The sequence below is a fragment of the Canis lupus genome, chromosome 26 (assembly GCF_011100685.1).
Source record: "Canis lupus familiaris isolate Mischka breed German Shepherd chromosome 26, alternate assembly UU_Cfam_GSD_1.0, whole genome shotgun sequence".
Classification (NCBI taxonomy): Eukaryota; Metazoa; Chordata; class Mammalia; order Carnivora; family Canidae; genus Canis; species Canis lupus.
This window is the reverse complement of record NC_049247.1, coordinates 33,545,098-33,689,276: the sequence shown is the minus strand read 5'-3', so window position 1 is coordinate 33,689,276 and position 144,179 is coordinate 33,545,098.

Here is a 144,179-nt window from a genome sequence, read left to right as displayed (position 1 = left end):
TTTTAAATGTCTATGTACAGCCACTCACTTGACAAATGATTTAAAATCAATTACAAAGTCAAAATCCATGGGAAGCTGTGATGGGAGCCATCACTAAAGGGCCCAAGATTACAGCCACAGCTTCCAAGAATGTTGAAGGGTATGAGACTTCATCTTACTTGTGAGCTTACAAATTAGCCTGTCACAGTATCATGAATGATGGCTGAGAACACAGAAAGCACTCCTAGGTCGAGAAGAAAGGACAATTTATTATTCAAACCTGGAAAGCTTGCTTATCAGCATATTTGAGTTACTTTGCCTTGCCCCAAGTCCTGTGGAACCATGACAGATAGGATCATATGGACACTTGCACAGTTAACAGTTCCATTACAGAAGAAGAAACAGGAGATTAGGTCATCCCACCTTTTTATAAACAGACAGTAAGCATGCTTGCTCTCTGCTCTAAAGGAGACACTGTCTCTCTGTCTCTTCCTTGGCCATCTGCTATACAAATATCCTTGAAAAGACAGTCTAGAAAAAAGGCATTCAATGCCTCACTTGTAAGATGTGCAGAAGCAAGAGACCCAAGAAGAATGGTCTTAAAAAAAATAAAATAAAATAATAAAATAAAATAAATATAAATATAAATATAAAATAAAACATGAGAGGTGCAGATCTAGAGAACTGAACTAACAAAGGTGGAGGCCACATCATGAGATTGAAAAAAAGGGGCTGTGGGAAACAATGGACGGCTGAGACCTCTCCATGGTGGCCTCCGATACCCTTGTCATCTCAGCTCCTTCTCCAAGCCAAAACCCTTTCACATATGACTAGCTTCTAACACTTCCTCCTATCTCTCTTGACAAAATCAAACTCACCACTTAAAGGCCACAAATCTGCACAGTCAACTCTTAACTCTTCTGAGAATAATCCATGCTATTTGTGGGGTTTCCCCCCAAAAAAGCTGATTTTCATGGTTTCCTTCCTACTAAAGCCCCTCAGAAGATTTTGCCTCTTTCCCCAAGCTAGAATGCTCCTTTGCAGGACTGTCAAGTCTGACATTTTTGAAGGAAGACTGATGATAATTGTGTTCTGATTGATTTTCTTGCACATCAAGTTTGCTTATCTAGTCGGTAAATACTTGTTTCTTCATTCATTTAACAGATATTTATATACCAGCTTGGATCCAGGCATTGGTAATACAAATGTGAGTGATCTCATATACCTAGATTCTGCATGCTAGTTGAGTAAATAGATGATCTACAAATAAATGCCCCATATTATATGATAATACAACAAATACGAGATACATCCCTGGCCACACACTGGAATTTCTGGTAACTTGTAAAAAATTCTATCTGTGCAGCCACCTTCCTAAATGGATTAATTTGGCATTTCTGAGTTTGACTCTGGGTAAGTGTGTCATTGTAAACAGCTGCGTAGGGGATTCTGGTATAGGTGAGAGTTGTTATTAAGTGTTATGAAGAAAAACCAAGCAGTATGGGCAAAGTGAACAGTGCTTGGGTGGATGTGCAGGCACGTGTGTGCTCTATCAGGTGCATGGTCAAGGGGTTAGGGAACTGGACAATTCTGAAAGGGTATGAATGGACCAGGCATGCTCATACCTGGGGAAGAGCAGCCAGGGCCTCAGAAATAGGGAAGCGAAGGCTCCAACACCAAGTTGCTGGAAATACTGGAGAAAGAGCAAGACTGAGCAGCAGCAAGGGAGAGGGTATGTCAGCCATGTGACCTAGTTTCACTAAGTAGCTGAGAGCACAGCCTCTGTAGGTGGACCACCCAGCTTGTTTACCTTGCAGCAGCACAACACTACAAAAACCACTGCCTCTTTATGGCTAATACCCTCATGTGCAAGGTGGCCATACCAGAAGTACCTAATCCTTGGACTATTGTGAGGATTAAACTGGTTCATTCACATCTCACACATTAAACGAGGTTATGGTAGAGATGCCCTCTGATGAGAGGGATCCCAATTACTATGCAAAAGCCAGATCCCAAAGATCCTTCTAGAATGTGGCAAAGACATTCCTTCACAGGAGTACCTTTGCAGGCCAAATGTAAATCTGATAATATGAAGATTCTTCTATGTTTGCTGGGTTTATAGTATTCAGCTTTAAAGACTTTAACACAAGGAAGCAATACTTAAAAGAAGGAAAAAATTATCAGACGGATTTCATTGATTGAGTTGGTTAACTTTCTAATTAGTAGGTGGGCCTAGATATTTTAGAATTTAAGTCATCAACTGTATCATTCTTTGGAAATGTACAAATTTTTAAATTGTCATGCTTTAATATTAATATCATTATTATATTGTTTTGACAAGGAAATATTTAGAAATCAAGATAAACTCTATTAGCTAAAGTCCACAATCAATAGATTCAAAGGCCTAAAATCATATTAAGTTGTCCTTAAATATGTGGTATTTGTAATAATGTGTGTCACATTTAAAAAAAAATAGCCAATAACAAGTATTTTGGAAAGACAACCAACATGTGAAACAACCTCGAGTTTCCTCCTCTGAAACCTATCTTACTTTTTAATTCGTTATTGCATTATTAAAATATGCATTATTTAAATATTGTTATATCATCTGAAAGACTGAAAACCTAATACTGTGGTAATTAATAATTATTAAGAATATAATCAGAAGTAAAGGACATGAGTTTATTTTTGATTTGTCACTGATGACAGCTTTCTGGCTCATATCTGGAGAAGAAGATAAGCAAGCAAGGGGCCTCTTTCCCTGGAGCTGGTGGTGAGTTCGAGCCATGGAGCTGCACCCCTGCCCTAAGCACAACCACGGCAAAGCCAGTTTCATGTCCCCAGCCCCTCAAGCCATGTTTGCATCTTCCTGGGAGCCTGCCCTGTGCTCCCCAGAAAGCTTTTACATGTTATATATAAACCTTCATGTTTTTTTTTTTTGTTTTTGTTGTTGTTTTTTAGTAAATGTGGGGCATCTCAAAATCTGAACAAAATTTTGGGTAGAGAAGTCTGTCCCTTCTTCACAGCATGACCACAGCAGGATGCAAAATGCACAGTAATAAAGTATAAGAAAAATGCTCTCAATAAATTTCGTATCTGGGCCTTTCAGTTAGTAATAACCACAGAGAATAAATGAATGAATGGATGAATGAATGAATGAATGAATGAATGAATGAATAAATAGATAAATAAATAACAGCCAAATAAACATAATAAAAAAAGAAGTGCGTTTATGTACATATAATAAATTCACATCATTCTGATGTGGAAGAAAGACCAGCAGGCTGTAGTTCACCCTGCTACTCACCAGCCACGTGACTTTGGGCAAGATGCTACATTTGCTAGATCATGTTTTGTTTTCTGTTCAAGGGGCTGAACTAACACTAAGTTTCCTTCCAATCTTATGATTTTAAAATGTGCTGTTATTTTCAAGGAAAATACACATTAAAAGCCCCAAACTTCTTGCACTGTTGACAATGAAAATACTCCTGGTCATGGATTTTAAGAAATAAGCTTCTAGAGAATGAGGATGGCATTTACTGTCCAAGGAAAAATATGTATATATATATATATATATATATATATATGATAGAAGACATTCCATGTAGCATACAAAATAGGTAGTTTAGTACGTGACTGAGCCAGATTGAGTTGGATACATGATAAATCAAAGTGCAAAGGGCAGAAGGTAAATAAGTCCCTATTTGGCATCTAGACTTAACATTTTAAGAGGAATTTAACTTATAACTAGTGTTTCAGTTAATCATGACCTAATTTTAGGAAAAACTCTAACACCCAAAAGACATTACAAAAAAAAAAAAAAAGAAGATATTACAAATATTTCAATCAAAAGACTAAACACTGGAAGGAAACTATAATGCTTCAAGCAAAATTATAACCAAGTCAGCCGGTCACGTCTCCTTTCGTTATGGGAAGTCTTACATAAGCTAAAATAAACAAGCAAATATTCAATATAAAAACTGGAGAAGATGGTCAGAGGTTGACCTCCCTCATGAAGTTCTGCAAAGCCTTTCACATACTCAGAAAAATGTCAGCAGGATTTAAAAAAGAAAATTCATCACTTTGAAGCTTTGACCATATTTGTAAGAAGAAATGCAATATTTGTTAGAACTAATGTGTGACTCCGGCTTATTTAACCCTGATAATTGCTGCATTAAATTCTCCAACATCTTCTGAAAGATGTGAAAATTAACAAATAAAGCTAAATAAAACTTGGCTGCTTATGAAAAAATACTCTCAAACACCCAAGGACATTTTTAAATTAATTTTTTATAATAAATGGCTTCAGTGACCCTTAGGACTGCTAAGTCATTCATGATAAATAATTTCTAAGGAATATGAATTGAAAATAGATTCATTCATTCAATCAGCAATCATTAATTAAGTAGCTCTTACAGGTCAATATAGTTTTAGGGGCTGGAGATTAGGAAATAATGCATGTTACCCACTGAGAGGTCACTAAGTGACTCTGAGTGAGGAGCAAGCTTTCTAAGTTCAGAGAAAGAACAAGGACAATGGGCTAGCTAGGGAAGTGAACACGGGTGGGGTTGTCATAAAACCAGTGACAGAGAGGGTCTGCATATGGCATCAGTCTGCAAGCCTGTGAGAGTTTCGGGTTTTATTCTAAGGGATGAGAAGGTGCTGGGTGGGGCGGGGGGGAGGGGGCATGGTATTTGCTAATTGCCTTCAGCACCCATCCCAACCTACTTGTATTATACTCTAGTAGAATGCAAGCCTGGAAACCATCACTTGCATCTTACACTTGTCCTCCCATGCAGCTAAGGCTGCAAACAAGGTCTTTTTTTTTTTTTTTTTTTTTTTTTTTTTTTAGTGTAAGTACACCCTAGCTGTACTTGATAAATACTTATCCTAAAACAGCGTTCACTGTTAAATTCAAATGGTACTAGGCATCTTACATTTTGCCTGTCCATCCCATAGTTGGAGACTTTTTCTAGCATGTCCCACCACAACCCTGATGGGTTGTTGAGAACTAATTGCCGAGCACAGGAGCAGCCTTGTCTTCCCTGACCTGCAACTCTGTAGTGTAAGACTGCACTGAATACGTCCAGTGACGGCCTTCAGATTGTGACCAGTGTAGCCACAACATGTAGGGAAACCTGTATTTCCCTGGTGATAAATGATAACAGCTCTCTTGGCCCGTCGGTTCAGTAGATTTGATCTGGGAGTCAATATGACAGTGCCGCTCTAGGATGATGCCTTCCAGGACTTCCAAAGACTCTTTAAAGTGTTTCATGGAGGGGCGCCTGAGTGGCTCAGTCAGCGAAGCATCTGATGTTGGCTCAGGTCATGATCCCAGGGCCCTGGGATCCAGTCCTCCTTAGCAGGGAGTCTGCTTGTCCCTCTGCCCTCTCCCCCCCGCCCATCCCCACCTCCTCTCCACCTCCTCCTGAGCCTGCATGTGCGCACACTCTCTCTCAAATAAATAAATAAAATCTTAAATTCTGACAGACATATGTATACTCATAAAGTCAGTGACAACATTAAGATATAGAATATTTCCATTATCCCAAAGGTTTTCCTGTGTCCTCACTATATCTCCAATCGTAGGGGGCCATTTAGCCACTCTTTGTCATTACAGATTATTTGTGTTTCCTGGAGTTGTATTCTAATGGAATCACACAGAATGTATCTTTCTGCAATTGTCTTTCTTAACCTAACACAATTTTGTCAGTATCCACCCATAGTGTGGTGTGCATGTATAATTTGTTTTTTATTTACCGTTAAATAATACTCCATTGTATAAATGCCACATTGTATGTATTCACCTATTGGTGGACATTTGGGTTGCCCAAGTTTTGATTATTACGAACAAAGTAGCTATGAAAATGTACATACAAATCTTTGTGTATGTGTCTGCACATACATTATTACTAATATTGAAGTATAGTTGACACACGATATTCTATTAGTTTCAGGTGTATCACGTAATGATTTGACGAGTCTGCATGCAATGTTCACCTGATAAAGGGAATTCTCAAAACTTTCAATGTTCCTGGGCTCTGCCCCTGGGAGCCCAGGGAGGCCACCCTGTAACAATGACCAAGGTCAAAATGGCCTGGCCAAACCTCAACCCACGGGCTCTATTTCTGACCTGAGCATACACTGTACATCTGCTTTGTTAAAATAAATACATTTTAAAAATAAATAATAATAATTAATAATTTTTAAATGACCAAAAAGGAACATTCAGAACACAAGATGAAAAAGAGAAGCTTCTCTGGTTCCTGTAAGATTAAAGTCCCACAGCCCTGTGTCTACTAAAAACATCAAGCCTGTAACTTTCTGGAATGTCCTTCATCTTCATGTTTCGTAACCTTTTATATAAAAACATATATAAGTCTGCACCAAATGCTCCTTCCCTGGAGCACTCTCTTGGTGAAAATTACTTATCCTGGGCACCTGGGCAGCTGTCCTCACTTGGGTTCAAAAAAATCTTTTCCTTCGTGCTTTTTTTGTTTTTTGTTGTTTTTTTTTTTTTTTTTAGAAATTCTAAAAGTTATGTTCATTTTGTGTCGACACACTGCAGGTGAAGCTACTGTCTATCACCATACAGTGTTATAATATCCCTGACTCTATTCCCTATGCTCTACCTTTCATCCCTGTGACTGATTTATTCTATAACCCGAAGCCTGTATGAACATGGTTTTAATCTCTCTTGGGTAAATTCACAGAAAGTATAATTTCCAGGTCACACTGGAGTAGTATACTTAAATATACATTTAAAAAAAATCCCTTCCAAATAATTTTCAAAGCTGGCTGTACTTTTTGTATATTTATCAGAGTGAATGCGGATTCTGGTCGTTCACATACTGCTAGCACTTGGCATTGCCAGTCTTTTCCATGTTGGCCAGTGTATGTATGTTCCAGTAATATTCCTTTTTCTTTCTTTCCTTCTTTTCTTCCTTTTTGAAAACAAAAGAAAATATATTTATCATAACCAGAGGTCAGGTGTAGGACAGAGACAGGAGTAGTTAAAAGGGTGGCTCAGTTCCATGGCTCATCTAACTGATCCACCAGCCACAGCATCTTGGCTTTGTCCTTCGACTTCTTCTCCCTCTGATGTATACGTGCTGCAGCATGCTGGCATTATAACCAAACATAACTCTGTCCGTAAGAAGACAGAGAACAATTATTTTATTACTAATTAATTTTATTATTCTCTTTTCCTGTCCATTAATGTTTAAAAACGTATATTTATAGATAAATCTGAGGTAGGCATCCATTCAGTTGTAAGAAATAATAGAGGGAGATCCCATGTGCCTTTACTTAGTTTCCTTATGTGGTAACCTCTTGCAAACCTCTAAGTACAGTAAAAAAAAAACAAGGAAATTAACATTGATACAATCGAGGTTTGGAGTATTTTGTCCCCAGAGCAATCGCTCATCATGCTCTTTTATAGCCTTATTTATTTTGATCTTGCTCACACCCCTTGTTTAGAAACACTAATCTTCTCTCAGCTGCTCTAATTTTATCATTTCAAAAATGTTTAAGTGGAATCCTACTGTACCCAACCTTTTGAGATTGGCTTTTTTTTTTTTTTTTTTTTTTTTTTTTCACTCACAATAGTCCTCTGGAGATTCATGCTGGTTGTGCCTGTCTATAGTCTGCTATTTTTCGTTGTAGAGTGGTATTCTTGGTATGGATTTACCACAGTTTCTGTAACCATTCACTTGTTGCAGAAAATCTGTGTTGTTTTTAATTTCTAGGTATTATGTGGATGTAACTTATCATCTATCCGGGATAAATGTCCAAGAATAAAGTTACAGAGTCATAACATCATTGCAGGTTCGTTATTATTTATTTATTTATTTATTTATTTATTTATTTATTTATTGTTATTTACTTATTTATTTTTAAGAAACTGGCAAACTAGGGGTACCTGGGTGGCTCTGTCAGTTATGTGCTCAACTTCTGATTTTGGCTCAGGTCATGATTTCGGGGTTCTGAGATCAAGGCCCACATAAGGCTCTGTTCTGAATGTGGAGTCTGCTTAAGATTCTCTCCTTCTTCTGTCCCTCCCTGCTTGTGGTCTCTCTCTCTCAAAATAAAAATAAAATAAAAATAAAATAAAAATAAAATAAAAATAAAATAAAAATAAAAATAAAATAAAAATAAAATAAAAATAAAATAAAAATAAAATAAAAATAAAATAAAAATAAAAAAGAAACTGCCAAATCATTACCCAGAGAAGCTATCCTATTGACATTCTAATTAGTGGGGAGAGAGAAAGCAAGCAAGCCAACAAGCAAGAAATAAAGGAAAGGAGAGAGGAGAGGAGAGGAGAGGAGAGGAGAGGAGAGGAGAGGAGAGGAGAGGAGAGGAGATGAAGGAAAAAGGAAGAAAGGAGAAGGAAGGAGGGAAGGAAGGAAGGAAGGAAGGAAGGAAGGAAGGAAGGAAGGAAGGAAAAGGAAGGAAGGAAGGAAGGAAGGAAGGAAGGAAGGAAGGAAGGAAGGAAGGAGAGAGGAAGGAAGGAAGGAGGGAAGGAAGGAAGGAAGGAAGGAAGGAAGGAAGAAGGAAGGAAGGAAGGAAGGAAGGAAGGAAGGAAGGAAGGAAGGAAGGAAGGAAGAGGAAGGAAGGAAGGGAGAAGGAAGGAGGGAAGGAAGGGAGAGAGGAAGGAAGGAGAAAGGAAGGAGAGAGGAAGGAAGGAAGGAAGGAAGGAAGGAAGGAAGGAAGGAAGGAAGGAAGGAAGGGAGAAGGAAGGAGGGAAGGAAGGAAGGAAGGAAGGAAGGAAGGAAGGAAGGAAGGAAATTAGAAGATAACTCTATTGATATATAAATATCTATTCTGATAGGTATGTAGTAACATTTCATTGTGATTCCACTTTGCGGTCATTTTTTCTTTATATGTCTTCCTAAAGACTTGACAATTTTATTGATATTTTCAAAGGACCTGTTGTTTTTGTTGCTTTTCTGTTTTTAATTTTATTAACTTTTTTTTTTCCTTCTGCTTGCTTTGAGATATACAGGGCTGCTTTGTTTTTTTTTTTTTTTTTTGTGGGGGGAGGAGTTTTGGATTTTTAAAAATCCTTTAGATTCTTGAGACAAGCACTTTGATTATTGGTTTGTGACTTTTCATATTTGTAATGTATGCATTTAGGGCTGAAGATGTTCCTCTCAAGATTTCTGTAACTATTTCCTATAAACTTGTGGTTGGCCAAAGTGAGAGAGAGAGAGAGAGAGAGAGAGAGAGAGAGAGGTAGAAGAAATGGATGAAGGAAATCAAAAGGCAGGGATTAAAAAAAATAGGAAAATACTGCGAATATTGGCTAAATGCTAGTTCAGCTGCATTAAATCTGTATGTGGAAAAAAAAGAGTAAGAAGAAATATATGCTTAGTAGGTGTAGAAAAATAATGGAATAAGGTACTTGATTTAAAATATTTATCAACCTGTACTATTCACTATGCGTGAGTACACTGATATCTCAAATGGAATATGTGAATAGAATTGGATAAAATCATGACCAGAGGAATTCATTTTTTTTAAGGAATTCATTTTCTAAAGTGCATATAACAAAGAGTGCTATGTCAGAACATGTAGTCATCACAGTGTAAATCCAATACCTTCTAACTATTGAATTCTAACCATAATTATAACTAACTATAATTATTTTCATAGAAATAAATTCCTCATACCTAGAACAGACTTCTGTGCATGTTTGCTGATTAATAGCATATCAGCTTGCAATGTGCTATGAGGAAAATGAAATCTAACAAAAGGTTCCCGTATTCATAAAATAGAAGACTAATCGTAGAGACTAGCCACACACAATGAGAAATTAAAGAGTGATTTGATTTTGAAATAAAATATTTGCCTTGGCAGGTTTTTAAGAAATCTGACAAACCCTTTTTGGAAGATTTAGGTAGTGCACGTAACTGTGCTAAGTAGTATGGTGGTTAGCTAGAAAAGTAAAAGAAAGTTTAAGTTGTTAAGAAGCTTAGAATCTGTAAATGGAATTTATAAATAATGACTAAAACCAGCACATGATGATTCCTATAGGGAAAGGCAAAGTACTTACAATTTTCCACAGGACCGATCATCTGATGGTGTATATTTAGCATTTAATTTGAAATTGTACAGAAAGGCAAAAACCCCAAGAGCCTGGGAGAAGGTAGTTGGCATTGCAAGTAGAAAAAAAAAAAAAAAAAAGGAAAGGAAAGGCATGGTGAGAACCAAGAGACTGCTACTGCTAATAACTACCATCAGAATTTGGAAGTGAGAGATCAGTGAAGAAGTTAGGGATATGCAGGATTTAGGCAAAATAGGTAATTGTGAGAGGTCATGATAATTTGTATACTGTTTCTGTTTATATGGGGCTGTATCTTAAGTATTGGGTGTGTTTAGGATAGAATGCAAGACCAGTATCAGGAAGGGGGGGTAAGTGCTTTAAGTATAATACATATGTGACTGAAAGTTAGAAAATAAGATTACGGTCAAGTTGGGGGGTATTTAAAGGACAACCTAAGGAAACAGGGAAAGTTTACTGGGAATTAGGAGCTTTCTAAATAATAAAACACTTTCTATGTTGTGTTAAAAACAAAACAAAAATAAAAACACTATATATATAAAAAATAAATTAAAAATACTATGTATTTTTTTTCATGTTCACTGTCTAATTTTCAGACATTTCCCTAAAGTGTGTCTTGGTGTGGATTTCTTTGGATTTATTCTCTTATAATACTATTAAGCTGTCTGGATTTGCAAGTTTGTCTTCTGCCAAATTTGGGAAATTTTCAGCTAGAATTTACTCAAATATATTTTTTAAAGACTGTCCTTTTCTTTTCCCTCTGGAACTCGAATGACACAAAGCTAAATATTTTGTTATACTCCCTCAAATCTTTGACAATCTGTTCATTGCACTGCTTTGGTTTGTTTCCAGTTATTCCCTCTCTTTTGTTCAGAATGAGTAATTTCTATTGTTTTAACTTCAAGTTCACCAATATTTTCCACTGTCTCCATCATACTGTTGAATCTATCAATTTAGGTTTGTCACTTGTTTCTCTTTTACTTGAATTTTGGTTATTATACTTTTCAGTTACGAAATTTCCATTTGGCTCAACTTTATACCTTCTATTTTTTCGATGACACCTATTCATGTATCCATTTGTTTCAAAATTGTTTATTATTGCTTGTGGGAGCATTTTCATGTTGGCTACTTTACAATCTATGTAAAATAATTCTAACATTTCTGTGATCTTGGTGTTGACATCTCTTTATTGTCTTAATTAAATATGAAATTTTCCTCATTTTTAGTATGATGAAAGATTTTCAATTGAAATCTGGACATTGTAGGTTTTAGGTTATGAGACTCTGGACCATTTCAAGTTTCTATAGTAGCTGGATGCCTTTGATACTAGTCCAACAGGTCAAACGTGCTGCTTCATTATCACCAAGTAAGGTTAGCCATCCATGTTCCCCATTCAGTGTCCCTTGACCAAGGGAGCAGGGCTTTTTGTTAATGCTGGGTAAAGGTTGGGTTCCATCTCCCTACTAGGTTTCTGCTTATGCCACCTAGCTGAGAGAAGCAGGAATGTCCCATCATAGCTCATAACGTGGAATCCACTAACACCTGGGAACAGTGACATTGTTACTGCTAACTTTGGTCAAAATCCTCACTTCCCATCAGTTTTTTTGTTTTGTTTTGACACAACCCAGCAAGCATGGTGAAAGGGTGTCCTGTTACTACTGAGTGGGAATGAAAGTCCAGCTCTCTCTACCTTCTTTGATAACACCCTTGTGTGTATGTGTATGTGTGTGTGTGCAACACATGTGCCTGGTCAGGATGGAAGAGGTTGCACTGCCTTATAACACCCTGGAGAATTTGGAATTCTAGGCTCCTTACACAGCCTTTGCTGGCACTTCTGGTGATGAAATATCAGGTTTTTCTGGATTCTAGCTGAAGTACAGTGATATATTCTCTAAAAGTTTTTATCTTAATAAGCTGTGCCTTTCCTATTCTTTTGGCTAGAGAAAGCAGAACTTTCTTGGCTTTTCTTGTCAGTACTTGGTGTTTATGGATTGTTGGTTTCTTTTATCCTCAAGTCTAGAATATTTAAGGTAAAAATAAATGCAGGGAGCTCACCACACTGTCCTTTCTTGGGTACTGAGATCACTGCATTATCTGCAGTCCTCTCTCTCTCTCTTTTTTTTTTTCAATATCTTCTTATTGTTCTATGTACAATCCTAACAGTTTTGGTTGTAGTTAGTGGAAATAACAGGGAGAAGTGTGTCTACCCCATCTTCCTTGAAGCAGAAATCCCCATCTTTTTTAAGTATATACTTTACCTTGTTTGATTTCTTTCTTTTTACAATAGAATGCTTTCAATGCTCTGCAACTGAATCTCAATTGTTATAAAGGCTGAGAGCAGGGCCAAGGTATAATTTTATTTTTTATTTTTAGTTTTTGTTTTAAAAGAACCATTCTGACTGATATATGGCAAAAACGATATGGCTTGAAAGTGAAAACAAGGAAAACAGCTAGAGTAATTACTGAAGTAGTTCAGGTAAGACAGAAATAGGAGATTTCCCCTAATGGCTCCGCAAGAAATGGGCCATTCATTGTTTGTGACATTTTCTTACTTACTTGCTAAATGTTTCTTGTGGTCATATTAGTGACTAGATATTGAGTATTCAAAGATAAAATGCCATAGTCTCTCTTTACAGAGGACAAAATGGGAGTGGGGATACAGAAAGAATGCATATACAATTTTACCCCCTTTCATCCATCCATCCATCCATCCATCCATCCATCTATATATCCCTCTTTTTTTAAATTTTGTTCTCCCCTCCCTTCTCTCAACCCATCCTTCCATCTCTTTTTTCTGATTCTCTACTAGATAGTTTTTGTGGACAATTCTTCCACTCACAATTTCACCGAAGGAAGTGAAGGGCTATCCTAGCATAAAAATATAAAGGTATTATTCCATCAGAACAATCAACAATAAGAAATATATCTCCTTGCTCTACTATCAACAATTCAAGGATCCAATGAGGGAAGATTTTGTCATTCTTGATCATAATAAGGAAATGGTCACAGCAGCCTTTGAATAAAGGGTAGGCAGGTTCAAAGGCAACAATATTAAAAGGAAATATATATACACTATATCCTGGGGGAAAAATAAGGAAAAATACAGCTTATGAAGAACCCTCAATGGTATTTTGCACATCTTTCTGCAAAGCCTTTCTTTTTCTATTTTTAGAGATAGAATTGACATATAACATTGAATAGGTTTAAGGCATGATACATAATGATCTGATATATGCATATATTACAAAGTGATCACCACAATATTAGTTAATATCCATCAGTTTCATATTTACATTTTCTCCTTGTTATGAAAACTTTCAGGATGCCCTGACTTAACATCTTTCAAATATGCATTACAGGATCGCTAACTGTTGTCCTCATGTTGCACATGATATCCCCAGAAATTATGTATTTTATAACTGGAAGTTTATGCCTTTTGACCAGCTTTACCCACTTTGCCCCCGAACCCCCACCTCTGGCCATCACAAACCTGATCTCTGTTCTGTGAGTTTGTTTCTTTTTAGATTCTACAAATAAGTGGGATCATATGATAGCTCTATTTCTCTGCCTGACTTATTTCACAAAGCGTAATCACCTCAAAGGCCATCATGTTGTCAAAAATGGGAGGATTTCCTTCTTTATCATAGTGGAAGTTCTTAAAAGGTGCAAATGTTATGGAACAACAAAGAAAAATTTTTTTTGCTTTATATCCTTGATTCTGATTTTTTTGTAATTACTTAAATTGAAATATGTATCAAAACACATATTCAAAAGTCCCCTTAATTTTTCCTATTCTGTTAAATTAAATGCTAAAGCCGGGGTTTACATTAAGTAATGTCATTAAAACATAGGAGCTCAACTATTGAAGCTTTGTTTAGTGTCCTCATGTTTATAACTACTCTAACGCTAACATATGGCATATGAAAGGTGAATGACATTACAACTCTTTACAGAAATATGCTGAATGAAAACAAAACAAAAAAGCCAGGTAACTAGAAATAAAATGGATAAACAAAAAGAAAAAAATCAAGGTCAAACTGTTACAAAAAGTAGGAGGTGAAGAGGCAACCTCTTTACTTTCTTTTAAAGAATCCTAGGAACAGACTTAGAAGAATTAATTTCTCTCTTCCACAGTGACTTTTGCTGAACCCATCTTTGGCCAAAGGTGAAAATTTATGTTTTTGTTCCAATTGTTGGTGTTTTCTAATATTCATTAAAATAATTTCAAATAATAATGCTGGATAGTGCCATTTACCTACGAAGTACAAAAAGCCCTTTTAGGAAAAGATTGTAAAATATTTTTGGTATTTTAATATAGATTCTGAAAATACAATACTAATGGAATAAATGCACTTAACTGTTAATTCACTAGATGATGATGATATGATGATGATGATTATTATTTGCAAATCATTCAAAATTAAGGGGGAAACACAAATGGTTATGTAAATTGCAAAAAGGGAATGCCTTTGAGCGAAGCTAATCTCATTTAAAGAGCTTTAGTTGGCTTACAGGAGGAACTGCTCTTCATAACAAAAAGTCTATGGTTTCTTTACACCCTCTAACATTTTTTCAGGACATGTCTTTCATGGACAACAAATCCAGTTTAGCAGCATCTCACAGGGAAGCAATTATTCAAGGAGGCCACATTCTGACTTTTTTATTGTATTCAGAGGTTTTATTCTTGTACATAAGACTAAAGCTTCATGCTACACAGGAGAGATGGCAGGTTGTATTTGTAAGAGGTATAAGAATGAGACTACTGTATGCAAACCCTCACTGTGACTATTGCCCAAGGCAATGAATGTAAAGAGAATCACCAGCAAAGCAATCATCTGTTTCTTTATATTTCTCTTAGAGCCTATTTACTGATTCGTGCCCCATCCCACCTGCATTCCATCCAACTGTTCTGCTATCTTATTATAGAAATGAAAGGAACAAAAACTATTGATCTATGAATGACCAAAGTCACCACAGGAAAGGCTAAATGTAAGTGGAGATGCATCTATTCATCTGCAGGCATATCTACAGATATCCTTACTTGATAGAGGAATAGGATTTGGGGGGAAAAATCCACAAGATTGATGTAGATATGGTTCATCTCCTTGGATCAGTGCAGTTGGGGAAGAGGGCCAGAGTCAGACTAGGTTTTGGGAGTAAGGGTGTATAGTACAGACCATAAGACCAATTGCTATTATCAATGATTAATATTAGTCGTTGCTTTATGGAGACCTCAGTATAAATATAACAAGTTCCAAATCTGTGGGAGGCTATTGACATTCCCATGTATTTTACTTTCGACAAAGATGTCTATACAGTTACTTGTCCCAAACTTATTTTCATTTGCCACTATTCATATGGAATATATTGTTTAACTAACTTTGAATTTGGACATTCATTACATTACCCCAAGTTTTATAAGAAGACATAACAGACTCAATATTTCTGTCACCAGAAGTGTATCTAGAGCCATGTGAGAAAAAAAAATTTATCAAGAGCAGTTCTTGATAAAAGGAGGAAAAAAGAAAAAAAAATTCTTTTGGATTATAAATAGAGGAATCTTATTTTGAAATGGCATATATAAATAGAAGGCATCCTTTGTGGAGGTCTCTGCATAACTGACCTTGAACAAATTATAATAGGCCAAGATATTTTAACATCTGACCCTTCCTAGCTTATTTCCTCTGCTGGACATGTAAAGCTTATTTAGGTTTGCATGATTTAGTCCTTTCTTCTCTAATCCTCTGCCTCCGCACACCATCTGCTACCAATTGCTCGGAGGAGTACCAGGGTTCGTTGGATATTTAGATGAGCAGATGCAGAGTCAGGAGGAAAGAGAGAGGGTATTCCTGAAGTAAGCAGGAGAGGACTCACAAAGAACTTTATTTAGGGATTCTGAATAAAGCAGTTGGGGTTTGTATGATGGATAGGAGGAAACAATAGGATTTAAGAAAAACAAAAAGTATTACAGGTGAATATATCTCCATTTCATGGTGTTCAGGGACAATGGTCAATATGAAATTGTATATTGGTTCCTCTGGAGTGTTCTTTAACTGTGATAGGACTACATGTAGGGTTAAAGTTATACTCTCTCTCAAACATATAAAGGCAGATAAAAATATATCTTTTCTGAAGGGGACTCAAAGTGTGCTGTGTTTTGGGAACAAATGACATTCTTTATTACTCGGGGTTGTTTCTATCACTAGAATGTTATATCAGTGATCTCTTTAAATTGTCAATATACATACAATTCTAGAAAATAATAAAATAGTTAAGATACTTTTATAAATATGGAACTGAAAATATAGTTTTCTTTATAACACTAACCACTGATGTGTATACCTGAGATTTACAAGAAATCAACTATCTTTAAAAATAATAATCCAATTAAGTATGTAGTCTCGCAAACTACAAGACTGTAAGCTGCCCTACCATCAGACTGCAAATGGAAAAAAAAAAAAAAAGAACAGACTAAACAAAAACACACTGACCAAAGATGAAATAGAAATATAGAGTAGCTATAAATTATAAAACTATAAACAGGAATATCTTTTCCATTTCCCTTAGCAACTTAAATAAAATATCTAACTCAGTGTTTCTTTGTGTAACCAACTGATATAGTGAAGAGTCACAGCAGGTGCATTTCTTCTTTCATTCTCTATGGCAGACATTTTGATTTTCTATTATCCTAATAGAAAATAATTATCTATTATGGCATACATTTTGATTATCCATTATACTGTTCATACGTATTAATGAACGATTTTTGCTCATGACATTCACCTGGTTAACAGCACTGATAACCTAGACTTGCTTGCAACTAGTTGAGCCAAAAGGCTCATCTGGTCAATGGGTTCTAAGTAGAACTGCCCTTGGATGTTACGGGTTTGTTTGTTTTTAGTAAAAGAGGTAGGCTCAATTGGCAGCAAGATTTTGCCTTTCTGCTTTTGCCTTTTCTCCTATCTAGAATTCACATGTCATACTCTGGTGCAGAAGTTACCTTGTGAGCCAGGGGAAGAAAGCTACCCACCAATGAAGGCAAAGTCAAAAGGGAGGAATTTGGGTTCTCAATGGCAGCCTAATAGTAATTTCTAACAGGACTTTTAATAGAACAAGACTTGGGACACCTGGGAGTCTCAGTCCATGAACCCGTCTGCCTAAGGCTCAAGTCATGATCCCAGGGTCCTCAGATCCAGCCCCACACTGGACTCTGCTCAGTGAGGAGTCGGCTTCACCCTCTGCCTCTACTCCTTCTGCTTGTTCTCTCCCTCTCTCAAATAAATAAAACATTAAAAAAAATAGAACAACACTTGTATTAAGTTGTATATTAAAAAGCTTGATATGACCAACAGTCAAAATATCTGAGTAGGTATTTTTCACTAAAGAAGACAAATTAATGCTAGTAAATAAAAGATTAGAGATACATAAATTAAAACTATAAAAAGATATCAAAATATTGCATATAGTCAGGAATTTACTATGAATTCTGTATATTTTATAGTAAAAGGCTTGCAACCAATTGTTAAAGCCACATTTTTATTAATTTTTATATCATGTTTATAATATAAGATGTATAAATATTCTAAGTAATTCATCACTGCCCCCAAAACTACAAATAGGGACGCTTGGGTGGCTCAGCAGTTGGGCAGCCTCCTTCGGCTCAGGTCATGATCCCAGGATCCAGGATCAAGTCTCACATCAGGCTCTCGCGAAGAGCCTGCCTCTCCCTCTGTGTGTGTCTCTGCCTCTCTCTGTGTCTCTCATGAATAAATAAATACATTTTTTTAAAAACAAAACCAAAAACTACAAATAAGCAATTATCCTGAAGGAGCAAGTGTACATATGTAATGCTATTCACTTCTTATAACTACAAGATAATATGCACAGCATTTTAAATGGGAATTTAAAGTCATTCTTCTGAGCTACTTGGAGAAAAAGAAGTCCAGAAAGAAAAAAAAAAAAAATCAAAGAATCTCTTTTAAAAAGCATCTATTGTGCTCCTTTTACAATTCTGTAGACTCAGTTGTCTCTAATAAGACCTTTTGTTTAAGAAAAATTATGACCAAAAAACACTAGTTTGATAAGAACCAAAAAGTTTGATAAGAACCAAAAAACACTAGTTTGATAAGAAAAAACACTAGTTTGATAAGAATCGTGGACTTATAATCTGCTTCTGTATTCACTTAATTATCTATGGAAAAATAATTATCTTAATTAAATTTTATTTTAAAAATATTTTTTCTAAACAGAAAATTCAAATAACAGCTCTAATTACACAACATTCAGAATTCAAGCTCTGTTCCATGATAAATCTGAATCAAGTAAGTCTTCATACACCTTAAATAATATCAAGCATTCTAATTACAGTATCAATTTACTTCAACAAACTATGAGATGATTTAAAATCATGACATTTTTTCTCAGAGTCATAAAACCTACATTTAAAATATATTTGCAAATCATTTTACCAGAGAATCCACAAATAGACTGATTTCCTCCCATGAAATTATTAGCATCATTCTGTCATAGAAATTGAACAAGATAAAAGATGATTTGGAATTTTTCAAATTTGTATTCATGGTAGAAGTCTCTAGACTCAATAGCATGTTAATTTTTTTCTGTGATTTGTTGATGCCTGGAATAGTTTTCAAGCTAATTCTAGTGAGTTCCCAAGGATTAAGACATGAAAACATTCTAAATCAATATTTAATTAAACCTGCACTTGAACATGTATATTCTGAAATAAATAAGACTCCTTAAAGATATTGACTCAATTCATCTCTTCCTGTAATTATGTTAGAAATTAATTTATTCAAAAATATTAGAACAACAATAAAAGGAAATTCTTGCTTTTGCTCGTTTGGGAGAAATTCATAACTCATACTGGACTAGCCTGTTTGCCATAAACAACTATAAAACAAGAAAAAATAAATAAATGACAGCCTTCTGACATGAGACAGGAGGCAGCAATAGCACACACGGTGAACACACAAAAGAGGAACAAGTGAAATGAGCTACGTAATGACCCTAACGCTCTGCGTGGAGGTTCCTTCCAGACTGGGGTACAGGGACAGAGTGCTCAAGCAGAACACAGAGAACAGGAGCTAGGTAAGCTGAGAAGGTAGGAAGTCGAGTTCCAGGCTAGAATCTGCAGGTACAAGGGAGAAGGAAGCTGTGCAAGCAGCAAGTTTGAAAAAGTGCATAGATAGGCATAAACTGGCAGAAAATATTCTTAGCACATCTATGCAGTCCATTCAAATCAGTAATGAAAAAAAAATATATATATCAATTAAAAATGGCCAAGGCACTACCTGGCACCTCATTAAGCAATACATGTCAGTGGTCAATAGTCACATGAAAAAGTGGTCAACATTTTTAGTCATCAGAGGGAATGTAAATTAAAACCACAAAGTCTCTGCACTGCCCAGCCATGGGGATGGCTACAATTAAAAAGAGTGATTCAATATATTTGTCAGCAAAGATATGCAGGGAGGTGAACTCTCGTATATTCCTGACAGGAGTGCAAAATGGTACAACCACTTTGTAGATCTGACACTTTCCATAAATTTAAATATATATATGCTTACCTTATGACAAAACAGTAAGAGAAATGGAGAAACTATTGACTATCTAAAGATTTATTCACAAATGTTCGTCAACAATATTCATCACACTCTCAAGCTGGAAAAAAACAGAATGCCCATGAGCATGAGAATGAGGCATGTTGATACTATGGAAATACTATACCATTTAGGTAGGTAGGCGTGACCATGGATGCAGGAAGATGAGTGAACCTCAAAGACATGCTGAATGCAGTAATTCAGACTCTAATGAGTGTATACTGCATGTTTCCATTTGAATGTCATTCTACTACAGGCCAAACTCACAACAGCTGCTGTCTGGCAAGAAGAGAGTATTCCAACAGCAATACTCTATATCCTAGTAGTGGCACCAGCGATATGGTAAAGTGGATGATGTGGTGCAACTTACCAAAACTGATCAAATTGTACACTTAAGGCCCGAGTATTGCACAGTACTCAAAATATACATTAAATTTTAAAAGAAATACAAGATTAGCAATAGTATGATCCTGCTGTTAATGGTTAGCTTTGTTATCTATTCATTCTTTTCTTTAGATTTTGACCTTGAACATTTCCCCAAGAAAACAATATATAGCTACAACATTACAAGCTTAAAAATAGATTTTAATTATTTTTTGCAGTTTTAAAAAAGTTCCAATGATGAACATTTTACGTATGATGAGATATGATCTATAAATCCAAGTGAGCTTCATCAATAAAATTATTTTCTAATATTTTGCTAGTTGCAACAGTGATTATAGATGAATAAAAGACTAGATTATAAAAATGTTATTCTTTTTGTGTACTAATATATTTTAAACCATCAGGATAATGAGATAAATAAAATAATAATATTTTATTTTACTTTAAATTTTTTATTAAGTAAACTCTACACCCAATGTGGGACTCAAAATCATGACCCCAAGCACTTGATGGGATAAGCATTGGGTGTTATGTATGCTATATGTTGACAAATTGAACTCCAATAAAAAAAAATTAAAAAAATAAAAAAAAATTTAAAAATTGTGACCCCCAAGGTCAAGAGCCACATGGTCCACCAACTGAGGCAGCCAAGTGCCCAGAGAGAATGGTTTATTTTAAACATATTAGTAATAAATGCTAAACACAAATGAGTCAACAGCTAAAATGAAAAACATTTAGAAAAAATAAATTTTGAATAATATTATTATACTTTACAACCTAATAATATCTAAGTTTATAAAAAGCAAAGGCCATTGGTAGCACATGATGCATGTTAAACATATGCTTTTGCTTGTTTATAACAAAATTCTTCTTCCATAGGCTAGGGCACCTGAACAGTTCATTTTTCATTTTAAAAGTAATTTGGATCTCACTTCTCTTAATGTAATACAGCTGTGCCAGGGGTTAATGTTGAAAGACAGGTCACCTATGGAGTAGCTATCCACTGGACGTGACCTTGTTCCCCAGGGAACATCTTGCACTATGTAGAGTCCATTCTGTTTATCCCATTTAGGGGGAGGGTACTGTGCTACAGGCATCTAGTGAGTAGAGCCAGGGATATGGCTAAATAGTCTAAAATATACAAGACACCTTCCCATAACAAAGAATTATCTGGCCAAAGGTATCACTAGTGTCAAAGTTGAGAAACCCTGACCTACTGCTACCATGTGGCTGTATTATCTTTACCAATACACTTTACTGATGGGTAGAAAGCTATCCTATTTTATTATGTACTATAGATTATTTGTCAGATTTCGGTATATAGAGATTCCATAAGTTACTATACCAGGTTTTTTTAGGTCAGCAGACCTTCCCCAGAAGAAAGGCCTCTATCTATCAGTAGATAGAGAAATATATAGATGAAAATATTTAACTATACATGTAGTTTATATATATGTGTTTTAAGTATTAAAATATATATTTATAAATATACATTTTTATATATTATATATAATATAATATATATGTATTTTAAGTATTATAAGAAATCTAATTACACTAAAGGTTATTTTCTTGGGACAACTGGGTGGCTCAGTGGTAGAGCATCTGCTTTTGGCCCAGGGCGTGATCCTGGAGTCCAGGGATCGAGTCCCATATCAGGCTCCCTGCATAGAGCCTGCTTCTCCCTCTGCCTGTGTCTCTGCCTCTCTCTTTCTCTGTGTCTCTCATGAATAAATAATTAAAATCTTTTTTAAAAAAGGTTATTTTCTTTAAATCTGTATTAAAATGTGTGTTATTCATTATCAAGAGAATATAGATTTAAATGACTTTATCAATATTTCAAAGGATTTATAGAACAGCTATGGACTGTTCTCTCCAATACTTGAGAAAGTGAAAAGTATAATTATTAATTACAAACAGATATAAAGTCCTAAATTTGGTGACAGCAGTTGAAAGGTGCAACCTGATGAAGGCGGTCAGTTAAATTGCTGGAAGGTAACAAAGTATTGAAGAGCTTTTGGGGCGGGGGGGAGTCAGATTGCCACGTGCCCTTTTCAGACAGAGATGCTTATAAACTGCTTGCATCCACTGGGTGTTCAAATGTTACAATTTATGACTTCTGAGGTTTTTATCTGAAGTACTTTGAAAAAATCCTAATAAAAACATTGTTTTTTTAAATAAATGTATTTTTTTGGTGTTCAATTTGCCAACATATAGAATAACACCCAGTGCTCATCCCATCAAATGCCCCCCTCAGTGCCCGTCACCCAGTCACCCTCGCCCCTCGCCCACCTCCCTTTCCACCACCCCTTGTTCGTTTCCCAGTTAGGAGTCTCTCATGTTCTGTCTCCCTTTCTGATATTTCCCATTCAAAAAAACATTGTTTTTTAATAGTGTGTTATGCAACATGTTTTACCATCAATTCAAATTTAAGTAAAAGTAGAATTACCGAGTTAGAAGAAGACATTTAGCAATATAAACAGAAGACATTATATATGTTTGGTGTGTTTACCCTTTTTGAATAAAGTGGTAAGTTGTACCTGTTTGCTTTGCTATCAGTTGAGGACAAATAATCATCTTCCTTAAAAACATTTATTTAGTTTTAAGAGAAAGAGTGAATGAGCACGAGTGGCAAAGGGAGAGAGATAGAGAGAGAGAGAGAGAGAGAGAGAGAGAGAGAATCTCCAGCAGACTCTGCACTGAGCACAGAGCCCAATGCAAGGCTTGATGTCATGACCTCAGATCTTGAGCTGAACCCAAATCAAGAATCAGACTCTCAACTGAGCCACCCAGGCGCCCCAAGGACATTCTATTAATTTGACAAACACAAATATCAAAAGGAATAAAATCAAGAATTTTCATGGTATCTAGTCAGAGTAAAATCTTCATATATATGTTATACATAGTTGTATGACAGAGGAAAGACATACAATAAAATAATAATGGATATAAAATTTATCAAGTATACAGACACCATAGGACTTATTTTCCATAATTTTAAATAGCAGCTAATTTCAAAATAAAAATGTTTACTTTAGGGATAAATATGTTGTAGCAAGGAAATGCAAACTGCTAGGGAAATGTTCAGTTTCCAGTTGACGTAGACAGATTTGAGTAAATTTGTATATTTCTCTCCTTTCTTTCCTCTCTCCTCCTCTCTTTCTTGTTTTGTCCAACCTTCCTTTCCACTCCAAGTCTCCGTTCTTCTCCTCCGTATCGTCCTGTCTCTCTTTCATGGATGCTATTCTATCTTGGAGAGATCTCCAAATTCCACTTGCTTTTCCCTTGGTAACCCAGAAGTAGTAATTACTGTTTTCTGACGTATAATTTCCTAAAGGGGAAAAAGTAACTTTTCTTCCCAAACTCTATCCATGTAATCTTTTGCTCCATTTAATCCTACTTTTTAATTATGTTTAAAAGCTAAAGAAAATAATAGGAAAAAAATTATATTTCTTGCAGATACTGATGAGCTTTTCTACTCTCACTCTTCAACTATTACTACAAATGCTACTTATTATCTCTGTTTTTTTCCACTTCAACACTATCTCCAACAAAATCCTTTACTACATTTTAGGAGAAGAATGAAAAAATACCTTGATGTGAGGTATTAATATTTATGAACAGATTGAGTTTATGTCAAAATGTATGAAGAACATTTATGAACTGACCCAGAAGATAGTAAGTCACAGATGTACTAAAAAAATGAGGTATATAAATCAAATAAATATTAAGCCGCATTGAGAAAAGTGTTAACATTTGTCAGACAAGGTGGACTAGATCCTAAAGGATACACCCAATACTCAAAAGATATATAATCATCATATTAACTCATTTAAATTAATGGAGAACATTTCAATTTACAACCCAGGAAATAGCTGAACTTCTTGGAAGAACCAACCCCATGATTTCATAGTAGCTGGTTAACATCAGTATTAAAATTTAACTTTTCATATCTATAATTAAAAGTAAATTACAGCCCTTAAATGTGTTAAAGTTTCACTACAGAAAATGCATTTCAGCATTTTAGTGAAAATTCCATTTCAGTAAATTGTCTGAAGGGCAGAGAAATAGTAATCCGTCTTAAGACGTCACTTTAGCCTTTATTTTCCTTAAACAAATCTTCAAAAGTCATATCACAGACACAAAACATGAAATGATCTTTATATAGCAGCCTATTCCAACAAGTTTTTATGAAGATATATGCAATGGGCTCTCAGCAAAAATTCCTGAGAAGAAGCTCAAGTGCAGTTAATGTCAGAATCTTAAGAAAAAAAGACTGAATAAATTTTGGAAACTAAATAAGACTAAAATCTAGGGAAACTTGTCTGTTACTATTACATGAATATGAGCTTTATCATAGGATAGTAATGCGGACTTCATTTTAGCTTTTGGTCTTAATTATCTTAGAGAAAAAATAATAGATACAAATATATTTATATTCAGCCAATTTATATGAATTTAAATGACAAAAAAATTAATGATCACTTAAACGTATTAAAAATGGAGCAGTCTAAGAGTGCCTGGGTGGCTCATCCAGCTAAGCATCAGACTCATTTTTTTTTAAGATTTTATTTATTTATGAGAGACAGAGAGAGAGAGAGAGAGAGAGAGTCAGAGACTCAGGCAGAGGGAGAAGCAGGCTCCACGCAGGGAGCCCGAAGTGGGACTCCATCCCAGGGCCTGGGGTCACGCCCTGAGCCAAAGCCAGACACTCAACCTTTGAGCCATCCAGGTGTCCCAAACATCAGACTCAGCTCAGGTCATGATATCAAACCCTGTGTTGGGCTCCATGTTGAGCATGAAGCCAGCTTAAGATTCTCTCCCTCCACCTCTACCCTACCCACCCCCTACCCCCACTTCAGGTGTTCTCACACCGTCTCTCTCTCTTAAAAAAAAAAAAAATGGGGCAGTCCCTCAATGAATACTTCTTAATTGATTGAAAATAAATCATTCATCAACAGGGAAATGCAAATCAAGACCACAATGAGATATCACTTTACACCAATCAGAATGGCTAGAATCAAAAAGATGAGAAACAATAAGCGTTTGCAAGGGTGTGAAGAAAAAGGAACCTTCATGCACTATTGGTGGGGATGCAAACTGGTACAGCCACTCTGGAAAACAGTATGGAGGTTCCTCAAAATATTAAAATAGAATTACCATAGAATCCAATAATTCCACTATTGGGCATTTACCAAAAGAAAACAAAAACACTAATTTGAAAAGTTATATGCACCCCTGTGTTTACTGTAGCATCTTTTACAATAGTCAAGATATGAGAGTTATCCAATCTTCTATCGACAGATGAAGGACTGAAGATGTGGTATATATACACAATGAAATATCACTGGGCCATTTGTGACATGAATGGATCTAGAGGATATTATGCCAAGAGAAATAAGTCAGAGAAAAATGCCATATGGCTTCACTTACATGTGGAATCTAAAAAAACAAAACAAAACAAAACAAAAGAAATGAATAAGAAAAAAACAAAAACAAAAACAAAAAGCAGAAAGAGACCTATAAGTACAGACAACCGATGAATGCCAAGGGGGTGAAGAGACGAGAAAAGTAGGTGAGGGAGTGTGGGAGATACAGGATTCCAATTATGAGATGGATAAGTCATGGGGACAAAAGTCTTGGTCAATAGTGTTTAATACAGTGAACGGCATGTAAATAGCATCATATGGTGACAGTAGCTACACTCGTGGTGGTGAGCACATAGTATAACATATAGAAATGTTGAATCACTGTGTTGTACACCCGAAACTAATGTCTAATGTCACACTGCGTGTCATTTATATTTCAAGTAAAAAAAAAAATTCCATAATAGAAAATGACAAAAAATAAATTTAAAAATGCTAAAAACAATTCTAGCACTTATTCACTATTTTATTTATTTTTAAAGATTTTATTTTTTTATTCATGAGAGAGAAAGGCAGAGACACAGGCAGAGGGAGAAACAGGCTCCCTCCGGGGAGCCCATTGCCGGACTCGAGCCCAGGACCCAGGATCACGACCTGAGTCAAAGGCGGATGGTAAACCACTGAGCCACCCGGACGTCCCCATTTATTCAGTATTTTATTGTGAAAAATTAATGTATCTGTTTTCAGTGAAACACCTTATAATCCTGATTATAGATATGGTATAGGATATCAAAAGATATACGCTAATAGAAATAACACCGATTCTCAAAATAGGCAACAGAAGCTATAACAGCTATAAAATACAATCATCTTATGAATACTTTTTCATAAGAACAGATATTATTAGGGGGTGAAAAGCCCAACTCCCTCTGTAACAGTTAAAAATCAATATTGAAAGTGACAGAAACAATTCAAATTAGTTTAGGCAAAGTTATGGCTTCATATAATTGAAGATTCCACTTACAAGTTTTCAGATAACTATTTGTCAAGTAGTTTCAAAGTTGTGACCAGAGCAAAGTACCCAGCTCTGCTTTTCTCAGCTCTGCTTCTGTGGTGTTAACATCCTTGGGGACCTCACGGGTTTGCTGAGTTACTTTTACATTCTTCTTCTAGAGTCAAAGCCCCAGAACTGAGACCAGTTGGCTCTCACCAATGTGAAAAGCATCATGTTTTCATTCCTTTTTTTTTTATTAAAAATTTATTTTTTATTGGTGTTCAATTTGCCAACATACAGAATAACACCCAGTGCTCATCCCGTCAAGTGCCCCCCTCAGTGCCCGTCACCCAGTCACCCCCACCTCCCGCCCTCCTCCCCTTCCACCACCCCTAGTTCGTTTCCCAGAGTTAGGAGTCTCTCATGTTCTGTCTCCCTTTCTGATATTTCCCATTAATTTTTTCTCCTTTCCCCTTTATTTCCTTTCGCTATTTTTTATATTCCCCAAAATGAATGAGACCATATGTTTGCCCTTCTCTGATTGACTTATATCATGTTTTCATTCTTGAATTATGGCCAAGAGGATGCTATGCCCATCTACCCTACACTTACTGGTTAAACTGCCCAGGGCCCCAAACATCCCACTGGGAGCATTCTCACCTAAATTATGGGCTAAAAAATCTGAGTCTCGTTAGGGCAGACAAGGGCTGGATGCGGGAGCTAGAGAAGCTACAGGTATGTACTAAAAACTACCAATCTTCAGGCATTTACAACAACAAAAAGCATTTTAATGTCAGAAGAGGCTTTGTTACCGGAATATGGTATAAAGACAATTGCACACAAGATAAATGGCCTGCCAAAACAACATTTCTAAAAGCTCTGAGACACTATTAACCTTACCTCTAATTTTTAAGCTGTTTGCTTTTTGGCAATAGCAAAGTGAAGATAAAATTCAGCCATTTAAATTTCAAAACACAGATACAGAGTGCCCCTAATGAAACACGTTGCTCCATATTTTATAGTCACCGTCTATTTGCACAAAAAATATGCCACAGGCAAATGATTCAATTAAATGCACATAATAAAGCTATATAGTTGACATGATATCACAACTGGAGGGGAAAAATTACATAGTCTGTTAACTGGCAGCTTCCATAAACGTGCAATATCAAAAAGACAATATAGAACATAAAAAGGAGAGTGTAATATTTCACTTAAGTGGGATGACTCCTTGACGGAACAGGAATAGAAATAAAACCCCAAATATCTTTTAAAAACATTCACCATCACTAGTATTCAAGTTTTACTAGTAGTTGTCCAGAAAGAAAATAGAAGCACGAATGCAATATTGTTAATGCTTTCCACAGCGGGAATGAAAAGCCAAGAGCCCTCAGTTAGATTTTGAAGCTGATGAATATTAAAATAAGAAAATCAAATGCACCGCATGTGTGAATGGGAACCGAGACTCTTCAGAATCCCAATTTCACATTTGCAGTCAATTTATCTCTTCACCCTCCTGAAGTAGATAAATTGAATATTGCAGTTAATAGTTGGATAGTGCTTTTGAATAAAACCAAGCATCTGTCTATTCAGCAAAGGTACATATGCCACTGTGTCTTCCATCAGATCCCACCATCTCTTTTTGTAAGTGTAACAGCTCAGAAGAAGAAACAAATGTCAAATTTGCCAATGATTTTTCTTTCTCAGTTGCCTTTTATAGTCGAGAGTAATTTCTATCAGACATAAGATCCAGAGGGATGCACTTAGGTTCTGTCAAAAATCTACATTTACATTCTTACAGATGGTAGATTCTTTTTTTCCTTCAAGTGATGGAACAATGCCATTGGCCAATGTCTTCAAAACATTTGAGTATATATGTATTCTCAAAATTAAAAAGATAGGAAAATTGGGAGAAACAAGTAATCTGTTGGGTAACCTTAAATAAGAAGGTATTTAAAAATTTAGCTTCTTCATTATAACTAATAAATGTGACACAACAGCATACATGAATGTGGGTAACAGTTATTAAGTATTTCTACCTTGGTGAGTTCGATAGCAGTTAATAAACAGACTTGACATCTTGTCAGGCATTCAACAAGATAATACCCCCGTTTTAAATTTATTCTGGAAAAGCCAAAGGTAAAAAAAAAAAAATTAATAGGGCACCAGAGAGCCCTGTCTCAGAAGCCCATGTGGTCAAATATTTGGGGGGAAAGATAAAACTCTCATTCTTGCTGACTAACTTTATTTCCCATAATGTATTTTTTTCAACAAATGCTAATCAACGTGTATGAAGTCCCTGCTGTTTATTAAGATAATTGCAGAATTATGGTGGTGATATAAAGATGAGAAACCTACTGTGCTAGTTCTCACAGATTTTTGAGATCTACCAGGAATGACTCGTGTGAATAGATACGTACAGGCAGTACCCAGAGTGGGAATAAAGATAGGGTGTGAAAGGATAATCCATCTCAAGAAGGCTGAGGGGTAAGTAGGGAAGAAATAAAGACTGAGTTCGATTTCAGGGAAGGGGGTGTGCAGAGGGTGTAGTGTGGATGGAACCCTTCCAACCACAGACACGGGCACGGAGGTCTGGCTGCATCAAGTATCACAATTGTAAATGCACATCCCATTTCTGAGCCCTGCTAACAGACAGGTGCCAAAATGCAGATTATTTTTAAAAGTAATTTATTTCATATGCAGATTATATAAAACTCACCAGGGTCTGGAGCTGCATCTCATAACCAAACAATTAACATTTCTACAGTGAAACACAAACATCGTAATAAGTGAGCAAACAGAGTCAAAATGAACCTCACAACAGGTCAGGAGGGGTTTGGCTGCCAGGCATATTACAAAAAATAAATTATGCTCATAATTTATTTTAATTTAAAAATTCTAGGGGCTGGCTTCGTCGGTGAAGCGTCTGCCATTGGCTCAGGTCAGGATTCTAGGGTCCTGGAATTGAGTCCTGCTCCACAGGGAGCCTGCTTTTCCCTCTCCCTTTGCCTCTTCTCCCGCTCAAGCTCTCTCGCTTGCTCACTCTCCCTCAAATAAATAAAATAAAAAGATAAAGTCTAAATAAGGGACTATATACTTGTAATTCTTACATTCATGTTTAATTGGGTATAATTGATAACAGCGAAAAGAGGGAATGAGGTAACATAAGTTGTAGAGCTGGGCAGAGGCTGGAGGTCAATAGAGCTCCTATATGTAGAGCCAAGGTTTGCAGATGAAGGAGATTACTCAGCAGGCCCGTGTTTCCTGCTGGGCAGGGAAGGAGGACCACCTGGGAGCTGGCACATCTCCAGGGCACGACTGCAAACAGTCCCAATGAGAAAGGGGGACAACGTGGACTGTGACAGAGAACTCAGGTGCAAAGAAATAGGAAGACATAAACATCTTGATCAGATTTTTTAATTGAAGAACAATTCACATTTGTCCTAAGAAAGCATTTAGTGGGGCATCTGAGTGGCTCAGGTGGCTGAGCATCAACTCTGGTTTTGACTAGAGTCATGATCTCAGGGTCCTGGGATCCAACCTTGCATGGGGCTCCATGTTCAGTGGAGGTCTGTTTTCTTCTCCCTTTGCCCCTCCCACACTCATTCTTTCTCTCTCATAAATAAATAAATAGGGGATCCCTGGGTGGCACAGCGGTTTAGCACCTGCCTTTGGCCCAGGGCGTGATCCTGGAGACCCGGGATCGAGTCCCACATCAGGCTCCCGGTGCATGGAGCCTGCTTCTCCCTTGGCCTGTGTCTCTGTCTCTCTCTCTCTCTCTCTCTCTGTGTGACTATCATAAATTTAAAAAATAAATAAATAAATAAAAATAATTAAAAACAAATAAATAAATCTTTAAAAAAACAGAAAGCACTTAGTACTCGACTGGAAAAAATAATTATAATATTTGAACTTGAATTCAAGAACTATAGCATGAAATAAAAAAGTGCACACCCTTTGTGACTGTACGTGTCTTTGTGTGCGTGTGGTGGGCATGTATCTCTGTATACACATATAGGCTTATTATATATAAATTCCACGAACTGTTTTGGGCTAGCGATATATACTTCCCTCTCACCATCAAGCCTTCTTTATTTCAATAGAAATATTGAACCTTATGCTTAGAGAAGAACATACTGATAATGGAAATATTGGTGATCTTTTCAGAATAGAAAATAGGGTTAAAAACTAAAATAATAAACGAAAAATTTTCCTATTTTACTTCGAAAGTATAATTATCCTCATGTTGTATCATATAACTGATCTACTTTATCTGATTACATGTGTGTTATTACCATTTCTGAAAAGTCTCTTATCAGTAAGAACATATTATCCTGCAAAGACAGAGCAAGATTGAGGACCTAGGGACCTAGGGAAGCCTGGGTGGCTCAGTGGTTGAGCATCTGCCTTTGGCTCAGGTTGTGATCCTGGGGCCCTGGGATCGAGTCCCACATTGGGCTCCCCACAGGGAGCCTGCTTTTCCCTCTGCCTATGTCTCTGCCTCTCTCTCTGTCTCTCATGAATAAGAAAGAAAGAAGAAAGAAAAGAAAAGAAAGAAAAAAGAAAAGAAAAGAAGAGAAGAGAAGAGAAGAGAAGAGAAGAGAAGAGAAGAGAAGAGAAGAGAAGAGAAGAGAGAAAGAAGAGAAGAGAAGAGAAGAGAAGAGAAGAGAAGAGAAGAGAAGGAAGGAAGGAAGGAAGGAAGGAAGGAAGGAAGGAAGGAAGGAAGGAAGGAAGGAAGAATTTTAAAGAAAAAAAAAGATTGAGGACCTAGATGCACATAGGATCCCGGGCTATCCAAGCTGTATCCTGCCCACCAACATCCCATCAGCTCACCCAGGGGGAGGCTGATGTCCAGCCTGCTCCCTCCCTCCTCAAGGTCTACATCTTGGAAACGGGCTCTGCTGTCAGTCTGGAGTAAGGGCTTGTCTCTCTAAATTGATTTTTTTTGCATTGACTGAATTTTTGTCATCATTATGGGGCAAAGGAGACTCAGTGTCCTCAGAGGAGGGCCACTTATGCACTCTCAAAGGCATCTCTGTGCTTAGCCCGAGCCTCATCTAAACCACCCTTCACTTGCTAATTATCTCTGTAGCTGTAACCATATGAAGAACCACTGCTTCATCATGTACCTTCCACATAAGAGCATCATGCAGTGAAAATAGCACGGATACTGCTTCTTGGGGTCAGAGGACATGATCATCTGGGTTCTACATCTCTGGCTTTGTGCTGTATGGACAGCCGTGTGATGGACCCATACTGAAGGTAAGGAACCAGGTTCTGCGGAAACAAGTTACTCAAGGGACCGCTACAACTATGGACTGAAGCAGAAGTCATCATATCCTTACGAAGAGAAACACATTGAAACATTTACAAATTGAGCTAAATTCTGAAAATGACTATAATGGAACTTGTACTCATAGAGTGAGAAACCACAACTTAAAAGTTCATTATATAGGTCACTAACACATAAAATTTCCTTTAATATGGCCCAATTTCTGGTTTCAGTTTGAAGTACATTATTTGTACATATTTTCAGGAAATTTGGGACCACTGTGAGTCAATTTGAAGGATTTTTATATTTTTTTTAAGATTTATTATTTTTTTTGAGAGAGAGAGAGCAAGCAGAGGCAGAGGAAGAGGAAGAGGGAGAAGCAGACTCCCCACTGAGCAGGGAGCCTGATGTGGGGCTCAATTTCAGGACCCTGAGATCATGACCTCTGCCAGAGATAGATACTCCACTGACCGAGCCACCCAGGCACACAAATTTGAAGTTTTAACTGGAAGAAAATTTTCATAATCCTTAAGTATATAAAAAAAATGAATTTTGTATTTCAGGATATTAAAAGCCACTTCAAGATTAAAATAGCATATCTATGAGAAATAAAGACCTTACAGTTCTTCCTTGATTTCATATATAATAGTTATTTTAATAACTATGAACACTTTTCAAGCTTCAGTATTTTAAGCCATGTAGAAATCCTCTGGTGAAAAACAGGTCTACAGGCAGATATTGTACAGGTACTTTAGAGTACAATACTGTCTACAGGTATATTGCACTTTAGAGTGAAAACTCATAGTAGTGAAAAGAAAATCAATCTTAAAAACATTTGTGAACCCCTAAGTGCACTTATATGCACAGACAAAGATTTACATTTATATCAATATGATACATGCATATGAATCGAGTGTCATGAGGTAAATGAAGAATAAAATGTACAAGAAGACTAATGGTTCTTTGAAGACAACAACCACCACTGACAAAAAGCAGGTTCACACCAAAAATATAGATTTTTGATTCATTGAAAATAACTAAAACCCAGTGTAGAAAGAATGCTTTCTAAAATTTGGATAAAAATTTTATATAGGTGCTTAGTGCTTGGTTCCAAGGAAAGCAGCTAGCATTTAGGTTATGGCTTAGGGTGGGCACGGCAGCAACAGAGGCAATCTGGAATCCCCGCCACTCCTCCTTCAGCCTCAGAAATTTCTGTAGACCACTACAAGGAAAGACTCAGTGGGTCATCAGACAGGGACATAGCAGGAAATACAGAGAGATATTCGCTCCTTGTAAATATAGAAACTGAGGCATGCACATATGAGAATCTCTTGACTGTCACTGACATCTTTCTACTTCAGACCATTTCTTCTCCAGTCAGTGCAAATAAATTGGTGTGAGCCATGGGTGACAGTGCCTGCCTCCTGCACCCATGGGCATCCTTGCCAGGCTGGGTCTCTAGATTCACTACCCCGCCTGAGCTGCTGGTGACAGTGACACTGTCCTGCTGGGGGCCAGCCATTCTGCTTACTTCTTACATCCACTGGAAGAGGGACAGGACTGGTCCAGCAGGAGAGCTCAGGGAGACGGCATGCCAGCACACAGGTATAGATTGACATGCAAGTGAGGACACCATGCTATGCCAAAGAGGATTTGGGGAGGCTGATGGTGACATGGTACATCACACAAACAATAAATAAAATAAGTGAGACATTACAGAATGTAGGCCTAAATATTAACAGTGGTTATTTTTAGTGGATTATGATATAGGTGATAATGTTATCACTTTTCACGTTCTATATTTTACTCATTTTTATCATTAAGAAATGTATTATTTTCAACAAAAATTTTAGGAAAAGAGTGACCGCAGATTTAGCTCTCAGTTTTCTGAAAGGGGAAAATATAAAAGTAGTCTTTCTCAGAAAACCAATGCTGGTGGTGTCACAATTCTGGACTTTAAGCTGTACTACAAAGCTGTGATCATCAAGACAGTATGGTGCTGGCACAAAAACAGATTAGAGAACCCAGAAATAGGCCCTCAACTCTATGGCCAACTCATCTTTGACAAAGCAGGAAAGAATATATCCTGGAAAAAGGACAGTCTCTTCAATAAATGATGTTGGGAAAATTGGACATCCATGTGCAGAAGAATGAAACTAGACCATTCTCTTACACAAGAAACAAAGAGAAACTCAAAATGGATGAAAGATCTAAATGTGAGACAAGATTCCATCCAAATCCTAGAGGAGAACACAGGCAACACCCTTTTTGAACTTGGCCACAGTAACTTCTTGCAAGATACATCCATGAAGGCGAGAGAAACAAAAGCAAAAATGAACTATTGGGACTTCATCAAGATAAAAAGCTTCTGCAGAGCAAAGAAAACAGTCAACAAAACAAAAAGACAACCTACAGAATGGGAGAAGAGATTTGCAAATGACGTATCAGATAAAGGGCTAGTTTCCAAGATCTATAAAGAACTTCTTAAACTCAACAGCAAAGAAACAACCAATCCAATCATGAAATGGGCAAAAGACATGAACAGAAATCTCACAGAGGAAGACATAGACATGGCCAACATGCACATGAGAAAATGCTCTGCATCACTTGCCATCAGGGAAATACAAATCAAAACCACAATGAGATCCCACCTCACACCAGTGAGAATGGGGAAAATTAACAAGACAGGAAACCACAAATATTGGAGAGGATGCGAAGAAAAGGGAACCCTCTTACACTGTTGGTGGGAATGTGAACTGGTGCAGCCACTCTGGAAAACTGTGTGGAGGTTCCTCAAAGAGTTAAAAATAGACCTGCCCTACGACTCAGCAATTGCACTGCTGGGGATTGACCCCAAAGATACAGATGCAATGAAACTCCGGGACACCTGCACCCCGATGTTTTTAGCAGCAATGTCCACAATCGCCAAACTGTGGAAGGAGCCTCGGTGTCCATCGAAAGATGATGGATAAAGAAGATGTGGTCTATGTATGCAATGGAATATTCCTCAGCCATTAGAAATGACAAATACCCACCATTTTCTTCAATGTGGATGGAACTGGAGGGTATTATGAGTGAAATAAGTCAGTTGGAGAAGGACAATCATCGTATGGTTTCACTCATACGTGGAATATAAGAAAGAGTGAAAGGGATTATAAGGGAAAGGAGGGGAACTGAGTGGCAAAATTAGAGAGGAGACAAACCATGAGAGACCCCCTAACTCTGGGAAATGAAAGGGGAGATGAAGGGTATGGTGGGATGCAAAGGGTTGCAGAAGGGGAGGTAGGCAGGGCGATGAGGTAACTGGGTGACGGGCACTGAGGAGGGCACTTGATGGCATGAGCACTGGGTGTTATATAACATGCTGGCAAATTGAATTTAAATTTAAAAATGCGGGATCCCTGGGTGGCGCAGTGGTTTGGCGCCTGCCTTTGGCCTGGGGCGCGATCCTGGAGACCCGGGATCGAATCCCACGTCGGGCTCCCTGCATGGAGCCTGCTTCTCCCTCTGCCTGTGTCTCTGCCTCTCTGTCTCTCTCTGTGTAACTATCATGAATAAATAAATAAAATCTAAAAAAAAAAAAAATAAAATAAATAAATAAATAAATAAATTTAAAAATGCAAAAAAATAAGAATGAAAAAAATAAAAGCAGTCATTTTCAGTTATGTATATTTAATAATAAATCACTGATGAGAAAAACAAAATCTATTTTAGGTCTCACAGAGAAGCAAAGAAGTAGTTTTCAGCAAGGTCCTTATAGATTGTTTTCTAAAAATATTACGTTTTTAACATAAAAATACTGTTCTTCCCTTTGGTAGAAGCAGTGACGTGGCTTTTGGTGCAGTTTCCTTAACGAATTCTGCAGGTAACTAAATCACAGATGGCAGCAAGCCCCTTCGGTTCCCTGCGGGATGGGTTGATGCTCCTGTGCACTTAGTACGTGTACAGAGGTAAAGAGGCAAAACTCCTTAAATAATATTTTGTAAAACCAAGGCCTGATATAGATTTGTTAATAAAGAGTACATGCTATTGATTCCTGACAAGGTTCTAAATACAGATATTTTTCACCACGGCCCTATCCACGTGACTCAGCAGTACACGAAGCCAAAGTTAGGACTGACTCACCTACCGCTGTCCAGAAAGGACGAGGGCCCGGATACCCGCAACAAACCAATCCAGGAAAGCCAGGAAGAGAGTAAACGCTTCCCTAGAAATAAAGGGGTCTGTTTTCATGCATATGAAAGTGGGTAATCAGGGACCCACAGTCCAATGCATGATCACAGCCAGATCATTTGCATCTTGGACATACATTTGAGGATAATTATATGGTAGACCAACCTTGAGCCTTAAATATTCCAACAAAGTATACAATGACTGACTTTAAGAAGTTCCATTCTTGCTAAATTTTTGGAATAAATTAAGAAAATGCATATCTCAGGGAAAATTAATGAGATTCATGCCGCATAGATACAGTAAGGAAGATGGTTAAACACTGGAAGATATTACACGCGCTGATGATTACGATCTTTGGAGTAAGTGAAGTGATCAGAGCCAGTTTTCCGATAAAGCTTCTTGCCATTCGATTAAACCATATGAAGTCACTGTGTTTTTTAATCTTCCGAACCACCAACCCCCGCCCCCCGCCCTTTCAGGTGGCAACGTTAAGCATTTCAAACTAATAGTTCATGACCACAAACTTCTTTCCTATGCTTATGGGAGGACACTTGGATTTATTGCTTATAACAGGCGTTAGAATCCAGACACTAAATATGCCTACATGCATGCCTGGTATCGATTCTCTTATTACGGAAGCAGAATGCACTTTACCTACTGCCACCTGGCATCCTTCCTTCTGTTCTCAGGAGTCTCTAGATCTGTGATGTGGACATTCTGACAGCTATTGTACCTACTCTGGATGTGGGGCATGTGACCCAAGTAAATCCAATAATCACTAGCCGCAGGTATTGGCTGGTTCAGAGGCGGGTGTGGGATGAGGATGCGCTGGGTAGAGAAGAATTGGGGCTCTGTTGGAAATGCAAAGGATATAAATCTGGGAGCATGCAGGCCATGGAGAGGGCAGGAGTCATAATGACATCAGGTCTTAAAACGCAGGGCAGGATCACCAAGGCCTTGGATCAACCATTTCCTGAGGAATTCTGGACACTCAGGGTCATAAGCCAATAATGCACTTTATTGTTTATGCTAATGTGAGTTATATTTATGGTTACTCTCACTAGAAGGGGTCTAGCGCATGCGTCAAAGTAGAGAGAGATGTGTGTATAAAAAAATCATTAAAAACATACTACACATAAATATTATGCAGGCTATTGGTAAATTTATCATACTCTATCACTTTAAAATGTATATTTAAAATCATATATAAATATGTGTGTATAAATATTTTATTATTTTCTTTTCTTCTAGGGTGGACACCCAATGAATTAAAAAAAAAAAAAACAAGTAGGGGGGATGCGTGCTGGGTTTGGATTTCTGATCCAATCTGTGAATGCTACTTCGTTGAGATTTTCCTGCTGTGATGGGTGTAAACAGTTGTCAGATAAGTTGAGAGGAGCATCACCGACCTTACAACATTTCAAAGATCCATAACTCCTCAGTTCTCTAAGTGATGGAAATCCTCCTTATTCTTAATGACCCAAAAGTCATTCCAGTCACTAATTATAAGACAGAACTGCCTCCACGACGGTTTCTCTAATTTTGATGTAAGAGCTTCACTGTTCAGACAAACAGAGTAACAGCTGATGGTACCTGACAGGCTTTCAGAGGGTCTGGGGTCAGGCTTAAAAGCTTTCGAAGTGAGAAAAGGATGTAATCATTAAAGAAGTAGCAGCTGATAGCGTGATTCAATCTGCTTTAAGTAGAAAAAAAAAAAACAAACTGAGCGACAGAAGCTGTCAGAGAGGCCCTGGATGCATCTCTAGCAGAGCATCCATCATTTCAGGCGTTGGAGGGGCAGCTTCGTGTGTGCAGGCCCAGCAGAGGGAGACATCAAGAGGTTGGACTTAGAGGATCTCACTGTTGATGAAGCAATTTGAAAAATCCCACCTCATCCGGGTCTTGCAACAAACCTGCACAGTGTGAAAGGCAATTATTATTATGCTCATTTCGGAAATGATGAAAGGTAGGCTGATGTCCTGTGTTGCTTTAGCGCAGCCAGATTGCTACTCAACAGTGGACGTGGGATCCTAGCTCAGAGCCGGCTGCTGATCCTCAGAAGTTGCACGGGCTTCCGTCTCATGATACGAACCAGGAACCACAAATGTGGTTCACTCAGGAACCACAAATACGCACTAAATCTAAAAAAAAACAGATGCTACTATAATTTAAAATGGAAAAAAAATTTTGACTATTTTGCCAAATCTGACTCAAATAGTTTCCAGTTATATCACTTGGATCTGATACAGCTTTGCTCACCTTGTTTCAAAAGACAGGTTTTTTTTGTTTGTTTGTGTTTTGTCTTTTCTCTCATGTCCTTTCACTCCATACCTGCAAGGGAGGAACCGCAAACAGATGTGTTTTTTCTTCCCATTTCCCTGGCACGCGGAATGGCCCTCTGACCCATGTCTGGGCCACTGATGGAAATGAAGAGATCAGATGGTGCTTCTGGTGAGCGTAGCTCCCCTCTAGTGAAGAGGGTTGCCCCCCAGACAGCTGTGCCCTCTTCCGGCTCCAAGTCCAGGGTGCAGGGCTGCAAAGGCAGCAGACACCCTACCACCACCCCAGGTGGGGGAGGAAACCAGCCCCCTGGCCCCGAGCCCCGATGAGTATCCACTGCTGACAACATGCTACAAGCTGCCCAACGCTGGGTTTGTCTTGGGGTGCAGAGGGGGATGCTGTAGGTTTAACTGTTACTGATATCCGCTCAACCCCAAATATCCAGATTATGCTCCTTTGGTCCCTGAAACACTCAAAACCATTTGCAACCTGCTAGGTCGGCCTTATGCTTCAAGTTAGAATGGACACAAGGCATCATCAGGCATCGCCTGACCTGAAGGCAAACGGGTATCCCCTTAACCAAATGGAACACTGTGTGTCCACCTGCTAATACCCTTCAGGGGCTTGGCGTTTCCCTCGGGCGACAAGTACCTTGTTGTACGGATTTTGTCTGCAGCCTCACACCGTGTGTCCTGCCCCCGGCCCTTTGCTGCAGGAGGCACATGCTGCCCCATGGTGGCAGCCCCCACCCCCACCCGCGACCTCCCATGGGCACCTGTGCTCTCTCCTGACCCACGCTGCTGTGGCACTGCCTGCCGAAGGCCATGCACACGTGTCAGGTTTCTCTGCACAATCTCTTACACGAAGCTTTGCCTGACACCTGTAACCAAAACCCGTGTGTCTCTAATCTCCTCAGACACAGTCTTAATGCTTATGCAGCAATAACATCACACATTTTATTTAGCACAGAGGTTATATTAATGCCACAGGTGGGCAGCAGGGTCGATAGAATTGATTTCTCTGTAAAAAAAAAAAAAAGTGATTCTGTTCATCACGTCCGTCTTTATTGATACGTAGTCATCAGGAATGAGAGTCATCAAAGAGGATGGGTTACATCCTGAAAACTTCCCTTTGCTGTGTATGAATAAAGGTCTTTTCTCAAGAATTCCCAAAGTATCTCTGCATCGTGTCAGCAGGATTTGGCAAACGAGCTCACACAGACTGAATCCCGCCCACGGGCTGTTGCAATAAAGCTTTATCAGAACACAGCCACTCATTTGTTTATGTAAGATCCAAGGCCACTTTTGCCCTACAAAAGCAGAATCCAGTAGTTACCACAGAGATCCACACAGTCCACGAAGCCTCAACTATTTATTATATGGCCCTTTATAGAAGAAAAAAATGCTTAAAACCTTGCTAGTCGGTTAAAACAACCACCTAGGGGCACCTGGGTGGCTCAGTTGGTTCCTGTGGGACACTTGATTTCAGCTCTGGTCACGATCTCAGGTCCCCAGGTTGGGATATGTGCTGGGAGGAGGGAGGGATCTGCTTGAAATTCTCTCCCCCACTCCCCACACATGTGCATGCTCACTGCTCTCTCGCTCGCTCTCTAAAATGGATAAATAAATCTCAAAAAAAAAAAAAAAAGAACTAAGAACTAAGAACTAACTAAGCTAAGAACAACTTAATAATCAAATAAATTAGGGAAACAAAATTGAACAGTTTTGTTTTTTTTTTAACAGCAAACCTTCTCTGAGCGTTGATTCCTATTACACATCATATGGATTTCAGCTATGCAGTGCCAATTTTCATATCATTTCTCTGAGTTCCCAAAATGTTTTTGACATAGGAATTTTTTTTTTTTTTTAACAGATTGCACCTCAGGCCCAGTTATCTGAGGATTGCCAGTTTGCAAATGCTGCTTTAGGAACCTGCAAGAAAATATTTTTTAACTGAATTGCAGTTTTTCCTCTAAAGTATTGCCTTCATCTGATACTATCCAACTCTGCAAATTCACTTATTATTCTAGCGATTTTCTCTGATACAATTAAGCCACTTAGCCAACTGCCCTAGCCGATAAAAGGACCATTTAGCTTCCTTGAGGTAGTAGTTACAGCATACCTTGTGTTATAAACAAGTTAGGTGGTAATTATTTGAGTGATGTGGATAATTAACATCAAAACAGCGACAAATGTACTTGAGGAGAGAATCTATGCTGTAGGATTTAAAATTATTTAATTTAATTTAAATGGAGCCAGGAATACCAGGCTTTAGTTACATTACTGTGATTGATCACACAATTATAAACCCCGTTAGATGTAGACACGACCTGCTATATTTTCTTATAGTTCTTAAATTACTGCTTTCCTCGCCCTGCAGGCTTCCCTTAGAAAATGCAACTGGCATCACTTAGACCCCTTTGAACAAACTGTTCTTTCAACTTGAAAAAACACGTTGATGACAGAAAAAGAAGATAAATTACCAAAAAATTAGGGGCTTAGAAGTGTGCACAACTTATTTGGTGATTCCCTTCATTTCATCTCACAAAAATAGTCTTAGCTAAGCGGACACATGTGTGCACCAGAGACTCCATAGGATTAGCTCACAGGGACTCATTCAGCACATAAGATCTGCAGCCTCAGCACATGGAAGTCACGCGAGCTACATGCATACTCTCACCCCAGCCCAGATGCCTTCCAGGAGCTGGAGGAGACGTGGCGTGGTGCGGAGTCAGACCACAGCTTGCCATTTCCCAACCGAAGCTTTGAAGCGAGCCAATTCTCCACAGGCAGAGCCAGCCCAGGTGGGCACACTCAAGGAACAGTGTGCCCCAGTTTGGCAACAGGTTACTGGACGTCCCCTGGTCCACAGCCCCTTCTCTGACAGTGTCTAAAACATCCTCTGTGGTCAATGCTCTTTGTCCTTGCCCTATTAATGCAACCGAGAGCACTATTAATACTATCTATAGAGGTAGATGTTGCTTTGAATGATTCACCTGCTGGATATCTTTAATGTACTTAACAAAAAAAAAATAATTGAAAATTCTTAAATATGCAAAATACTACAAGAAATAAGATAATACATCTGGGCAGAGGGCAGGTAACATCTGAGAAAGCTTAGGTAGTTGAAATCTGTATTGAGAAAGGTTCTGCCAAATCTCTCAAGTTCTCAGCTCAACCGTGTCCTCGCTCATCTGTTATATAACAGCACCACCACCAACAGTGTACCTTTCTGTAAATCAGGACCAAAGACTTACCTAAAATGGAAAAAAAAAAAAAAAAAAAAAAAAAAACAAAACTAAAAGATGTTCTATTTTTTTTTTTTTTTAATGATGACCCATTTTAGGTCTAGTGAGAGTTGTGATGGTCTCATCATCATTGGTCCACCCTTGAGCACACTCCTCCCATACAAAGGCACGCAGAGATGTGGAAATACACGCAAAGAATTTGCTCTCAGAGCAGAGGACGGAGAACTATTGTCAAGAGTGTCTATGCTGCAAACTTCGATGCTGGTCTAGGAGTCTGTCTATCTACCACACAGGTACCTAAGCACAGCTGCTAACATACATTTACGTGATTAATAATTCCTCAAGAATAAACAATTTACATGACATGTCTCCGAATGCTCTGAGATATAAAATTCATTGTGAGCTTACCTTCAACTATAAGCAGCAAGAAACTTTAGGACATGGAATTTATCTCTTCAACCATGATTCTCATGCTTCTATGCACTCATCATCAAAACGGAATCATAGTTAAAAAGAATTATGTTCCTTTGCATGAAAAATTTATTACCTGAAATATATCATTCCACCGGAATTTAAATAAGCTTATATGAGAAATTAAGCTACTGTGGGGAATATAAAGCCTCACATGCACGGAGACCTACGTAGCACAGACATCTTACATATATACCTTTAGCATTTTTACAACTTGAGTTGATTCTTAAAAATTGCAGTCAGAATCGCTGACAAGGGAAAATTATTTCGACTCTTCATTTTTAAAATAGTATAAATATGTCCACAAAACTGTTTGGTGTCACCGGATAGTTACATTATAAAATATAACATTGTAAAAATATTGTTATTTTTAATATTTTAAAATATTGAGGTAGCAAATATTTATGGAGAGCCTACTGTGCCATAGCACTGTGATAGATGCTATAAATATACTAGCAGATGAAAGCAACAGGTTCTTTATCTCTCTGGAGCCTACATTCTTCTAGGAGCAAAAGGAATTTAAAATATAGGAATACATGTACATACACACTAGATATTTTTTCATAAAAATATACACACGCTATATATATTTTCAATAGATATATATACCTACTATATATTTTCATAAAATGCAAATTACAGTTATGTATTTCTCCTTTAAACTTAGTATTTGTTTTTCTGAAATATCATCTTCCACTTTTAACTTCCACGTTTAAATAAAAATTTCATTCAATACTACTTCGATTTAAAAGACATTATTCTGTGCCTATTTCCATATGTTTCTACTTCTATTTCCATGAATTCAAAATATTATTAGACCACTAAAATGCACTTCTCCTTGCTGTCACTGAAGCGATTGTTAGCCAAATTTTATCTTAATTCCTGTTTTGTTACTCCAAAATTCCAAAAGCCATTTCTTCTGCAAAGCACAAGCCTCACTTCAGAAACACATAACAGAAAATTGATTTTCATCCTGAAAATGTCAAACTTCTGCCTATAACACTCAGCTATGGTTTTCTGAAACAGCAAAGTTCAACAAGAGCCATCGACCTAGTGGCCCTTTGACACATGATGATGGATGCAATGTGTCTACTGCTTTACTGCCAGAATGTCCTCCAAGAGAAGGAGAGAATCAATGAAGAATAATACATTTAAACTGGGTAGCAGGTTTGCTTGTTTTAATGTATTAAAAGAGAAAATACTGGCATTTCACTTCTCTGGGGACTTTATATACTCTGTGATTAACTCTTTTCTCTCTTTCTGGCTTAGACGAGTCAGACAGACACAGATCTGCTAAAGGAAGGTGAGCACAGTCCAGAAGGTAAACTCTGTACATAGCTAATGAACTTAGGATGAAAGACAGATGGAATATCTTGTTCTTCTTCAAAGAAGAGGAAAACATATAAAAGATATAATTTTAAGAAAAGTACAACCACTACTCACCCTGGTGTCTTGGCCTTCTGTCAACCACAGGTTCTGGCAACTTCAACTGTTTCTAGTAAGTGATGATATTTCCATTTTCCTACAGGATAAAGTTACTGATCAATGTCACATCAAAAACAAAGACTCTCTTCAAGGGCAGAACATAAGAGCAATTCATTGTCTTATGAATTATACTCATATTGGAATGAATTAATGCATATTCCATAGAGTAAGTCTTACAATCATGCATGTAAGTTTTGGAAGAAGCACACCCCCCAGCTTAAAACGTAACTGTACGAATGTATGCCATCACATATGGTCCAGGTTATAGTCTTTACTCGAGAAACAGAAAATCATTTTCACCTGCAAATTTTTATGCCATTTTACCAGAGTCCTAACAAGGAAGCACAGTATAAATTCTCCTTCAATGACACTTTAAAACTATGGTGTTTTAAAATATGATAAATAGATTGAAGACAAATAAGGACAACTCTGTAGATCAAAGGCTACATTTGAGCCTACACCAAACTTAACTTTCAGAATGTTATGCTACATCATCATTAGCTTTGGTTCACAAACTGTGCATCTCCTTTTTCAAAGGAGAAATGGATAATTTTATGATACGGTGATGCACATTTTTAAAACATTTAAGTATTGAGTTATAATCTGCCTCAAAGTTGAAGAGCATGTCTTAATTATTCATCGTCTACAGTTCCACAGGTGATTGTGTGCTGTGTGTGTACATATCAGGATATAGGCACAGAAATAGTTGAAAATAGCTATAGTTTGTTTCAAACACTTAAACATGTTTTCTTGAAACTTCATAGAATATGATACTAACAGGTGCACTTCATTAATGGAAAAAAAATGTGTTTCGCAGAACCAAACTTTGTGAACTATTGAAAAAGTGGAAATGAATACACAAAAAATTTAGATAATACTTCTAAAATGACTTACAATTACTAGTAGCAAGTATAGTGTCACAAGAAAGGTGAGAACTAATAACAATCTAGAACATACCACTGAAATTTGATGACAATGTGTTTTTATGAATATACAGAACATTATCTACACAAATTAAAAATCAAGAAATCCACAAAAGTCGATCTCTACACCTCTTTGACAATTAAGAACTATCTGACTTTAAAGACAGATAAATAGGAGAGTTTTTAAAATTAAAAATAAACTAAGCAGCATATTCATCTGTCCTTTCACAATAAAATGTAAGCTCAACATCCATCTATAAAATATATCATTATGGATGGCGTATGATAGGATCTTCACCACTCTCCACAGCCATTCTGCCTTCTTGTGGCATCTGGGACATTTTTGCACATTTCTAAGGCTCTATAGAACACATTTTGTAAACTTTTGACATAGATTGGTCCCTAACATACTTTATTAAGAACTATAAAGAAGAACATTGCATGGACTGAATAAAATTGAGCTTCTCAGGTGATTTGATCAAAAATCACCATAGAAGAGTACAATTATTACAGTAGACTCTTGATTGTACTTGGGCTCTGAGTATTGCTTCCTTTGAGTACTTCCTTTGAACCAGAAATACCTAGATTTTCCCTAGGAGTTTCTTATGTTTCTGAAGAGTTGCTTAACCCTCATTAATCCCATTTTAAACAAACCATTTTATTTTTATTTATTTTTTTAAGGATTTTAATTATTTGAGAGAAAAAGAGAGCATAAGCGGGGGCGGTGAAGGGGCAGAGGGAGAGGAAGAAGCAGATTCTTCACTGAGCAAGGACACCGTGATCATGACCTGAGCCAAAGGCAGATGCTTAATCAACTGAACCACCTGGGCGCCCCAAACAAATTGTTCTATACTGAACTTTGAGTCTATTTGGTAACACAGTGGAGTTGCACATCCTGATTTCTGAGTAATAATTACACACATAAAATATAGCAGAAATTGTAGTAGAGTTGTAGTATTTAATGCCTTGAGAGTGAGGAGAGGAGATAGGGGCACCTGGGTGGCTCAATGGTGGAGCATCAGCCTTCAGCTCAGGTCATGATCCCGGGGTCCTGGGATCGAGTCCTGTATCAGGCTCCCTGCATGGAGTCTGCTTTTATACCTAAGTCTCTGCCTCTCTCTGTGTGTCTCTCATGAATAAATAAAGAAAAAATCTTCTCTGTGTGTCTCTCATGAATAAATAAAGAAAAAAATCTTAAAAAAAAGAGTGAGGAGACAGAAAATGAATAAAACAGAAGTTTGCATAATTTCATTTTATGTAAAATGTAATTATGTACAAATAATTTCATGTGAAAGTGGATATACTTAACCACTATATTTATGAACACCAAAAAGTTACTTAAATTTTTACTTTTTTATTTTTTATTTATTTTATTTTTTTTAATTTGTACTTTTTTAAACACATATCACTACTCCTACATTTGGGGAGTTATAAATTAGAGCTTAACAGAATGGTCCTGGCACAAAAACAAACACATAGATCAATACACATTATGGAGAACCCAGATATAAACCCTCACCTACATGGTCAATTAATTTGTGACAAAAGAGGCAAAAATATACAATCGAAAAGATTGTCTCTTCAACAAATAGTGTCTGGAAACCTGGACATATATATATGCAAAAGAATGAAACTGAGCCACTTCCTTATACCATTCACAAAAATAAACTCAAAATGGAATAAAGACCCAAATGTGGGACCTGAAACCATAAAACTCCTAGAAGAAAACATAGGCAGTAATTTCTTTGACATCAGCCATAGAAACATATTTCTAGATAGGTTGCCTCAGGCAAAGAAGACAGAAGTAAAAATAAACTATTGGGACTGCATCAGAATAAAAAGCTTCTGCACGGTGAAGGAAACAATCAACAAAATGAAAAGATAAACTACCGAATGGGAGAAGATATTTGTAAATGACATATCTGGTAAACGGTTAGTATCCAAATATGTAAGGAACTTCTACAACTTAAGATGAAATAATAATCTGATTAAAAAATAGGCAGAGAAGCTAAATAGACATTTTTCCCCAAAGACATCCAGATGGCAAACAGAAACATGAAAAAATGCTCATTATCACTCATCATCAGGGAAATGCAAATTAAAACCACCATGAGATATCACCTCACACCTGTCAGAATGGGTGAAATCAACAGCACAAGAAACAACAGGTGTTGGTGAGGATGCAGAGAAAAAGGATCCCTCTTGCAGTGTTGTTGGGAATGCAAAGTAGTGCAGCCACTCTGCAAAACAGTATGGAGGGGCCTCAACATATTAAAAATAGAACCACCCTGGGATCAGTAATTCCACTAGTGGGTATTTACTGAAAGAAAACAAAAATATCAACTCAAAAAAAGATACATGAATGCCTATATTTACCATAGCATCATTTACCATCAGTAGCAGAGATACGGAAACAACAACCCAAGTATCCATCGACAGATGAATGGCTAAAGAAGGTGTGAATGTATATACAATGGAATATTACTCAGCCATCAAAAATGAGTTGTTGCCATCTGCAACAACATGGATGGACCCAGAGGATATCGTGCTAAGTTACTTAGAGAAAGACAAATACTTAATTTCATTTATGTGTGGAATCTAAAACACAAAATAAATAAACAAAAAGCAAAAATAGACCCATAAACACAGAGAACTGATGGTCGCCAGAAGGGAGGGAGGAGGGGGATGGGCAAAATGGGTGAAGTGGGGTGGGAGATTCAGGCTTCCTGCTACAGAAGGAATAGGTCACAGGATAAAAGGTGCAGCAGAGGGAATAGAGTCACTGATACTGTACTAGTGTCGTGTGGGAACAGCAGCTACACTTGTGGAGAACATAGCAAATCACAGAGGGAAGTTGAATCACTACGTTGTACCCGAGAATGATGTCACATTGTGTGTGTCAACTATACTTCAATTACAATAATAATTGGGCTCCTGGGTGGCTCAGTCAGTTAAGCATCTGACTCTTGGTTTCAGCTCAGATCGTGATCTTAGGGTCAAAAGATCAAGCCCCAGGTCTGGCTCCACACTCAGCACCGAGTCCGCTTGAGACTCTCTCTCCCTCTGCCCCTCCTCCTCCCACTCACATACACACACACTCTCTCTCTTAGAAATAAATAAGTGAATCATCATCATCATAATAATAATGTCAGAAGTTATTCCTAGAGAGTAAGATTTCAGTAAATAGTTCATACATTTTCAAAAATTGGGAGGTAGGATAACGGTAACATCTCAGGTTAGTACCACGGCCTCAAGTATTTCATTGACTGTGAATATTAAAACTATTTTCCTAGGTTGATACAATAGCACCTCCTCTAAGGTCTGTATAGTACGAAGATTAAATCTAAGATTTTCTACCTGCTTTGGACTTCCCCAATATTAAGTGGCATAAATAGTAGAACCAGAGATTCTAATTATATACATATTACAACTCCACACAGCTTTCTGGAAATGTGTTCTCTGACGAACTCAAAAAGGTCTAGAATCAACAGCTAAGAATACTAGTAGTGTTTCACAAAGTCTTAATTATGATGGGACTCCAGGACGTAGTAGTAGAGCCTTTAACCAATAAGATGCATTATTAAATTACATTCAGCTCTTCAGCACTGTCACCAAATATACACTTGCAGACAGATTTATGGTGCGATCTAATTGAACTACAGCGCATATGACAATACTAGAATAATGAAGTGCTTAGGTATTTATTAAGTAAAAGACTGCACGTTTCAAAATAACAAATTTTACTCCTGAAAATATCGTTTACAAAAGGGTGATACTTTGAATTTTGAAACTAATGTAAACAGAAGGGAAGCATGAATGGACAAAAATATAAAATTATATGGTTTTCTGCTGTACAAGAGTGGATGCGTGTGTGTGTATAACCGACTGCCAATTACCAGGAGTCATTTTTTAATAAAAAAAAAACACAGCACAGAGTGCCTGGGTGGCTCAGTGGTTAAGCATCTGCCTTTGGTTCAGGTCATGATCCTGTGTCCCAGGATCGAGTCCCACATTGTGCTCCCCACGGGGATCCTGCGTCTCCCTCTGCCTGTGTCTCAGCCTCTCTCTCTGTGTCTCTCATTAATAAATAAATAATATCTTAAAAAAAAAAAAAGAACCAACAACACTCAGGTGTGAAGTGAAAATAGGAGAAAAGCTTACTATAATTAACTGAATAGTAAAAGTACTTAATGGTAAGAAAAAATACTGTGAATTCAATAATACTTAGATTTACTTTGATACTTCAACACTGTCATCAACTGTCAGTAGACAGGAAATTGTACAAAGTCAAATCACACCGTTGCCTAATTGAGCACTGAGATGATGAAGTGATGTTTTACGATGTGACAGGAGGTGTTCAATTTATAACTAGCATGAATGTCTCCCAGAAGGTGGTGGTGAGGCTGGAGAGCAGACCATGCCCACCCTCAGGCTTAACTGCAAGATTAGAGAAAAAGAGGGCAGTGTGTCCCCAGAAACCAGCTGGCATTTCCAGCCACACCCCTACCTGAACACCTGTTCTCCCTTCAAACTCGTCGTGAGCAATGCCAACCTCCCAATTACTGTTCCCCCTCTAGGTCCCTCCTCCCAGCCGCCCTCTTGCCCTCTGTGGCCAAGCAAATCCATGATTCCCATAGCCTTGGTGAAGACAACCATCCATTCTATGCACTCTGACCACAAGGTTAAGATTTACTGTCTCTCCATCTACCATTTACCATCTGGCATTCTTCCGTTCAAGATGGCACCTCAAATTCCTACCAGCTCCTATGTGGTCTCCTCTCATTTTCCTCATCAGCACCCCTACAACGTCATTCAGCTTTGCAAATGTGCATATTTTAAGCCATGATGTAGTAAGGCAGGGCGATGGGTGGAGGGGCAGCAGTTTAGTAAAAGCAGAGTGTCAGCCCACTTTGCTACTTGGCCTTGGACGAAGTTCTTGGCCTACCTACCATCTAATTTACGGGCTTATGAAACTGGTATGTTGGGACTGACTGATTCTAAAGTGTTTTGCAGATTTGTGATTCAAGACCATGTGATTTTCTTTCTTTCTTTCTTTCTTTCTTTCTTTCTTTCTTTCTTTCTTTCTTTCTTTCTTTCTTTCTTTCTTTCTTTCTTTCTTTCTTTCTTTCTTTCTTTCTTTCTTCTTTCTTTTTTATTTCAAGACTACGTAATTTTAAATCAGAAGTTAGACACTGGCTTCAACTCAAGAATTAATAGCGGTCGATTGGTAGTGGGTTTTGATGTGATTTGAGCATGTGATTGCTGATCTGGGAGAGAATGCAGCATTCAGGATGTGGAACGGCTGAGTAGTGGTGATCTGTGTCACACAATTGTCACATCTACGGAGGATGCAACTGGAAAGGGAACGAAAGAAAGAGATAAAGAACCTTTCAGTGACAGAAAGGACCTTCTTGAATCCAAGTGATAAGAGTCATTTAAATTTGAGAGCTATTTTGAATATTACACTTCAGACCTCTTAGGAATGATAAAGCCTTTGCGGTCGTCAAGGAATGGATTTTGTGATCACTTACCTTCTAAAACGTTGAGAGATTCTTAAACACACACACACACACACACACACACACACAAAGGAACAAAAAAAACTAAAAACATTGCTTTTGTCTCCTTAAAAGCCCTTAGAAAACTGATTTTTAGAGACATAAAGATAAAAAAGCCTATACTGCCAATATATATGCCAATATAGTCAATGAAGTTGACTATAGTTTATATTTATATAGTTTATATTATAATATAGTTTATATTTCAGGAAAAAAAAATACCAGTATAAAATGGAGAATTTTAAATTGACTAAAATAGTACTGTTATCAGAAGAAATTAAAGCCAGTATAATTACTTATCAGTGTCATTTCTTTTTTTTTTTTTCTTTTTTTTTTTTTCAGTGTCATTTCTTAAATCTAAGTACTCATATAATCAAAATACTGTTTTTTTTTCTTTCAAAATAAGAGTATAAATGTGTTCAAGAGAACATGGGTTTTGATTTAATAGTTTTAACTTAGAGAGGCATAATAACCCAGAAACAGCTGCTAGGTGAGCAAGGTTTTGTTTGGGACCAAAGTGATTAATGTATGACTTTGCAAAATGCTTGGAGACTATTTTGCATAACAAGATGCTCAACGAATGGCCACTTCAGAGCATTTGGATATTATAAATCATTATAATACCAGTTTGAAATCTAAAAGACCTTCTAATACTCAGCATGCTACAATAACTCCATGAAATTATTTTCGGCATAGTTCAAGAGTAGGCCTCCCGTCATTACTTTCTCCTGCTGAGAGAGCTCACACAGAACACATGATTCCGTAAATTACATTTTATAGAATATGTGCGGCATCATTAAAATGTAACAAAAATTTTGAAGGGGCAGAAAGGAGAGATGGAGCCTATGTGCGTTAAAATCAAGGCAGGATTCAAATATATGTACTACTGAAAGAACTAACTTCTTTTAGATTGTCTTTGCTTGAGAGAAGCTTTCATCAGAAAAAGGCATTGTTTTCTGCAAGTTAGAAACAGTTCCACAAGTTCCAAAAGCCTTTTTAATACAAAGATTTGCCAAAAAAAAAAATTTGTGTTCTGCAGACTGGGGCAAGAGTCTGGGAAATCATATTTCAGAGACCCATAACCAGGGCTTTCATGCAGAATCCGGTTCATGCTTTCTCATACAAACAGTTAAGAGCTGCATTTGACAAATGGTGGTAAAATGTGTGAATTCGGTAGATCATTGATTATGCTTCCTAACCGGTTGATACAGAAGCACCATTGAACTCCTGGCTGCATTTTTAGTGTTTTTCTTGACCTCCAGTAACACTTCGAACCTCTGTATCTATATTGGCCAAGCCCCGAGGAAGACATGATGTTAGTGGGGAGGGTGACAAAACAGGAATGAGTTTGCTTCTGTGTTAGAAAGATCGCATTGGGCAGCCCTGGTGGCCCAGCGGTTGAGCATCTGCCTTCAGCCTAGGGTGTGATCCTGGAGACCTGGGATGGAGTGCCACATCAGGATCCCTGCATGGAGCCTGCTTCTCCCTCTGCCTGGGTCTCTGCCTCTCTCTCTCTCTCTCTCTCTCTCTCTCTGTGTGTCTTTCATGAATACATAAATAAAATCTTAAAAAAAAAGAAAGAAGAAAGAAAGAAAGAAAGAAGAAAGAAAGAAAGAAAGAAAGAAAGAAAGAAAGAAAGAAAGAAAGAAAGAAAGAGAAAGAAAGAAAGAAGAAAGAAAGATAGATCACGTGGATGCAATGGATGCATAGGCGTCCCTAAAGGAATATGCAGGAAGGAGATTGTGCAGGTGGATCCCTTTCCTAAAGGGTCTCGGTACTTTGCACGCCAGCAACCTTCCAAGATTTATCTAGTCTCCTAGAAAACTATGATTGAATGGATTCAACAAGGAGGCTGTTACTTAGACTGAGGCTGAGCTGGTGCTAATGGCAAGGCAGCCCATGGAGTGAACGCCCAACGTAAGCCTGTAAATGCCACAAGGTCACACAATCAAAGTGCTAAGGATGACCAATCACAAAGAGCCAACCAGGCTTTCCCCAATCACCAGTTCATGGAGCCCTGAGTCTGTTTGTGCCTCTTTTCCATAAAAGTCTCTGTTCCAGCTCCTGGAACTGGAGCTGGTGTGCTCCAAACCATTTCAATCCGGTGCTATACGATGCAAATCAATAAATGCTCAAATAAATTCATTCATTGGTTATCTTTTAACGAAAGTCCTATGACACTTTGTATTTTGTATTTTTTAAGATTTTATTTATTTATTCATGAGAGACACAGAGAGAGAGGCAGAGACACAGGCAGAGGGAGAAGCAGGCTCGATTCCAGGACCCCAGGATCACACCCTGAGTCCAAGACAGATGCTCAACCACTGAGCCACCAGGTGCCCTGTATTTTTTAAATTTAAATGTAGTTGAAGGTTTTTGCAAGCTGGACCTTCTTCAAAGTACCAATGTTGTCAAGCTACTCATTGGTTTGATCTGTTATGTAACTTTTAAAAATGCTCACTATATATATATATATATATATATATATATATACATATATATATATATATGTTTTATTTATCTTTTTAAAATTTGTTTTCTCAAATTTTTGGTATCCTTCAAAGGGTCGCAGAATATGCCACCCAAAAATATGCCACTTTGGCAGAAGGATTATTTTGAGCTAAGGGCACTTAGGAAAACTGCAAATATAAGAAAAACACCCTAACCTTCCTTTCCCTGGAAGCAGGAGATGAAATGCCCATGTGAAAGCTGTCCTCTTTGTTCAATCTGTTCCCATAGCCAGTAGATTTCACCATTTCTTGGGATCTTTAGTTCTTATGGGGGTTACGAGTCATATAAAACATACATAAATGTGTATGATGTTCTCCAGGTAAAATCTTTTATGTCAGTGTGATTCTCAGGCCCAGCTGAAAAGTCCTAAAAAGGTAGATGCAAAAATCTACCTTCCCTACACCTTCCTCTTGTAGCATTTTACGTAGATATTAAATAATTATACGCAGAAAATCTCTCATGTTTCCATTGCATTTATTTCTCTTCCTTTAAATTGAAAACTTATTTTTTGGCATAGACATTTGATGCTTACTTCTATTTATTTTCATATTACAAAAACCTGTACCAAAGTTTTAAATCCATGTGAAATCAATTTTGATGTAATGTGAGTGTTAATGGGTCGAAAATTATTACATTCAAAACTTTCCTATTTCATATTTTGCACTACATTTTGTCAACCCATTCTGGAAACCAAAGCATCCATAGTAAAGGTAAATATTGTGATCTTTGTTACAAAAATAGAATTTTATTCTCAAATCCTTGCTAATGAATGTTACTGTATGATTATTGAGTAACAAGACATAATCTATTTTAAGATTGATAATTGATTATTTTTATTTTTTTAAGGATTTTATTTATTTATTTGAGAGAGAGAAAGTAGGAAAGAGAGAGAGCACCAGCAGAGGTGGGGCCAGAGCCACCAGGTGCCCTGTATTTTTTAAATATAAATGTAGTTGAAGATTTTCACAAGCTGGACCTTCTTCAAAGTACCAATGTTGTCAAGCTACTCATTGCTTTGATCTGTTATGTAACTTTTAAAAATGCTCACTATATACATACATATATATATGTGTATATGTATGTATATGTATGTATATCCTCGCTGAGCAGGGAGCCTGATGTGGGACTCGATCCCAGCACCCTGAGATCATGACCTGGGCTTACATCAAGTGTCGGATGCTTGGGACACCCGGGTTGCTCAGTGGTTGAGCATCTGTCTTAGGCTCAGGATGTGATCCCAGGGTCCTGGGATCGAGTTCCGCATCCAGCTTCCCCTCAGGGAGCCTCTTCTTCCTCTGCCTATGTCTCTGCCTCTCTCTGTGTGTCTCTAATGAATAAATAAAACCTTAAAAAAAATACATTCAACTAACTGAGCCCCTCAGGCACCTCTGATTATTCTAATTTTTAGAAGATATATTATAGCTTGGAATTTATGCGAGAAACATGCCACCCATTTGGAAATAAGTCCTTTCAGTCAACATCCTTCAAAAATATCCACCTGAGCTAAGATATGTGGAAGGCAGAAAGAACAGTAGACACAAACCCCTGTTCTTGGAGAGTGTACCCATCTGGGAGATCAGCAGGCTCTTGCCCACATAGAGCTATGACTTAAGGCGGAAGGTGCTACAACATCAGTATAATGTGGGAGAGTGAAGAGGACATGCAACAGAGGCGAGGTCTGGAAGAAGTCAGAGCTGGCTTCAGACAGCATCAGAAGGTTGGACAGGACTTCAGCAGATGATGAGATTCACCAAAGAAGGATAAAGTAAGGGAAGAAGATGCCAGAATCATAAGTGCCAATGCCAGGAAAATAGGACAACTGTTTGATACTCTTCAGTGATACAGGCCGTGGAGGGGACAGACCGTGCACCACTCTAATCACCTGGGCTCTGTACCTTTGAGATATTCAGGCAATTGTTTCTAATAAGAGATTCATCACTTTGCACTTCAGGAATATTAAGCTACTGCACAAAGATCCCTTATAGCGAGGGGCAGAGGCACGGTTAAGAGGCAGTTGTGCTCATGCAGCATTTATTCACCTGTCCCTCCAGCTCCTCATGTGCTTGCTGTGAGCCAGGCGGCGTGCTGAGCCACCCCCGCCCCCAACACACACACAGAAAAAAGAGCAGAGGGCCCTACGCAGGTGAGACTGACCTGCCACAAGTGGTGCGTGAAGCTGTCTTTCTAAGCTGACACAACACACATGGAGAGCATAAGATAATAGATTGTGGAATTTGGTGCATGTTTTTAAAATTGTGTTCGTGCCAACAGCATCATGGAAGTAAATTAATTCCAGGATGCAAAAAAAAAAAAAAAAAAAAATATGTCCCAAGGTTAACTTCCCTATACTACAGAAAAATGAAAAGCTATAAAAAATTAAAATCCTGTAGATAAAGAAGAGTTATTGCATCGAGAACAAGTAGGCTTTTTGTCACGCTGTCTTACAGGATTGAGGGGATGCCCCCTTCAACCTTTTCCAGGTACATTTCTAGGAAGTCTTGTCTACAAGAAACACTCATACAGCAATTATCCTATAACAGGTTTATGTTGGCCCATGGAAAACTTGTTGCTTGGTTGCTAATGGCATATAATTATGTAACTATTCTTGAGTACTTATATTCTAGTGGCAGGGAGGGAAGCACACTCAGGAAAAAAAAATATTTATAAAGATTGAAGAAAATTGACTTTTAAGAAATTATGCCAGAGCCCATAATAGAGACCCTGACTGGGAACTGGGACTTATTTCAGATTGTGTGGCAAGGCGGAGTGCTCTACTGACATGACATTTAAACTGAAGCCTACAATGAGGGGCTCCTGGGTGGCTCAGCTGGCTAAGCATCCAGCTCTTGGTTTCAGCTCAGTTCATGATCTCAGGGTTGTGAGATCGAGTCCTGCCTTGTGCTCTGCACAGTATCTGCTTGAGATTGTCTCCCTCTCTCATTGCTCCTCCCTGGATCACGAACATACACACACACACTCTCTCTCTAACATAAGTAAGTCTTAAAAAAATAAAGTAAAATACATGAAGATGACAGAAGTTTGAGAGAAAGACCATTTCAGATAGCAAGAATAAGTTAAAGCCATGCTGGGAAGAAAAATAATCTGAAATTCTGTGACTTATGATTCATTGAGTTTGGGTAAACACATTTTTTGTTTTGATTTTCATTTGCAATTCTGAAAGTTCTAAATCATTTAAAAATAATGGTTTCTTTTTTTTTTTAATAGGATTTTATTTATTTACTGGAGAGATAGCACAAGTGCATGAGAGCGAGCACAGAGGCTGAGGGAGAAGCAGACGCCCCACTGAGCAGGGAGCATGATGTGGGGCTCCATCCCAGGACCCTGAGATCATGGCCTGAGTCAAAGGCAGACGCCTCACCGACTGAGCCACCCAGGCATGCAACAGTTGGACTTTTAAAACAAAGTACGGGGAACTTGTAATCAAACAACTAAAGGAGGTAAACTCAAGAACTAAAACAAATACCAAATCTTTAGATCACGACAATAGCAAAACCTAAGTCTGTATTTTTCTTTTCTAAGTAGAAAAAAAAAAAAATGTGGCCTACAGTATCAAATGCATGGCTGGGATAGCATCGGTCTCTAATGAAGTTTGTTATCATGACATCTGGGAAGACCTCACTTTCTGTTTGTCCTGGAATGTCCTAGTTTACTTCTAGTTTTCTATCATCACTTTGCTCTGGCCTTTGTTCCAGACTTCCCATTTTTAACAAAACATTACTATGAATAGATAGACAAAAACAAGTCAGGATGATTTGGGTAGACTCTAACTTTTGGGTATATATAAGCTGAAAGGACATCTCTCTCTTCCTGACCCTTTCTTTCCAGAACAAGGTAATTCCAACCAATATAGCACACACAGCACATACGCCCTCCTGTGCTGGAAGGGGTGGTCAGAGGCGTCGTCCTAGGCCTCCCGGTCCACCAGCCAGCTGAGGCAGGGGCTCTCTCTCTCTTCCCCAGATGGAATCACGATTGTGGGGTCAGTTGTAGAATGAGGGAGTTCTATAGTGTTGCTGGATGTGAGGTGACTACATGAGCTCTAAGCACGGCATCCCGGATCCAGCTCACAGAGAACAGTCAGAGGCTTTCGCATGGAGCTTGTCATTTACTATTTGCTGTAAATCCACAATGAATGTTCATTTGTTGTTTTAGTATTTTAGTGCCAACTTCATTTTCAGCCATAAACCCTGTTTCTAGGGATGAACAGCCCAGTACCCCAAACTGCACACATGATGATAAATAGGGAATCTATTTCTCAAGAAAGTCAATGTTACTTGCACACAATGTGTGTTGGCTCCCACCATGGGTATCACTGGCCACGTGGAAAGCAGAATCAGCAGAGAAAACCGCCAGAGAAGCGACAGCATGAATTACAGAGGTGAAGAGTTCCTTCAAGGAGACCGTGCCCTGAAGCAAAGACGTGACACAGAGAACTGCGTGGGGTGTCTTACACATCATTCAGAAGCGTGACATTGTTTCACATCAAATTACCCTTCATGATAATACACTTGGGTCTTCTGGATGCCGTGGTTGCTCCACATCCCCAACACAACTTATGCCACAGATACTGGTTCCATTAATAGATAAGAATCTAAAAATCATTGAAAAATGCCACTTCTATCAGATTTGTCAAAGAGAAAATGAGCCAAATTCATTTTAATAATGGATTATTTTTATACAATTCATAAATCAAAGTGAATGTTTTAGAAGTGTCTTCGGTTGGATTGCAAAAAGCTAACATGATTAATTCAAATAGGGAGCCCAGTAATTCAATATATAAGGTAAAATCATTTGCTATCATGATAGTTTGAATTAAGTTTTTGAAGCAACAAATTAAGAATCAATAAATTATCGTTGCACTTAGAATAGAAGGTGTCTAAACCTAAAATATCTGAATATATACACAAAGAGATATTGAAAAACATTTTTTTTTGAACTATAAATATTTGGGGCAAATGTCTAGGCAGTAGGGAATGCTCTTTTAGCAGCTCTACACTACTAAGATGTTAGAAATGTCTGAGCCTATGGGGAACTACTTTGTAAGATAATAGGTGTCTGAAAACAATATTGTATCTTTCTATAAACTTAGTCCTCTAAAATGTGGTAGCATTTGTTCAAAAAAACAATCTTTATAATCTTTATCACAATCTTCCTGCAAGTATAACACCACAATAAATTAACTTTTGGAGCTTCTTCATGGATTATAGTAATGGAGAATAAAGATTGCAAAGAGGAAAAGTTATATGAATAAGGCCCTAGAAAAGTATGGGCGGGAGGTATAACAAGTTAAAAGAATGATTAGGGAAAGAGTAAGATTTTATTTTGATTTCTATAAATGTTCTTTAGACACCCCCATGGAAAGAATCTTTTGATTTGGTTTTTTTCCAACCATCTAAATTTGCCAAAACATTCATAAGACTCACAAAGAAAGGTAACTCACAAAGAAAGGTAACTTTCTCTGTATTTTGAATTTTGTTACATAAAACTATGTTCATAAAGAAGTCCTCCACATGGAGAAAGAGGACAGTGCCTAGAAAATGACTGGGATGGAGATACTGATGTACTTCGATACTAAAAAACAATCATGTTGGGATTATCCTCCACTTAGTGGAGTTTGGGTGGCGCTTACCTTAGAATATGTATAGATAGGATTTTCTCCATTACACATTAATAGGCTACAGAGAAAAGTCATCAAAGACCTCAACAATTTCATATTTGTTAGTCATGAAATGCTACTAAAGACTGAAGGTTATTTTAACAAGTAAATTAAAAATTATGAGACAGGATTGAAAAAATATGGTACTTCTATAAATACCATATACAGACTTTAATTCTTCTGTTACATTTTTATTTTTAGATAAAAAAGAGAGGGATTTTTTGCCTTATGTATATGGACATGTTCACTTTTTTATAGAGTTCTATTGTTCAAAAATTCTAAGTCTATTTCATAAGTACAGTATCATGATACAATAAATTCAGTTGGTAAATACATATAAGTGATTTTTTTTTTTTTTTTTTTTTACTGTGTTGCCCTCTCATCTCAGCATTGCCCTGGTTCAGACAACTTATATTATGGGATCGTTTTAGCCTAGTCACTTCAGAAATGTACTTTGTGGAACTTTCTATTTTGAAAGAAAATAAAGCCACAGAAAAGAATCATCCCATGCATTTACCCATATATTTTCACCAATAATGAACAATTTTTAACATTTTGTCATTTTTCTTCTCTCTATATACACTTATACATACAGTTCCTTTTTTTCTGAAAAATTTACAATTGAGATGCTGACATCCCAGCAAGTTGCCGCTGGTCATGAGGATTCTTCTGTGCCTCAGAACTTCGTTGTGATGTTTAAATTAATCAAGCCTACATTTTGGTATAGAGTCATTACAATAATGTCAGCATTAAAGTTATAATTAATACATTATAATCACTTTTGACATTAATAGATGGGTACATTTATATTTTTCCTATATTTGATTAATAATTGAGAACCCATTATGCCACTTTCTCAAGAACAGGAACATGATAGTCAAAGTCCATATGAGCAGAGGACTTATAACTTAGTGAGGTGTTGCAGACACTAAGTTCTGAAGAGCTTTGAAGAAAGAGATTGGGGCAAGGTAACAGGAACCAGGTGCTGTCTCAGGTAGAGTACTGAGATAGGCCCTCTTAGGAGATGCATTTCATACCGACATGAGAGAAGTAGAAGAGCCAGGCATGTGACTACCTGGAGGTGAGATGCCCTGGTCACGGGAAACATCAAGAGCAACGTCCTCACCAAAGTGAAAGTTGGAAGGGTGAGAGGATGATGCAGTTGGAGGACAGAGAGCCATGGGTAACCACACTGCTGATGATGTCAGAGCAGCTGCTAGGCTGGATGGGATGCCACAGGGCCTTTTCACAACTCCCTGCAGATCAGGATTCCAAGGCAAACTGCCCCCTTGGGGCCAATGCTGGCCCACCCAATGCTGTTCCCCACGTAGAAGCCAGCAACTTTTAGTTTGTTTGTTTTACATCTTTAAATGTTTGTTACTAAAACATCAGAAACAAAGAAAAAAAATGTGTAGCAAAGACTGTGCATGGACCACAAAGACTAAAAAGCGTTCTGTCCCTTTCCAGGAAAAGACAGGCATCTTCCATTGAAAGGAATTTTTGATTTGAGATTTTAGAATTAGAATTTGAGGATGGAGGGGTCACATGACATGATGCATGTTTTACTCTGCGGGGTGTGGGAAGCATCTTCTGCAGGTGGGCAAGAACAGAAGCAGGTGCAGGGACCGTGGGCAGCAGGTGGTGATGGTCAGGTGTAGGGGGCTACCCTAGGGGCAGCCGGACGTAGGCTGGATGGAGGACATGAACTGAAGGGGAAGCCATCAGGTTGGCTGATGGATTGGTGGGCAGGAAAGAACATAGGACAAGTTCTGTAACTGTAGGCTGAACTACTATGTGGTGGTTTTTCTGAGAAGGGAAATGCATACCACATACTTTTTGAGAGTGTTCAGGTCATAGATGATATTTTTCCTCCCTCTAGAGCTAAAAAGGAAAAAAAGAAGACAACTACTCTGGAAAATGGATGCAGCAAACATTAATAGTCATAGAAGCAACCATCTTTCTTAATTACGACTCTTTAGTATATTTCCATTTTGATCTTTAGTTTCTTTCTCTGACACCAAATTTGAAAATAAAAATCTTAAGAGTGGTAAAAATATTTTGTTAAACAGACACAAAATCATATTCACTTTAAATATACATTTTCATCCAGAAAACCCTTGCTGCAGCTCTACTGGAGTTAAAAGACTATTTTCGTTAATGTGCTTAAGTAGCCCATAAACATTTTCTCATTTTTGCACAGCTAGTCTCAAATAATCATTTCCCCATTATTTTAGTCACCATAAGACAATTTCCAAAGCTTTATGGTAACTTTTTAGCAAACTCAAAGTTCTTTAATGTGGAATTTTCCAATTTCTTAAAAAATTCAATATAATTTGCTATATACTCTCTTCTTATATTTGCAAAAAAAAAAAAAAGTTCTCATTATTTCAATATCTCTGTTCCGCCTGTACTATTGTACCATAATGCACTCAACCCTTTGTTTCCTGAAGGACTTTCAATATGACCAGTGCTGTAGAAAGAATTACATGGGATTTATGAAGAACATTTCCTCATAATCAACAATTCAAAGGGAAGAAAAAATCTTAAGAGAAAAATGATTATTCACATAAAAGAAACTTCTTCTAGCATTGTTTCATATATACTTTCTTCTGTCAAGAGATTATTACAATGTGGATATTGATCTGATGCCACTAACAGAACCATTGGAGGGACAACGGTTGATTCCAGCATTAATGGCCACATCAAAGACAGTAGTAAGCAACTCGATGAGCATGGCGGGAATTCCATGGGCCATTCATATGTGTTTCCTGGTTATAAGTTTAAGCACACCTTTTATTATTCACATGTGATTGTTTACCAATAGCCCATTTGTCATCAGAGGGTTATCTACAAATGAGTTGAATATCCCAGACATCTCTACTGGTAGACATGAGTGCGTACATGATGAGCACAGAAGGAAATAGGAGCCTTCCAATCCTGTCCGCTTCACAAGAGATTAAGATTTTGACCAAATTAGCTCATTAGCTATAAAAGAACCTTAACATTACTTTACAAATTTTCTAGTCCTACGCCTAGATTGATTGAGCAAAACAGGCCTTTGTTCTTCATCCTAAAACATGACAACAGGAATCTTCACCTATTTTTGAATTCTTGCAATTTAAAGTTGGAAATGTAATTCTTTAAGATCACCTACACATTAAGATTTTTTTTAGGGATCCCTGGGTGGCGCAGCGGTTTAGCGCCTGTCTTTGGCCCAGGGCGCGATCCTGGAGACCCGGGATCGAGTCCCACATCGGGCTCCCGGTGCATGGAGCCTGCTCCTCCCTCTGCCTGTGTCTCTGCCTCTCTCTCTCTCTCTCTCTCTCTCTCTCTCTGTGTGTGACTATCATAAATAAATAAATAATAAAAAAATTTTAAAAAAATATTTTTTTAATGTGCTTCCTAACAATTATAAAAAAAAACTCTTTCCTCTTTCTCACATCATTGACTATTCAAATACCAGAAACTATAACCATTTTTTTTTTGCTGCAAAGAGATCATGAAATAGTTTAATGTGTTTGCGACTAAAAAGAAGCAAATTAGTACAACTATATTATTGTGTGCTGTATAGAACTGTAGAGATGGCATTTCCGCTTTCCAGAACCTGGCTTTGCTCTGAGGTAGGAGAAGCTCTGTAATTAGTGTTGAAGAGCTTCCTTGTCACATAAACCCATATCCCATCTCAGCTCTCCACCTTATTAGCTCTCTTCATATCTCAGAGCATCAGATTCTTGTTTGGAAAATGAAGATTATAACACTTATTGAAGTAAAATCATGTTTCTCAACTGTCAAAGGTTAAGTGTTGACATGATTGTGGATCAGCTGAAGTCCTGCACATTGAGGACTAGAGTTCCCACTTTTTCAAACACAAACCCTCTGAGGGACCATGGCAGCACCTACTGAAGCTGAATACACATCTATCTTATGACCCAGCAATCCCAGTCAACAGTATATGGACACACAAGACGAAGGATGCACAGGGCCAGCCAAACAACGTTCCCAGCAGCTTCATTTATCACATTCCCGACTGGACAGTATCTAAATACTCATCACTAAGAATAAGGGAAACAAATTGTGGTCCGTCCAAATATTTGTGAAGTAACATCTGATATACAAAACATGAACGAATCTCATAGCCTTTAGGGTGAGCAAAAGCAGCTAGATACAAGACAATACATATCGCATGAGTCCATCTGTATGAAATAAAAGAAATGAGAAGACGAATCTACATTGATAGTAGTCAGCGTGGTGTTACATGTTGGTGGGATATTAGCTCAGAGGTTATAAAGAAAACTTCTGGGGTCATAGAAGCTTTGATTTCTTGTCACAAGTAGTGCTTATGGGGGTTAACGCATACAAGACATGTTATCCAGGAGGATATACATGAAAAGTGAAACAAATTGTTGAGGGAAGGTGATCATTTTATCATCTATAAATCATGATTCAATAAAAATTATTTAAAGCAGTTTGCAAAGAACCTGGCAAATAGAGATCCTAAGAGGCCGTAAGCTATAGATCAAGATAAGTGTCACCTAAAGCATTTAGAAATCAATTTCTAATTACATCTAGATAAAAGTGAACGTAAACTAGTCAGAGAAAGACAAATTTTAATAATTTGATAATTGACCAAGTGGCTTTTAGCTACATCTCACAAAAGAATGTTCAGGATATCACCTATATACCAATGAAATATTACACAATTGAGGCAGAAGGAAATACTTGCATATTTAGATAAAGGTCAGAAAAATTACGAGAAAGATAATTCATCATCTATCAGCGAGACCAATAAGATGCTGATGAAACTTTTTTTAGTGCCTTAAGCACAAGATTTGATATGGTAGATATAATAGGTATTACTCTTTATAAAAGAGCTGACCTACTTATACAATCAAACTAAATTCTCCCATTATTTTTTGACACTAATAGAAATGAAGAGCAGATGCAATCTGTTGCATTTAATATGGCATTTGATAAACCTATTTTGACAGATGTCTAGAACATTATCCCTCCTCCAGAAAAAAATACAGGTTTTTTTTTTTTTCCTAGCAAAATGGAATAGTATCACTTTCACAGTCTGAGCCAGATTTATAGTAATTAACAAATGAACATAGCAGATATTAATATATTTTGTTGTTGTTTTGATCTAGTCTTGTATTAAACCTCTCAGATTAGAGACTCTAATTTTTTTATTCACTACTGAACACGATGTCTTTATTATAATTTAAGATTAAACATTTATTTTTGACATACCCTGTTCTAGTTCAAAGCACTTTCATATGCACCTTCTCCCTGTTGTCCACTTTTCTATCTGCACCTTTCCAGGGACAGACATAGATACGTATCGTCACGTAGACATCAACGTAGCCCCATGGGTTCATTAGCTACATTGGCATTTCTAATGAATACAAATTTCCAAGTATCTTAACACATTTTTCTTTTTACCTCTTCTAGCATCTCCTTCTCATTTTAGGTGATATCTGCACTTGATTGTCTAAGAAATGTTGTGTTGGGAAACTAAATGACTTGAATAAAGGCTCTAGTTTGGTATCAGATCTAGATTCAAACCTCTCCCTTCCCGTTCACCATTAGTATGGCTTACCCATGCTATTTGATCTCGTGTAGGCTTAATTTAATCCCCTTGGAAATGGGAATGATCAGAACAGTACAGGACGTCTGCAACAATAAAGACTGGGTCAGGTGGCTAATGACTGTCACATAATCCCTGAATACTTGGTACCTGCTTTAATGCAGGCTCCTTTCTTACACTGCCTTGACACCCCAGCAAATATAAGAAAAGCACTCTCAAGCCAACGACAAACACCTGCACATTTCATCACAACTTTTTTGAACAATTTTCATGGGACACATACTTTTTCATTTTTTCCCCCTCTTATTCTCAGCTTCTCACAGCATGATACTGTATTTAAACAAACCACTGCAAATCCCAAGTTTTCGGGGGTACTGAAAAAAATAGTTAATAAGAGTACAATAGACTTTATTTTATGTTAGTCTTCCAAAGAGATGTGTGGCTAGCCAACTGTCGTGTGTTAAGAAATAATACCCTTAATAGGATAAAGGGACTGTTTTTCTTTCCTTAATTATCCCGGTCTGTGGGTATTCATTTCAATATCTGAGAGAGGAGAAAAAATGCAGAGCCAGCACCTCACTTCATTAGCTAGTTCACTCGCGACAGCACAGCCAGAGCTAAATCCCTATCCCTTCAAAGAGGGGGCTAGATGTTTGAATCCTCCTGTTGTCTCTTTCATAACCAAAATCCCTGGGGAGTTTCATAGAGGACTTTTTATCAGCTGACCTCCGTTACACTACTATTTATAAGAGAAAGAGATTGACAGGTCGAAGAGTGGACTCACACTGGCCCAGAAGACAAAATATACCACACAGTCACCGAGGAACAAAGCACTGAGTTTGTTCTCTGATTGGATATTAAATGTCTGGGAAGCCGACCTGGAATGTTCCACGGTAGCATGTGCTGTATTCTGGGTCAACGATTTCTTTTAATGCCCTTCCCAACTTTGATCACATTTCCCTCCCAATGCTCTAGCATGGAAATGTGGGAGCTTCAAAGGTGAACCCAAATAAATTAATCTGCAGGCACGTAATTAATCTTGATATCAGGGATTTCCTGACCTGCCTATCAAGGTGTGGCTTGCTCTCTTCTCACTAGTCAATTTTTTCTTGGAAAAAGTGAATAAAATCAGTTCTGCATTTCATACATGAGACCTCTCCCCACATCTCCTTCTCTCTACTCTCTATAACATGTGTTTTCTGTACTCACACACACAGATTACCTGTATTCTACTGTGTAAGGATACAGATGAGAAAACAGGTATACAATACACCTGCACAGATTCACCATCCATCTTCTCAAATTAGTACATTCTTTTGATAACTGCAAGACACTTTTTTAAAAGGTGAAGCAAATACTGTCTTGGAATATTTGGGATGAATTCTTACAGATATATCTGCTGCTTTGTGTGAGGAAAGTTGCTCTCACACTGAGCATAGAGAGCAGGGCTCACTTTTGACCGACAGGTCATACAGGACCTTCTTTCCCTCGCCAGTAGGTCGGAAATCCTAGAGTGCCTCGTGCTAATGTAGGAGATGATCAATATTCACTTACAGTAAGTACTGATGCAAGAACAGAATACGAAATCTAGAAAAACAATTATTACGTGAAACTATAACGCAATATGCCCGTTTACTTTCACCGTGCTTAGATTTAAAGCCAGGTTTTGTATGATCAACATTTGTTTTTTGGAATTGTTGCCAAAATTCATACATCTAGTTATACTTATTCAGAAAATATATACGCAATTATGTGAAAATTAAAGAAGGAAACTCAGATACGATTCCCATTAATAAAACTAATTTTTTGCATCATCATATGATGCATGCATGCGAGGCTCACTGCATGCTCTATTTATGGTAACTGTTTCCATATCTCTCACCATTTCTCTCTCATAGGAGTAAAAACAGAAAGGTAAATGGCTTAATTTAAATTCAAGTTGCTAATCCAAAAATTAAAATTAAATTAAATCCCATATGTAAGCTATATACTTCATCTATGAAGAATGACATTTTTCCACCTATGTGTGTTTCATAATTTTTTTATGCATTCAGTACTTGAGATATTTGTTGTGCAGGCTCATGAAATAATCATTAAATAGCCGTCTCTTTACGTGGATACCCAAGCAGCTCATTTTCATAGTTTTTCCTTCACTCTACTGCATATGTCCTTGAGGCTAACGGGAATACATTGAAAGTAGTGTTGCAACTTGATACACAAGTTTTTTTTTTTCTAAAGTTTTACTTAAATTCTAGTTAGTTAAGGGGTGCCTGGGTAGCTCAGTAGGCCAAGCATCTAACTTTTGATTTTGGCTTAGGGCATGAGATCAAGCCCCATGTCATGCTCTGTGCTCAGCACAGAAATCTTCTTCCTATGCCCCTTCCCCTGTTCCTGCACTCTCTCTAAGAGAACTAAATCTTAAATAAATTCTAGTCAGCTAAAACACAGTGTAATACAGATTTCAACAGAATTAAGTGATTCCTCACTAATATGTAACACCCAATGCTCATCACACCTGATGCCCCCCCCTTTTTTAAAGATTTTATTTATTCATGAGAGACATAGAGAGAGAGGCAGAGACACAGGCAGAGGGAGAAGCAGGCTCCCTAAGGGGAGCCTGACGTGGGACTGGATCCCAGGACCCTAGGATCACATCCTGAGCCTAAGAGAGATGCTCTACCACTAAGCCACCCAGGCGTGCCAACAGGTACCCTCCTATTTCCCATCACCCATCTAGCACATCTCCCATCCTCCTCCCTCCATCAACCCTCAGTTTGTTCTCTATAGTTGAGAATCTCTTATGGCTTGCTTCTGTCTCTCCTTTTTCCTCCTTTCCCCTATGGTCATCTGTTTTGTTTCTAAATTCCACATATGAGTGAAATCATATGGTACTTTTTGTTCTTTGACTGAGTTATTTCACTTAGCATAATATCCCATAGTTCCATCTACGTTGTTGCACATGGTAAGATTTCATTCCTTTTGATGGCTGAATAATATTCCATTATATATATCCCCCACACCTTCTTTATCCATGCATCTAACAATGGACATTTGGGCTTTTTTCCATAGTTTGGCTACTGTTTATAATTCTGCTATAAATATTGGGGTGCATGTACCCCTTCAAATCTGTATTTTTGTATCTTCTGGGTAAATATCCAGTAGTGCAATTACTGGATGATATGCTAGTTCTATTTTTAATTTTTTGAGGAACCAAAAAATTTTTTTTTGAGGAACCTCTATACTGTTTTCCAGAGTGGCTGCACCAGTTTGCATTCCCACCAACAATGCACGAGGGTTCCCCTTTCTCCATATCCTCACCAACATCTTCTATTTTCTGTGTTGTTAATTTTAACCATTCTTACAGGTGTCAGGTGATATCTCATTGTGCTTTTGATTTGTATTTCCCTGATGATGAGTGATGTTGAGATTCTTTTCATGTGTCTGCTTACCATCTGGATGTCTTCTTTGGAAAAATATTTACTCATGTCTTCTGCCCATTTCTTAACTGGATTATTTGTTTTTCTGTTTTTTTGTTTTTGTTTTTGTTTTGTTTTTTGTTTTTGTTTTTGTTTTGGTGTTGAGTTTCAGAAGTTCTTTATAGATTTTGGATACTAACCCCTCATCAGACATGTAACATGGTACTAGAATGCTTAGCCTCAGTAATCAGATAACAAAAGGAAATATAAGGCATCCAAATCAGCAAAGAAGGAGTCAAACTTTCACTATTTGTACATGCCATGATACTCTATGTAGGAAAACCAAAAGACTCCACCAAAAAATTACTAGAACTAATACATGAATTCAGCAAAGTCTCAGGATATAAAAATCAATGTCAGAAATCTGTTGCATATAAAGCAATAGAAAGACATTAAGGAACGGATCCCATTTACTATTGCACCAAAAACAATATGAGACCTAGGAATAAACCTAACCAAAGAGACAAAAGATCTCTACTCTGAAAACTGAAGAACACTTATGAAAGAAATTAAAGAGAACACACACACACAAAAAGGGAAAACTCCCTGTTCATGGTTTGGAAGAATAAACATTGTTAAACTGTCTACACTACCAAAGCATTTTATACATTTAATGCAACCTCTATCAAAATACAACCAGCATCTTTCACAGGGCTATGGCAAACAATCCTAAAATTTGTATGGAATCACAAAAGACCCCAAATACCCAAAGCGATCCTAAAGAAGAAAAACAAAACTGGAGGCATCACGACTCTGGACTTCAAGTTACATTACAAAGCTGTGATCATCAAGACAGTATGGTGCTGGCGCAAAAATAGACACATAGACCGATGGAACAGAAAAGATAAAAAGATAAAAAAATCTTCTTCACAGTGAGGGAACGGTTGGCAAAACTAAAAGGCAGCCGACAGAATGGGAGAAGATATTTCCAAATGACTTGATACACAAATAAATACCGGGTTCCCTAAATGATGATGAAACCATGATCTGATAATCCCTGTGTTGAAAAATCATGACCTAAATAATGTCAGTCCCTGGGAATGTGTGCTACATATGCGGTGACAGTGTACTGGGCACTGTGCTGAACTAACACACACGTACACGCACCTTTATAAGCTTGGTACTATCATTTTCATCATTGTAGGGCTGAAGAAAATGGGAGTTGAGAGGAGTGAAGAGTCCTGGTATCTTACCTGTGCTGTTATACTGCCTCTTACAATGATTCCCCAACCTATTCTTTACTCTTCAAAAACCATTAAATTACAATATCCCATTGGTTTCAATAACTGATCCTTTCTCTCTCCAGCATTCTTTTCTCTCAAACCGAGAACATTCTAGGTCTGACAGTAAATAGTATCTAGGCGAATCCTACCACGTACCAAGCTGTTGAAAGTAACGCTCTGGAGATGAGCTATTATCGCCAGTTTTTACAACTAAAAAAAGTGAGAATAGGGAGAATAAAGCTGCCCCTAAATCACAAAGCTAGAAGGCGATGGGGTCACAGTATATGAACCCAATTCCTGGCTGCCAGTCACCATTGTGCTTGCTCTCAAGGCAATGACTGTAAGGTCGTCCTTGTTCTCATCTGTGTCACTATCATGACAGAGAAATAAAACACATGCACAAGAAAAATTGCTGGCAACACAAGCCCAACTTGACGAGGAACAGATGACACATAGTATGGATGAGAAGTCCTGCTGGGATTTAGAAAAGGAAAAACTCATCTCTCTCTCTCCATCTCTGCTTCTTCAGAGCTTTTGTCTCACCTTTTTTCACAAATCCATATCCAATTCGACATATGTTAAATAAGCTCTAGCAACTCGTGCTAACTCTGATTAACTCACTTTCATTCCCTCTACTCTGTCTAGCAGTAATTAAGTCTCATGCACAAGGCATCGAGGAAATTTCCTTTAGCTTATTTTGTAAATGTAGGAGGGAGAAATGCATGCATGATGGCTTGAAATGAAACCTACACCCAACAGTGAGGAAACTGTCACAAATAAAAATTACCAAATTTAACATTTCTGTGTTAGAAAATGGGTTCTAGAAATATTCATGACTTTCATAGAATATGATATTTGCTTTCTCCTTATTTTTTTATTATACAATAATAGGTCTGAGTTTCCATTTGAAATAATCCTTGAAATTGCATTTCCTATCTCACATTTCTTCATCAGTCATGCACTTTGAATTTCTGCAGTGCACACGCTGGCTCGACTGCATAGACATGAATTCTTTCTTAATTAAGAGTTATAGCCTATCATACAAAGAAAAGAAAAATCTTATTTATTGAGGTCCATATTTTATCTATAGCCCTGGACATTAATGCCCAGTTGTCAGCGAAATCTCCTTCTTTCTCTGTTTTGATGACTGCACATTTTGAACCTCATCTTGACATCTGATGGCATCTTTTCTTTCTTTCTTCATGTCCCTCACCTCTGCTTTGGTACTCGTTTGTATATTTGCTTCTGACACCCAGTGATTTCTTTGTCCCAGTGATGCATCGTCCACACTCTAGTTATCAGAGTAGGTAACACACTGTTGCCTCAAAATCAACTTGTTTTAGTCCAATTAATCTTTTCCTCTAAACAGACTTTTTCCTGAGGCTTAAAACCGTTCCCTTATCTTTTTAATGGGTCCTTGAACCTGAACTCTCCGTGCCCCGGGGCCAGTATCTTGTGTCAAAATTAAATCTTATTTTCTCTTTCAAAATAGCTCTCACATGATTTCTTCCTTCTTTATGATTAATGTTTTCAAATTCATTCATTCCCCCACGAATTCTCTCTCCAATTTTGTTGTTGGTGACAAGAACAGACACAGATTGTAATGACCCTAATGACAGAAAGCCACTAAGTAGAGTATCTCTACTTAGAGATACTCTATCTCTCATTATAAAATTCAGGGCTAAATATAATTTAATCATATACTATTCAAAGTATTAAAGAAAAGTACTCCATTGAAGGTAATCTCTTGGTGTTTCTATAAGCTGTATACATTTGCCAGTTAAGAAAAATAGTGTTTGTCTATTAAAAAATATTTTGATTTGGATTAGCCAGGAAAACACTACCAAAACACATCTTTACCAGCCTTACTATGGAATAATTTATGAAGATACTCTTGTAGAGGTAGTGGTGGGAATGGACAAGAATAGCTGCTCTTCCTTTAAAAAATAAAAATAGTGTCATGCTGACCTCTGAGAAGGAAATAAGAAAATTATCATTCTTATTCAAGTAATTCCAGAATCTAGTGGTCTATATTTTTTTTGTCTGTATTTCTATTTGCCAATCCCTTTGCCACCAGAGATTCCTAAAGTAGTTAACCTAGAATGTCCATCTCTTCCTCCACCAAGTGAGCCAATTTGTTAAGTAAAAGGAATAACTACTTCTCAGAGACCAGATTAGACTTCTCTTTTCCAGAAGACATTAAGATACCAGCACTACCAATTAACACCTCTTTCTGATCAGTAAGGTGACAACTGTTTTTCTTAAAAATCAACAGAAAATAATTCTAAGTATAAAGCAATGAGTGATGACTCTAGAAGTCTCATGTCCCTATTTCTTCTATAAACAGCTTATTTTGCTCTAAATCCCACTTTCTAACACTTGCAAAAGGAAGATAGGCCAGGAAATGTAGATCTGAATAATTTTGCTATTGATTTCTCTATTCTTCTGTGAGAGTTATGGCTCCTTAATAATTACACTGAAGTTTCACATTAGCTTGAGTTGTTGTGGATGACCTAGGTCTTCAACACAGTTGCCTACATAAGTTTCTTTTTTAAAATTAAATATTTTATTTTGAAATAACTATAGATTCACATGCAGTCATATGATACAGAGGATGCAATACGCTCTTTCCTCAGTTACCCTGATGGTCATTTCGTGCAAAGCTATAGTGCAATACCACACTAAGATAATGACATCATCGGGATACAGAATATTTCTTTTGATCTTTGAATTTTTAAAATATCAATAAAACACATTAAGTTTTTATTCTAGTTTCCTAAGTAAAATTACCATTAAAAGCCTTTTATTTATTGTTGGAGGCTCCAGAATAAAAAAAAAGTAGAAAGGGCAAATATTCCCATCATCCCTTCTAAAACTGAAGGGCCCAATTACCTAATGTTTACTTCTACTAGTTGTTTTATCTTCTTGAAATGCTATATTTGGTTTGTAACTGGCATTCCAGTGAGATAGAATGATAAGGTATCTCTCTTAAGCATCTAACATTTATTTGATTTGATAAGATATCAAACTTATATGTCAAATGCTTCATGATTCCCTAAAATGATAAGTTTTACAGGATAAATAAGTCATCTTAGTGCACTTATTTTTTTTTTTCCAAAGGCTGAATATAACAGAATTCAGGTCCTTCAGCATAAAATTCCTTATGAGATAGCTTATTTTAATATAATGTCTTATTTATCTGTTAGTTGCCAGAGTGGAGCTACAAGTACTATGTTTCATCTATCACCTTGAAATATTTGTTTTAAAAACAAAGCCTTACAAGGTAACTTAATGTGTTATCACAACTCTCCCATACTTAAAATTCTTTGGACAAGTGAAAAAAAAATGGATGATTTTATCTGCTAAAAGACTATCAACTCTATAGTATAATTTAAAACATGACATTTTTCATTTGAGTATTTTTTATTGTGGTAAAATATAACATAAATTTACCATTTTAGACATTTTTAGCATATTGTTTTAAGAGTATTAAATATATTCACATTATCAGGCAACTGTCACCACGTCTATCTCAAGATTGTCTCTCGTCTTCCCAAATTGAAACTCTATATACACTGAACAACAATTTTTCATATATATGTAGTATATATATATGGGATATTATTGAGTGTTTTAAAGGAAAGAAATCTACAATGCTATAGTAATCAATAGTGTGATGCTGGCTCAAAAACAGACACACAGACCAATGGAACAGAATGAAGCCCAGAAATAAACCCACGATTATATGGTCAATTAATCTATGACAAAGGAGGCAGAAATATGCAATAGGGAAAGAGAGTCTCTTCAACAAATGGTGCTGAAAAAACTGGACAGCAATATGCAAAATAATGAAACTGGACCACTTTCTCACATCATGCACAAAAATAAACTCAAAATGGAGGTAAGATCTAAATGTGAGACTTGACACCATAAAACTGCTGGAAGACAACATTGGTACTAATCTTTTGGACACGAGCCTGATCAACACTCCTCTGGGTCTGTCACCTCAGGTGAAGGAAACAAAAGCAAAAACAAATTATTGGGAGTATATCCAACTAAAAAGCCTTTGCACAGCTAAAGAAGCCACAGGACAAAAAGGCAACCTATTGAATGGTAGAAAATCTTTGTAAATGATATATCTGATAAGGTGTTAATATTAAAAATATTTAAAGAAGTCATAGCGTCCAACACCCAAATCCCCCAAATAATCCACTTAAAAATGGGCAGAGGACTTGAATAGAAATTTTTTCCAAAGAAGACATACAGATGGTCAACAGACACATGAAAAGATGCTCCATGTCACTCATTATCAGGGAAATGCAAATCAAAAACCACATTGAGATCTCACCTCACCCCTGTTAAAATGGCTAAAATTAAGAATACAGGAAATAACAAGCGCTGACAAGGATGCAGAGAAAAAGGAACCCTTGTGCACCACTGGAGAGAATGCAGATTGCTGCAGCCACTGTGGAAAACAGGATGGAGATCTCTCAAAAATTGAAAATAGAAACTTCATGCTATCTAGTAATTCTACTACTGGGTATTGACCCAAAGAAAAGGAAAACACTAATTCAAAAAGATACTTACTGCACCCCTGTGTTAATCACAGCATTATTTACAATAGCCAATTTATGGAAGCATTCATAGATGAATGGATAAAGATGTGGTACATATATACAATGGAGTATTACTCAGCCATAAAAATAATAAAATCCTGCCATTTGTGGTGACATAAATGGACCTACAGGATATTACATCAAATGAAATAAGTCAGGAAAAGAAAGATAAATACCATATGATTTTACTTACATGTGGAATCTAAAAAAAAAAAAATAATGAAGAAACAAACTGCAACTGAAACAGAGACGAGAGGGTGTAGGGGGCTGGAAAAAATAGGTAAAGAGGATTCTGAGGTACAAACTTCCAGTTATAAAAGAAATAAGCCATAGGGATGAAAAACACAGCACAAGGAATATAGTCAGTAATATTGTAGTAACTTATGGTAACTACATGTACCATGGTGAGCATTTCATAATATATAGGATTACGGAATCACTAGGTTGTACATCTGGAGCTAAGATAACATCATGTCAGCTATACTTCAATGACACGTGATACCACATGGACGAACCCTTATGACTTAGTGCTAAGTATGATTTGGTTTGCATGTGACTTTTCTAGGTGCGCTGCTCTAACAATTGTCAATGTAGAGGTTCAGTTAGTATGACTATTTGGGGAATTATCTGACAGATAGTGTGGATGTTTGAATGTGATTTATATAAATTTCTTTTTTTCTGTTGGGCACTTAAATGACTCATTCTGGGTTTTCGGAGCAGCTTTGATGTTAAAGTTCTTTGCCTTGTTTCCACCAATGGACCTAAAGTCATCAGGTGGTACTAGGTCATGATGTTAGCACAGAAAATGCAGCTCCATGGGATCTATGAAAAATTATTTGACCTTCCTAGCAATCTAACTTTGTGTAATCAAGCCAAAGTGCTAGGTTCTTCATTTCAAGACTGAGTGAGCCACATGATTATTAACAAGGAAAAAAAAAGGAGGGGAAAACCGTAAAACAAAAGGAAGCCAATGATCAAGTGCTTTGCTTAGGGGTTTAAGAAGAAATGTATGTATAAATATCTGTAATAGTGAGTGGTCCAATATTATGGAGGCCAACACTGTTGATTTAACAGCAAATCATGGGCAAGGGGCAGATTCTTCACCACTGTTGAAGCAGCTGATAACAACATCCCAATGATCATTCATTCAGGAAGCCATTACTCTTGCATGCAAATGGTTCTAAGAAGTGGAATCCATCCTTCAGTCCTGGAGGCTGGCCGATGATCTAGAGGTGGCACCCATGTTTTCCATGTTCTTACACACAGTAACTGGTTAAGTAACAGATATAATCTAAGTCCAACCAATGAGGGTCACCCACAGAAGGAAAGACATCAGGAGAGTAGTACTGCTCCTCCTAGATTATTGTACTAATAGAATGCAATCCTGTAAAGATCAAGATCCACTTTTGCACATAACACGGAAAGGGCCTCCCTGAAAATCAAGTCACCATTTATTAATCAATCACCATTTTCCAGATAATTAGAACCAATAGAGTGTTTAATGTATAAATACTGTGCATGTGCATATATACACACATACACACACACACACACACACACACACACACACAGAGTTGACCCTCAGAAGTAGAGAGAGCAGGGTTGCTGGGTCCCTGCACAGGCAAGAATCCATGCAGAACTTTTAACTCCCCAAAATCTTAACTACAGACAGCCTACTGTTGACCAGAAGCCTTATAGTTAACATAAATAGTTGATTATTTTGTATATGTATTTTACACTGTATTCTTACAAAAAGTTAAAGGAAATTTTGTCAACAGAATTATAAGGAAGGAAGAGAAAAGCATTTATAGTACTGCAGAAAATCTGCATATAAGCGGACCTGCACAGTTCAAACCTGAGTTGTCCAAGGGTCAAGCATTTAATGAGAGATTATAAGAAAAAAGTACAAGGCATTGAAGGCTGAGAAGTCCCCAGACCTGCAGTCTGCAAGCTGGAGACCCAGCACCAATGGTGGCATAATTTCCATCCCGAACTGGGGCCTGAGAACCAGGAGAGTCAATGTGGTTCCAGGCCAAAGTCCCGCAGGCTTAAGACCCAGGAAGAGCCCACGTTTCAGTTTGAGTTCAAAGGAAGGAAAACATTGAAATCCCAGTTCAAAGGCAGTCAGGAAGAGGAACTCCTCTTGCTCAGGCATTTTTTATTTCACCCCATTCAGGCAGTTCCAGTGATAGATGAGGCCCATCACATTAGCGAGAGCAGCCTGCTTTACTCAGTCTAGCAACTTAAATACTAAACTCATCCAAAAACATCATCACAGGAGCATCCAAAATAATGTTGGACCAAATGTCTGGGTACCCCTGGGCCTACCGAAGTTGATACATGAAAGCAACCACCACACCCCAGAACTGCACAGAACCTAAAGATGAATACAGAGATCATGTAGAGATGATACAATTTGAACTGTTGCTTTTAGCCATGCCCGAGCCAGCCCCACTGCTATTTGGCTCTTGTGAGCCAGCGTGAGCTGTGTTTCTGATACTTGCAATTGAAAACAACACAGAAGCCTCAAGTGATAGAGAATTTTGCTAATGAACTAGAAATATTCCTCGTGTTATTATATTAAAAACCCAAAAGCCTTAAGTTACATCATCATCCTTATTTACTTCTCCCCTCAGAGGCTTTCTTGTAGAACAGAGAAGAATGTGGATTTCAAGGTGGTCCAGAAACACTTCCAGAAGAGTGAAACCTGGTGTGTTTTGGCAGAAAAAAAAAAAAAAAAAATTAAGGGCTTTTGTTGTAACATAGCTGTTGCCTGGTGCTGGTCCACATACAATTTTTAAAAAGATTGCATAGATAGATGATAGATAGATAGATAGATAGATAGATAGATAGATAGATAGATTTATGAGAAAGAGAGAGAGAGGGCAAGAGCACACAAGTAGGGGGGCGTGGGGGAGGGACAGGGAGGAGCAGACTTCCCACTGAGCAAGGATCCCATGGGGCTCACTCCCAGGACCCTGAGAATATCACCTGAGCCGAAGGCAGATGCTCCACCAACTGAGCCCCCCTGGGGGGCCTCAATCCACAAAGTATTGATACTCATTGATGGAATTGCAATAGGTGGAAACACGAGAAATTAAAGATGATCAAATGAGTTACTAAGCTAAGTTATTTTCACTTGAAAGAATTGTCCTTCCTTCTTCTGTCATGACTTCCCAACTTTGTTAGTAGAAAAAGGTGTTCTCTTTCAATACAATGACAGTGATAATAGAAAAGTGGGTTTGTGTGCTCTCCTGTGTCCTTTTTTGGAGAAATAAAAAGTTAGTTTTTCTGTGTTGCCCCTTCAGTGCATTAAACGTTCTGTCCTCTCCACTCCCCAGTAGAGAATTCTGAGATCAGCCCCATGGGGTAACTTCCCTGAAAGGTTTGATGATGTAATGGGCGTCACTAGAGAGTTCAGCCAACAATGGGGAGTGGGCTCCTTTGTAAAGATAATGCTGAGGTCACAACAGAGCCCCTTGCTGAATCCCAGGGCCTGAGAAGTTTGCAGGCATGAGAGCTCCCGTCTCTCAGGGCAGATACTCCTAAGTGTTAAAGCACTTTTTCCTGCAGAGGACAATGTCTCTCAATGAGAGTCATCAGCTGGGGTGTGGTGGAAGGTAAGTCACAGGGACACAACATTAATAATAGCAATGGACAACGTTAAGAAGTGGAGGCATCCCTGCTCAAGTATCTGTAGATTCCTCTGTCATCCAGAGTCACCCTTGTGGGCAGAATGACCAAGGGTGACAGAGTCAGGGCCACGATGGTGTCATTGTCATGATCTTCCAACATCTTCCTCAGCGAATAGATGGAGATACACATTTCTCTAAAAAGACCAAGTAGATTGGGCATTTCAGAAACTTTGGAGGGAAAGGGGATGCCCAGTGCACGATGCCGCCTGAGATGAAGGTGAGACCCACGTCCAATTATCCAAAGAGACAAGTGTTCTCAACTGGGGACATCTGAGTTCTACCCAAAGCTTTTCATTGTTGAAGTCCTCTGCTTTTTGTCATCGTGGCTCTAAAAGTGAGTTGGTGGTTAAAATGCAATATATTTAAATATATAAAGGCTCTTCCTTGAATCTCAGAAAAATTATTAGTTTACAAGTGTTTTATCCTTTTAACTCTTATAAGTGCACTGTTGTCTTCTTCGATTAGTAATTCTGAACGAGACTACCAGTAAGCATTCTATTAACACTTTGCCAGTAGAAAATCTTACTAAGCAAGGATTATCATGAAGAGAGATTGGTTCAAAGTGTCCAAGTCTAAGTTACTGGCTCCAGAAAATACAGATTTATGACGGGCTGAAGACATCCTAGCTTCTGAGAGTAAACTGAGTCAGAAATGTATAATCTTGTACAGATTCCAAACTTTATGGCATGAGATCACCGTATGTCTTTCAATAGTTTGGTAATTCAACGTGATCATAACTTCAGACTATGGCAGTTATTGCATTAAGCAAGAATCATCTGTATTCTTTATTTTTTATCAAATTATAATTAACGGATTGTGTTCTATTAGTTGAATGTACAATGATTCAACAATTCTGTACATCACTCAGTGCTCCTCACGATAAGGATGCTCTTTGTCATCTTTAATTTTTGTAACTCTATGTGGCAGGTACTATAATATCCAAATCTTACAAAATAAAAACACTAAGGTTTAGAAAAATGAAGCCATCGTTAGATGTCGCAGAGCTGAAGAACAAGCCAGGCAATGAATTCAAATCTAAAACTGTCTGACCCTGACAGGATTCTACTCTTCCTTGCAAATAACTATTCCTGGATTAAATCCTTCTAGTATCTTTTGGAATTACAGCACCCACAGATTTCCTATAGAAATTGGTTTTTCTCCTGTTCTGTAAACCTTTGTCCTCTCTCTGGATAGAGAAATTTGTTGAAGGAACAGACTCCTTAGATATTCTCAGATCTTATTTCCAGGCAAGAAAACCATTCAGAACCAATGCTCAGGAGGAGAATTTTAATAATCAGTATCAGGTATGAAGAGATACTGAAAAGATTTTTTTTTAACTATACCAAAAACTTTATTTATAGTAAGAAAGACATATAATGAATTTTGATTCACTCAATGTGAAATACTAGTTTAAAAAGCTTAATTAGGGGATCCCTGGGTGGCTCAGGGGTTTAGCGCCTGCCTTTGGCCCAGGGCACAATGCTGGAGTCCCGGGATAGAGTCCCATGTCAGGCTCCCCGCATGAAGCCTGCTTCTCCCTCTGCCTGTGTTTCTACCTCTCTCTCTCATTCTGTGTGTCTATCATAAATAAATAAATAAATCTTTAAATAAATAAATCTTTAAATAAATAAATAAATAAATAAATAGCTTAATTAATAAAATGTAACAGAGTCCTATAAAGAACCAGGGCTCATTAGAGAGAAACTATTATAGCCACATACCTAGAACATAGGATCATTTGATAATGCATTCTTGTTGAGAAACTAGTAGAAGGTTTATATAGATAGATATTTCAAAATATAAAATTGGTGAATTTTCTGTTGGTAAGCTTATACTAAATATTGCAGTTTTCATGCAATCCAATCATTAATGCAGTGCAAGAGATGAGTAAACTTCTAAACATTTTTCCAGGGCAAGAAGTATGTTCTTGCTTTTACTACTTAGTTCCTATTTCCCGAGTTTGATAAAGCACTGCCCCATATTTCCTACACAGGTACACACCCAGCCTAAGAGTGCTGCATATATGGTGGCAATCTGCCTTCCAAGTTTGAACAGGGCAGTTACAGAACTCTTACCCTTGGGGGAAAGCTTATGTCAAAAATCAAAACAAAACAAAACATCAATGTCACAGATTAAAAGTGGCTCAACTGGTTTTTCTTCCTTCAGATTTCAGCCTCCCAGAAGTTAAAAATATCCACCCAAATATTCCCTTTGTATATTGAGTTATAACGCAGCTTTGCTCCAATAGAGTGATAAATGAAACCTTGTGTTTTTCAAGATTCTCCCCCTCAAATCTCCTTGGGTGCGCCTGTCATTCTGAGGCCAACCCGCGTCATCCAGAAGGCTGGTTTCTCACTAAACAGGCCAGTATCTTCTGGTCTTTTCACTTCAGTTTTGGCTCTGCACTAAGATACAAAGGGTTGTGTGGGTCCAAGGTCAGCCTGTATATGAACTATCTGTTCTTTTCCTTCCCACTGAGTATCAAGTGATGTAATGAATATAAGTGCATTTAAGGGTAAGTTCACAACCTTAAATACAAAGTCTGTGTTGCTATTAAGCTGGCAATAACTACCTCTAAATAATTCTTATATTAAATCAGCACATATTCATCGTATCTTAGTTTTTAAAATTGATGTCTTTAAATTTCTGAGTTCATAGATCTGTAACCAAACTCACTCTCTGTGACAGTTAATTTTATGTGTCAACGTGACTTGAGTTCATGGATGCCCAAGTATCTGGGAACATTATCTCCTGTGTGTCTGCGAGTAAATCTGGAGAAGACTAGTGTTTGAATTGATGAACTGAGTAAAGTAGACAGCCCTCCTCAACATGGGTGGGCCCCCTCCAGTCCATCCAGGGCTCTAACAGAACAAGAGGTAGAGCACGGGGGGATCCAGCCTCTCTTGGAACACGATTATGAATCTCCTGCTCTCTTCTGTGGGACCCGAACCATCAAGCCTATGGTTCTCAGACCTTCAGACTCAGGCTGAAGCCAAAGAAGAGAAGCTTTGAGAGGTCATATGTTTCCAAAGCAATTGAGAAAACAAAGAAAATGGTATCTAGGGGAAAAATCTATCCAATTTAGGGGCATGAAGTTAATTAGTAACATAAGTAAAGTTCTTTATGGGAAAAGGACCAATGCCAGAACGTACTGTCACAGGGCTCTTGTCTCAGGGAATCAAAGAATGAATCTTGCAGACGATGAAATGAAGTGAAAAGTTATTAAGTGAAGATGAGAACAGAAAGGAAAGGGAAAGCTCTCTGGAGTCAGAGGGGTCCTCAGTGGGTACCCACTGAGGGCTTTTATGGTCCATCTTTTATATAAAATTGATTAAGGACCTTGGTAAATATCTTGTCTGTAGCATTTAGGCCAAAGGAGGTGGATCTGTAAGTATCAGGTGAATATCTCGTGCATACCACTTCTCCATCTGGGATTCCTGTGAGTCTGGTCATGGCCCTCTACTTATCTCTCCCTACCTGGTCTCACCTGTTCCTTCCTCAGTACTACAGTGAACAAGTGGAGAGGCTACGACTACAAGCTACTTAAAGTCAATAGCAAGAAACAATCTGGAAGGTCAGCTAAGGTCCTTAGGAAATATTTAATCATAGAAAACATATAAAAATGAACAGTAATTTTAAAAATTACTGAAGTATTTGAAGATATTTTACAGAAACGATATTTGAAATGTGATGTGAAGGGTAGGCAAGAATGACCACTACATCATTTTAGACCTAAGAAGAAAATGCTCCACTGGAAGCAGTGGGGATTTGGGGAGGAAAAAAGAATTAAAGGCACAGCTCTCAGGATTCTCAGCAATGACAAGACTGTAGATCCTGGAATCCCTATCACCTCTACCCTTGGAGGGTTTTGGGTTTGTGAGAAGGTCACTAATAAGAACACACAGCTGTTTTTAAGGACACAAGACAACGCACATGGAGGAACCAGAGATTAGTGTCAGCCCTGAACCCTGAGGCCAGGAAGGTGCTAAAAGCAGTGGCCAGGGGAACGAGGCTGAGGGGAGGACGAGCACCATGGACATGGAAGTCCTGTGTGGGGAACGGGACAAGGTCACGGTGAGGAGGAGATGGAGCCTGGGGAGTAGGATGCCCCTCCTCCAGCACAGAAACAGAAGTTAGAAAAACATCTTAGTGAAGACAGTGCGATTGGTCAACTGAATGGTAAAGTGATAACTTTTTTCAACTGGAAATTAAATTCCACTGCAATGTAATCATTTGCATTCCCTGTGATAAAACACACAGGAAGAAGTTGTGAAGTGAATAATTCATTTGGAAATGATGAACATTTGAGGACAAATTTACATAAGGCTACCGATCTAGTGTAAGTGCTTAGCTAAGAGGTCAATCCTGATTACTTTTCTCCTCTCTCTTTCTTACCCAAGCATTGCTTATGAACGAAGAGCTTTTTAATATATTTGCAAGGGATGATAAATATTTCTAAATAGCAATGAGTGATGCTGGATTCCTCTCAAAGATCAAATATTAACATTTCAAACTTAAAATTGCAAACCACAAAGTCACCAGGGCAGGCAACCACTATGAGTATCCCAGTCAAAGTGGTTTCAGAGGAACAAAGAAGGTTGGTTTCTGCACGTTAACCCAGAAGGAAGACAGATATATGATAGAAAGTGAGCACCAGCATCAGTTCATTTGTGGAAAGAGAGAGTTGCTTATGATCAGGAGTGATATTCTGAATACTTATCAATGGGGCTGGCCCAGGAGAACACATGCACCTGTCAGCCGGGGGGAGGACGGGGGCATCTGAGAACCATCCAGGGATGTCCCATGTCAGGAAGTTAGTTTCAGTTTAATTGGGGAAAGCCTTTAGCAGAAATACACATATATTTGTGCAGGTGCACACGTGCACAGGGAGATACGGGGAGAGGCAGATGAATCAGGGCGGCAGTGACAGTGCAGTGGCTGCCTTTCCGCAGTGATGCACGGGGACTGTGCACGCTTCATCTCCAGGCCTGCCGCTGGGAAGAATGCCCATGTCAACCACACACCAGCTCCTGTCACTTAGGGCTAAGGAGCAGGACATGTGCCACTGGGGACAGGAGGACAGCCACAAGGTGACGTGTCCACGATTGTGACCACCCAGCACAACAGGACCAGGGTAAGGACTGCATGCTGGCTAAACAGACCACTGCCCAGAAAAGCCTCATGGTTGACAGGAGACCAGTGATTTTGGTGATCCCCTAAGTATTCACTGTTCCTTGAGTGTGGAGTTATTTTGGTCTAAATATTCTAAATCACCCATTCTGGTTAGATAATGTTTACCAAAAAGTTCAAATTTTCTATATAATCTTGAGTTAGTCTTTATAACTTCAATTTTCTGAAATTTTTTTTTTACTTTTCAAAATGTGAATTTTTGACATAAATATATCTTCATGGTATTTCAAAATATGTTTAAACCTAATTTCTGTTGGATCTATATATTAAGTTCCCCCTTCCATATCTAATATTGTCTATTTATATCATCCACCGATCTTTTGCTCCCTTGGGCAAAAGATCTTTATTGTATATAGTGTTTTTTTAACTTCTATCTTAACTATTATTTTCTTCCTTTTACTTTCTTCCAGTTTGTTTCCTTTATATACTACTGGAGACTTGTTAATTTACAGCATTTTTTTTTCAATTTAAACATTAAATACTAAATTGACATTGCATACTGCTTTAGAGGGGGCACTGGGGTGGCTCAACAGTTGAGCATCTGCTTTTGGCTCAGGACATGATCCCGGGATCCTTGGATCAAGTCTCACATCGGGCTCCCTGCAAGGAGCCTACTTCTCCCTCTGCCAGTGTCCTTGCCTCTCTCTCTGTGTCTCTCATGAATGAATAAATAAAATCTTAAAAAAAAAAATACTGCTTTAGGTACATTGCATGCATTTCAATATGTGAAGTTCTCATTTCAATTTTAAGTATTACCTACTTTCTATTATGAGCTCTTCTTTGACTTAAAAGTTATTTAGAAGTTTAGTCTCAAGTATATGAATTTTTATAAGATATCTTGTTGTCATTGATTTCTAGCTTAATAGCATTGTTTTCAAAGAACATATTCTCTGTGATATAGATTTTTCTGAAATTTGTTGGGACTAGTTTTATGGTTGTATACGTTATAAATTTTTGTAAAAATGTGCTTGAGAAGCAAACATGTATTTTCCACTTGTTAGAGCACTATAAATCAATTGAATAGATAAAGCTTGTAAATTGTCTTATTTAGACTTCTGTTTGTTTATTTTCTGGTCATTTTGATGCACCAACTACTGAGAGAAGTAGGGGAGAAATTTCTCTAATCATGGTATATTTGCCCACTTTTCCTTGCAGTTCTGTTGCTTTTATATATATTAAAGATAATGTATTTAGGTCTGTACAACTTTAGAACTTTTTCATCTTCTTCGTGGGTTTAACGCTTTTATCATCATATGCCCATTGTGCCTCTAGATCTTTCTCTCCATAAACCCAGTGTCATCTGGTATTTATATGGCACTACCGCTTTTGTTTTTATTCCTGTTTCCATGGGCATATATTTTTCACTTATTTACTTGCAAACTGTACAGGTACTTCTGTTTTAAGGATGTATTTTACAAACAGCGTGGCTGGCTTTGCTTTAAATGCACTCGTCATTTCTGTCCTTTCACTGGTGAGTTAAATGAGTATGCATGGATTCATTAGTATTTATTGCTACTGTTTTATTTGGAGATTTTAGTTGTCCTATTTCTCCTGTGCTCTCTCGTTTCTTCCTTCTTGCCCACATGGGACTACTGAGCAGCGGAGTTGTCTCCGTCCCTTCTCCCTCCTCTGTTCTTCTCTGCTTTGGAAGCTGAACATGCTTTAACCACTCTGCAGCGAGGACTCCACGGCAAGTTGCTGTAATACTCTATCTCTCAGGTCCCTCACTCCGAGATGTCATAGAGCACCACGCTCTGACCAGTGGGAGTGTGGCTCCCCACCACTGGCAAGTGAGCCATCCCCTCAAGAGCTTTTTCACAGGCCTATTGAGTTCAACGCCCAAGATTTGTTCCTTGCAGCTTTGGGTCATCAACACATCCACTGTGGATTCCCACCTAAGATTTAGGCACCGTCTGGAATTATAAAATGTATGAAAGCTAATTGGCTCCCAGAGGGCTCAACTCCATGATCTTAGGCTCATTAGCTCCGAACATCTAAGCAGGATAAAGAACATCTAACTAGGATAAATATGACAATGAAGCCATTACGAAGCAGGAAAACAGTATTGAGAATTTGAAAATTTTTAATTTGTTGACTTGGAAAATCAAAGAAAGAAAATTAAAACAACTTTCTTGTTAGTACAAAGTTCTTATCCCTAAATTTAAATAATCACTTGATGTTTACTGAGGTGAGATGTAGCCACCAGGAGCAGGTGGTCTTGCAAAGGTGCAACAGGCAGTCCTCTGCCCGGAGCTCGCTCATGTTTGCGGTGACCTCAGCATTACAAAAATGAAAGGCATCTCTTAAATCTCTTATTTTGAGGACATCACCTTCATCCTTGTTCATTCAATTCTGTGCTAAGCAATTCGAACTTACGAGACACAGCAAAGGTTACATGGATAAAATGCAATACTATGTTCGGTGGAGGAGAAAGTGAAATTTAGCATCACACTTTTTTAGACTTTTTAAAAAAATTTTTGTGGTCTGTGTTTTTTTTTTTTGTTTAATTTATTTATTTATTCATGAGACACACAGAGAGAGAGAGAGAGAGAGAGAGAGAGAGGCAGAGACACAGGCAGAGGGAGAAGCAGGTTCCATGCAGGGAGCCTGATGTGGGACTGGATCCTGGGACTCCAGTATTACGCCCTGGGCCGGAGGCAGGTGCTAACCCACTGAACCCCTTTTTTTTAGACTTTTTGATGTAAGCTGATAGATGCTGGTCGTCTTGTAATCACCTGGTAACAATCCCCCTTAGCCAGGACTGTGGCGGTAAAGTCACTGTCTCCCTAACTCTATGCACAACTCTACAAACATCTTGTCCTGAGCATCTGTGTAGATCCTCTTCCTCAAATCCCATCCAGCTGTGACCTCAGCTGCACCTCCCCAGAGTTCCACCTGTTTTTCTCGGCCTCAGGGACATCCAGGATTTCTGAAGTCACCACCAAATGTAAGGTAACACCACATGAAGGAGTGTGATGGGGTGCTTGACAGCAGTCTCAGGGAGAGGGGAGGGTGTTGAAGAGAGTGGTTACGTTGGTTCTAATTCCAGATCTGCTACATGGTATCTGCATAATCCGGGGCTAATGACCTGATTTGCAAGGGCTTCTTTTCCTTGTATGTAAAACAAAATAATGTCTATCACCTGTGAAAAAGGAGAAAGGCAGCACATCTACAAATGTTTAAATATTAGTTCAATCGCACATCTAGTTCTCAGTCTGGCCTCACATCATCCTTTTTAGATCTGGTGACAGTCCCATGTCGTTAACACCAAACTGGATGCACATGGAAAACCCTCTGTTTACCATTTCTGGGCTTTATAAAAATATACAGAAAGAGGCTGTTGTAGCAGGATAAACTTAGCCATAGTCAGGTTAGCCAAGCTTTGCTTACATGGGCAAATAGCAAATGCTCTTCAAGTGGAAAGGCTCTGAGGATATGTAATGTAACTCCTTCTTGCCTTTCCTTTATAGAACACTTTTATTTTTGCGCATATATATTCTCATTCCCCATCATATTACAAGTCTGAGTGAAAAAAACCAAGCAGATATATTTCTCAGACATTGCTATGCAAGACGTAGACACAATCCTGCACCCTGCCATTGTCATAAACTTGATTATGCTTATAAAATTTTATTTGGAAAATTAACTTTTCACAGGGACGCACATAAAGTCACCAATAATATGTGAATTAACAGTGGAAGTTAAAAGTACAGACAGAACAGGAAAGGCAAGGGATTTTTCCTAAGCAATCAGGACAGGTACAGATTTTTCAGATCTCTTCTTCTTTATATAGTCCCTTCACTTGAAGGGTGTAGGTTCATCAATATTTAAAAGCTAAATATTCAGCTTAATACACACTCAAAAATAAGAAGTGAACCTGGGAGACAAATCTGACTGTGTAAATTGCTGCTAAAGCCATGCATTTGGTCATCTTGAGGAATTAGGGCAATAATTTCCCAATGATTATCTCCTTTTTCTCTCACTGAGACAATATCAACATAGAAAAACATGTTTTCAAGATATATTTCAATTTTAAATGAAAAAAGTGAAAAATTGTTTTTTGCCCTTGTAAAAACTCTGAAAATATCTGTCACTGCACACATATTGCTTGGTTGTATCAATGCATAACACTCTAAAAATGTTCACTTTTTCATGTTCAGAGGGTTTTCTGTTTTTATATTCACACTCAATGCTTTAAAAATGAAAGCTTTAATTATTCTTTACCAAGTGATGCACGTGAAAGAGAAGTCAACGCAAGTATCTGACCTGCTCATCATTCATGTACTTTATAAGTAAATTCTAAAAAAAACGGTTATGATCGATGAAGGTACATTATATTGAGCAATAGGAACTCATAAGCAATAGAAATAACTGAACATTTTTCAAATTAGACTGCCTGAGAATTCTGGTAAATGACGCACACGCAAAAACACTCATCGCTGTTTCAAACACTGCTATTTCCCTTCTTTATTTATTTTTATTTATTTAAATTCAATTTAGTCGACACACAGTGTATTATTAGTCCCAGAGTAGAGTTCAGTGATTCATCAGTTGTATATAACACCCAGTGCTCATTACATCACGTGCCCTCCTTCATGCTCATCACTCAATTATCCCATCCCCCCCACTTTCCTCCCCTCCAGCGACCCTATGTTGTTTCCTATGATTAAGAGTCTCTTATGGTTTGTCTCTTTCTCTGATTTCATCTTGTTTTATTTTTCCTTCCCTTCCCCTATGATCCTCTGCTTTGTTTCTTAAATTCCACATGAGTGAAATTATATAGTATTTGCCTTGCTATTTTCTCTTCTTAAACACAAGTAATCAAATGAGATTATTATGTTTTAATAAAGCTGCTGTAAAAAGAATTAAAAGGGAAGATTTATATTTGGGGTAGAGCTTCTCTTTCTTAACAGTTTTTTTATTTTATTTTATTATTATTTATTTATTTATTTATTTATTTTTACATGAGGGTCTTACTTTGAAGTGTGTCCTGGGGCAAAATATACAGATTTTTAAAAATGTTTTCTGTCATGATCAGTGTGGTTTCCTGAAATCCTTTTTGTTGTTATTGTTGTTGTTGTTGTTGTTGTTTTTGTTTGTTTCCTGAAATCCTATAAGAAGGAGCACTTCTACCTCTTTAGCATGAGCCTCCTGACACCTTTTTAGCCACTTAGGACAGCAGGCTTCCTTATTTTTATTATACCTAGTCCTCGTAACAACTCTTTAAAACAGCACAACTGTTTCCCTTTTGCAGATGAAAATACGGAGGCACAGAAAGTCATGCAGCTAAGTCAGAGCATCTGTCTCCAGGGCCATCTGGGTGACTCTAGTGGCCAACCCTATTCCCCAGACATTCCCTCTGCTGCAAACCATGGAATCAAGTGCATATTAAATATAGTACCAGGGAGTTCACAGGTGTATACTAGTGGCAACGATACAGAGAATGGGCATATGAATGGGAAAAACAATGGAAATCAAGAGGAGAGAAGATAATGGTAGTAGGCATCAGTATATTTTGCCATGGATTCTATTTCTGGAATGGACCCTGATTCCAGTTTGGTGAACATCCCTCCCTAAAATTGAGGGCCAAACAGCTTTGTGTGAGTCTATTTCCATGCAAGCAGTATGCATAGTCTTGACGCGAGGTTGTGTCATATGTCTCATTTGCTCAAACTTCATGATGGGTGGGCTCATGGAAGCACGGTGAAATGAACCCAGGAAAATTGAGTCTTTGTTGAAATGTTCATTTGCTTTTCCAGACATATTCAGAAAGTATGTTGTGGAAAACTTTGGATGCCTTGCTGACCTCTGAAAACAGAAACAAAAGGAGGGACCAAGAGACGGATCCCTGGGGCCTGACTTCACCTCCATTTTTTCCCACATGCAAATCCTGATCTATTCTTGGGTAATTCAATTGCAGAAATCCTCCACTTTTTGTGAAAGTCATTTTGGATCTTTCCCATGTAAATGACGGCCAAGGCCTACATTTTGTTGACTCCCTCCATTTATAGCTTAGAAACTGGGTCTCGTTCAGGACACTGAGATTCCAGGCAACAATGCTGCCTCATAGTCTATCCCTTGACTTTGTCTTTATCATCATCCTATAATCGCTCTTCACCATCATCCCTACAATCATTCCCCATCCTGGTGGAAATACTAAAGGAGCTTAGATTACAATCCACTTTGGAAGGAAGTCACTCTGACCAACGATGATGTGTTTCACCTGACACATACACCCGACGACACACACACACACACACACACACAGCTTAGGATTCGCCAACCATGAAGAAGTCATATCTCTTCTATGTCCACTGTGGTTGTGCATCCTGGCTCCGGGCAGTTTCAATCCACACTTAATTTTTTTCCTGCAAAATTACTAACAATGCCTTCTTTCTCTCACAAGATGCTTCCCGGTTTCATGAGAAATTATGTAATCACACTATCACTAATAGTTTTACTGCAACATTAAATCATGACACTATTAATGTAGCCACGCTTTAATTTCGCACAGATATATGTATCTAAAGTTCATGATATAGCTTCTTCTGATGTGTATTGCATGTTGGCACTCTCAGAATATCCACCATGGCGAAACTTTAGATTAATAAATTCTTTCAATAATGGTCCGCATCACTGGCCATCAGGGAAATACATATCAAAACCACAATGAGATACCACCTCACACCAGTGAGAATGGGGAAAATTAACAAGGCAGGAAACCACAAATGTTGGAGAGGATGTGGAGAAAGGGGAACCCTCCTGCACTGTTGGTGGGAATGGGAACTGGTGCAGCCACTCTGGAAAACTGTGTGGAGGTTCCTCAAACAGTTAAAAATAGACCTGCCCTGCGACCCAGCAATTGCACTGTTGGGGATTTACCCCAAAGATTCAGATGCAGTGAAACGCCAGGACACCTGCACCCCGATGTTTCTAGCAGCAATGTCCACAATAGCCAAACTGTGGAAGGAGCCTCGGTGTCCATCGAAAGATGATGGATAAAGAAGATGTGGTTTATGTATACAATGCAATATTCCTCAGCCATTAGAAATGACAAATACCCACCATTTGCTTCAACGTGGATGGACCTGGAGGGTATTATGCTGAGTGAAGTAAGTCCATCGGAGGACAAACATCATACGGTCTCATTCATTTGGGGAATATAAAAAATAGCAAAATGGAATAAAGGGGAAAGGAGAAAAAATAAGTGGGAAATATCAGAAAGGGAGACAGAACATGAGAGACTCCTAACTCTGGGAAACAAATTAAGGGTGGTGGAAGGGGAGGTGGGCGGGGAGTGAAGGTGACTTGGTGATGGGCACTGAGGGGGGCACTTGATGGGATGAGCACTGGGTGTTATTCTATATGTTGGCAAATTGAACACCAATAAAAAATAAGTTTATAAAAAAATAAATAAATTCTTTCAATATATCAGAAAATTATACCTTAATATAAAATTTCAAATATATTTCAATTTAAATCAGATACAATTTTCTTTATTTTCAAATCTGCTGAAGGGAAACAGCATCACAATTTTTTACAGAATGGTGTACAGCAAGATTTTGAGAAAATTATATTGTTAATTTTTATTTTATAAGATGAATGTTAGTAATCAAATGCCTCAGTTTCCAGGTAACAGATTTTAAACTGCACAGTGAGAAAAAAAAAAAAAAAAGGAGTAAAGAACTGTTCTTCAGAATAACATTCCAAATCTCACCCAGAATGTTGGGCCCAGCCATCCTGGTATCTCACACATGTGTACACACCCATGCACACATACACGCGGCTTTCCTAGAATCTTAGAGCTGTGATTACAAGGTGGCTCTTCTGATTCATTAATTGATACTCTTTTTAAACATTCCAATATATTTATAGGATGACGTGCTATGAGACCACATGGGTCCTGTCAGTTTGATCCTGTGCTACACTACGTATCAGAAATAAAATCACAAGTTATTAGTTTTTCACTCTCTTTGTAGCTACTTAACACGAAGAGCCCAGGGCCTTCTGAAATCTCCCAAGCATACTGATCCCCTCCTGGTGACTTAGAACAATGGTGCCAAACAAGATACTTGCAACCATCTACGGTCTCCCACACCACAGATTTGTGCCCACAAACTCCCCCTGATATGAACCAAAAGAGAGAATGGTATCATTACATGTTTTCTTCTCTTAATTTCAATGCATAAGACTTTCCCCCTCTCCCCTCCACCACGACTCTGTTTTTAAAACATCTTTCATTTATACAAATTTATCTATTTTAAATATTTTATTTATTTATTCATGAGAGACACAGAGAGGGACACACACACACACACACACACACACACACACACACAGGCAGAGGGAGAAGCAGGCTCCATGAAGGGAACCCGACGTGGGACTCGATCCCAGGTCTCCAGGATCAGGCCCTGGGCTGAAGGCAGTTCTAAACCGCTGAGCCACCGAGGCTGCCCTACAATTTATTTTTATAGAATGAGATAGGGGATCCCTGGGTGGCACAGCGGTTTGGCGCCTGCCTTTGGCTCAGGGCGCGATCCTGGAGACCCGGGATCGAATCCCACGTCGGGTTCCCGGTGCATGGAGCCTGCTTCTCCCTCTGCCTGTGTCTCTGCCTCTCTCTCTCTCTCTATCATAAATAAATAAAAAAAAATTAAAAAAAAAAAAAGAATGAGATAGGGGTCTAGCCTCATCCTCTCACTAAAAAAAAATAATAATAATAATAATCAATCAATCAATCAATAAATAAATAAATGAATGAATGAATGAATAAAAATAGTGATGGGGTGCCTGGGTGGCTCAGTCGGCGTGAACCATCTCCCTTTGGCTCAGGTCATGATCTCAGGGTCCTAGGATGGAGCCCCATGTCAGGTCCCTGTTCTGTGTGGAGTCTGCTTCTCTCTCTGCCTCTGCCCCTCCTCCATGCTTGTGCTCTTTCTGTCTCTCTTCTAAATAAATAAAATCTTAAAAACATAAAGGGAATCGTGTGAACGTGTTGATTCCTAATTTGTCCATGTTTACAATTCTTGACGGCATTGAGGAGATTCACATCCAGTGGAAGTACCTACAATGAGTCACAGTACGTCTCTTCTCAACAGCACGTTCAGTAACATCAAAGCGGCAGCGTGACATTAGTGCTGCAGCTGATGAGGTTCTGACTCAGTCAACACATTTTGCACGAGGGTGGAGTAGCTGACAGCCCATCACATATCAGCTTTGGTGACGTTTATTGGGAAAGAACAGATAGAGATGCATCGCTATTTGTCTAATCGTGTCGCAGTCACAGGTCACCAACAGGTACAAGAGTTCAGAAACATCAGCAAAAACAACAGCGGAAGGCTCTATAAAAATTACAATAGCGATCACTCTAGAATCATTACGTGTAAATGTTGCTACAGTTTTTAAATCAGTGAAGTAGTAAGTAAACTTATAGAGATGGGCATGTGTCCCTATTTTGAAAGTTAAACATTTGCCGGCACACCACTGCATAGGTCTCTTTCCTAAATCCCCTGGAGCCTAGAGACAACCAGATTCTGAAAATTCTGAAAATTCTGAATTTATCACCATATATTAAGTTTGTCTTTTCTTGGACATACTGTATGCAGTGTGTGTGTCTGTCTGTCTCTGCCTATGTCTGGTTTCTTTCACTCCATCTTTTAAGAATCCATTCATATGAGTCTTTGGGATTTGTTTCTTTGAGATGTTGATACTCGGAGAAGTATCCCATCTGAATGCATCTCTTGTTGATGGGCAGCTGGCTGGTTTCCAGTTTTTCACTATTATGAATGAGGCTGCTGCAGCTGCTGTGAATATTTTGTACATACCAGATAGAATTTCTTTTCGAATGGATAAATTAATTCTGAATTTCTTTTATACGGATAAAGTAATTCTAACTTTGACTTGGAAAACTAAAACCCATTGAGGAATATGTAAAAAAAAATATTTGAAGGAAAAATGTTCATCTGTTGAGATATAAAAATGAGTACCTAACTGAACAATGGCACAAAGTCAAATACATATAAAAAGTTTTCACATCCTCAGGAAATACACGTGATATAGTGAAAGATGTTTGGACAACTGGCTATTTTTTCAAAAGATTTTACTTATTTATGTGAGAGACAGAGAAAGCACAAGCTCAGCGAGAGGCAGAGGGAAAAGCAGACTCCCCACTGGGCAGGGAACTCGACTCAGGGCTTGATCTCAGGACTCTGAGATCATGACCTGAGCTGAAGCTAGATGCTTCACTGATTGAGCCCCCCAGGTGCCCCTTTAAAGTACATAATCACTTACCAGTATATATAATTAATTTTTAACACTAGCCCCATTTAACAACTTGTTTGCAAATTCCTGAAATGCCAAGCATTGTCTGGTTCAGCCAGGACCACCCGACTCCAGCACACCGCTGGCGTGAGGGAACCATATGCACTTACGCGGTCTATCTCATGGTCAAGACCCATTCAAATAAACGCATATAAAAACACACAGCGAGGTTTGTATTGGAATTGAGTTGACCATCTATCATCGGAAGGGTACAAGGGGAATCAACATCTTTAAATATTGACCATGTAAGGTGGCTGATGGGACTCAGAGACTTCTATCTCATTGCATTTAATAGACTTAGATAGCCACACGTGGCCAGTGGCCACTGTCTTGGACACGGTGGGTTTCCGCATCTGTGGGTGCCAGGAGGCTGCTTCTAACCAGTCACCAGTGCTTCACAGAGAAAGCCTCACCTGCAATGCGCTCACCTTTGCCATCACGGCAGCGTTCTTATGCTCTTGATGCCCAGGATGCAGTCAAGACTTTCCTTTGGGTAGTTTCTCTGGTTTGGACCACCCACTGACCGTGCCAACATTCGAAGACCTAGTTTGCTCAGGAGGCCTGAGGTTTATGACTCCGTAGAAAGAGCTGTCAGAAACATAGTCTCCTTCGCTCCCTCCTGGAAACTGAGCTAACCTGGGCAAAATGACCTACTTTATTTGCAACCTGATGTATGAGAGGACTTCCTCCTCGTTTTAGGGCTGCAGATTTAGAAACCATCTTTCTCCTAGCATAGCGAAAACTCTGTTCTCTAATTTACACAAGGAAGGTTTCAACGACAAGGCCTGCTCTACAAAACACCATTACAAAGCCATATTTACGAGCACTATAATTTATCGTGGAAATACATGGGCAGTTATCTGGTACGCCCTGGTCTTTAAAAAACAAGGAGATCTCACCAAATACAGATAACTGATTTCTTGCCATTGGAACGTATTCATTCTGGTTAGCCTCCCAGAACTGAAAACCTACACCCTTCCGTTTACCCCATGTGGCATCGGGGCATGCTTCCTACACAATCAGTCAAAAAACGAACAAAACAAAATAAATATGGACTAAGGGATGTGGTCAGAATTTTTATTCCTTCCTGTATCTGTATTGTTGCAAAGTGATTCTGTAAATCATCCCGTGAAGACATGGCATTTATTGCCCTCTGTGTCTGAATCTGGGTGTAGGGGGCAAGGACAGGGCACCCCCAGGCGGGACACCTGATTTAACACAAACATTATTTTGAGTTAAAGATAGTTGAGATCCTGTGGGCTCAAGAGAAGCTTTTGTCTGTCCTTTAACTACATAGAAGAATCTAGTTGGGGTAGGAGGGAGTCTTTCCCAGAATAAGGGTTATTTGCTGAGATACCTTTTGTGAGTGACCCATCTGTACGGTAGGGCAAACATCTAATTACCAGACATCTGCTCTCATCATTGGTGAAGGGCACCCCTTCCCTCTGAAGTCCCAGACCCCACCCCTGCTCCTCAGCTCAGGATGACATACAGGCTCACCCTGCCTGCCTGTCTTTGGGATTCCCATGTCTATGTGGATTCCCTATAGGTACATCTATTAAATTGCATTTTCTCCTGTGAATCTGTCTCATGCTCATTTGATTCTGCGTAAGACTAGAAGGACCCTGAGGGACAGGAATTCTTGTTCCCAGATAAGGGCAATGTTGACTAACAGACAGTGGCCAGATGGACATTGTATCAGTTCTGAGCCTTAGCTTTCAAAGCAGCCTGAGTGCCTTTGCTTGTTCTCCTAGAGGTGCAGGCTCTCTTCCTAGCACTTAGGGCCTTGGCTCGCACACAGTAGGAGCTCAGTCAATACAGGCTGTGTGGGTGAGCATCATTCTCTTGCTCAGTCCTTGAACTGAATGTAGAATAAAACCCCAACCGCACACTGTGGCCTATGGGACCAAGGAATGAGGCCCCCTTCTAGCAGCTCACACCTCTCCTCCTACCATGTTCAGCTTGGTTACCTTTCTCCAGAATGGCAGGCCCAATCTCACTTCTAGTCTCCTTTGCTGCTCGTTTACCCTGCCCCATCACGTGTCAGAGCCTTGGGATCACATCCTCATCGGAAATATCAAAAATGGGGACTCCTGGGTGGTTCAGTGGTTGAATGTCTGCCTATGGCTCAGGGCATGATCCTGGGGTCCTGGGATCAAGTCCCGCATTGAGCTCCCTGCAGGGAGCCTGCTTCTCCCTCTGCCTATGCCTCTGCCTCTCCCTCTATGTCTCTCACGAATAAATAAAGTCTTAAAAAAAAAAAAGAAATATCAAAAATGCCCTTCCCTTGGTATACCCACCATGGCTACTCTTTGGTCACGATCACATTGTCTTTTTCAGCTTTTTTACACTGATCCTCAATTGCAACAGTCTCATTTCTTATTTCCTTTACTTAGCATTTGAATCCCCTTTGAGACTGTAAGCTCAGGAGAAGACCCCAGTTATAAAACCTGCCATTAGCATGGGAGACCTGGAAAAGGACATGTGGTAAAGTACGTGTACTACAGATGGATGAACGAACAGCATCCGGTGTCCCTAACTGAATGAATAAATGGCATCCCAGGTCCTTAATTAAGCATTTTGTGGATTAATTATCACTAGAACTTGTTCTATCAAAGAATGCTCCTGTAACCCAACCTTTTAAACTGACTCTCCATGAATATTTCAGTCAAGAAATGAAAGCGAAATCCTCTTTGGAGCAAGGTAGGACTGGAACAGATGAGGGATGTCAATCTAGTTTTGTATGATCAAAAGTGGATGGCCCGGTGCTAACAGGCTAACAGAACCAAAAATAAATAAATAAATATGAAAAAAGAAAAGAAAAAAAGAATCTGGCTGTTGTGCGGGAAGACAGAAAAAAGGAAACCAATTTGCACTGCAAAATCCCTTAAAAGCTCCGTAATTGTTGATGCCAGATGCCTTCGGAGGAGTGTGTATCCTCAGGTGTGTGTGTGCATGAATGACAGAGAATAAGTGGGAGGCAGAGAATAATGGGGGGATTGAGGGATCGTCAGTTTGAAGCATAAGGGGCAATTAGGTCCCCAGATTTCCTCTTTGGTCTCCTCATTCAGGGATCCTTACCACTTAACTAACGAAGGGAAGGCAGAAAGTTTATTCCTTGCAAGTTGGAACAAAGATGCTCTAGGAAGACAGGCAATAAGAGCAAGGCACACTATCTATTGATTAAAACCACATACTGCAGCCCCGTTCCTCGCGGCCTTCTAGAATGCAGAGTGGGGATTCTATCTCTAAGATGAGAGTGGAGCTGTTTTGGTGAATGTGAGCAGCCCCCAGGAGCAGAACAACAAAGAACTACACAAATGGAGATTTGGAAGTTCCCCCAAGAAACACAGGATTTCTCATCATATCTACATAGGCTGATGCTCAGCAGTTTGTAAGGATGGACAGAGTTGTTGTGTGGGTTTTTTTTTGTTGTTGTTGTTGTTGTTGAAAAGATTGATTTATTTATTCAGTTTAGAGGTAAAGAGAGAGCATGAGTGGCAGGTGGTGAGGGGCAGAGGGAAAGAGAAAATTCAGACTGTACTGAGCATGGAGCCTGATGTAGGCCTGGATCCCAGGACCCTGAGATAGTGAGCTGAGCCCAAACCAGGAGCCGGCCTCTTAACCGACTGAGCCACCCAGGCACGCTTTGCACAGTTTCTTTTGTTTTTTTGTTTTTTTTTTTTAAGACTTTATTTATTCATGAGAGATAGACAAAGAGAGAGAAGCAGAGACACAGGCAGAGGGAGAAGCAGGCTCCATGCAGGGAGCCCGATGAGGGACTCGATTCCGGGACTCCAGGATCATGCCCTGGGCTGAAGGCAGATGCTCAACCACTGAGCCACCCAGGCTGCCCCCTTTGCAGTTTCTAAACAGCTTTTTAGTGTCTCACACTTAAGTAGGAACTGGCATCCAATAAAAGACATTGGAGAAAAAAAATGTAGAATAGGAGATCAATGAAATAGACAGAAGATGGACCTCAAAGGAACCAGTGATGAAGCAAGGGCACCAGTTTTAAAGTTTATATACTTATTTTCTTCAGATGGATATTGACAGTATAATTACCACAAAAGGATCCATAGAAAGTTATTCTGTATGTTGACAAATTGAACACCAATAAAAAATAAATTTATTTTAAAAAGAATATATTCAGAGAATAGGTAGATTTCATTATAATAAAATAATACAAAGAATAATAATAATAGTTGACAACAGAAATGAAAATGATTTTAAATGCTGGAATATAGAATTGGAGGTTCCCAGAAAGCAGAACAAAAAGAGAAAAGTAAATAAGTAAATGAAAATAAATAAGGATAAGGCAGTGGAGGACCAAGCCAGGCAGCCGCCATCCAGCTAATTGAAGTCACACAATAGGGAAACTGAAAGGGGGAAGGGAGGGTGGGAATTAACCAAAAACTCAGAAAACTTTCCAGTATAAAAAGACGTGAGTTTTCAGATTGAAAAGGTGACCACAATAAATGAAAACTAAGTGAACAAAAATAATCAAATTGTGAAATCAAATTGTTCAAAACAATATAGAAGAGATCCAAAAAAATTCTAAAAATGTAAAAAAAAAAAAAAAAAAAACAAGAATCACAATAGTGTCAGACTGTTCAAGAAAAACACTGAAAAGCTGAAGGAGATGGATAAACACTTTCTAAAACCCAGGATGCATTTCCATGAATACTCACACTGTGAAATAAGCCAATTGGTACATAGTCAGGGGATAAGGAAATGCATCGCCAATGTTTTTTGTTTGTTTGTTTGTTTATTTTTCAGAAAACCACTTAAGGATCCCTTCCAACAAAATGAGGATGTAAATCAATTAAGAGCAAGATATGGAATAGAACAAGGAAAGAATTCTAGCACCAGAGAGGGGCACGTAGGCAATGCTGGAAAAATTGCCAGGATGAACTGCCCTGCAGGAGGCTTAGTGGACAGTCAGCCAGAGGAAGGATGCCTTCTACCAAGTGAACAGACAGCCAGGGGAAGGATGCCTCCTACCTAGGAGACGGAAAGTCAGGGGAAGGTTGCCTCTACCTAGTGGATGGTCAGCCAGAGGAAGGATGCCTCCTACCTAGGGGATGGCCAGCCAGGGGAAGGATGCATCCTAATATGGGTTACCATGTTGAGCCATTACAGAATTTTAATAAAAACATGAGGCTTACCTCTTGAGAGAATTTCTAAAAACTATGAAAATCATGAAAGCAATCAAGTTTTTATTGGCAGAACCCACCAGGATGTGGGTAAGTTAGGATGTGAGTCACAGGACACCACTTTGCTCGGTATCTACCAGTCAACAGATCTGTGATGATATAAATACTGGTCACAAGACCTTTGCTACTATGGCATTCAGAGGATGGCTGTGTGTGGGAGGAGGAGGAGCGGTCCACAAAATGCAATCTTCCCCTGATGGGCATAGACAAAGAGGGGATGTTTATTTGACATTTTACTGACTTTACAGACTTTTGTGCCCCTGATCACCTCCCCTGGGTCACACCCTTGGCCAAAGGCAGATGCTCAACCACTTCCAAGCCTTATTACTACCATGTTCAAAAAGTTCATATGTGATGTTTGATTTCAAAAACATTAAAAATAGCTGTGTAAGAGAATTACTTAGGAAGAAGGCAGTAAAAACAAAGGAAATATTCTATATTAAGAATCAGACTAGGAGTTGAACGGGATGATGTTATTTTTTTTAATAAGCCCAGAAAGGAGTGTTTTTGACTTCCAAAACTATGTATATTACTCTAATTAAATACATTTTAAAAAGCTAAAACCAAAACATGCATCTCTCTTTACTACATAACAATTCTTCAGTTGTATGTTAAGTGTGGCTCTGTGCTGCTACCTACTGAGAATGAGGAAATATATATATGTTTGTTTCAATCTGGTATTTTAATTCAGTATATTTTCATACTGTTGAAATTGAGGGAGCCTGCCAAGGCAATTTACCCTCGCCATTATTCATACTTTTGAGACATCAAGTGATATCCTAAGCATTTCTTACATTTGTTATTCTAGAAATTATGGTAAATAAATTCTTATAATTTGTCATAACCAGCACTTTTATCGCCTGTGACCTAATCGCCTCATGTCAACTGTATGTGTCACAGTTTCAAATTTTGCAAAATAGCATTCTATTACTTACCAGGACACCTTAATACATCATTTCTTAGAAGTTTTAATTATTAGCAAAAATCTCAGAAGCTTCAAATTTGAATTACATTATGATGTCCTAAAAGTACATAGAAATGATTCATAATATGACATAAAATGATTTGTAAAAAAAAAAGGAAAGACCTTAAGGGCAGTTGAGCAATACCACATTTTTTCTCCAGTGTGAGTTTATCCTCTCTTTTAGTCTCTTTAGAGTTGAAATAATAAGCTGAACTCTATAAGATAAAAAATCCCTTATATTTTCCTAGAAAATCCATATAATATTGAATTCTAAAATACTTCAAAAGCACATATGTTATAGTATGTATTAAACATGTGACTCTTTAGAGTGCAGAAGATAATCGAATATGAAATACTACCTGAAAAATAATACGCCTAACAAAGTTTTCCAAACAGAAAACTGAATGATAAGTAACTCCTAAAAGGAAATAATATAGCATTCCAAACTACACTAAGCTAGAGCCTTATAATCCACTGTGAAAAGCAGATTTGCTGATATTTCTATTAATATTTGTGATAAAGCGTATTTAATAAAATCTACTAAAATATTTTCTAATCCTGAGATCATATTTTTCATGTTGTGAATCCCATATCACTTTGCTTTATTATCATAATAATGGAATAAAAAGCAAATGATACTTCATAATATTATGTGGTAGAAGTTTAGTATATATTTATTATTTTTAATATCACAATTCAACGAAATCCAGGCCTTCCTTTGCCTTTTTTCCTAACTTCATTCTAAGTTAGCAGTTATAAATTAATCCTTTTTTTTTCCTTTCATTTGCCAACTTTAGGCAAAATGGAATTATCTTCCAAACTACCCTTACAAAGCAATGGTTTGCCTCTTAATGATTCTTATTTGGTTACTTTTCTTTTTACTTGTAAGATCTAATAAAAAAATTATATTAATAAAATTCTATCATGGTTTTCTCTTCCTTCCTATTTGGTCTAAGTCCTTGATGGCACCAGCCAATGTCATGCTGGCCTAGAGACGGTGATGAGCAGTGAGAGTCTCACTCTGTTCAGGGACATAACACTTGCTCCATGATTCACTATTAAAGCAAGCTCTAACTACATCAGTAAATGTTTTAAATCTGTGATGAAAAAAAGAAAAAAACAAATCTCTTCTGTCTTCTGACTAGACGTAAATTTAAAATCAAAGTATAGATTACTTCATTCTAAACCTGCTGGGAGCCAAGGGTAATCCAAAGGAAAGAGGCTTGAGAGTCCAGTAGATCCCTTTTGTGTTTTCTTTTCCTCTCTGGATTGGTTTTGCTTTGCTTTTATTTTCATTTCTTTTTAAATTTTCTTTCCCTTCTAATTAGAAAGGTTGGTATAGCATTCAGAAGCAAGTGTTATGGCTGTGGATTTTAATGACGGGGATTTAAATTAAGTTTCTAGCAGACATCCTGACACATATTAGGCACTCAATAAGTGGTAGCCATTAGCACTACTCTGGTTAAATAAGCACTTTCCTGCTTTGACTGCTCTGTAAAATGCCTTTTAAAAATTATTCAATTCAGACAAATTGGAAAGTACATTAGAATGATTATCTATGGACACATTCCTTGGCATATGGCTGAGGGTAAACTGAGTAGAACAAGACACCTTTCTGACAATTCATCCACTTACATTCTTCACCATTATAATACAAGTAGCTTAATTTCTAATTGCTCAGTTAATGAGGTGAGCAACAGAAAGTGCACTTTTAATAAGAAATACTAATTTCCAAGTATTGAGCAATCTGTGCCCTATTAAACATTAATAGAAATATCCATATTACTAATCAAAAGAAATATCATAAAAAGAAATCAAATTCCTTCACAATTATGTTACCACTCTATATTTAAAAGGCAACATTAATTCCATATTTTGAAATAATACTGAACTTTCAAAAAGTGACTTTTTCCTATTAAATGTACTTAATTTTTATATGAAAACCCAGGTTTCACTGAAAATGTTAGCTACAAATGTCATGGATATTAAGGATATTTTATTTGTAGAATCGGTAAGCCATAGCACATCATTACTAATTTTAAAATATATATTGTAGTTGAAACAAATAATACCAAAGCAACTAAGAAAATTAAGTAATTTTAAAAATTATGGAGAAATCAGTAAAAGTGAAAAAAAAGTATAATTATACTCAAAAGTCACATATACACACCTCTGGATCACTTTTTTCATAGTATTATGAAAAATTAGGACTTAAATGTAATATCAAATAGGCTAGTATTTTATACAGTTCATATGATAGTAAAATACAAAACTAGGTTGCTTTCAGAAATTTCATGTGTATTACTTGTACACATGCAGAACAGAACAATTAAAACACTTTTCTTGGTCAGGTTGGAAGATAGTGGCAGAGTAGGAGGACCCTAGGCTCACCTAGTTCTATGAGCACAACTAAATACCTATCAAATCATCCTAAATACCTTAGAAATTGACCCAAAGACTGAAAGAACAAGCTCCCCAGTTAAAGGGAAAGAAGAAGTCAGGGAAGAAGTTAGGAAGTGAAGAGGCATAGTTTGGGAGAAAAGTGGATCATGGCCACTGTCTTGGAGAGGGAGCCAGGGTTGTGGGGAAGGGTAAGAAACAGACCACCACACAGGGGACCTCACAGGGAGAATGAATCTCCATGGCAATTGGTTTAGAAAGCCAGCAGGGCAAAATTTTATGGGTTCTTGTAAACAGCTGGGCTCAAAGCCTAGAGTTTTAAAGGTCAGTGGGCTTGGCTGAGATAGAGCTCACAGGGCACTGCACTGCTCTGGGAGAGAAGGCAGGCAAGCAACCCACAGACAGACAGTGTTGAACAACAATCTGAGGAGTACCTGGGGCACAGAGTGGGAAAATTATTCATTCATCTTGGACCACATCCCAGGGAGACAGCATTTGTGAAGAGATCCCTCTGGAGACAAAGGCACTAGCAGTTGCCATTCCCTTTCCCTTTCCCCAGCAAAAACACAGAGACAGCTGCAGGAATCTGTGCAGAACCACATCTGCTACCAAACTTGCTTACACCAAGTCTGATGGAACTGCTTACACCAAACTTGCTTACACCACAGTCTGATGGAACTGCCTCAATCCCCAGTCATACCTGCCTCAATCCCAGCATGGCAGCTCCCTATTCTAGAAGACTGTCCCCAACACATGCACACACCATGTTCCCCCACACGGAAGTTTGTCAGAGTCTTGGTTCCTGCAGTAGTGGTGACAGATCTCATTTCACAAACAAACCAGAGCATACCTAATTAAAATGCACCCCATTCAGGCCAGGGACTATACAATGCCCACAACAAACAAAAAGAACCTCTGCAGATGACTGACCTGAAGAATAAAGTAGCAAGGACAAAACAGCAGAGCATACACAGCACACATTGTAGACATCCCTGAAATACCAGGTCCTGGGATACAGGGGACAGTCCACAGAAAAGACACTACAGGATCTCTTCCTATAAGGCCATTACCCTCAAGAACAGGAGACATAGCTGACTCTCCTAACACAAAGAAACATATAAAGAGACTTAGATAAAATAAGGAGACAGAAGATTTCATCCCATATGAAAGAATAGGACAAGCCCACAGAGATCTAAGCAAAACAGACACATAACACGCCTGATAGAAAATTTAAAGTAATGATCATAAGGATACTCATTGGACTTGAGAAAAGTGTGGAAGACATGAGTGAAACCTTTAAACAGAGATAAAGAATAAAATAGCAGACATAAAGGACTTAGTAAATGAAATGAGAAACACACCTGATGGAATGGACAGCAGGTTGGAAGAAGCCAAGGAATGAATTAATGATCTCAAAGACAGAGTACTGGAAAATAATCAAGCTGAACAAAAGAGAAAAAAAGAATTATGCAAAATGAGAATAGACTTAGGGAACTCAGTGACTCCATCAAATGTAATAACATTCATATTATAGGAGAAAAAAGGAGAAATGAAAAAGGAAGGAAGAAGGAATAAGAGAAGGAGAAGAGAAAGAAAGAGAGAGAGAGAGAGAGAGGCAGAAAATTTATTTGAAGAAATAGTAGCTGAAAATTTCCCTAATCTGGGGCAAGAAACAGACATCCAGATCCAGGAAGCTCAGAGAACTCCCATCAAAATAAACAAAAGCAGGCCAACACCAAGATATATTATAATTAAATTGGCAAAATATAGTGAGAAAGAAAGATATTTAAAAATAACAAGACAAAAGAAGACCATTACTCATAAGCAAAAATGCATAAGGCTAGCTGGAGATTTTTCAGCAGAAATTTTGTAGGCCAGAAGGTGGCATGCATATTCACAGTGCTGAAAGGAATAAATCCGCAGTCAAGAATACTCTCTCCAGAAAGGCTATCATTCAGAATAAGGAGAGATAAAGAGTTTCCCAGACAAACAAAAACTAAAGGAGTTCATGTGCACTAAACCAGTCCAGCAATAATATTAAAGAGGACATGTTGAATAGAAAGTAGAGACAAAGAGTGATGGTATAAAGGTAGGAAACACAAAAGCAGTAAAAAATGAATATTTCTGTAAAAAAAATTAGTCAAGGAACTCACAAAATAAAAGGATGTAAAATATGACAACATATCCCTAAAATGTGGGGAGGAGAGGAGTAAAGAATGGGTTCAAACTTAAACAACCATCAACTTAATATAGACTGCTATTTTCAAAAGAGGTTATATACACACCTACTGATAACCATATATCAAAGGCCTCTAATAAACATGCAAAGAATAAAGAGAAAGAAACCCAAATATATCACTAAAGAGAATCAGCAAACCTTGAAAAAGAAAAAAAAGGATCAGAGGAAATCTTCAGAAACAACCACAAAACAAATAATAAAATGACAATAAGTACATATCTATCAATAACTACTTTGAAAGTAAGTGGATTAAATGTTCCAATCAAAAAATGCAGGGTGACAGAATGAATAAAAAAATAAGACCCATTTATATATTGCCTCGAAGAGACTCATTTCAGACCTAAAGACACCTACAGATTGAAAGTGAGGGGATGGAGAATCATCGATCAAACAAATGGATGTTAAAAGAAAGCTTGAATAGCAACATTTATATCTGACAAAAGAGACTTTAAAACAAAGAGACAAAGACATTTTATCATAATAAAGGGAACAGTCCAACAAGAAGATATAACAATCGCAGATTTATGCACCCAACATAGGAACTGCAAATACATAAAACAGTTAACAACAAACATAAAGGAACTAATAGATAGCAATACAACAATAGTAAGGAACTTTACCACCCGACTTACATCAATGGACAGATCACCTAAACAGAAAATCATCAGGGAAACAATGACTTTGAAAGAAACCGTGGAACAGATGGATTTAGTAGATGCATTCATAACGTTCCATCCTAAAACAGCAGAATAAACATTCTTTTCAAATGAACATCACACACTCTCAAGAAAGATCACATATTGGTCCCAAAAAAAAGTCTCAACAAATTCCAGATAATTGAAGTCATACCATTCTTCTTTTCGGACTTAGCCAAAAGACAAAATCTGGAAAGACCACAAATACATGGAGCTTAAGCAACATGCTACTAAACAACGAACAGGTTAACCAGGAAATTAAAAAGAAAGAAGAAGAAAAAAAGAAGAAACTAAAAAGTACATGGAAACAAATGAAAATGAAAACAACAATGGTCCAAACCTTTGGGATACAGAAAATGTGCTTCCAAGAGGCTATTTTATAGCAATACAGTCTTACTTCAAAAAGAAAAATCTGAAATACACAACCTAACTTTATACACAAAGAAGCTAGAAAAAGAACAAATGATATCCAAAACCAGCAGAAAGAAGGAAATAATAAAAACTTGAGCAGAAATAAATGAGAAATTAAAAGAAAACAAAATAAAAATGATAGAAAACATCAGAGACAAGGAGCTAGTTCTTTGAAAAATATCAATGAAATTTATAAACTTTTAGGGAGACTAATCAAGAAAGAAAGGAGAAAGGACTCATAATCATAAATGAAAGGGAGAAGTAACAACCAACACTACAGAAAGGCCATTATAAGAGAATATTATGAAAAACTGCCAAAAAAATTGGACAACCTAGAAGAAATGGATAAACTAGAAGCATAAAAACTATCAAAACTCAAAAGGAGACATAGAACATTTGAATAGACCAATAACTAGCAAAGAAATTGACCCAGTAATCACACTCCTAACAAAAAAAGTCCAGGACCAGATGCCTTCACAGGCAAATTATACCAATCATTTAAAGAATAGTTAATATCTGTTCTTCTCAAAATATTCAAAAAAATAGAAAAGGATAACTTCCACATTCATTCCATGAGGCCAGCATTACCCTGACGCCATAACCAGATAAAGACACCACTAAAAACAAGAACTACAGGCCAAGATCCCTGAAGAACACAGATACAAAAACCGTCAACAAAATACTAACAAATCAAATCCAACAATATTTTTAAAAAGTCATTCACTGTGATCAGTGGGATTTATTCCTGGGTTGCCAGGGTGGTTCAATACTACAAATCAATCAACATGGTGCATCGCAAAAGAAAGGATAGGAACCATATGATCATTTCAAGAAATGCAGAAAAAGCATTTGACAAAGTACAACATCCATTTTTTCATTACTGTTATACATCAGTTCCTGATAAAAACCCTCAACAAAGTAGGTTTTGAGAGAATGTTGTTTTCTAATGAACTGCTATTTGCAAAGAACACAGAAAGCTCAGCAATCTGAGACTTTGAGTTATTATTTTAATAAATGTAAAAACTGTTTTGAAACGGTTTGGCCAAGATCACTCATCCTCTTAGGAGGACATCCAGTAAGTTATCTTTATTTTTGTTCTGTGCTATGAAACTCTCAACTTAAACAGATCATTTTAAAATTTGATAATCTATAATTCTCTGTATATTTATAAATAGGACTGCTTACCTAAACATCATATGTAAATGATCACTGCTAGACAAGATTGGGAACCAGACTGCCTAAGGAGACAACTCATGCCCTAATTATTTTCTGTAAAATGTTTATTTCAAACAACAAAGGTAGGAAGAACGTGGAATATTGAATGCACTTGGTGTATGTTCAAGGAATACTATCAATACACTGGAACCTTAACAACAATGAAGCACAATGAAAATTTATATAGGCTATTTAATATCCCAATGATATTCAAGATATATACACAATGGTAAATCAGAAATCTGGACTCTCTCCCTAATTAAAACAAAAATGCTTAATAATTTAGCTTTATGATACCATTTTGAATATGTACAAGATCATAAAAATTCAAGTCTTTTCATGATTTAAAATTAAATATGAAACCCTCAATATGCTGATAAATTATATGAAAGATGATCAACTTGACTTGTCCTAAGATTCAACTCACAAATGTTACAAGTCATGACGCATTGACATCTCCTAAAGGACCATATCCAATACTGAGAAAAATTAATGTTAATTTGTTAAGAAAATGAAGTAATTTTCTGAAATAAAAGGTTTAGTTTAATGTTAAAATCACTGACCTTGAAATCAGTGCATGATCCTCTTTAACAAGAACCTGAAAGTCTCATTTATTAAATGAACATTACACTTCTAGATAACTTTGAGTAGGAAAGACTTATTTTTATTTCCATTTTACTTTTGACTTCCTGACTGTTCATTTAGCCGACATCGCCAATTTGTTCTTAGTACATGAAGCGGTACGAAACTTACACACTCATCACTGACTCCAAATATTCTTTGAGTCTTGTCACTTATTTCTATGTATTCAATAACTGTGCACCATCTGCATCAACCAAGTCATTATCCATTAAAAGAAACCCAATTAAGTTAGATCGTATATGCATGTTAGAAGTTAAATTCCATTTTCAACATATTATCTAGAGTCTTGTAACTTGACATTGTGAAATGCCTAAGAATAGAATGTTTAGATCCCACTGATCCCACTATCAAGCTTAAGTGATGCTAAGTGATGTAATAATCTATATAATAGTTCTATAACAATTTTGAAAGGTGTATGAATGCATGCATTTTTATTGTTCTGCAAAATATTTTGTACAATGCTTCTTATGATCTTTCATGAAAACGCTACAGCATGTTGCTTTTTGTAACATTTCCCTCAATTTTCTTTATTACTATTTTTTACAATGTTAAAAATGATTATAAGCTCACAAGCAGTTGTAAAAAAAAATAGTACAGCTAGTCCATGGTATCTATTATCAAGCTCCCCCCAATTATTGTACCTTCAAAGCTACGGTGCAGTCTTAAAAGCTAGAAATTGGCACAATGTACACACAGAATTAAATTTTCATCCTTCTAAAAGCGCTATAACGTGGCTCTTCATCAAAAAGTATCACTAGTTTAAACATTTCTTACCCTTCCACATGTATGTTTTTCTTATTAACCTATAAATACTGTGTGTTACCATTATAATTAAAGTATCTTAAACCACACTAAGTTTCCTCTCATTTTAAATGGATTCTACGTTAAATTTCTGAATGTGCTCATACTGTTATTTGGTCCATCATTGCGGTCTTCTGTTTTATTTCCCTTGTCACAACCCAATATCCTTTTGTACTGTGTACTTTTCTATTCTGCACATCAGCAGCAAGAGACTACTACCTACAAGTAACCCTGAAAGTTTACTAGGTCAGAAGAAAACTCAAGTATATTTAGGTCTTCTAAAACGTGTCAACAGTGTTTGCCTGGTGTATGAGAATGTAGTTTTTTTTTTTTTTTTTTTAATCACGTGGCCTATAGTCTCCATTGGTTTACAGAGCAAACAAAATAGTATTTTGTTTGAGCAGATAGTCAGACATTATATGGACAGATACAAGAATAATATATAAACTACATGTGCCAATGAACAGTGGGTGATTATATGGAGTTTCAATCAACCCGATTACTAGAGTGTTATTTGTCCTCATTGTCCAACAAATGGCTCTGCTTCACTTCAACATGTCAATTTATATGGGCAGACCCCAAGCAGAGCTCAGCCTAAGGTGATCTTTCACTCTGTGCTTTCTCCTTCCTATTGCATATGTGCAAAGTTTTTGAAAACAAACCAACTCTAATCATCAGTGTGTAGGTACTATTTAAGTTGAGTATAAATATCTAATGTGACTATAAGTTGCTACAGTTCTGCTTTCAAACTTTGCATCTATCAAATCAGAATTTTGATGTCTCAATAAGAAAACACTCTTCTCCAAAATTATAGGGTATGTGTTTGTTTTCTCTCTTATTTAAGACACTTGAGAACCACTCACTTTCCATTTATTAGCTAGGTATGCATCCAATACTCCATTGGGATGAATTAAATTTCAAAAGTCTTAATTTAAAAAAATCAAAATTAAAAAAAAATTAACGGCTGCTTTAAAATTCTATTCCATCCCCCATTCCTACTAGACTGTTTTAAAAGGTAGATTACTGTCAATGTCTAGAATGCAGAATCAGTTTTAATTCTTTCACTAGTTTAATTGGTTGTTTAACAAACCTCTGTTAATCTCTCAATTCTGCCTGGCACGTAGACTTTTTGTAATCATCAGAGAATCACAGTTCCCTGATTTGTAAGAGTTAAGTACCAAGAATCTGTGCAAAATGAGATGCTATCATTATCCCCCAATGGCAAGGAAACATCTGGAGTAATTGTTCATAATTAGAGCATGCAGACATCTACGAAAGATGTTCATCTCCTGCTGGGCAGGAGCAAGAAAGGACTTTGTGATCAGTGGATACTACGGACTGAATGGTCGTGTCCTCCCCAGATGTAGGTGTTGAAATCCTAACCCCCCATGTGATGATATTAAGAGGCAAGGCCTTTGGAGGTAGTATGTCTTTGAGTGTGGAGCCCTGGTAGATGAGATTAGTGCTCTTGTAACAGACGCATGTGATCTTGTTCTCTCCCTCTTGTTCTGGCCCCCACACCTCTCCTTGTCCACACTAGAATATAATGAGAAGATAGCCATTTGCAAGCCAGAAAGATGACTTTCACCCAGAACCCAGCCCTGCTGGCACCCTGATCTCAGACTCTCAGCCTCCAGAACTGTGGGAAATAAATGTTTGTTGTCTAAGCGCCTCAGTCCATGGTTATTTGTTGTGGCTTGAACCAAGATGGTGGGTGGCACTGGACTCCACAGATGCTTATCCAAGCTGTCAGATGGCTCTCACCTACAGATTTTCGATTTTAACACTAAGCCCACTGCTTAGCTCAAGAACACAAAGTTCCAAATTACCTTTAATTTCCTTTGTCCATTTCAAGTCACAAGGAGTCACAGTTGCTAGAAAAAGGCTTCAAGCCATAACATAAACATCCCCATTCCCTAGTTGTAAAAATCCAACTGAAAACAGGTATAGGCCACATATGACAAGTTGCTCCTACTTTAGAATATATCGACAGTAATTAGATAAATGTGATAGTGCAAAATACACTCCCAGCTCTTAGATATTTATGAAAGCTGTTTCATTAATTTACTTTTACATATACTATTCTTGTTTAGCTATCTAGCACTAAATTCTCCTGAGTTCTTCCCCTGAGTAATTCCTTCTCCTACTCAAGCTTGAAAAATATGGTAAATTCTTCTTAGAGTTTCAATGCAGTTAACTCAACTCTCAGTGGGACAAATCATAGTGCACAGATATGAAAAAATAGAAAATAATTAAATATACTTAATGGGACATTTCTAAAAATCAAATAAGTTTGGTGAGCGTAAATACATAGAACAGTTCTATTGTGGTTTATTTCTACTTAAATGATCTCTAAATAAACATCAAAAAGATAGCTCTCAATGAACAAATCTACAAATTATTTAGCAGACTGTGAAAGATTCACTTACACGACTATAAAATATCCTTTTAGAGAGAAATTACAGAGATAAATCAAGAGTATCTACCTGACATGGGTAAAAACATAGGTCCCTTTGCCCTTTATGTATTCCTAATTAAATATATCACCATGACACATCATTTGCCTCATGAGCACTCATGCTACCTCAAATGCAGATGTTTCCTTCAGATAGTTGGACTGGGCAATTCTTTTTTTTTTTTTTTTTGCATAAAACAAGTTTAATTTCCAACCAGGGTCACAGTCCTCGTGTATCCCACATTTTGAGCAAGGAGAAAGAAGGTGAGTTATTAAAAATGTACAGTCTACATTCCAGAGGAGAACAAAAAGAAGAGAAAAACCAGTTCATAACTGCAGTTACCACTGTAACACCACAAAACAAACTCTGGAGGGGAGGAGGGCAGAGGGGAATCTCGGTGGGGGGGTGGGGAAGGGCTGTAACAAAGGAGAGGGTAAAATTAAATCTACCAGAGGAAAGTGTGGGAGGGAGCAGGCAAAAATGGAATGAGACACCCAATCCAAAAAGAGCTTTTAGGTGAATGGGAATGTAGAAAGGACCACCCCTGCCAGGCTCAGTCTCTCCCTAAATGACCATGCCTGCACATATAGCACATCCCAGTCGGTGATTAATTCATAGGTGAGGAATGGGGATTCTAAGAATCTGTGTATCAGAATCTAATTATCTATTCAAAAAGACAGACGCAGAGAAAATAATGAAGCAGATGAAAAGATAACACTAAAATGCTTTTTAATGATGCCATCTGTGTATCTTAAATATGCTTTGGGTTTTTCTGGATATTTTATTCAGAAATTAAGGAAACATCTATATGCGATGCCCTGGTTTCTCTAACTTGCTTATGAATGGGGGAATGCTCAAATGCCGAGTCTAAGAATGACAAAGGTGTTCTGTACATACAAATACTCAGATATATTTTAATATAGACTCTTCAATGTAAAAGACAAATATAAAATACTTTTACATAGTAGACAACATATATAAAATACACAATAAAAAACAGACTCAAACTACTAGCATCCAGGAGTGATGAAATGAGCAAAGTGATGGAATATTGCTTTTCCTTGTCCTTGGGGACAAAGATTTTCTCACAGAATGACAGGAGATAGTTTCTCTAATGTCACCTGTTTGGTATGGGAGTGCTCACAAGTTCCTGGGGTAACTAAGAGTGAGGACTGTGCCAGGCACTGTGCTCTGTATTCAGCCCAAATACTGAATTTGATCCTATTAGCTAGGTGTGATCCGTGTGTGTGCAAACTCAGCTGAGGCCAAGACAAAGTAGATATTGCACTCAGGTTACGTAGCTAAGAAAGACGGGCAGAGGTTAGAACCCAGGACTCTATCACTTCTAGATCCAACTGCCTAAACCCTCAGCAGTGCTGTCTCATGACAGCTTTGACAATTTTAAGGTTTAACTTTTTTAATTTTACTTTTTTAGAGAGAGTGCGTGCACGAGCAGGTGGGAGAGGGGAGAGGGAGAATCTGAAGCACAGAGACCAGCCCAGAATCTGAAGCATAGGCCCAGCACAGAGCCTATGTGGGGCTTGACCTCATGACCCTGAGATCCTCGTGACCTGAGCTGAGATCAGGAGTCAAGATGTCTAACCAACTGAGCCACCCAGGAACCCCCAAGGTTTTGTTTTTTAATTGAAAAGTTAGAGAAGGGATCCCTGGGTGGCGCAGCGGTTTAGCGCCTGCCTTTGGCCAAGGGCGCGATCCTGGAGATCCGGGGTCGAATCCCACGTCGGGCTCCCAGTGCATGGAGCCTGCTTCTCCCTCTGCCTGTGTCTCTGCCTCTCTCTCTCTCTCTGTGACTATCATAAATAAATAAAAATTAAAAAAAAAAAAAAAAAAAAAAAGAAAAGTTAGAGAAGATGCTAGAAGAGAGGAAGTCTTCTGGAGAAGAAGGACTCTAGGATACATATATCATAGTCCCAGGCATTGAAAACGTCCTTAGAAAATACAGCATTAGGCAAAAGTCCTGGTTGGACTTAAAAGACTGGAGTCATTGTCACACGTAAAGCAGAAGAGGCCTTATACACATTCGGAGTGTCGAAGGTCTAGTGGAACATCACATAGGAGACAAAATGACAGACGGTTAGCATGAAGTAATGATGAGTTCTCAACTTAGGATAAGTAGAAGGAGTTAAACACCAGTAGGAGGACATTGGGCAGGGGGGGTCATATGGAACTAGGATGGGAGAGTGTCCACAATTTTAGCAGATATTTTTCAGGGGAAATAGAATGGAGATATTACAAGAAAGTTTGCTTATAGATCTTTTTCTTCTTTAAAAAAAATTTATTTATTTATTTAGTATATTTTTTTATTGGAGTTTTATTTGCCAACATATAGCATGACACCCACTGCTCATCCCGTCAAGTGCCCCCCTCAGTGCCCACCACCCAGTCACCCCAACCCCCAGCCCACCTTCCCTTCCACCACCCCTTGTTCGTTTCCCAGAGTCAGGAGTCTCTCATGTTCTGTCTCCCTTTCCAATATTTCCCACTTATTTCCCCTCCTTTCCCCTATAATCACTTTCCCTATTTTTTATACTCCCCATATAACTGAAACCATATAATGATTGTCCTTCTCTGACTGACTTACTTCACTCAGCATAATACCCTCCAGTTCCATGCACGTCGAAGCAAATTGTGGGTGCTTATAGACCTTTTTCGAAACAACTTGCATTCATGGTGGAAAACAAAACAAGTATGAGTTGGTGAAAGAAAACAGAAGAACGTTGCCTGAAAGGGAAGTTTATTTCCCTGGATGGTCTACCAGTAAGCGGCTATGTTCATAATGAGTATAATACTGTGTATTTTCATATTCTATTGAACTCTGCACAGCTTCCCCCAAACACACAACAAATGAACAAGAGCAGAACTCCAGGATTTTATTTAATTCAATATTGCATAAATATTAAATGCAGGCAGGGAATTGTAAATGGCAAAAGGAGACTCTGCTGAATCTAAATTGTGATGAAGATACCGGGGGGAGATTGTGGTCCCAGTTTGCAACTTAGGAAGATAATTTATGTGAATAACAATACCAGGCTCTCCAAGAACCTCTACTTAATGGTTATTTACCAGGTTTTGTTGTTACAGCGGTTTGCTGTTCAATCTCTTTACCTTTCTCAGGACGGTTCATGTAGGTATAGCGCTTGACATAAGCCTTATCTGATCCCAAACTGAAAACTATACATCCACTCAGTAGGAACCAGTGCTTTCAAAGCCATAGTCTGTCCTGTGGCTACCACAATGGTGGCACTCGATAAATGTGAAAATGGATAATTAACCGACAATAATAATCAAAATTATGGCTCTAAGAGGCTGCCTCAAACACAGGCTCTGTCTAAAGTGAGTTCTGAGTGTCTCATTTATTTCCAAATTCAAAACAGCTTTCATTCACATCACTGAACACTGGGCTCGAAGTATGTTCTAGAATGGATTCCTTTGTTTGAAAGAAATCACCCATACCTTACCGCCTCTCTGAATGCTAAATGTCCATATTTCTTCTCATTTCACCTGTCCTTTAACTCTATAAAATAGTTTAAATTCAGGTTAAACGTGTTGCTTAAAAACCTGTGTAGTCTTGGATACTTGTATGGACTTTAAATACGTCAATTAAATGTCTACAGAATGGAATACTCAGATGGCTCATCCTTAATTCTCTTTAGAGATGGTTGAGCCACATGGCTGTGGACCAAAATGCAGTGGGCTGCAGGAGACCACAGAGCCAGCCCCACACGAAGCAGCATGCTACCTTCCAGAGGGCCTTCTGTAGGGTCCACCTTTCTTCACTGTGATAGTTCTCTTTATTACTCGCCACGGGACCTCTTTCACTTATGCTCATCCTTTGACACCATTTGGTAGAATGAATGATATGCCACCCTCTTCAGCATTAAGAAAATTCAGCTTCTGCACATTAACATGCATGGACCTGTACAAATAGTAAACAGAAGGAAACCACTCCCATTCCTCCTTGGACAGTGCTTTTCTACACCATGGGGATACTGATAAACGTGACGATTGTTAGATCCCACCTCAGGCCTATGGAAGCAGGATCTCTGGGAGATGACCAAGAAAATAGGCAAGTTTCCAAAGTGTCTGGGTTATTCTTTGTGCAACAATTGGGGAAAAAAATGAAATTTGCCTTCAACTACCTGGGTTTTCTGTCTTTTCACATCCTGATATTCTTAGAAACAAGTGAGATCCATGTGTTGAAATGTAATCTTGATCTTCCAGTGGATTCACTGCCCTGAGAAACAATGTCAGAAACAAGGGAACCCGTTAATTTTTAATGGGGAAAAAATGATTTCCCAGAATCTAGAATGTGCAGAAATGTGGGTGCTGATAGAAGTCAGGCATCCAACACAATGGGAAACTCTAAAAGAAATACGATCATTTTAGAAGGTATGGTAAATCAAATCTGTGCTCTGGACCACAGTCCCTCCTCACAGTGACATTATTTTTTCCCTATTATTGTTTTCTTAAATAAATGATACAAATTTTCTTTGTGCCTCCTACTGTGCAGGCTCCCCTTGCTCTGAAGTGTTGAAATTGGACCAGTTTTAGCAAGTCACTCATGCAAGAGATGAAAATCGAAGTAGTTTTGCATGAGTTTAAAGCACAAAGCTGGCTGTCAAAAAATCAATCACTCTTTAGAGTGTAGCATAATGTGTAAAACATAAAGGTAGAAGTTATTGCTTTAGTTCTCTAGGAGAAGAAAATAAGAGTTTAAAGATAAATTCTACTCACTCGTCCCTATCTAGAAACATACGGTGTCATGTTGTCGAACTTGAGATCCTCAAAATAACACAATAGGAAACTACTAATCTGGATTTGGAAGTTATGAAAACCACAAAGCAAAAATAAATTAAAAATGACTGAAAAGCAGCTAAAACCTCAACGCATCTGTATTGCTGCACTATTTTATACTTGAACTATTCAGATCCCATTTGAAGGTCGTATCCATATTTCCAGAGGTTGATTCTTGTCTCAAACTACAGAAATTTAGAGCCTTCTTCAACCAGATTGAAGTTCAAAATACCAGGTATTCTATTCACTTTGGGCTACTGTGACAAAATATCATCGGTTGGTGGTTTCAACAACAAATATTTCTTTCTCACAGTTCTGGAGGCTAAGAAGCCCAAGACTGAGGTGTCGGCAAATCCCAGGTCTGAGTAGAGCCTCCCTCCTGGTTCGCCAATGGCTACATGCTCACTGTATCCACTGCACAGGGCAGAGGGCAAGCCCTCTGGTCTCTTCCTTCAAGGACATGGATCTCTTCCATGAAGGTCCCACCCTCATGACTTAGTCACCTCCTAAAGGACCCTCCTACCAACGCCATCACAGCAGGAGCTAGGATTTCAACATACCAATTTTGGAGAACACAAACATTTAGTCCAGGATACTAGGTGATTCATAGACCATAATTCCTTCTATTTGTGTTTAAAAATCTGTTTTAAAACGCTTTCAGTGTTGCAATGTTGCTCAAAGAGAAAGGCAGGCTCTGGGAATAAATTCATAAATCTGAGTGTTCAAAACATCGTCTTATATCTCAGGATAAATTTCAAATGAGATGGCACTCCAGCAATACGATCAATACCATGAGAGCCAATGCCTGACCTGGCTGTTCTACTTTTCTCCGCTACCCCATGATGGATACCGTAAAAGGAATTTATGGAAACCAGTTTCCACTTCTCGAAAATACTTTTTTTCTTAAATCGGAGCAGGCAGCAAATGTCTACTGAAGCCTCAAAAAACCCAAACCAGAAAATATTCTATGCTGGCAACCATGCTTAGAAGGTCACCCTGGGGCAGATGTGCAGTTGGCAATCAGTGCTCTGCAACGTCAGTTCCAGGCACCATGATAATGCCAATATCCTACACAGAGCAGCATCTGGAACATCAAGAAGGAGATCCAAAGTTTGCATCAATGGCCCAGAAGTAAATGTTTTACTGTTCCAGTGTCTTACTGTTCCAGCAGGAAGCTGTCCATGGAGCTTTTCTCAATTATGAGTCAAGATGAGGGAACATTTTAGAAGTTTCACTGTGGATATCTGCGTGTGGATAAATATCGCAGTACCTGAAACTTTATCTGCAGGTTATTTCCCTCACGCATCTGAATTCTAGACGTGCTTTCGCAGCCTCCTAATGATATCCAATCAGACATGCAGGGACATATTAAAAATTGCTACTCTGGGAATAAAGACAATACGGAAATAAATATGAGTCATCTGCATTGAGCAACATGTATGAGAGGGAGTCTGAATGATTATAATTTTCTCAGCTAATTTTCCAGTACCCAACTGAAGAAGACAGGCTCCAATTACAGAAGAATAATGTGTAACAAGAAAGCACTCAAATTCAAATTAAAAGGCTCTCAGTTATAAGAATTCTTGGATTTATTACCTAAATAGAAATATAGTCCAGTTTAGGAAACTTTAGTTTCTAATCTGCTTTCGGTGAGAGAAGTAAATATTATTGGATCAAAGCAGGGAATTAGGGAAGCCACGGGCTCTAATCAGATGTCTGTGCTCCTGGAGATCAGAAGTTACGATGGTTATATATCATTTTCAATAATAACTTATTACAGATGAGCTTGCCGAAGAGTCCAATAAATTACAGTGTTAGGAAGACTTAGCAGTTGTTTGTTTTTTAACCTAATATTATATTTCTCTTGAAAAACATTAACCACAAATAGGAACACAGTGAGAAATATACAACCTTCCCTTTTGTCAGCACTCCCGACTTTATTTTTCTTTATTTAGCTCATCTATTGCGTGTTTGGTGTGTAGTCTCTGGTCCTGTTTCTATTCATTGATTTAACACACACCAGTGAAAGCTCAGGCCCAGATACACATACACTTACGTTTCCAAACAGATTTGCAGGTGCCACACAGGTGAGTATGCCACACAGTTTCACACAAACAAGGTCCTATTTTCAAGCTGGTATTCTCTGTATCTTTCATCAACTGATAGTGTATTTGGAGTTTGTTCACGGCAGTTAAGGAGAGTCTATCTCAATCTTTCAGATCACTACGAGGCAATCTTTAGTGCAGACTGGCAACACTTTATTTAAACACCCACATTGGGGATCCCTGGGTGGCTCAGTGGTTTAGCACCTGCCTTCAGCCCAGGCATGAACCTGGAGGCCCCAGGATCGAGTCCCATGTTGGGCTCGCTGCGTGGAGCCTGCTTCTCCCTCTGCCTGTGTCTCTGCCTCTCTCTCTATGTCTCTCATGAATGAATAAATAAAAAATCTTAAAAAAAAATAAACACCCACGTTTGTCAGCCTATTAGAAAGTTCATATTTTCGTTATAGTGAAATAACACTGGTGGTAGAAATCCTGCATTCATATAGTCATCCAAAAATAAAAATATTTCTTCAAAGTGAATTCAGAAAAGAACATGGCCTGGTGAAAGGGGACATGTTCATCTTCAACCTGAAAGACAGTAAAATTCATTTCTCCAAAGCTCTGCCAGTTTGTACTCTTCAAAGAGCATACGAGAGGCTAACCAGCATATTATTTAAGGATTTTTTTTTTCATTTTTGTCAAACCGGAAAGTAGGAGCAGCGTAGTTCTGTATTTGTTTATGGCCATTATAATTCTACTTAAGTTTTTTTGCATTTGTAAGTTTTATTCTTTTCTTATTAAACTGGAATATTGGGATCCCTGGGTGGCGCAGCGTTTTGGCGCCTGCCTTTGGCCCAGGGCGCGATCCTGGAGACCCGGGATGGAATCCCACGTCGGGCTCCCGGTGCATGGAGCCTGCTTCTCCCTCTGCCTGTGTCTCTGCACCTCTTTCTCTCTCTCTCTGTGACTATCATAAATAAATAAAAATAAAAAAAAATTTTTAAAAATAAACTGGAATCTTGACTTTTTTTCTAATTTTTATTATAGCCTTTCCTTATACTCAGTAATTGTGTATTTATTTACATTTATATGAAAATGTGTATATTCATATTCACATGCATTATATTTATATATACAAATATTCCTATATATGCAATAGTTTGTTTCAATGTGTCATCTGCATTTATATGTACTCTTATTTTAGAGGTTTATTTTTTATTTTGTTTTAATGTATAGGAAATGTACTTCCTTTATTCGAAGGTGCAAGGAAAGAGAAGGAAGGAAGGAAGGAAGGAAGGAAGGAAGGAAGGAAGGAAGGGAAGGAAGGAGGAAGGGGAGAGGGAGAGGGAGGAGGGAGGGAGGGCGAGGTCGGGAGGGGAGGAGGGAGGAGGAGGGAGGGAGGAGTGGGAGGAGGGAGGGCGGGAGGGAGGGGAGGAGGGTGAGGGAGGGATGGAGGGAGGGATGGGAGGTCTGAGATCGAGGGAGAGATCGAGATCTCGAGCTAGTAGATCTCTTGTCTTTTCTTTTATGGTCTTTCTTTTCTGTCTTATTGTTTCTTTCTTTCTTCTCTATCTTCTTCTTCTTTTTTCTTCTTTCTTTCTTTCTTTCTTTCTCTCTCCCTCTCTCTCTTTCTCTCTATCTCTCTCTCTCTCTCTAGAAGGCTCTACACCTGGTGTGGAGTCCAACACGGAACTTCAATTCACAGCCCCTGAGATCAAGACCTGAGGTGAGGTCAAGTGTCAGATGCTTAACCAACTGAGCCAGCCAGGCATCCCTATTTTTTTTTTTATTTTTTTAATGTTTTAATCAAATTTGTCAATTTTTTAAAAAGCTTTTGTGTTTTGTGTCCATCTCAGAAGTATACCCTCAATTCAAATATTTTAAACATATCTGCTTATGTTTTCTGCTGAAACTTGTTTTTCATTTACCTATTTAATCCATTTGTAATGTGTTTTGAAGCATGGTGTGAAATAAAGGCTAACATGCTTGAGATTATAAATGGAAAACTAATAAACATGGATAGGAAGACTTAGTATTATAAAAATGTTAATTCTTAGGATGCTGGGATGGCTCAGTTGGTTGTCTGACTCTTGATTTCAGCTTGGGTCATGATCTCAAGGTCATGGGATCAAGCCCTATATGGGGATCCATGCTGGGTGTGAAGCCTGCTTTGGATTCTCTCTCCCTGCCACTCTCCCAACCCCTTTCATGCCTTCTTTTTTTAAAGACTTTATTTATTTATTCATGAGAGACACACAAGGAAGGCAGAGACATAGGCAGAGGGAGAAGCAGGCTCCTCACAGGGAGCCTGATGAGGCTGCTCAATCCTGGAACCCTGGGATCACACCCTGAGCTGAAGGCAGACATTCAACCACTGAGTCACCCAGGTACCCCTCATGCCCTCTCTCTAAAAATAAATAAGTCCCAATTCTTTCCAAAGTAGTCTTTATATTTACTATAGTCCCAATCAAAAAGCCAACAGGACTATGCAAAAGCATAAAATTGGACTACTTTCTTAAACCATACACAAAAAATAAATTCAAATTGGATGAAAGACCTAAATGTGAGACCTGAAACCATAAAACTCCTAGAAAAGAGCACAGGCAGTAATTTATTTGCCATTGGCAGTGGAAATATATTGTTTTTTTCTGGATATGCCTCCTGAGGCAAGGGAAACAAAAGCAAAAATAAACTATTGGGACTACATCAAAATAAAAAAGCTTTTGTACAGCAAAGGAAACAATCAATGAAACTAAAAGGCAACCTACTGAATAGGAGAATGTATTTGCAAATGATATATCTGATAGGGGGTAATTACTGGAAATATATGTAGAATTTCTCCAACTGAACACCCAGAAAATAAGTAATCAAATTAAAAATGGAAAGAGAACCTGAATAGACTTTTTCCAAAAACGACATACAGATGGCCAAAAGACACATGAAAAGATCTTCCATGTCACTGGGCATCAAGGAAATACAAGTCAAAACCACCATGACATACCACCTCAAACCTGTCAGAATGGCTAAAACCAATACCACAAGAAACAACAAATGCTGCTGAGGATGCAGAGAAAGAACCCTCTGGCACTGCTGGTGGGGATGCAAGCTGGTGCAGCCATTCCGGAAAACTGTGTGGAGGTTCCTCAAAAAGTTAAAAATCAAATTGCCATATGATCCAGTAATCCCACTATACATTTAAGGAAACAAAATCTTAAGAAAGGAAAAGACACTACAAACTGAGAAGAGGTATCTGCAATACAGAAGCCAACAAATAATGAGTGTGAAACTCAAATTGATAAGGAAAAGACTTGGGATCCCTGGGTGGCACAGCGGTTTGGAGCCTGCCTTTGGCCCAGGGCACGATCCTGGAGACCCGGGATGGAATCCCACATCGGGCTCCCGGTGCATGGAGCCTGCTTCTCCCTCTGCCTGTGTCTCTGCCTCTCTCTCTCGCTCTGTGACTATCATAAATAAACAAAAATTAAAAAAAAAAAAAAAGGAAAAGACTTGACCATTCCAGGGTTGGGAGAGTATCATGACCATAATATTCATGGACACCTGGATGGTAACAGTACAAACAAGTGAGTACAATCAACCTCCAGTAGACAGGAGAATGTAAAAGTGAAGAAGGTATAGGTTTGTTCTTCAACTACATACCCTAGTGAGAGGAATGAACTGTACTTATAGGTGGTACAGTATAATTTTAAAATGTTTTCCTGACAAGATGAAAATATCAAAAAGATAAAATATAGGACAATATCCCTTTTGCAGAGTTAAGAGTCAGGCAAAACCAAGCCAGATTTTGTGTCCCCCTATATATATATATATATATATATATATATATATATATATATATATGATTTTTTTTTTTTAAAGAAAGCATAGTAGTTACCTTTGGGAGTGGTAGGAGAATAATACAGTGCAAAAATACATAGGGAAGTGTAACTTTTAGGTGATGCTCCAGTTCTTGGGATGGGCAGTGATTTCATGGTGTTTACTGTATTATTGTACATTATTAAATAAAAATGAAATAAATGAAATAGAAGCAGCCCATGTATGATCAATGGTAATAGTGCTCAATATGTCAAATATTATGATTGATCTTATTCTGCTCCTCTGAAGTTCTAAAAATAATCTATTTATATGGTTATTTTTCTAAAAGAAAAAAAGAAAGTACTGTCAAACAATATTTACTGAATATTCCATCTATAATAATTTTCATGTAAGTGCAGCATTCTGATTGTTACATTATTGATGTGCCGCTCACAACTTCTGACACAGTAGTAATACTGTGTCTTTATTTCCATGTTAAATTTAAATAGAACATATTTTGTCTTTGAGGGAACTCATGGAGATATTATGCTATAGTTGTAGATGTAATATATTATATATATATGCCAATTAAACACCTAATAGACATCATGTTCTTAATATATGTATTTTTTCTTATTTAATTATGATTTTCTAAAAATGTTGATTTTAGGCAGAAGGAAATTCTGGCTTATATTTGCTTTTTTATTTACATGAAACAAGATTCTGCACATGATCCTAACAAGTCTTTTTCTGCCTTTTTTTATTAACTCGAAGAATCCACTGGTGCAAGGGTATGTGGATAGATTATGACATCTCTAGAATCTTAAAAAAAAAAGAATGTGGATTTTAAAGAAGTTATTTTTCTTATTCTCCTTAGATCAAACACACTAATCTTTTTAAATAGTTCAGATACTTGTAAAGAAATAAATGTAAATATCTAAAGGATCTGAGAAATTTAAGCAAATTCTTACAGACAATATTCTGTCACATGATCTGCTTTTATGCACACCAGAAATATCATTAAATTACCAACATTACAAGCATATGTTGCTCACTATGCAATATTTATAATTTGTACATTTGACGTAATCTTATGTTTTATTATCATAAATTTTACTGAGGTAATTGAATAATCACACGCAGTTGTAAGAAATAATACAGACATAGCCTGTATAATTTCCTCCAATGATAGAAACTTGCAAAATTATAATAAATATCACAACCAGGATACTGACATCACTATAATCCACAGATCTTGTTCAGAGTTCACCAATTTTATTTGGAAAATTAACGTAATTAAGAATTACAGGTAAAGGAAAATGTCTATCTTCCAAGACTTCTTTGCTAAAGTAGGGCAAAGTCTGCCATTGGTTCTTAAATCTCCTATCGAGGAACTGGAGTGCCAAGGGGCTTAGTCAGTTAGGCATCGGACTCTTGTTCAGCTCAGGTGGTGATCTCAGGGTCATGAGATTGAGCCCCACATTAAGCACCTCATCAGGCTCAGCGCTCAGCACAGACTCTGCTTCAGATTCTCTCTCCTCTCTCTGTTCCTCCCACTTGGACTTGCTTGCTTGCTCTCAAATAAATAGATCCCCAAACACCACAACTTAAAACAAAAACAAAAACAAAACACCACAACTTCTCCCAGAAAAGAACTTGATGCATTTCTGGTAACATACCTTGAGGAAAACAACAAAAAGGGGATGAGGAAGTTCTCAAAACAATATTTTTCATAACAAGTCTCATTAACGAGCAACTGGACTTCTATTTGTTGTATTTTTCACTATGTTTCTGTAATCACCCAAATAATACTTGTTGCACAAAGAAAGTATAACTACTTGGTAACATTTCCTCTCCTGGGATTCCGGAGACTGTTACAGAGAGTTATCAGTGAAACTCCCAACAGAGCAAGATATCAGCAAAGGTACATTCTGCAGGGCAAGCATGTTACGTCCTACACAAAAAGGAGTGCAAATAGAAAGAATTTGTACATCTGGATATTCTTTGGTTCAATAAATCAACAAGTGCTACATCTCTTTGGCCTGGGTTTACTTCTACCTTTGGGGAAAAAAAAAGTGGTTGGTAAAAACAGGAATATTCACCTATTTCCTTCTTTTAAAATGTTTACTTCTAATTTACATTAATTTTCTAAAGTTATGTAATATTGGAGCTAATAGTAGAACTTCTATACTCTCCAGCTTTAGTTCTTCCATTAGAAAGCCAATCAAAAATATTTCTGTGGCAAAAGCAATTTAAAAAAAGCTAATAGTAATAAAAATAATAAAAAAAATAAAAATAAAGAAAAGATAATAATTCAGAAAAGGGGACATTAATTAACTATTAAAAGTAACACGGAGGATTCTAAACTATCACTGGAGTGACAATAAAACCCAAAACCAAGGGATATAGAGCTATAAGAATCTGTGGCAAATTAGCCTTAAAATTTGAGGAGAGAATTTTCACTATATCTTCAGAAAAAGTAAAAGTCATCAAAAAAGAATAATAATCTAGAATCAAAGGAACACACACAGATACACACAACTATAGAAATGAGAAGACTAATGAAGTTCAGTCACTAAAAAAAAAAAAAAAATCTGTAAAATATTGTTAGAACTAGTTAAGGGATCCCTGGGTGGCGCAGCGGTTTGGCGCCTGCCTTTGGCCCAGGGCGCGATCCTGGAGACCCGGGATCGAATCCCACGTCGGGCTCCCGGTGCATGGAGCCTGCTTCTCCCTCTGCCTATGTCTCTGCCTCTCTCTCTCTCTCTGTGTGACTATCATAAATAAAAAAAAAAAAAAAAAAAAAGAAAAACTAGTTAAAACGAATCTATTGAGGAATCAAAATTTTCTACAGACCAAAGTCAGGAGAGCTACTAATAGTTTATAATTATTTTCAATGGGTTATTTTTCACAATTTTCAATTACCTTCATGATTTTCAGGAAGTACATAATTTCTACCAACATTCAGTGACATAGGGAAGAAATTTATTAGAACACAAATGGATGTTTAGCAATTCATGTTTGCGTAGAACAAAAAGTGTAAGAGAGGTGTGGGGACATTTTATTTAATAAGGCAAAAAAAATGTAAGTATAAATATTAGGGACCACGATAGCTGTTTGATTTTCAACTATCATGAGGTTGCAATTACTTGTAGACTCATCTAACCTGTGGGCTGCATCTAAATGCGTTATAAGGAATTCATTCGAAGGGAGAGACAGAGACAGAGTGGAGGGAAAGAGAGAGAGGGCTTGGGGTTTAAGTTCAGTCACTAAACATACCTTGAGGAAATAATACTTGATAAAATTATACTTGCAAAATTATACTTGAGGGAACTCATGGAGATATTATGCTATAGTATCTGAGAATTTACCCAAAATCAATTATTTGGTAAAAATAATTTCTTTTCCAAACAGCTGAACTGGGTAACACTTATTCCCTCTTGTCATTTCATTAACTACTTATTTTGACTCCCATGTCTCTTAAAATGTCACTACCTAAGCCATGAATTCATTTATGCCTATAATTTCATTTGCATCGAATTGCTAATTGTACAGGAATTGAGTTACATGGAGAAGGGAGAAGGCAGGTTTTTTTTTTTTTTTTTTTTTTTTTTTTTTTAGAAGGCAGCTTTACCAGTAAAGTCTGAGATCACAATCAGGCAATGTGCACTGCCAGTGAACCACTAAGGTATTTCTTTTGGCTAGGAGAGTTTGCAGCTAAATCCCAGAAACATATAAAGCTGTTCTTGTAAAGTATATGGCTCATTCAGCAATGCACATTAAACTGCACTACTCAAGTATGCTGATTGATCAATAAAGTTTGTGGCTCCATTTGTAAAATGTGCAAAAATTAAACCACTTCACTATTTGGTTCACTGAGTTAAGTACATAATGGTTCAAACAATATATTGTGCATTTGAAGTCAAGCACATTGCACATCGCAATGTAGTCAACCATGCAAATATGCCATTTCAGTGATTAGCTAAGAATATTAAATTTGAAATAAATTTGTAATTTGGACAGAAAATTACACAAAATGCTAATTAGTCTGAATTTCTTTTATCTGTCTTTTTAAAAAAACTTTTCATATCTAAGCATCGATTTAATACCCAAAACTGCTTTGAAAGCAACATGCTTGTTACTGAGCGCGTGCACAAAAATGTATTCATTACAATTTAAAAATGTATGTGAAAGGAATGCATCAATTCAATAAATAGGAATGCTTCACTAACTGAAATTAAGCTTTAAAAATCTATTTATAGGTGGTCCAGGAACAATAGTTATTTCCCATATCAAGAAATGATGCCTCCCAGGCTAGGTTTTTCCAGGAAGGATCAACTCTTGCCCCTGACTTTATATGTGGTAATGGTAACAAAAAAAAAAAAAAAAAAAAAAGGTTGCTTTTAAGTGAGGGTTTTGGAAGATGCTATTTTCTAGGGACTGTGGTTCAGAGAGGTCAGGGCTCCAATTACAGCAGCATCTGGAAGCCTGGATCCATAGCACCATTTGGAAACATTTCTAATAGGGGCAAGGTGTCCTGTCTAGTAGTGAGCTGTCAGTGGAAGGGTGAGTTACAGACTTAAGGCAAAGAAGATCAGTTCAACTAAACAGAGGTTTATAATCCTCTACTACTTGGACAACACGAGGCATACAAAGTATAAAAGAAGACTTCTTTTCTCAAAGGATCTTTTTAACATACAGAAACAAACAGTATGAGGAAAAGTTATATGTTGGAATACACGATAAAGACAACCCGTTCTGTGACTTTTGATAAACAGGAAAAGTTTTGTGACATTTATGGGACTCGAACTATTGAAAGGCTTGTGCAAAAGATGATATTTGTAGATCTTAACCTTGCTGGATCAAGAACATTGTGAATAATTAAAAGTTCAAATTCAAGATGTGTTAGAAACAGTGCAGCCCACCCCATACCTCACGCCATGGGCACTGACCAGCGTAGTCCAGCTAGGCAGGCTTGAAGCATCCTGATTCATCGTGTTGTCTGCAATATGCTGCAGAAAGTTGGCGGTTACGTTTGGAGAGGTAAACTATAACTGGATTTTGAGATAAGTTGAGGATAGAACGACTTGGATTTAATCTGTTTGTAGTCAGAATTTGCTATAGGTTTTTAGGAAGAAGAGGGATAGGATAATTGCAGTATTTTAGAAAATTGGATTTGCTTCTAAACAGAGTTTGAGGAAGAAAGAGGTTATGGAGTGGAGTTTATGAGCTTAAGGAAAACTAGAAGTAGATTAGTATTGGTAGAGGGAAGACAGCGGAGTCTCAGTGTAAACCCACCACCGATGGGACCAGATGGCAAATGAAGGACAGAAGAGGGGAGAGATTCTAATACGATTCTCAATACACAATTCTGGAAGATTCAATTTTTGAGACGTGTGCAGGCAGTAAAGAAACGTTCTAGGAAGTGCAGGGGTGGGGTATGAGGAAACAGCAGGACATGGTGCAGGGGAGTCGTACCTGCAAGGAGGGAGTACACACATGTGCCTTGGTCCTGGAGGAAGAGCAGGGGCTGAGGCCTGAGACCTTATCAGCCCTCACCAGCCTACTGAGGCCAGTCTGGGGAGGTGCACAGGAAGGGGCCAGGGACAGAACTTAAAACTTAAAGATGCCAGGCACAAATGAAACAGAGCCAGGAGGATGCAACAGCATGTGCACTGAGAAAAAATCATCTTTGAAATAATTTTGAAATTCACCATGAAACCAAGAGTAGAAGAATTGGAAAAAAATTAGGCCATAGAGCTTTGTGGGAAAAAACCATTGTCACTTTGTAACTTCATCTCAGTAGAATTTTTTTTTTTAAGATTTTATTTATTTTTGAAAGAGAAGGAGAGAGAGAGCAAGAGAGCGAGAGAGAGAGCACCCAAGCATGGGAAAAGCAGGTTCCCCGCTGGGCAGGGAGCCCAATGCAGGACTTGATCCCGGGGCCTGAGATCATGACCTGAGCCCAAGGCAGACGCTTAACCCACTGAGCCCCCCAGGTACCACCACATTAGTAGAATCTAAAGATTTTATATTCTCTACCCTTAAAAATCTCCCTGCATACAAATGCATGTGTGTGTGTACATGTGTGTGTTGTATATACATGTGTGTGTTGTGTGTGGGGTTGTTTGTACACACATGTGTGTAGAGGCATGTGTGTCTTGTGTGTAGGTCATGTATGTGTCCATTTGAACATGTGTGTGCATGTGTGTAAGAGAACCAGGAGGGCTGTAAGATAAAGCAAAGGAGACAGCCAGTATGACTGAGCCCTAATGTTTGCCATAAAAAAGAATGTGAGGGTGAGACTGACTCCATGAGGCCCCACTGAGAATTCTGTGTAATGACCGGGAAACCTGGTCACGTTCTGAAATGAGGGCAAAGGGCCATTAATAAAATCACGTGACGCATAGAGCCTAAATGCCACTTGGGTGTCGTGACTGATGCTGGGGGCTGGAAATCTAAGCTGCTGTGTACAACACAAACAACGGTACGCAGTCGTCCCGGTTAAGGCTCCACGGTTTAGGAGAGGAAAAATGGAAAAATGTACAATGGCTAGATTCAGGGCATGTTCTAGAAGTAGATCCAACATGGGACTAGGAGTTGAATAGGATGCTGGGACCAAGGCCCACAGAAGAATTAACAATGATTTCCACATCTGAGATAAACCATCAGGTGACTAATGCAGTTATGAGGTTGGAAAGACTTGGTGAGGCGAGGCTTGGCGTGGGCAGGAAGGGGAAAGGTAGTCTAGCCCCCTGACATAAGTTTGGTATAATTATTGAATATTCGAGAGGATAGGTCGACCAAGAAGTTCAACATATGATGTGAACCTCAGGAGACCAGTCCGTATTTGCAGATGCAGAAATAATACGTATGTCGAAGCCGTTTGATGCCTAGGACAACATGTATCCTCGCAAGTAATGCTGAATAGAAAAGAGAAAGGTCAAGAATCGAACCCTGTGCTCAGAAGGAGCAAAAGAAAAGAAGACTGCAAAGGTGTTTCGGGAGGTAAGAAGGTATCTCAGGGGACCTGGAGTGGTCACCTGTGCTTGCCCGTGGCCAGGCCTCAGTAGAAGGCGATGACCCAGGAGCAGTCACTGGATTTGACAGATCAGGGGTGTACATCACCTTAATTCCACGGAGTGGGGGAAGACTGGCTGGAGTAAATCAGGGATAGAAGAGGAAGACCTGAGGACATGGAGACATGCCCTACACATCTCTTTCCTAAGGGGCCAGGAAGAAGAAAAGAGAAGTCTAAGAGCCCCAGAGAGGGATGTAGTCAACTTTTGAAAGACAGTCAATAGTACAACTTGCTTTTAGGCCAACACAAATAATCCAGTAGAAGCTGAAAGCTGGATAGTGCCAGGACGCTAAGGGACAGTGGCAGGTGAGCACTTCCTGAGTGGGGACGGGGTGGGATCCAGTGCACACCTGGAACGATGCTCGCCCAGGCAGCAGGAGCACGGGCCACGCCTCCACTGCATCTGAAGAACAGCACAGGTATCGGGGAGCCCCTGTTCCCATAACGTGGTTCCAACATGATCATTTCCATTTGCTCAGTACACTATATGTGCAAAGGTGACAGAGAAGAAAAGGGACGGGCGGAAGACAGAGGCTAGAAAGGTGAGATGGAGATGCTCAGAAGCAAAGGACGGCTTGCCTAGTGAACAAAGAAATGGTCTCCAAGTTATTTGGGAGAAGAAATAAAATTGGGAAGAAAATTATTATTGGCTTTTTAAGTTGCTTGGGGTTGGGGCCGGGGGGACAGGGGACAGCTCCCGGAGAAAGGAGGTGGCCCTCAGCGTCGTCCTGCACAGACTGGCCCCTGTCCCACAGAGCCCACGTGGTGGGGGCACGGAGTGGGGCCTGCTGACCGTCTGCTCTTCTGGCCAGGTGCTTTTCTGTCAATTTTTATGGAATGCAAAAGGAGTTTTTTGTTTTATTTTGTTTTTTTGTAAAGCTTAAAAAAAGAGAATCTACATCTTATACTTGAGCTTCCATACTTAAAAAAAGAAAAAAAGAACAAAAAAATAAATAAACAAACTGGGATGCAGTTAAAAAAAAAAAGAAAAAAAATGAATGAGGTCAACGTCTTTTGACTAAAAGAAACAGAATTTTAATGCATTCATGGAGTGGTCAGACAGAAAGGACATTTTCCTTTCCTTTTTTTTTTTTTTTAAATCAATGTTTCCATAGAGTTTAATGCATTAAGCCAATTTATACAGTCTCCTAAGATTAGTTTTTGGTTGTAGCTGACTTCATTAAAAGAGTCTTCATACCCAATTGGAAGGCAAACCTCTAGGTAATATTGTAGGATGTTAAAGTCATTTAAATACAAATGACATATGCCATATTTGCATTTAACAAGTTAACTCAGGATCCATCCTACCTGTAAGGCTTTTAAAATGTTACACAAAGGACAGACAAGCAAACTCTTTTTTAAGCACTGGGCTTCCAGTCGCAAAATGCAATGTGTCACGTGGAAAGACAAATGGAAAGACGAAAGACTTTGATCTCTGTAGGAAGTTTGGGCTCAGATTCACATTGCAAGTGATCTGTGAACTGGGTCTTGTCTAATGAACAGATTCACAGTAAAATCCTCTGGCCTTGTTAGCTCTTCTCCTATTGAACAGGGATACCTCTGGGTAAACTTGACTGGCTCCACGCGCGCTGTCGCTAAAGACGAAATCTGTAGATGCTTAGGAAACAAGACCCAGCACGGTACACCTGCCTGTGCCATTCCTGCCCTGCAACTAATCACAATTCCTCAGGCTTTAATTAAGTGGCATGAGGCAGCCCAATTAATTCAACATATGCCCTGATAAGGCCTTGCCAAACGCGTGGTTATGACACATGAAATGCAATTGCTGGGAATCGGAAGGCCCTGTCTCCTTGCAGCGTTCCATCATAAACCTCCTGCTCTAAGGCTAACTTTTCCTCACAGTGGCATCCCAGCGCTGAAGGTGAAGTTGCGTGCACGGAGATAGGTGGGCATAACAAGTCTGGGCACGGGATGCACGTATGACCATCCTTACACTGTTGCTCATGGGTGGTAAAAAGCCCATTTACTGTGCAAACGTCCAGGGTCCCCCTTGGATCGCTGCTACTGCTGCCCCCCAGAATCACCATGTTGCACCCACGCTTTTGCACGCATTTGCTCACTGCACCTGCAGGAAGTCAACGTTAAGATGTTAGTGTGTTCATCGGCACACGATCGCACACTACACCCGCCGGTACTTAGCTAAGCTTGGAGGGAACAAGACAGCAAGGATCCTGATCCCTATAGACAATTATTCCTACAAGTATCCCAAAATGCCTTATAATACTTATAATTTCAAAAGTTTTAATGAGCTTAGAAACCTCTGTCCCCGAAACTTCAAACCCGAGATGATTAGAAGTTTTTTTTTTTGTAAATTATATTAAAAAATAAGTAAATTCTAAACTCATATCCAAAAAGTATGTGTATGTTATCTCTCTACTTTAAAAATTCCATTAAAAAATCTGCTTTTTGCTCCTTTTCCTGTCTCTATTCTTGCTAGGACCCACACTCCCACGTTACACCTGCCCCATAGTACAAGTGAGGTATATCCTCTTTGTAAGGGACAAGGAGTTGGTAATTTCCTCAGTCTTCCAGCACAACAGATAACCTCTAAGGAGTGACCAAGCGGGATCATCACTACTGACGCTAGACACATCGGCGCCAAGAGCCCCTGGCTCCACGGCATAAGTGACGTATGGAAGATACCTGGACACCTGTCCTTGTTCCGACCGGTTCCAGGATGCCTGAGAGGACACGCACACGACATCACAATCCTCAATAGAGTCCCCAGACCCTGCAAAAAGATGAGACTCTCCTTTCTGAGTCTCCCAGACACACTGTCTGTACTACTGTCTCACTATACCCTCAACAAACTCTGTTCTCACTCCCGCCTGGCTCACATTTGATTTCCATCCTGTGTACAGCCAGGGGCCCTCTTGTCTGGTCCTGTGGGAGCCCCCCTGGATCATCAGACCCAGCCTGCCTGCATCAATGCTTGAAACCTCCAATAAAAGGTCATTCTTCATTGCATTAGCAAAAAAAGAAAATGTGATCTACAGAAAGTCAAAGCCAAATACAGACTACTTCTGATTTCTTTCTTTTTTTTTAAGATTTTATTTATTTATTCATGAGAGACACAGAGAGAGAGAGAGAGGCAGAGACACAGGCAGAGGGAGAAGCAGTCCCCAACGTGGGACTCGATCCCAGGTCTCCAGAATCACGCTCTGGGCCGAAGGCAGGCGCTAAACCGCTGAGCCACCCAGGGATCCCCTACTTCTGATTTCTGCACATTTTTTTCCTACAAATTTAATTTTGCTGTTGGGAAATACATATATTTGATATATATAATCTCTGAAGATAAATCCTCAGATGTTGTCATTAAAATAATTTAAGTACTCGGAGAGATGACAAACAAGGTTTATGTAAAAATTCAAATTTTAAAAGAAAATTCTTTAGGATTGTCAATATAGAAAGAAGAAATCTTTGTGATTTAGTTATAATACTTTGAAAAATTTTTAGTTCTCACCCTGATAAACCCAACTATGAATCATCTTATGCTATTCCTGGCTACACAAGTCACTCTTTAAATATTTCATCTCATCTAGGCCTGATACACCAAACCCAAGCTACGTAAAGGAGAAAATATCCAGAACAACTAATTAACTTTCCACTGCAAATTCCATAAACACACACCTATGTCTTTTTTTGTTCCTATTTCTAGCAAGTACCACAGTGTTATCACTTGCCATCTTTGTTATACAATAGTTCTTGAATGAATTCATGTTGAACTTAATCCTCACAAAAAAATTTTTCTCAGGAACAGAATGACAATTTCCCATTTATATCACTATAGAAACATCGGTTCAGAGAAGGTGAAGCCATAAATAACAAAGTCCTACGATTAGGACCGAGGTTCACTTCTGATCCCAAGTCCTGTGTTCTCTACGTCACATCACAGCTGCCTGTGACTCATGGGTGACGGTGACTGAGACCTCAGTCTGCTCCAAGAACTCTTCTAAGGAATTTCAACGTGCCCATTCATGTACTTATTATTAAAACCTATACGTTGACATTATTCTTACACTACTTGACCGATGGTCAGACTGAATCACAGAGCAAATACATTACTTGAAGAGGAAAAAAGGTCATTTCTCTGGGATTTAGACCTAGGCAGTATGTGATATGTCACGGCCCTTGGAAGCACCAAATTATATATCTACATGTCTAATCCACATACCGATTCATTAAATCCTCATTGAGTCAGACAGAAGGGAATCAGAAGTGAAACACATTGTACCTACTCTCAAAAATCTGACAGAGAAGCTCTTTATGGTTTGGCTAACCAGGTAGACAGTCGATAAAGCACTTAACAGACATGTTTCTATTTATCTAGAAAGCTATTTCCACCAGAGGCAGGATTTTATTTTTCTACACTGCCCTAACACCAGCAGCTAGACGTGTGCCTGGTTTGTTGGGAGCACTTGAAGACTGATTAATGAACTAATCTATTACTTCAAATCTTCTGACCAATTTCAGAAGGTATTCGCCAGATGGCTAAGTGGAAACAGGTACATACAAAGGAAGAGGACACACCTGCTATACTTTGGAATCAGAGACATAATTTAAAATAAAAGTCTCTCTCTTCTTAGTCCCTTGGACTTGGGATGGGTTTCTTCTCTGTGAATGAGGGCAACCAACAATTATAAGTCAAGGTAAAATGACACTCAAATGGGAGAATGCAAGTAAAGCTTAAACCAGTGACTGGCATGCAGTGACCTCATGGATAACTAAATTAATGAGAATAAGGATGGAGAAATATGTCCTAAAATGAAGTGTTTTTTTTTTTTTCCATAGATTTATTTAACAGTATTACCAGCCACTCAAAATAACTAAATTCATTGGTGCAGCCACTATGGGAAACAATATAAAGGTTCGTCAAGAAATTGAAAATAGATGGGCTCCCAGGTGGCTCAGTGTGTTAAGCAACTGACTCTTGGTTTTGGCTCAGGTCATGATCTGAGGGTCATGAGATCAAGCCCCATGTCAGGCTCTGCTTTCAGCATGTAGTCTGCTTGAGATTCCTTTCTCCCTCTCCCCCTGCACCCCCTGCCTGTGACTCTCCTAAATAAATAAATAAATAAATAAATAAATAAATAAATAAATAATAAATTCTTTCTAAATATTAAATATAGAATTACATATAATCTAATAATTCCACTTCTAAGTACTTCTCCAAAGAAAATGAAAACACTAATTCAAAAGGGCACACATACCACTCTGTTCATTGTACCATTATTGAAAATCGCCAAGATATGGAACCAACCTGAATGTTCATTGATGAATGAATGGATAAAGAAGATGTGATGTGTGTGTGTGTGTGTGTGTGTGGACACACACAATGGAATATTTCTCAGCCATAAAAAGGATGAAATCTTGCCATTTGTGTTGATGTGGATGGAGCTACAGGGTATTATGCTAAGTGAAATAAGTCGGAGAAAGACAAATACCATATAACTTCACTTATGTGTGGAATCTAAAAAATAACTAACAAAACAGAAATAGACTCAAAGTTATAGAGAACTAAGTGATGGTTGCAGAGGGGAAGTGAGTAGGGGGATGGATTGAAATAGGTGAGTGGGATTAAGAGGTACAAACTTCCAGTTAAAACATAGATGAGGCATGGGGATGGAACGTACACCATAGGGAACAGAATCAACAACACAGTTTTGTATAGTGACAGATGGTAACTGGACTTACTGCGGTGACCATTTTGTAATGTATACAAATATCAAATCACTCAGTTGTACACCTGAAATTAATGCAATTTTGCATGCCAATTATTCTTCAATTAAAGAAAAGAAGGAAGAAGCAGCACTGTAAAGATGTTTAGAATGATTTTGCCATTTTGCTGGCAGGTGCTTTCATATTTAATTAGAAGGCAGCCTCAGGATGCACACAATTTATGCTTTATAGGTCTCAGCACATTCAAGCAGATTTGGGGATAGCTGGGGAGAAGGACGGTTGACTGTTAGGACCCAGCAGGTTGAAACAGCGATCCCCCATGTTCGCAGAGGCATGTGCACTTCCCCACGTCCCTTCACATGGCAGAGCCAGGGCTCTGTGCTTCTGCTCCTCTCCCTAACCTCTTCAACCACACAGGTGCGTGTGAAGCACAGACTTTTGTCTCTATGCAGATTCCTAAGACTCATCTCCCTGCATCCCACAAAACATCCATTCCACAAGGGATGCAGCTTTGCATTCACTAGTTTTGTACATGTGAACTAAGTATTTTATATTAAAAAAAAACCTACGAGAAAACAATAAAAACCCATTATTTCCACAAGGGCGGTTTTGACGGGAGTGGTACGTGGAATTGATTCCACTTTATGTAACTCATGAAATCTTGTTGGCAGTACCATTATCAGGGCTGCATCTCGCCCTGTTATGAGGTAATGACACCCACTGTCTGGGAACAGACACCAGCTATGAGTGCGGGTAAATGACTATGCTGTTTCGGGATCATTCCTTTCATAAAAGTAGCATAGAAGAGAAATGAACAATTATTCTGAAGCTTATGCCAGTGAGAAGACCAATTAAATGTTTTGTTTTGTTCTTTAATCTTTCAATCTGTCAGCAAGGAAAAGAACACCAATGGGTGAAAACAAAACCACTCAGGGATAATTTTCTATAATAAGTTGAAACAGACATCTTAATTCTTATGCAACCTTCCTTTTTTTTTTTTAATAAATTCTATTTATTTATTCATGAGAGACATAGAGACACAGGCAGAGGGAGAAGCAGGCTCCATGCAAGGAGCCCGATCGGGGACTCCATCCCAGGACCCCAGGATCACATCCTGGGCCGAAGGCCGATTCTTAACCACTGAGCCACCCAGAAGTCCCACCTTCCATGTTTTTCAAACAAGAATTTTTCCCCATGTTTTTCAAACAAGAGTTCAAAATCAGCATCAGAAGGTGGGATGAGGTTGGGCAGATAAGAGCACTGATAGAAAAAGGAAGTTTTATACTCTCACCTCTCCCCTTGGATGGACCATTCTTCCTCACCGCAGTCGCTAACACTCTAGGTCACTAACACTTCTCAAGATTTAGTTCCCTTTGTCCAATTTCTAAGATCCTCCAAATATGTCTTTATCATGGTACTTAACAAAACCCTACTGAACGGTCCATTGCAGGTCCTACTGGATTAGAAAGCTGTGGACACTGAGAGAAATCTCGTTGTTCATTTACAAAGTCCTAAATGGAATACTGCACTGGGCCCGGTGACACTGTTTCTGATGTTCAATGGAAGACTATAAAATAACGTTCAGATATTTTGCGCATAACACATTTTGTAAGTTCACTTCAATCTAGAGTTCAGTAGTATTTAGCATTCATTTTCCAATTAGGAAAATTGTGCTAAAATTAATAAATTTATTTCTGTTTTTATAGCTGGTAAGCGGTTGATCAAAGATTCAAATCCTGGGCTATATCATCCTCCCCCCTAAAAAAAAAAAAAAAAGGTGCCATTACTATTACAACACTACACCCACTGCTAAGAAGGAAAGATGAATAAATAACCACCTCTGAGATAGACTGCATTCAGGCAGCAGTCATTTATTATTAATACTGGCTCCACTTGATTTGACAAGTGTCTTCATATAGGAGGTAATTAGGACTTAATGAAGATGCTTCGTCAACCCATCTATAAAGGCAACTGGTAGATTCATGACGAAGTCCACAAACAAGAAAGTGTGTGTGTAACAAGACAAATGACTTTACACCCACTAAGTTATCATCATTGCCTGGCAAAGGGGAACGTGTTTAACTGTAGGCTCCCAGCTAGAACCATCCTGCATCCTCACTACCCAATCATCATCTACACAGAGAGGTGAAGTTAACCATCCGAAGTTGACTTCCCTGAAGAGAAGTGTGTAATCTCACGTAGGAGAAAAGAAGGAATGGGAAGAGAATGTTTGTAGTGAGCATAAAACCCATTATACATATTTTTTTTTTAATTCACATACCCTTTGAAGCAGGGATGTGGAAAGTGTAGGAATCTAGGCTTGATAATGAATAAGCTCACTGCAAGAGTTAACACATCCCCACGCATATACAGACACACACACGATGCGCGATGTACGATGAGCGCATAGGCAGACAGTCCGAATTATGTGGAATTACCCAGAAACTTCCTTTTTTTGTGAGACAACTTCCAGGAACATCTACTCAGCATGTCTACTGAGCCATAACTTGAGTTTGTAACCAACCATGACAGGTGCTGAAATCCCAACGCGCCTCGCACTTCTGAAATAGGTCCCTCAGTAATGGTGATATAAAAGACCCCAATAGGATCCAAGAATATACACTGCAGATGTTTGTGATGCATGAAATTGGCAGGAAACCTGACAATACTGCCTAAAGAGTGGGCTTTCTGTCACTAAAACTAAGTAGGAAGAAAACCTGCTCTATGTACATTCCCCACACATTTGACTCAAGAGGAAATAGATTTTCTCACTCTCACGCTGGCCTCTAGTTTGTCTAAATATCCTTCATGGTGGGAACTGAGCTCACTGGGAAGTGTTGGCAGTCCCATTCTCCTAGAGTCCCATTATTGTCCTATGACTCCAAGATCTTACTGATGCACCCACCCGCGGGAAGCCAGGTTACCTCATTCACCAATGAGGCCACATGCGTGCCAAGTGCTTCTTTCTAACCTAAAAATACAGTTTTTCTTCTGTTTCTTCTCTCTCTCTCTCTTTTAGAATATTTCTCTAGAATTATTGGTGCTTGTGAAGTTAATCCTTAGCCATCCTACTATATTCTGGATCCATCCATGAAGTTCCTGATAATGTATCCCTGTCCAATTTTTCTAATTGGTTAGCAATATTCATCAAACTGATTAATGCATAACATTTATATATTCTGAATGTGACTCTCAAATACCTTCTCCTTGCTCACAACTTATGTTGTCACTTTCATTTTAGGTTCTCTTGACAATCAGACGAGATTAGGTGCGTTCAGGGTGGTATGGCGTAGACTCTCTTGACAATTAGAAGTTCTCAGAGTCAACACTATTGAATTGGCCCCTTATACCATCATGTATGGTTTGTGCTCTCTTTGAGTTAAGACACCTCTTCCAATATCATGTTATAAATATGTTAATATATTCTTCTATAGTATATTCTAGATGTGCTTTGGGAATATTCTTTAAGCTTAATTTGTTTTTAGTAATCTCTACACTCAGCACGGGGCTCGAACTCATGACTCCAAGACCGAGAGCCACATGTTCTACCAACTGAGCAGCCAAGCACCCCTACAGATGTGCTGTAGTTTGTTTCCATTAGTATCACTAATCCACATAAAAGTGATTTTCTTTCATCCCAGCACTATCCTTACCCTCTAATCTCTATCCAAGCTCTATTTATCAATTTTCAGGAGAATTTGTTTCTGTGCATTACATTCTTTCTACTGAATTTTTTATTTACATATACAATTCTATTTAGCATAATTGTTTCTTTACAATAAATCTTTATAACTTATAGTATAGCATATAATTTATAATTATTTATTTCTACCCCATAATTAGGCATATGATGATAAATACTTGTGTCTTCAGCTGTTCAAAGGAGGTTTGTAATTTTTCATAAATAATATTTATTCTAAGGCACATCATAGTATTTTTGTTATGTCACACAGTGCCTATTTAAATATAGATTCTAACTGTAGCTGGTAAAACAAAACAAAAACAAAAACAAATTTTCTGTAAATTGATTTTGCATCCAGAGGCCTACCAAAACACATTAATTCTAAACCTCTGCCTATGGATTCTTCTGGGCTTTCTGCATAACATGCAAGTAATGAAAGTGTAATTTCTTGCTTTACAAAATTTACATTTTTTTTCTTACAAACTCGTAAAATTTTCAATTACAGTGTAAAGTAGAAGCAGTCAGAGTGGGCGTCCTTGATTTGTTCTGGACTGTGAAGGAATGTTTTCAACACGTCACCCACCATTAAAAGGATTTTGTGTTTGGAAATACATGACCTTTACAATATTTTTAGTTTACTGATATGGTTTAGGTCATTAATGGGTATTAAAATTAATCAAAAGCATTTAAAAATTTGCTGTGTCTATCTTGTTTTCCTCTCCTTTTTTTAATGCAGTGTATTACCTCAATCGCTTTTCTAATACTACACCAACCTTACATTCTGGGAATAAAGACAAGTACACATCTTTATAACTTCCGGATTCAATATGTTCGTATTCTCATTAGAAATTTTACTACTAGGCCTGTAGTTTTAGTTTCTTGCACTATATATACTTGATAGCTTACCAAGTTTATGTTTGTCTCATAAAGTATGTCAGAAAAAATCATTATTTTATTATTCTCAGGGTTATTAGATGTATCATTGGACTATTTCTTTATATATATATATATAATTTGTCTGCAAAAGTTTCTAGTCCTGACACTGTCTTACAGGATGACTTAACTACTGTCCTTAGTTGTTGAAGAAGAATCACTATATTTTACACCTGAATCTAATAAAACACGGTATGTTAACTTCACCAGAATTCAACAAAAAAACCAACACAGGTTTCTTTTGCTTCTTTTGTTAGGAAAATTGTATTTTTCTAGTAATCTATATTTGCCAACATATTGATATTTTTTATGATAATCACTCCTTTAATTTTTTTTAGTTTTTTTTTTTTTAGCATCTTTGGCTACAGTCTCATATTCATTCCTACTATAATTTATTTGTGCTTTCTCTCTTTGGTACAATTCATACTTCTAGATTTTTCCCAATTTTTTAATCACTTGGAATAATCTCCTTCAACATCTTCACTAATCACTTTTACTACAGCTTTAATATTTATTTCATTAATTTGTTTTTATAGGTATTACTTATGCATTTATATTTTGAGAGTTACTCAGCTGTTCTAAGTTGTCTTTTTAAAAGATTTCATTTACTTATTTTATAGAGAGAGAGCACAAGTTAGAGGAGGGATGGAGAGGGAGAGAACCTCAAGCAGATTCCCCACTGAGCACCGAGCCAAATGCAGGGTTCCATCCTAGGACCCCCGAGATCGTGTTCTGGGCCAAAAACCACCAGTTGGATGCTTTACCCCTGTGTCACACAGGTATCTCCTGCTGCTCTAAGTTTTAAAATTAGATGCTCATCAAGTTTTAGATTTTGTGGTCACTTTTAGTCAAAGCCTTTAGGATTATAAAATACCCATTGGTTCTACCTCAAAGTCACATTGTATACTAGATATGTTGTTATTTTTTGGTTCTACACATACACTATTTTTGCCCTATGACTTCTGACCATGTATTATTTAGAGGTACATAATTAACCAAAATTTTGATACATGCATTTCATTTTTTTAATGTAACTCAGTGTGGTCAGGGTGTGAAGCCAGTATGATACCATTCTTTGGGTATGAGTTGAATCCACCTTTATAACAGTCCTGGGGTAAATTTCCTAAATGTCACATAATTACTCAACCTTTAAAAAAGGGATATATGATAAAATCGCCCTCAAATTCTTCTTGTTCTTTGGAAATTCTTGCTTTATATTTTTGAGATTATGTTAATAATTTATTACATTGAGACAAATGCAACACTGTTATATAAATTTTATGAATCTGCTGGGCAAACCTGAATATATGTCTTTCAACTTTTCAACTATTCAGGGAAAACTATTCGATATTTTTATATTGCCTCTTCCCCATTTTCTGCTTCTTAAAATAAAACAAATTTCTCTTTAAACATGACTTTTTGATCTCTCTTCCATAATTCTTACATGGTGACATTTTATATTCTCCATTAATGATAAAGCAGATTAAAAATAAAACACACATTCCAACCAGTTTCTGGCTCTGCATCTTTCAGCCTAATTTCCTGCTGACTGTGTCCCCTGACTTTATTATTATTATTTTTGTAATTTGAAGGATGTGTTTAATTTGCTTTATCATTATACTGTCATGTCCTCTACTAACGTGAGAGGACTAGTTCCAAACTAACTTTGGTAGATCTTCTTTCATATTTATGTCATTGTTACTTTGTTTCCTGGGCTTTGTATCAGCATTTTCTAATGTATTGAACCTGTGGGTCTTTTTTTTGTTATAACTATTATTTCATTCAGAGCGCTTCATTTTGTTAATTTTGTACTGTTTCACTATAAACTGTTCAGTGCCAACTGCAGTTTTTCTACGGAAATTTTAATCCTGGGTTAAAGTTGAATTCATCCATAGATAACTTTAGTTTGCTTCTATCAGACAAATGAGGACATCACCAGCCAGCGTACATGTGAAATTATATACATGCCTGATTTTTTTTTTTTTTCCAGAATACAGAGTATCATGACTGGGAATCTGCTTGTGGGCTACCTTCTGATTCCGAATTTTCAAGGTAAAATTACACTTCTTCCCTCAAGCCTCATTGTGAAAACCAGCATTTCACTCTCTATTTCCATAGAGAGGGATGCATTTCTTCTTTCACCCTTCCTCTTCTAAATCTCTTTGGTTCCCTAATTGTATTTATGCGCCTCCTTATTAACTAGGACTGACTGGGAAGACCTAGGCTCGGTCTTCCTTCTAACATCCCCAGGGCTCTCGAAGCAGAAGTGTAAGACCTGAAGGCTTAGAAGAATCCTGCAATAAGAGAGTTTGCTTTAAAGCTCTCATTTCTGATTCTACATTCTTTAGAAGATTTGCAGAATCTTTCATTTTATTTATTAGCTCACAGATTTGTTCTTAAAATATGTTTTTAAAATATTTTATCTAGATATGTTTTTTTTTCCAGTCTGGAGAATCAGAGTATCTCATTTACCGTACTGTCCCTTATCTACATTTTTTTTTTCTGATTTTCTTGGTATTTTCCAGTTTGACATGGTCTTGATTTTAGGTTGGCCATCAAAGAGCGAGAGATCTAAAAACTCCAATATAAGTGCCCTGGCAACCCAATTTGTCTTTATTTAGGTAGCTTATAATCTGTTAGTATAAGATACCAGCTGCATTAGAAAAAGTCCTTTGTAAAATAGCCCTATGATGTGTTATATTTTGAAAAAGAGAAATTGTTCCAACATGTGGATTTCTATCTACTCATGTTTTTCAGTTTGGGCAAGTTAGGCATCTTATATACTAAACACACCTATGTACTTGTAAATATCATATTTCTTTCTTTCTGGATATCCATTCATTCTGAAATATCTCACAGAGGGGATCTGATAACCTGTACACTCCTGTGATAATCTGACCTGCTTTGTTGGAAACTAAAAAGCCAGTATAATGACAGACTGCTAAAAACAGCGAATGATCCAAGCTTATTTTTCAAGATGTGCTTCAATGTGGAGCTTGTCACAGGGTATTTCTGAGATGATTTTTTTTTTTCACTCTACTCAAGAACCAGAGTAATTATCTCCTGACTTTGCTTGTGCCTATAAGCACCATCTCCATTATGCTGCCACCATTAACAGAGTAATTAGGAAGGCTATCATGGTCTCAAAGTCTGCTAAGTGATGAGACTCCACCTCATAAAATGTTCATTAGAGGACAAATTACCATTTTTTAAATAGAGAATGCATCTTCTCAAAATATATCTCTTCTGATCTTCTTTGCCAACATCTTGGGCCTGTTTACTATTGCTATTCATTATTACAGACATTACAACTAGGTTCATCTGGAAGTAACTGTGATCTAAATAGGACTTTAGCATTAACTCAATTTTAGGAATACCTTTGTGGTATTTACATAGTAAAGAAACAGTATGTCATAAATACATGCCAAACCATCAATAGACAGAAGTAGATCAGTTAATATATTGTTGAGATTGCTCCTAACAAGCATTGTAACTGATCTGTGTGTGTAGCTTTTATACGTCACTGGAAGAGATCATTGTCTTGTCCTTGCTGCGGATGGATATGCATTTTTTCATGAAAATTTAAAGCAAAAAAAAAAAAAAGAAAGAAAATTTAAAGCATATAAACACCTCCCCCCCCCCAAAAAAAAAGAGTTAAAAACCTAAAGAAAGTTGTGGCTAGTTGTGGCTGATATATAAACATATATCAAAACTTTAACCAATCACTACCCTATTCATGATTTTATTGTCTTTCAGATCTGATTGTTATTTGCACATTTTGAACGAGCCTCATGTGTTAAGACAATGATCATTCTCACCCGTATCAACAAGACTGCCTTCCATAAAGAGCTGCCTATCAAGTAAGATAATTAGTTTAGACAGAATCAAAGGGAATTTCTAATATGGATGTTTCCGTTTGAATAAGTATATTTGGAAACTTCTAAAGCATCTTCATTAATAAACTGATAAGATAAAGTAAAAAGTATGTTCGAATCAGAGGGCCAGGATGTGGGATGCTTGAGTGGCTCAGTGGTTTAGCACCTGCCTTGAGCCCAGGGTGTGATCCTGGAGTCCTAAGATCGAGTCCCACATGGGGCTCCCTGGGGGGAGCCTGCTTTTCCCTCTGCCTGTGTCTCTGTCTCTGTCTCTCTTTCATGAATAAATAAAATATTAAAAACAAAACAAAACAAACAAACAAAAAAAAACAGAGGGCCAGGATGTGATGAGGGTTTTAAATCCTTGCCGTCTCTTTCACTTTAAGACTTCTCAGGCAGGAGTCTGCAATTTCTGTCCACCTGAGAAGAACCCAGAGTCTGAGCTCTTCTGATAGCGGCTCAGAGCCCGAGGCAAGCCCACACTCCAAAACAGGCTCGCTGCAATTTTATACTCCATTTAACACTTCATTTCAATGCTCAAACTTCATTTTAGTCTGCAGTGTTAAACTCCCAGCATCTACCTGATTTGGGCCACAGGTTTCAATAAAACACTCATGAAAAGACAGTTTGGGCAAACCGAGGTTTTGAAGCCCCAAAGGGGTAAGAGCCCTTGTGTATATAACTGTGAAACTCACATTTGATTTTTTTTTTCTAGACTAAAGGCCATAAAACCACACAAAGGGAGCCTTCCTTCAAAAGGGGCTACACAATATATTCTGAAAACAGTGAGTTTCATGAGCAGGTGGTCCAAGATCGTCTGATTGATGCACAATGCCAAGAAGAACCTTTGGCGGGGTTGGGGGGGGGGGGTGTATGTATGTAGTAGATGTGCATGGAAATTATATAGATGTTTAAGTTCAGAAAATTACTGCAAGGATAAGAACGGTGAACTTCTTTTGGAGGGGACTATGTGTTGTAAGAGATACACACAGAACCTCTGTATTTGATTTCCACTGGAATGGACTTTTAGATCCTGGCTTAGATTTCTCAGGACTGTTCAGATGTCTCATTACCAGGCTGATTTCACTGGCAAACTGTGCAGCTGCCCAGCCTCCACACTTAGAAGGGTACCACGCTTGGTTTAATCCTCTGCTGTTGCTGCCTTGAAATTCTTTAGAATCTTTGAAGAAGAGGTCCCAAACTGTCATTTTGTACAGGGTCCCAAAGATTATGTAACAAGTCTTGCTTCTCCCATAATAGAAATGGGGTTAAATGGGGGACAGAAGCAATTTACAAAACATCTGTTGAATGTTTTCCTAAATTGCAGATTGATAGCCATGGGGAGGGAATAAGAACAGCGCCTAAGAACAACCATGCCCAATTCTCAAGGCCTTTTGGATTTCCTAAAACAAAATGGCGTGCAGGTACTTCTCTTGCTATTTAACACCACGGTTTTGAATTTCTTACAATAAACCCACAGCTTAGTTAGGAAGAGATGGCATTATTTGGTAGGTGCCTTTCAAGTTCTGTTTTCTAAAAAATATCAACCACAGTAAATCTACAGCCATCTGATACGATTCTACCTAAAATAAGGTAGTTTACTGGTAGACATTTATCTTCTCAGAACAAAGACAACCAATAGAATTTATTTGCTACACGGATAAGCAACATGAATGGAACTAACAGAAGTAGCCCATTTGTTAATGTTGAAATTTCATATGATAGGGATAAAGTCAATCAACCCCCGCCTTGGAAAGAAATGAGGATTCAAGAGTATATCTCAGCATCTGTCAATTGTTTACAAAGATAGAGGCTAGAGTTTGTGCCAGAAAGATAGGGTGTTGCTGATTCTCCATAAGCCACATCGGTTGAACAACATTAAATGGAGAGATGTTGATTATTTCTGCATCATAGTAATAAAGATGTTCTGCTTTTAATTGAATATGCTTTATAAGTAGACAGAGTCTAGTAAGCTACATTCAGCTAGAAGAACTAAAACTAAGATTTATTTTATCAGTCCCTGGTTAAATTCACATGTATAAATTGTCCTTTTCACGACCACCTCAGGGTTCTGCTTCAATTCAATATTAAACCATGTACCATCAAATATTAATGAGAAAAGTCAGATCCATTTATATTTTATGCTGAAATGTAGCCAATTCTTCCATAGTGATAATACAATTACGGAACTAATTTTGAAGCGCATAATGGATTTTTGCAAGTTAACTTATCCATAATAGGCTGCAGCCAGATGTTAAAGAAGATACTGAGTGGGGGGAAAAAAAAGATCCTAAAACTGTAGCATATTAATAATCTAGTGTAGGAACACCTGAGTTGGTATGATGCTATCGGACTACTAAATGCATACTAAATATTAGTTATTTTCTCCAACATTTTTCTTTTCTCCACCTCCAGAAGAGTCTCCTTTTTGATCCCAAGTACTCACAAATGCAGAAGCCATGTTTAGCAAGGGACATGAAGCACGCAATCACAGTATCGGTGGGGAGGATTCCATGTGCCTGCCTTTTCCTCCTCACCTTCCCCCTGCCCTAACTATACAACCTGCTTCCTCCCCCCAATAATTCCATCAAAGCAATGCTTCCCAAGCTCTTTAATGACATCCACACTACCCTATGTAATGCTCTGTGGGTTTTCCCCATCCTATCAGTCCTCAGCACTGCATTTCTGATAACACACTTGCTTTCCTGTGAAACTCTTACCTTTTCAGACACGATAATTGTTTTCCTTCCTGTGTCCCTGATCCCTGCTATTCATTTTCCTAGGCAGTCTCATCCTATCCTTTTATTCAATGAAATATTTTTAAAAATATTTATGCATTTACTTGAGAGAGAGAGAGAGAGAGAGAGAGAGAGCGAGCGCAACACAAAAGAGAGCATGAGAAAGGGTAGGGGCAGAGGCAGAGGGAGAAGCAGGTTCCCCACTGAGCAGGGAACCAGATGTGGGGCTCCATCCCAGGACCCTGAGATCATGACCTGAGATGAAGCCAGATGCTTAACTGACTAAGCCACCCAGGTGCCCTATTAAATGAAATCTTTTTTTTTTTTTTTTTTTAAATGAAATCTTAT